The sequence below is a fragment of the Caretta caretta genome, chromosome 9 (assembly GCF_965140235.1).
Source record: "Caretta caretta isolate rCarCar2 chromosome 9, rCarCar1.hap1, whole genome shotgun sequence".
NCBI classification, from domain to species: Eukaryota; Metazoa; Chordata; order Testudines; family Cheloniidae; genus Caretta; species Caretta caretta.
Genome location: NC_134214.1, coordinates 62,562,871 through 62,684,388, shown reverse-complemented (window position 1 = coordinate 62,684,388; position 121,518 = coordinate 62,562,871). Strand labels below are relative to the sequence as shown.

General features: G+C 54.1%; 1 protein-coding gene across 3 annotated transcripts; it reads left to right on the top strand.

Moving 5' to 3' along the window:
• Positions 1-11,195: 11,195 nt before the first annotated feature.
• KLF8 (KLF transcription factor 8) lies at positions 11,196-101,056 on the top strand. 3 transcript variants are annotated; one of them, XM_048863690.2, is made up of 6 exons: positions 11,199-11,775; positions 30,524-30,649; positions 88,313-88,865; positions 92,117-92,219; positions 92,628-92,770; positions 98,003-101,056. In XM_048863690.2, exons 3-6 carry the CDS (start codon positions 88,349-88,351, stop codon positions 98,182-98,184), a joined length of 945 nt encoding a protein of 314 aa, XP_048719647.1. In that variant the 5' UTR covers positions 11,199-11,775; positions 30,524-30,649; positions 88,313-88,348; the 3' UTR covers positions 98,185-101,056. The 3 variants fall into 3 exon arrangements, with proteins under 3 accessions (XP_048719646.1, XP_048719647.1, XP_048719645.1); XM_048863689.2 differs by lacking the exon at positions 30,524-30,649 and having other exon boundaries at positions 11,196-11,775; XM_048863688.2 differs by lacking the exons at positions 11,199-11,775; positions 30,524-30,649 and adding an exon at positions 71,434-72,277.
• Positions 101,057-121,518: the final 20,462 nt, after the last annotated feature.

Sequence of the window (121,518 nt, the reverse complement as noted above, 5' to 3'; positions counted from 1 at the left end):
AACTAGATCTGACCTTTGCATTTCTGGCCATTTGAGCTCCGCCGGGTCCAGATCTGCACTCCTTGACTAAGGGACCATTGGTCCAAGCAGGCACGTCTTCAGGAGCTATTGCACAGAGGTGTGTGCAGGGCCTTTTCTAGGTAGAATATTCCTGCCCTCCCCTGGAACTGGCAGGTAGCCCAGTGGAACCTGGAGTGAGCTCTGGGTGATGAAGGGTAGAACCCCTGACACCCAGTGCTGAATGGTTGTGCTGTTTTTGAGGAATAACACCCCCCCACCCCACTCATTGTGCTGTAGAATGCAAAGGGCCCGGGAGACAGGTTATAAGCTTGCATGGCTAGATGCTTGGGCTCAGGTGTGCCACTGGTCACATGTGGCTCTCAGTCACTTCCTTTATCCTCATAGAACCACCCCCTAGTTTATCACAGCTGCTGCTCTGTGCTCTGGACAGGTTTGCTGGGGCAGCCAGGCAGAAGGCAAAGCCTGGAAGAGCAGGGTGGAGGCTCCCTCAGCCATTCAGCTGCAGAGCTGAGGCAGGCAGGAAGCTGAGAAGGGGGAGGGGAGTGCAGGGGCGGCTCACCGTGGCACATGCAGCTTCTGAACTGCACCTGGGATATATGGGGATGGTGTGGCCTTCTAGGGGGAGGATAGTAGGACAGAAGGTCTTAAAGGGGAGCCCAAGGGAGGAAGCTGGAGTTACCCTAGGAAGGGGCGTGAGTTTGGACTCTAGGTCAGGGTCTTGGCTCCGCTGAGGATGGGTAAGTACTCGGGCCCAAATCCTCAATGGTATTGAGGTGCTTAATTCCCCTTGATTTCAACCTTTGAGGAGCAGGGCCTCAGTCTGCTCTGCAGGCCATCAAGCTGCAAGATGGAGCCTTTCATGTGCTTGTGAGCTGCGTGTGAACCTCAGCCTTTGCTGCTTCCTAGTCCATGGCCCTCCACCCCCGGGATCCTGCAGTGAGGTGGCAACGCACAACCATTTCCATGGCAACACCAGATACAATTGGAGCTCTCTGATTGGCTGTCAGTGACGTCACCTATGTGCAGTGCATGTATCTCCACGTTTAGAGGGAGGTTTTCCCAAGTTGGCGCAACACACCCGGCTTCTGCGTGGCACGCGCTGATCTGCCAGGGTGTCTGCAGCCCAGTGTGGGTCTCTGTCTCTGGGATGCACAGAGCAGAGGAGGGCATTAGGAGGTGGAAATAGAGACAGTGTGGCAGGAGGAGGCCACAGACCCCTGTACAGAGATGGGCATGAACCAGCACCCGGATCCAAACCCACTGGAACCTCAGGGAAATTCAGACCTGCATGCGAACTGGGCAGTTCTGATTTCTGGGGCTGCTGAAGTGGGTACCTGGGGTCTTGAGAAAAACTCCATGGGCTGAGCCCAACTCATGTACTGTGATGGGTAGGGATGGGTGAAATGGATCAGCAAAAATAGTGCATGCCCCAAAGGGGTCCCTTCTAGATACCAGAGCCTGCAAACACAGGGAGGGGGACATGTGGCCTAAGAATTACACAGGGATTTCCTGGGGGTTTGTTAGCCCTGAGCCATGGTTACCTTTATTCTCTCCTGGCTAATAACCACAGATGCATTCTCACATTCATTGAATCATAGAATCATAGAATATCATGGTTGGAAGGGATCTCAGGAGGTCACCTAGTCCAACCCCCTGCTCAAAACAGGACCAATCCCCAACTAAATCATTCAGGACTAGTTACCTACAGGGTAAAGGATTACAGCACTAAAGGAGCTGATGTGCCGATCTGGTCCCCATCACGATAGCATGACTTCACAGTCACCAATGAATTTATCCTTGCAACACTCCCGCCCCATGCTGTGCTATTATCCCCATCTTACAGACGGGCAACAGAGAGACTAAGGGACTCATCAAGGGCAGAGTAGGGAATTGAACCCAGGTCAGCACCCAAACCACTAGGCCATCCTTCCTCTCTACCTCCCTGGCCAGGCGAGACCAGCATGCTGCTATACCCATGCAGAACCCACAGCTGCAGGGTGCAAAAAGGCGGAGAGCCTCTGAAATTCCTGCAGGAAATATACAGTCTGTTTCCCAAGTATAAAGTGGGGAAATGGGACCTGAGCCAGGGGTGCTGGAACAGGGAGCCAGGGGGCCATGCCTCCCACACTTTTTATGGGTGGAAGAGCGAGTGATGAGCAGAAAGGGGTGGAGAGGAGCAAGCAGAGGCGGGGTCTTGGGGGAAGAGGCAGTGGGGGAGCGGGTCCTTGGGGGAAGGGGTGGTGTGGGGACAGAGTCTTGGGGGAAGCGGTGGTGTGGGGGCTCAGGGAGAAGGGGTGGTGTGGAAGCAGGGGTGGGGCCCCGGTTCAGGCACCTGTGGGCCCCCCACACACACACTTTTAGGGCGCTTCCGCCTCTCCTCCCTCAGCCCTTCCCCTGGGGATATTAAGAGGGCACAGGGACCGGCTCATCCTATATATCTGTGATGCCCTTAGAGTGGGGAAGGCACAATTGCTGAAACTAAATATTCCTGGCAAGACTATTGACTTTAAAATTGACTCAGGACCTGAAGTCACAGGACCATCACCTTGAACCCCTCCCAGAGCTGAAGTCATGTGACCCAGCTCTGAGGAGCCCTGGAGGTATTCTGAGCTGCTTGGGCCAGTGTGCCACAGAAACCACGTACAAACACTTTGCATTCAGCTGTGCATCCAAACTGCTGGGGGATGGAAAACTGGGTTTCTGGCAAAGGGTGGATTTTGGCAGAAGGGGTCTGCTTGCCTGGAAACCTTCGGCCTTTTGAGGAAACCTTTCCAACAAAAAGCTGACAGTTTCCCCTGGTGAAACCCCCCATTTTCTGATCAGCCCTCTTTAGCAGTAATGAATTGCACGCTGATCTGATGGCATGGAGATGGGTGCTTTCGGGTTCCGGAGGGAGATCAGGGGCTGGCTCCTCGGCTGGTGTAAGTCAGGGTAGCTCCATGGGCCCTCCATGGGTGGAATTCAACAGCACTTCTCTCTAGATCTGTTTTCCTCATCTGCTGAGCTGATTGGATTTCCCACCCGGTGCCCTCCCTGCAGAAGACAGAGGCTAGGACTCTCCATGGGGGTTCCCTGAGGACATGGAGGCTTGGTCACTTGTGCTAAAGCTTACTCACTCAAGCCTCCAGATCCCATCAACCCTGTCAGCTAGGGCAACTTTATGGGATCCCTGAGTCATCTCCATCAGGGTCCTGGGAGGAGACGATGCCCATCCAGCTCTGCTGTAGCACATCAGAAATGGAAAGAACCCCGGGGAGCCACCAGTGTTTCCCCTACTGGTCAGGCTTCTTAAGAGAAGAGATGAAGCATCTTCACCCGGCCTGGACACTGGAGTCCATTCTCCTTGTTTGCCTCTCCCCTCCGTTTTGGATCCCGCCCCCGCCACTCCTCCTCCTTTGCCTCCTTGCTGTCCCACTCTTTGCCTTCAACCCAGAGCTCAACAGCCCCTGCGCTCCCTGGCCCTGGTGTAAATCAGGAGTGACTCCCGCTGGTGTAAATGGTAGAGTGAGAGCCCCTCAGCAGGGGAAGACTGTCTTGCAGTCCCACCTCTCTTCCCCATTTCCCATGTATTCAGATCGCCAGTAGATTTGTGCCCTTTACCTTTTAAACTCTCCTCCCTCACCCGGCCCCAGGGCATTTGCACACTACTGTGTTTCTCTTGCGCTATCAGATCATTAGCAAAAAGAATTTATAGCAACTGAGCAAAGCCAGGTGCTCTCTCTGCCCCTCCCTGCCCCACTCTTGCCCTTTCTCCAACCCCACAGCACGGACTAATCTCCCCCTCACCCAGGACATGGCGAGCTTGCTAGATAGCACCAGCCCCCAGAGCTGCTGCACCAGACTCAAGGCTAAGCGGCTACAACAGGCTGGGTGTGGCATTGTCACAGCCACCAGGGGCATGGGGCTAGCGTCAGAAGCCTGCCCTTCAAGGACAAATGGCAAACCAGGTGGTAAGGGGAGGAGACGGCAGTCAGAACACTTTTGCCCCGCCCTAGGTGGCACAGGCATGGACTTCTGTTTTTGCTGGTGGGTGCTCCTCTCTGCTGTCTCCCCCACCCATGTGAGTCAGGGGGGAGAGGCCAAGTTGGGGGGGGGGCGCGGAGCAGAGCATGGGTGGAGCCTCAGGGAAAGAGGCTGAGTGGGGGGGGCCTTTGGGGGGAAGAGGCTGAGTGGGAGGCGGAGCAGGGCCTCGGGGGAAGAGGATGAGCGGGGGTGGGGTGGAGTGCGGGTGGCGCCTCGGGAGTAAGGTGGCCAGGTGTCCGGTTTTCGACCCGAACACCCGGTTGAAAAGGGACCCTGGCAGCTCCAGTCAACACTACTGATCGGGTCATTAAAAATCCAGTTGGCAGCGCAAGCAGGCTCCCTACCCAACTCCGCGTGACTCCTGGGAAACTGCCAGCACCACCCTTTGGCTCCTAGGCGGAGAGACGGCCACGGGAGCTCTGTGTGCTGCCCCAGCCCACAGCGCCAGCTCAACAGCTCCCATTGGCCAGGAACCACAGCCAATGGGAGCTGAGGGGCGGCGCCTGCAGGCATGGGCAGCGCACATAGCCATGTGGTCGCACCTCCGCCTAGTAGCCGGTGGGAGATGTCACTGCTTCCCAGGAGCCACATGACATAAGTGCTGCCTGGAGCCTGCACCCTTCACCCCCTCCTGCACCCCAACTCCCTGCACCAGCCCAGATCCCCCTCCTGCACCCTGAACCCCTCATTTCTGACCCCACCCTGGAGCCCACACTCCCAGCCCAGAGCCCGTACTCCCTCCGGCACCTCAACTCCCTGCCTCAGCCCTGCCCCAGCCCGGCACCCCCTCCCACATCTGAACGTCTCATCTCCAGCCCCACCCAAGAGCCCGCACCCCCAAGCCAGAGCCCTCACCTCCTCCCGCACCCCGAACCCCTGCCCCAGCCTGGTGAAAATGAGTGAGTGAATGATGGTTGGGCAGAGTGAGCGACAGACGGAGGGGGGATGGAGTGAGCGGGGGGCGTGGCCTGTGAGAAGGGGCGGTGCAGGGAGCGGGACAAGGGTGTTCAGTTTTCTGCAATTAGAAAGTTGACAACCCTACTTGGGGGAAGAGGCTGAGTGGGGGCAGGGAAGAGCCTGGGTGGGGCCTCGGGGGGAAGATGTTGAGTGGGGGTGGGGCACAGTGCAAGCAGGGCCACGGAGGGGGTGTGGTGGGGGAAGATGCTGAACAGAGGCAGAGTATGGACAGGGCCTTGGGGGGAAGAGGCTGAGTGGAGGTGTAGGCTCAGGAGAGAACGCGGGCAGGGTCTCGGGGAGGAAGAGGCTGAGCAGGGCCGGGGCCTCAGGTCAGAGCTTGGGTGGGGGGGGGGGGGGCAGGGCCATGGTCCATGTGCTGGGGCCCACAAAAGATTAATGCGGCCTTCCAGGTGCTGAGCACCCCCTAATTTTTTTCGGTGCGTGCATGAGCCCCAGGGCACTCACGGAGTCGGTTCCTGTGCTAGGTGGTACATTCCAATAGGGTGGGGTAAGGGACCAATCTTACAACATTCCTCAGCAGATCAATGGTCCAATTCACCTGGTTTTCTGGCTCTGCCATTGAGCAGCACTGGAGGCTTCAGGGCCAGGTGTATTATTTGTATTTCCATAGCGCTGAGCAGCCCTAGTCATGGAGCAAGATTCCCTTGCGTTAGGCGCTGTACAGACATAGAACAAAAAGACAGTCCCTGCCCCCAAAGAGCTTCTAAGCTGTGTATAAGATAAGCGGCAACAGATGGATCCAGACAGACAGACTGGAGAGTACAAGGGAACCCTGAGACATTCTTGGTCAGCATGACGGGCAGTGAGCTCAGCACGTCTGCAGCCTCGCTGTTGTCAAGCTTTCTCTAGGCGTCACAGCAAAGACAAGTTCTAAGGAGGGGCTTGAAGGGATGATGAGGCAGCTTTGCAGAAGCGTATGAGGCGCTCCTCCCACACACAAAGGGACCTGTTTGGAAATTTAACAAGCAGGCAATGGAGGCTGCCATCATGGGCCCATTGGAGGTAAGCGCTGAGTGCACGAAGCCCTCTTCCCACTGCACCTGAGTGCAAAGCTGTCCCCAGGGGCGCCTCCCTCCTGAGCCATGGCTGAGATTGATACCATTGGCTCCTGCCCTGGAGCATGAGGAGTGGGTCTCTGAGCCCAGCTGACCATGAATGCAGAAGCTGCTCTTGTGAGTGACAGGTTCTTTCCAGTATAAGCCCAAGCTATTGGTATCAATGACTCCCTGCAGCAGGGAGTGCCCCAGGTGAATGCCGTGCTCCTGAACATGTGGAGGGGTGTGGGTCTCTTCACATCCTCACTGAACAACCCCTCCCCAATGTCCGCAGCCCCTGTTGTTGGGACATGGAGAGACCTGCAGTGAAGCGCTGGTCCCCTGCAAAGTGGTTCTGAGCACACAGTTACACAGTTCCTGGGGACTTTCACAGGCCATGATGTTGAAGATACGGTGTCCTAGGCTTTGTGGGAACTCCACAAATCTGTGACTTGAGTCATGAGCTTTATTAATCATGGCTATCCCCACAGCATGGACCCCCCAAATCCCATATCAGCCTACACGAGGCTCAGTGTAAAACCTGGGATGGCTTCACTAAGGGCCAAGATCTTCTTTGGTTGTTCCCAGTCAGGAATCTGGATGTGACATCTCCTGCTGCTAGGATGCTTCCCTCACAAACACGGCTGGATCAGCAGGCCAAGAACACATGATAGATGAGGTCTGGAGGGACAGGCTGGAAGGAAAGGGGAGTCTCTCACTCCAGACCCATGTTTGATCAACCTGCAAATATCATGCACTCTCCTTTCTGTTATGGCTGCATGGGGGGATTTGGAAGGTAGCACAGATTACAGAGGCCCACCCAAGAGCATCAGAGGAACTTTCCTCCTTCAGAGCCATTTCAGTCCACTTGTTACTCTGCCTGCTGCAGGCCTCTGTAGGCCCATCCTGAGCTGGCCTGCCTTTGTCAAACACACATGCCCAAAGAGGGGAGCCATCGGATTAGCAGGCAACAGATGAACACAGGACCCCACAATCAGGGAGTCAGGAGGCATGGGAGGCAAGCAGGGAGTGCACTAAATGGAACCTCCCAACTAAAGCCTTCAGCCATGCCCCCTGTGACTGTCATCTCAATAGACCCCAGGGCACTTTTCATAAGCCTGTGGTGTAGCTAATCCCATTGTCCTGCCTGGACTCTCTGTATGATTATTACTTCTGTTGAGCGGAGATTCCCCCTTCAGTTTTACCTGGAGGACTTTTTATTTACTTCCCTTCCTGAAAATCATGGCGTGTCATTGCTGTGCTGCTATGCTCCACCCCCAGAAGTGGCTGCAGTTCAGTGGTTCATGCCTCAAGTGACTCCCTTTTGCACACTGAAGGGGAGATCTTCTGGCCAGTTATTGCTCAGTCTTATTGTCCTGACAGACAAAGTCCGCATCAGTGGAGATCTGGGTGAATGGCCTGTAAATTACCCCAGGCAGGGGAATTTTGCCATGTTAAATGAAACCAAAGTTTCAACGGAGTCCAAGGGCAATATGCTGCATTAAGCATCCAGTCCCCTTAACAATAGTGCAGTGTTGGTGCCAATGCTTCCACCCTGTGTCCGTGGCCCATTCACTCCTTGGCCTCTCTACTGGAGTACCAAGAGAACTCCTTAGTGCCAATAGTTTTGTTATGGAGTCACCTGTCCCAGATCATTTCACGTGAACTCCGAGCCACTGCTAGATGGTCACGTCTCTAGGTCTCCGCTCTGTATTGCCCAGGGCAGCAGCTGAACCAGCGATCTGGAGGTGAAAGGTTCTGTGTCCTATGGCCAATGACTGACTCCATAGTACAGGGCCACTGAATGCAAATCTTTATATGAAAGGCTTGATAGAGGAATGACTGCGTCAAGTTCTCTGGCCCTTGTTATGCAGGAGGTCGGACTAGATGATCAGCGTGATTCCTTCCCATCTGAAATTCTATGAATCTATGAAATTACAAGGAAAATTACAACAGTTTGCGGGGTTAAAAACATTTTCTCCTGCAGTGTCATGAACCCAGACAACACAGCCTGTTAGAGCTTGGGCACAATAAAGTGAGATGAGTTCCCGGCGTGACCTGGGGAGAATCGCTTGCCTGCTCCTCTGAGCCTGAGTTTCCCCACTGACCACACCAAGAGAAAGGGGGAGCTGAGTTCCCACAGGTCTGTAAGGTTCTGAGTTCACCAGAGGGTGAAACTGGAAGTGAAACTGACCGTACAGCCCCCATCTGGCTTCCGCATCCGCATCCCAGCCGAGCAGCTACAAAGAGTAAACTCATGGCAGGAGTGAGGAGAGCGAGCTAGAGGAGTTTAAAGGGTGTTAGGCTTAATTACTAGCAGTGACTGGTCCTGACATAGCCTGCTCCTACTTCCGAGTGCTTTGCACACAGCACCATGATTGACAGCAGTGCGGAGCACAGACAGATCTATATGCTGTTCAGCCTGACAGTGCCCCTTTAAGCCCTCACCACTCTTGCAAACTTCCTTAGAAAAGCAACTGAACAAGCACATCTCCAAAGGTCCAGGGTGTTTGCTCGCCAGGCTGGTTCCTCGAGCTCTCCCTGCTTCTCTTAGTGTGAGTTTCAGATGCTGGAAACACCCTTTGTAATGAAATGTGACTTGAGAGACGTATCCATGGCAACAATGAGCCCCCCCCCTCACCCCACCCAGGGGCTCAAGGTCCCCAGCTGCCTCCCCTCCCAGCCATGAGAAAGAACTGTTCCCACGGGTGAGGCCAGCTTCCCCTCCCAGCCCCAGGAGCCAGAAACTGCACTGTCAGCAGCCACATCTGTTGCACCAGTGGGACAGGGTGAGAACACCTCCCCCGCCTCCTCCACTCAGGAGCCAGATGCCGGGAGGACAGGGGAAGCAACCCAGCTGAGCCCCCACCTGTTTACCCAGGATCCAGACACCAATGAGACAGAGAGAGAACACTCTACCCTTCCACCCAGTACCCAGGCACCAGTGGGTCAGGGGAGGGGGGCAGGAAGCTGGGGCTGTGGACCAGTCGGACATTCCTGGGCCCTGCAGTTTCATCCCTGGACACCTCCCCAAAAGGACAGAGGTGGTCACAGAGCAGAAGGGGCAGATAGGTCCCCTCTCCTGCCACTTCCTGTGGGCAGCCTCCTCCTCAGAGCCATTGACAGCTGTCTGTCCATGCAGGCAAGCCAGCTGGCTGGGGAAGGAGAGCATCCTTCAGAGCCCTGGGAACCTGTGACATCAGGGGCGATGGAGGGTGGAGGAGCTAGATCCAGAGGGAGGTGTGGAGAGGTCACTGGATGACTTGCAGGGGTGGCCATGCGGAGGAAGGACTATCCCACCCAAGATGGAAATAAGTGCCCCCCACTTACCCTTTGTCGAAAGGTAATGCCATGCCCCAAGAGGACCTGTCTCATCTGATCTGGGTGGACATTTCCTGTATGTTCTACCTCAAAGGCATGAAGCCATGCCAGCAGGGCTGGGGTAAGCCCTCCTCTTGGCTAGATGGGAGACTTCTGAGGGAAACTCCCCTAGTCTATTACCCCTTACCAGGCAGTTCCCTAAACCACTGCCCCTGAGGCGGAGACCGTGTGCGCTAGTCTCCTGGCCAGAGCCCTAGACTGGGATCCAGGAACCCTGGGTTCTAGTCCTGACCCTGCCATCATCTCACTATTTGACCTCAGGACTAAGTCATTCCAGCCCAGATCCTAGAAGTTAGGAGCCTCAAGGATGTTGGCCTTCCCCTTTCTGTGGTTCAGCTCCCATCTGTGAAAGGAGACTAATCCACCTCCAGGGGGGTTGGGAGGATAAAATCCATTGACTATGCATGGCTCAGATACTATGAGGATGATGCCAATGTCTGGCTAATGGTGTCAGGGGGGTGGTGCTGCTTCCACCTTTTTGAGATGTAGAATTGAGGTGTCCTCAGTAGCTATTAATGATCCCTGGGCAATTAGCACCCAGATCCTCCATTGTGTGCTAGATGGATTCCAGTTTAGGCAGTTACATGCCACTTGAGTCCAGTGCCACCTGCTGTTTCAGGGGCTCGGTTGTCTCCTGCCCGAGAGCACAGTTTTGCACTGAGCTTGCTTTCAAAGAGCCACTACAGTTGCACCCCAGAGGCAGGTGAAAGAGACACCCCTTCTGGAACACCTGTAAAGTGCCCTCTGTTGAAAGGGGCTACCATGGAAATCAAAGAGCTGCAGGAGAAGCCTTAGTCTTCGTGCCTCTTTAACTAGAAACCCAGCTTTTAGCCCACAGGGCATTAATTCCCTCTGTCCTTCATATGGGAGATAGATCGAGGTGCTTGGAGCAACTGTCCTTATTATTCCACTGCGGATCTGATGGCAGGTGAATTGTCTGCCAGGGATGTCTCAGTTGAACTGGCTGCTCCAGCAGAAAGACTCATAAAAAACCATATATGCCTAGCTTGGTCAAGAACAGTAGCATCTATAAGGGCACAAGTGCACTCAGGGGAGGCAAAGCAATGTTTACATGGGGGCGGGGCGGGACGGACATAAAAAACCCATCTGATCTAGGCAATTTATTTAGCTAGCCTGAGGGCAGGAGGTTGCATGGGCCATGCCGCACCAACCCACTGGGCTGGGGGGAGCCCTGGGGAACCGCTGCCATCCAGCCTCTCTGCAGAGAGCAGCTCCCAGGCTAGCAAGGTGTGAGCGAGCAGCCGGGCTGTTCGAGCGCAGGAGAAGCAGATGGAGCTAAAGGGCTGGAAAACAACGGCCCCTCCCTGGAGTTTGCAGACACCACCCCTGAGCTGGGCACCGACCAGCTTCCTGCTCCTCCCACACCCAGCCCTGGCTTTGCTCCACTGCACATGCCCCCTCCCCCCTCGAAAAGTGAGTTCTAACGACCCAGATCTCGGGGGGTTGGGGGAGACGCCCCTCCTTGGACACCCTGTTCCCCAAAGGGCGTGGGAGCAGAGTTCATTGTCCTGATCTAGGCTCAGCGGTGGAAAGTCTCTGGACTCAGAAATGGGTGTGGGGGCAGGAGGAGGGTGTAGCCTTGGGGACACACCCGCCCTCCCCCAAATTCAGTGGGAGCCGCGTTCTCCAGCCCGATGAAACTGAAAGGGGCCGAGCAAGGAGAACTAGCTGCTAGGGTGTTGCCAAGCCGCTCAGTCCGGCTTATGCACAGGAGGTAGGTGGAGTCAGGCAGGGAGTAGCAGCTCCATCCATGCAGCTCCCCCACCCCAAGGAATCACCCCCTACAGAGGCGATCAGGGGAAAGGGGGGGGGCTCCTTCTACCCTCCTCGGAAGGGTCCTGCAGCCTATGCGGACAGCGCTGAGCACTGGCCGTGGGGGCGGCCAAATGAGCCCAGGAGGGAGCCCAAGTTGTGCATTGCAGCTTTAAAGGGGCTGGTGATTGACAGGGCATGTAGCAGTGGATGGGGTGGAGCCGCTGGGTGGGGTCAGGGACAGGCAGCTGGTGAAAACGAAAAGAGAGAGAGGGGGGAAAACACAACATTACCCCCCATCCCCGCCCCTGCCATCAGCAAACCCAAGGCGAGGAAGAGGAGAGGGGGAAGAGGAGGAAGGCTGGGTGGGAGCAGAGCCTTTCTAAGAAGCCCAGAGCCTCCTCCACCCACCGACTCCACCCTCCCCTCCCTCCAGCACAGCTAAGCACCCAGAGCTCGCCCCGTGCCTGCCCGAGCCCAGGGGGAGGCAGAGGGAGGACCCCCCCCCCCGGAGCGAGCCCAGGGGGAGCAGGAGGAGATGCACTCCGAGGAGCAGAAAGAGAAAGTAAGTCCCTTTCATTTTGTCTGTGGTCCCCCCCCCTGCCCCCATGTGGTCACAGGGTGGAGGGGGAGGATCCACCTTAAGAAACAGCCTCTTTCTTGCAGATCAGCGGGAGTGGGGCCTGCTTGCAAGCCTCAGTGTCCCCTGGGGGGCGGGGGAGGGCTGTGCACACCCAGCCAGGGCACGGGAGCCTCTGCTGCCCCGCGCTGCGGATCGGGGCGCTGTGAAGGGGGTCAGGTTTGGGGATTTTTTTTTTAATGCAGTGGACAAGGCAAGGGCTCCATCTTGCCTGGCCTCTTAAAGGGGCAGTGCACCGCTTGGGAGGGAAGGAGGGAGAAGTAGGTTGCGCTGGTTGGAAAGTCATTCCAGAAGCAGGGCAGAAGGAGTGGAAGCTCCGTTGGTGCCGAGTGAGATCTTTCCTTGCAGTCAGTGACATTGCTGGGCCTGCCCTGCACGGTAGAGTCTCCCTCTGCCCCCAGGGTGATCTGGGGTTCAGTGTGTGTGTGTGGGGGGTGCCCCCTGCCACGTTCCCTGCCCTCCCATCGTTTGAGCTGCAGATTTAGGAGACAGATTAACCGTGCGTCGCGTGGTTTAACAGCTTCCTGAGCGTGTAGCAGTGACTGCTAGGCACCTATGTGTCTGACAATTGTTTGCTTTTGGAGTGCAATGCAGTAAAGCGTGTGCGTGTGTCTCTTATTGATCTGGGCAAGTGGCCTGGCGTGAGTCAATCTGGCTAGGATGTCTGGGCACAGAATTTCAGGGGCACAGGGTAGTTGCCACTTGCCCTCTTGGTGTAGATGGCTATTGCATGAGTTAGCTTTCAGGCTGGGTCCTTGCAGAGTGTGGCAGAGATGCTGGCAAAGCCAGGTGCCCTGGTTTTGGAGCTGGAGCCAAGCTCAGGTGAGGGAGAGTGGTGCATATGGAACAGGTGCATCTCAATGGTATATCTTTCAGAGAGCTGGCTGTCTGCATCATCTGAATTGAGGCCTGGGGATAGCTGTTTAAAGGACCTCAGCTGAAAAATGAAGGAAAAAAATGACATGCATGTATGAATAAATGTGGACTCTAGGCATGTCTCTCTTGGCTAAACACTGGTGGGAAAACTACTGAGACATATTAGTAGAGAACATTTTATGTTTTCATGCTGCCAATCAGTGCCTGGTCCATGTTCTGAATAGCTTAGGTCCAGATTTTCAAAAGTGACCAGTGGTTTTTGGGTCACCAACTTGAGACTCTTGGAAAATGCTGAGCCACCTGCCCTCTGAAAATCAGTCCCCTTCCAGCTGGGCACCCAAAATCACTCGTCACTTTTGGAAGCCTTGATTTACAGTCTTTGTTCCAAACCCTGAAATTCAGAAAACTGGAGACTCATACAGCCATGTGTGTGCCAGTACTTGCAATGTTGTATAGTTCTACAGCTGGGGTCCACGTGAATTCAGACCTTCTTAACTAGAAGTGTGGTCCAGTGGCTGGACTGAGAGCTGGGAGCAAGTCACAAATCCTCTCTGTACCACAGTTGCTCTATCCATAAAATAGGGATAATTGTTACCTTCTTGCCAGGGGGCTGATTGGGCAACTTAATTTAATTAGTGTGTTGTTGTGTAAGCACATTATATAGACAGTGCTGAAACTTTAGTTTTAGGGTTAACTTCTTGGAATTCTTCCATCACCTGGGTGGGGAGAGGGAGTTTGTACACAGAAGATTTGAATGGGATCAGCGGTGGGAAGCCTTCCACCTCAGAAGAAGAGCATGGTGCCTGTTCTCGACCCTTGCATCTGAAGATGATCATTGGGGTTCCATCCCAGTTCTGACAGTGTGTTGAAAGAGAAGTCTAAACTCCTGATGCAGCCTTTACGATCTCACGAACTTCTGCTCCTGGACAGTAGAGTTATTTTCTCAGCCCGTGATTTTAGAAGTGTAAGGATCTCCTGTAGTGATTCCCTGATGAATCTCGCATTGCAGAGTTCCTAAAGCACCATTTCAGCAGAGAAGCTGGAGGCATTTACAGAGCAATCTGTATCACAAAGCATTGTAGAAAGGAGAGCAAATATCATTATCTCCATTTCACAGAGGAGTAGAGCCCTGCGCTGGGATTCAGGAGATCTCGGGTCCATTCCCAGCTCTGCCACTGACTCTCTGTGTGACCTTGGGCAAGTCAGTCTCCATGTGCCTCAGGTCCCTGTGGATGGTAACACTGCAGGGGGTGCTGAGGATCACCTTTTGGTACTGTTTTTGTCTGGGTGCTTCACCACAGCTGTATAAGTAAGTGCAGGCAGAGAGATTGTGATTTTGCTTTAGGTTGCACAGAGTCTCAGACTTCTGCTGTCCTTTTGGTCCACAGTGCTTCAGCTCCCAGTTAGGGACAGGTGGAACTAGTGTAAACAGGAACCAAAGAAAAATATATACAGAGTAGTCTTAATCACCGGAGAGCATAAAACTGGAATCCGGAGTGCTGACTTGCTTGCTAGTATATCGGATACTTGATGGCGTCTTTTGTGATCACTATGGATGTGTGTTCTGTTTGCACCAGTCGCCCAAGCCCAGTCACACCTGTCATCCCACCCTTTGTAATTCACATTTACATCTCTGAAGACAATCCACTGTAGCATCCTGGGATCTGAATGAGGGACTTGCTACTAGGGTTTAGATGGATGTTACCAGAGGCCCAGTTTCAGTGACCCAGATTCCCTGGTTTGACTGGAACAGGTACATTTCTGTGCATAGTTGGCTCTTGGTGTATAGCTCTGTATTTGTTTGGTTAATTAAAAGGTGACTTGTAAATGATTATGACAAAAATAAAATATTGCACTCGTGCCTTTTTGTTGTTTTTTTGTGTTTTTTTTTTTTTTTTTGCAGCTTTTTTGATGGAAGAAGGTCAGCAAGCTGTATGCGTTTTAAATCCCGTTCATTTTATTTTTACCTGTACGGATATCAGGAAAATTAAGGCTGGCTTCCCTGGGTTTGCTGGAGGACTTGTTGGGAGATCTCAGAGATGAGTTTTATTCTACCTTCATTGAACAGACTGGGGATGTTTAATCTTCACAAATACTTTCTTTCTCTAGAATGTTAATTGGGCATAGAAGTTTAACGGGAGTCAACAAAAGCCAAGGTTGTAAAACCTCTGCTGATCCCCTCCCCTCAGTTACTTGCCTTTCACACTCATGTGAGGTTGTCACTGCCCTGGTTCTCTCCAATCCTTGACGAATCCGCTCTAGACAGCGATAGGTGCTGTGCTGGTAGCAAGGAGGTGGCTGGTCTATACTAGTGTTCCCACAGTTACTACTGTCAGTGGAGCTGTGCTAGGATGGTTACAGATGAACTGCTCTCCAGTCATGTTATCTGCCTGGACATTTCCCAGTGGCACAGTCTCCTGTAACCTCCGTTGGTTTAACCCTCCTCCTTTCCTTGGTCTTGCCAATCTGGTCAGGTGTCTTATCCATTCTTTTTCTACTCTAATCCTTCCATGTTTTACACTGTCTGTTTTCCCCCAATATGACTGTCAAGCATCCTTCCAGCTGCTATGCTGGAGTGGACATGTGTCTCCCAGTCTGGTTGGTGGGTACTGGCCTCCTGCATTCTGAATCCCACTCTCTAAAGATACATTTATTAGTTTTCACTGTCAGCTGCAGAGACTCAGAGTCTAGCTGTCTGACTTCTAAGCGTTATGAAGCGTGTTTGCAAGAGGATGTGGCTTGCTTAATGAAATACCCTCCATAGGAATTTGATTCTAATTCCCGGAATGCCATTGGCAAACAGGGCGGAACTGAGGCTTTTAATTTGGTGTTTTGTGGAGCTAGGTTAGCCTTAAAATGAGTGCCCGGTTTTATTTACCTTGACAATGTTCCTATCTGTGAAAGGGCTCATTTGGGAGATAGTATGGTCTAGTGGTTGGGGTAGTGGACTAGAACTTGACCTGGGTTCTATTACCAAATCTGCCACTGACCTGCGGTGTGGCCTTGGGCAAGTCACCTTCCCTCTCTGTGCTTTTGGGGCAAAACTGTCTCTCACTGTGTCTGTACAGTGGATTGGGGGGCAGTTGGGTGCTGCTTAGATACAAGTAATGGGGCCTCATTTAGCAGGGCTGCCCAGTCATTTCCCCCAGTGACAGAAACCCAAGGAAAGCCTCTCAGTTAATAGAAATAGAGCCAATTCCAGCTCCCTGGGTTTTTCAGAGGTTTTCTTCAAAGATAGATTGGGTGCCCTTTTTTAATCTCTCTCTCTCTGAAGAAGTCCTAAAAGGTACTGTGACAGAGAGCGAAATGTCCTTGAAAAACCGTACTGAATTAAATTAAAGTATCTGTGAAGTCCAGTATATTAAATACAGAGTTGATGTATGAATGTGGGCTGGAATTGTATGTAACCTCTTGAGGGGGCAGATGGGATGTGAGCTCTGGGAAGCGTTACGAACATCAAAGAACTATGCTGAGCTATGGGCCAGACAAGAATGGACTTTTGGACAGTGTCAAGTGGTTTGCCTGGGAATCTCTAGTGGGAGGAGAAGCGAATGTGAATTTTCACATCTTTTGAAGCTAATTCCTGAGGAGGGGTCCACTGCCTGTTGATTACCTGGCCCTGGAATCTGAAGATCGAAGGCCAAAGCTGTATGAAGGAAAGATTCATGGGAGTGCTAGTTCTGAGCTAAAACCATTCTGAACTTGTAACCACAGGGCAAACTCCTTGGTGGGGTTTGAAGGACTCATGTTAGAGTTGGGGATGATTAACATGAATGTAGATTCCTTTACTGTTTTTAATACATTATCTCTGTAATGCTTTCACCTTAAGAATAAACGTGCTCAGTTAGAAAGAGCTGTATAGTAACACGTAACCGAGGGCAATTACACTGTTCATAGCCTCTGCAGAGAAAGCAAAGTGCGGACGCTGGCCTGATTAGGCAGTTTGGCTTGCTGGGAATAACACAGTGTAGGCAGGGAACTGTGCAACCTGGAAAAACTCCAGTCCGGAGGGGAGAGACATACTTCTCTGCCTAAGAGAGGTGATGCCTGGGGGGCCCGGAACCTAGAATGGGTGCCCTCAAGGGATCATGAAGGGGGGACACAGATGTAGTTGCTCTGAATTATGACAGGTATGTATATTCTAATATTTAAAAACCTAGGTTCTCTTAGCTTTTCGGGGGAGGGGAATAGTTGGCTTGGCGATGACTAGTTTGAGTTCAGAGGAGCTGAATCTTTTCTTCCACACGTGTGTTAGGCATTGGAGTTAAACAGGTAGTAAAAAGAAACCAACAACCAAAAATCCTGAGATTTCAACATTGCTCAGTCTCTTCCTCTCTGTTGCTCAACTTTCACGTTGTGGACTCTTGTGATGGGACTGTTTTTGTGTTTCTCCATCACAGAGGCTTCCTGGGATAGACAAGACCTGAATGTCTAATATCTACCCTTCTCCATTCTAAAGACGCAAAACAAGGGCATAAGCCCAATTTTCCCAGGTCTCATCAGTAGCATTGCAAACCCTGGAGACTACACGTTCCAACAAGCAGTGCTCCCTCTCAATCTGTGCTGCCAGGGGCTGGGGACATGCTTTATCTGGCACATGCTTGCAGCAGATAAACCTTTGAAAAATCCTGTGCCCATGCCCCATACCCATGGATTCGTTCCTGGCTCGTGTAAATGCACGTGGAAGTTGTCATTGGCGTGAATGGATTTAAATTAAGGCGATCATCCCAAATGGGACCACTCTCAAGGCTGAACTACTTGTTTAAGAATTAGATGGCTAGACGCAGTCTTGCCTAGCCTCATGTAGGCAGGAGAGGGAAGCTGGTATGAGAACCTTTGCTGAGCTGCTGGCTACTCCTCCCAAGGCAGGTACCTCCTAGCCATCTGGATCTGTGGCTTCATGAACTGGAGCTGATATTTGCTACAACATCTGGACTATAATTCTTCCTCTGAGGTATGCCTTCTGGGACACGCCCAGCCTCTGTAGGCTTTAGGAACTGAGATCCTGAGCTTGCATTTTTTTTTTAACTCCTTCTCTGCATGGCTCCTTTGCAATCTGTGGATGTCGAGCTATACCTGCTACGTACCATGGCACCAGAAACGTTGCCACGTCCTCCTAAAGAATGTCACGCTCATTATGTCCAAGAATTGCTTTGTACCTCGCTGTAGTGCAGCCGCTGGTTGGGACTAGAATGGGGTGGGCAAACTATTTGGGCCGAGGGCCACATCTGGGTGGGGAAATTGTATGCAGGGCCAGGGCAGGGGGTTGGGGTGTGGGAGGGGGTGTGGTGTGCAGGAATGGGCTCAGGGCAGGGGATTGGGGCAGAGGAGGGGTGCGGGATGTATGAGGGGACTCAAGGAAGGGGTGCAGACTGCAGGAGGGAGTTCAGGGCAGGAGGTTGGGGTGCAGGACAGGTGTGGCAGGGGGCTTAGGGCAGGGAGTTGAGGGGTGGGGTGCAGGAGGGGTTCGGGCTCCGGCCTGGCGCCTCTTACCTAAAGCGGCTCCAGGGTGGCAGCGGCACGCACCGGGGCCAGGGCAGGCTCCCTGTATGCCTGCACTGGCCCCATGCCGTGCCGCTCCGGGAAGCGCCCAGAACCACACCCTGTGTGGCCCCGGGGAGGCGGCACAAGGCTCCCATTGGCCGTGGTTCCCCGTTCCCGGCCAATGGGAGCTGCGGGGGGGGGGCGGTGCCTGGAGGCAAGGGCAATGCACAGAGCCCTCTGCCCTCCCCTTCCCCCCGGGAGCTGCAGGGACGTGGTGCTGGCCGCTTCTGAGAGCGGCACGGGGCCTGCGGCACCATGGGGGGCAATCCTGCGGGCCAGATCCAAAGCCCTGACGGGCTGGATCCAGCCCGCGGGCCGTAGTTTGCCACCCCTGGTCTAGAACCTGTGGCTCCTGGGAGTCTCTACATGCCATGCCTTAAGCTTGGGTCACTTAAAGCTTGCCTGTGCTATGGATTTTTGCACCAATGTACCTGCTGCAGGTCAAACCCTTAGTGAAAACACTGCATTGGTGATATATAGGTCTTGCTCTGGTGTGGCTTATGCAGGTTTAAAACAGGTGCAAAACTCCCCGGTGCAGGCCAAATCCAAACTACCTCCTCCTGGAGGAGGTAATCTGGCATGGGTCCCAGGCCATGGCCAAAGTGAACAAACAGGAAGCTTGTGTCTGACCCATGTGATGCTATGTTCTACCTGACAGTCCTTGACCAATGACGGCTGGTCTTCGCCAGTGCAGCCTCCATGGGAGACCTAGGGATTTCCAGCTGTTTCTTTTAAGCTTGTTGGCCCTTTCCTCCCATCGGGCTCCCCTAGGGTGACCAGATGTCCCGATTTTGGGGTCTTTTTCTTATATAGGCTCCTATTACCCCCCACCCCCTGTCCTGATTCTTCACATTTGCTGTTTGGTCACCCTAGGCTCCCCACATGAGCCCCGATTCTCTTTGCAGCATTGCCCTTCACCGGCTGGAGCAGCCCACCTCGGACACTGCTCTCCGGCTCCCCACAGTGTGTCGTTGTCGGTGTGGGCTGGAGTTCACAACCTCGGGATCCCTTGCTGGCATGCAGGGTGACATAGAACATGCCGTCCTGGGAAATCCGATCTCTGCTCTAAGCCTGCTGCCCTGCTTGCTCCGGGTCTTTTTTTTCTTTTTTAAAGGGAGCTGAATGGAATTAGCCTCAGCCCCTCAACAAAAGGGCTCTTGTTGAGACATACCAGTGTGAGTCCGTAGGGCCCAGTGCGTGCTGACTGGGGCTGGAGCGAAGGGAGCACCTTGGCTTTGCCAGAGATCACCGAAGGAGAATGGGGCTCTGCGACTGGGTTTTCTCTCTGTGCTGCCCTGTCTCGTTCTCGGGGATTCCCTGCTCCTTCCAGCCATTCCTAGCTGGCGCATGCTCCCATTTTATTTTAAATTGAGGCAAATATATCTGAACTCCCCAGACCCTGTGCATCAGTCTTGTCTGCAGGACCAGGGTCCTGGCCATTAGTTCGGTGCAACCCAGCAGTGGTTGCATGTGCTTTTTTGCTATGTCACCCCGAAATGGTGCCTCCTTTTTAAAAATCTGTTTTGGAGACAGACTGATATATAAATACACAGCTCTGGTGTGATCTTGGGTAAATCACTTAATCTCGTCGTGCCTCCGGTCCCCGTCTTCTGCTTGTGGTTGTATCCCTTTCTCCCGTTCTGTCTTGTCGTCTTTTAGATTCTGTTCTGTATAGGCTTTTGTGCTGCGTTCATCACTGTAGTGTCTGAGTATTGGGATTGTCAGCTCTTTGAGGCAGGGACTGCCTGTTGCTAGGTTTGTACAGCACCTAGCACAATGAGGCACTGATATTGGTTGGGTTTACTAGACTAATATTATTATTTTTGGTTTTCTGTAGTGCCTAGGAGCCCCAGTCATGGACATGGAACAAAAGACAGTCCCTTTCCCCCGAAGAACTCAGTCTAAGTTTTACCAACACTGTAATGCAGAATGCTCAGGTTAGAGAGGTGTCATTTGCCATTTGAAGGCAAATCAGATGAGGAGCTGGCAAGTCCTGCTGGAGATATTCTGTCTCCTTAGATATGAGAAGAAGTTCTTGGGGTCCTGGAGAGCAGAGTGGCTTCAATACTGCTGAATTGCCCTCTCATTCATTCTTAGCAGCATGGGGAGTTTTCCTCTGCAGGGGAGGGGAGGACAGGCCCCAAATGGAAAGGGAAACTTAGACGTGTTGTGAACATTTTGATTCGTTGGCAAATCCCCTGAACGAAATGAAAACTTTCCCATTTCTTTGTCCGTGTTCTGTGGCAAATCCTGACCCAGCTCTAGTCGAGGCTCTGTCTCTGAGCTGTGGCTGTAGGACATCGCTCTGCAGGACAGTTGGTCTCTGCCCACCATTCCCACTCTCCAATAGACTGGCACTCCAGAAAGAAATTAGGTTGAGCTTAAGCTTCAGCACAGGTGCTGCTTGGTTTCTTAGGGATGTCTTCATTACCATAAAAGCGGCAAAGAGTCCAGACTAACGGACGTACTGGAGCATAAGCTTTCGCGGGTGAATACCCACTTCTTCAGATGCGTACATGTAGGACTCTTAGTTTGGATCTGTAAAAGCGGCAAACACGGCTACCCCTCTGATACTTCATTATCCTAAAAAAGAAAAGGAGTACTTGTGGCACCTTAGAGCCACAAGTACTCCTTTTCTTTTTGCGAATACAGACTAACACGGCTGTTCCTCTGAAACCTTTCATTATCCTAGTTAACCTGGATTTTAGGTCAAACCCTCTCCCTCCACTACAGTCCACGCAGAAAACCTTTGACCTGGGTGTGGCGATGCTTTAAGCCCCGGTTTGCTGATCTAGCTGGGGGATAGAACCTGGGTCCAGTTTAACTTGGGCTGGACCCTGTCCTCTTTGCAGTAAGGACACAGGCAAAAATCACTTGGGTGCTGGTACAGTCCTCTCTGGAGGATGGACAAAGTCTCCAACAATTGCCTGGGAAAGAATCCTGGAGTGTCTCAGCACAGAGCACCATGGTCCATGCCCCAAGACTCACGTGGGCGAGTGCAGGAACAGGGAGGCCATGGGACGTGGGTGGGCCTTTGCTCTGGAGGGGCTCGCACCATTGCTGGGCTAACTTGGCTGTGGATCAGCTGGGTTCCATGTGTGGTGAAGACTTGCCCTTAGGCCTTGTCTAGGCTAGGATTGGAAAGGTGTTAGCCAGCATGTGTAGACAAGGCGATGTAAAGGTAAACACCTATAACGCCTCCCAAACCGTAGTCTTGGCAAGGCCTCGCTGAGCAGAAGGACGGTCGCCATGGACAAGCTGTCACATTTCAAAGACGACTGGGTAACCTCTGCTTTGTCTGTACCTGAGGCGTAGGCGGATGTTCCCTAGCAGAATGGTCCCTTCCCCGGCAGTAGCTGGAAACAGGGGAATGCTCGTGGGAGGGCGCTTTGCAGAGCGGTGAGCATTAACCCCAGGTTTGGCCTGGTGTATTTTTCCTCCTGCCATCAAATGAAACCCACAGGACTTGGTAACTGTCCAGCACTGGATGGCGTGACTGTGCCCGTGCCCTGTGTACTGAGGCACTGGGCAAAGGCCACCTGGCTCCAGAACGGGGGAAGGTGGGGTGGATTGGTTGGAGTCCAAATGTTCCTGCCCCATCGCTTCACACCCAGACTGAACCCAATTCAAACCTGAGGGGGATAAATAAACTCCATGAACTTCTCTGTTCATGAACTTTGCCTGCCTTCATTTTGGGATCGCAAAGCACGTTCCAAAACATGACTATTCCCACGTTACAGATGAGGAAACTGAGGCACAATGAGGGGAAGAAACTTGTCCCAGGCTGCAGAGCGAGTACTTGGCAGAACCAGGCCTGCTAACTTCCAAACCCAGTAGGCGAGAGGGTCCCATTGTGTTAGTTTCTGCTGCTTGGTGTTTGGCTGGGCTTGGAAATGCTTCTGCTCCCAAGACAGCAGCTCTTGGAGCCTGGTCAGAAGCAGGAAGCAGTATAAAAGATTCACTTTCCTAAGCAAACTTTCCTCTGAACCAAGAGCTGGTGTGGCCCAGTGGCTAGGGGATATGGCGGAGATTCAGAAGACATGGGTTCTTACCCCAGCTCCGCCTGCTGGGTGACTTTAGGCAAGTAACGTCACCTCTCTGTGCCTCAGTTTCTCCTCCTGTGCCCTGTCTGTATGGACTGAAGCTCTATGGGGTGGGGACGTCTCATACACTGCAAGCAGATGCAGTGTTCTGCACAATGGGGCCCTGATCTTAGCTGGGAGCTTCTAGGTGCGTCTGCAACAAGAGTAAATAACAATGATTAATGTCCCAACCCTGTGACACTTTTCTGAAAGGAGGCCAAACTCTGTCCCCGGTACCAAGTGTACATGATTCCTGTGCTGCACACCCCTGACTGTCTCTGGGCCTGCCAGCAGCGGACTACTCCAGGGTCTTTGCCAGCCTCTTTCGGAGCCGTTTATAGGCGCGTGCAGCCTGTGTGACATTGAGAACTTGCAGCAGGCCCCCGTGGGGCTCGCAGGTGTCCTTGGCGAAGGGGAGCCCCAGCAGGGAGGCTGCGCTCTGGCTCCTGCCACCGCGCCTGCCCCTTTGAAACAAAGCACTTCACGCTGCAGGAGCTTTGGCCTGGGGTGAAGAGGTGCTTCCTGCTGTGCAGCAGGGGGGCACTAGAGCTGCCAGTGCCACCCTCGGGCAGGCCTGGGTGTACCAGTCCAGCTGGCTTCGTTGCCTCTGTGGGATATTGGGGCCCGGATCTCAGAGGATCCGACTCTTTGAACAGAGGGGTGTGTGTGTGACCGTGACCTAGATCCCAGCCTTGCGGTTCGGGTCATCTCCAAAATCCACCCATGTTGGTGTGAGATCTCAGCCCAACATAGTGGCCTCAGCTGGGTTTCTGGAGTCGTTTGATCCAGGAGCGAAAGACCCAGGGGATTAGAAAAGGGACAGAGGGGTCATTCAAGTCTAGGCCGTGCCAGCCCGAGCCCACCAAGTTGCCGTGGCTGGGGGCGGGAGGAAGGATATGGTGGCCTCCCCTCAGTCTGCTGCGGAGAGGTGTCTGCTTCGTGGTTAACCCCTTTCTGGCTGTCTCGGCAATGGGGCCAAGGAGCTGGGTCTTGCATGGGGATGTGTACTCTGCCAGCCGTGCTGTATGATGATGTAGGGTCTCCTAGGCTCTTCACTGAGGACCTCTCGCTAGGGCTCCGCTCACTTCAACCTGGCCTCTTCCCAACTCTTGTGCTTCAGGGCACATGCTGCCGGCTCAGGGAGGGATTTGACACCTGGTGGGCTGGAGGCTGCCCCTTCCTCTGGTCAGAGTCAGTGGGGCTGGGGGAGGGAGGGCAGCTGCTCTGATCCGATTGGGCCAAGTGGGCTTAGTCTCCTGCTTCTTACAGGTATAAACTGGGGGCTTCCCCTCTGTTGCTTCCCACTCAACCCCAGGCCCTGCACCGGGGGTGAGCGCCCCTCTCTGCTTCTGCAGCCACACTAGGTTAGGCTTTGGGGTCTGTCAGGCAGACGCCATGTGAGCTGCTGCTTATCCTGCCAGCCCTGGGTCTGTGTCCACTGTACCATCCTCCCCACCCCCTCTCCAGCTGTCAGCAGTGAGCCCGGGCTGCTTTCTCCCCTCCAGCTCCTCCCCAGCTGTCTTTTTGGGACCCCCAAAAAAGGGCAGATTTTCTGTGGCTCTGGAGCCAAAAGAAACCGTCCCCAGGAGAGCACCTGCCTGGGCCCCATGCTCCCGCCCTCCCCTCTCAGCCTGGGATTAGCAGGGCTGGGCTGCTGCGGGGTGTGGTAACCTGCTAACCACACCCAGCTGCGCCTCTGTGCCGCAGCCCAGTGCAGGCCCCCAGCCAGCATTGCACAACGGTCCCAGGTTCAGGAGGTGTAGCAGCCGATGGGTCAGAGGATTAGGCCAAACAAACATAAAATCCGCCCCCCACCCCCACCCCAGCAACAGCTGCTTGTTGCACAGCCCTGCAGCATGTTTGCCTTCCCCTCGCCTGCCTGCGGGCCGGGCTCTGCGCACAACAACCGCTCAGCTTCCGCAAAAGGCTGCCTGGCTTCCTCCCCTCCCCCTCCTCCCTGCCCCGCCTGAATTCTGGGAACAGGGGAGCAACTCATGGCCTTGTTCTCTTCCCCCTCCATCCCCGGTCTCAGACAGAAGTCATGCAGGGCTGTGGGGCGGCTGTGCTTTGCTTCTGTGTGTGGCCTTGCGTCAAGGTACTGTTTCCTAGCTAAAATTGTCCCTTCCTGGTACCACCATTGCTGGGCCAATGCCCGCCCCCAGTCACTGACCCGGAGCGTTCTTAGTGTGTGGTTTCCTTCTGCAAGGTCACCTGGAAGTGGTGAGACTCTGTTTACTGGCGCTGTACAAATCCTGATCAGATCTGCTCTGATCACACATAACTCCTGCTGGCCTCTCTGTGCCTCATACTTTGCCAAAGTGCTTGCCAGCTGGGTTCTGCTGAAAGCTTGCTGTGTGAGTCACTTCCCTTCCCTGCACCTCAGTTTACCTACCAGTAAAATGGGGATGGTAATGCTAGCCTGGAATTGTACAGTGCTGGACTAGAGATACCATAGAGTGCATGACTACCTGAGAATAAAACCGACTGGTCTGGTCCCAAGTAGAGCACTAGTAGAAAATCAACAGTGGAAGAAGGAAGCGGTGTGTGAGGGTTTAACGACTGCACTGGCACATGCAAGTTCTAATTTCAGATTCCCTGAGTGACCCGGGACAAGTCACTTAGTATCTGTGCCTCAGTCTACCCATCTGTAAAATGGGGATAATACTTCCTTTGGCTTGTCTGTTTAGATTGTAAACTCTCTGGGGTGGGGACTCTCTCATACAATGGGGCCCTGATCTGAGCTGGGGACTTCTGTGATGCAATGAATGATTTAATTTGTAACCTAGGCCTTTTTACCAGGGTAATCTAGGCAGTGTCTAGACTAGGATTTGCAGATGTGACATTAACATGTGTTTAAATTAGTCTAGTCAGATTTTAGGGAAAGAAAGGTTCAGTATGTTGCTAATTTGTTTTCTGTAGGCAGTTCTTCAGAGCCCTGTATTAGCCATGTCACGTGTAGTATACTCACACAATCGATTCTAGTAAAATCGTCCATACCTCAGTAGCCCATAATCTTAACTCCCTCCAGGAGCGCATTCCCTGGGATCACCTCCCTGCCCTGCCTTTGTTCCTTTTGTACTGCATGTGGTCTTACTAGGCCCCATTCCTTTTCACAGGCCTCCATCTCCCCTTATCTCTGCCCCAGATCAGCCCTCATCCCTATATGAATCTGGCCTCTTAAGCACTCCCTTGTCTGTAATGCCCTCTCTGCTCAGCTGATCATGCTTTTAATTGCTGCTCCTAGGGTGTAACCTCTCCTGAGTGCATAGCCCTCCAGTTGCAGCAGCTATCCCTCACCTTTGGCCTGTGTGGACCGTACGCTCTGAGCACGTGAATATTGGGTCCTATCCCGGGAGCTGAATGACTGAGGTCTCCTCCCTCTGTGGAGCCTGTAACCTTCCCGTCTGCTTTGCCACCCTGCGCCGTGAGCCAGTATTCTGTGAGCTCTTTGTCTCCTTGGAACCTGCCTGTCCCCTCCCTCCTTTTAGTGCTGCTGCAGCTTCCCTTGGAAAGGAATCCTGGCACCAAACCACAAGTGCTGAGCCCATGGTAGTCCCTGCTGATCCCCCTCCTCCTTCAGTTCCCTTAGTCACCCCCATCATGTCCACTCCTCCTTACTCCAATGCCCCCCCGCTCTTTTCTGCTCTGGCCATATTGTATGTGTCTGTCCCCATCACTGGCCCAAACCATCTGTGTGCCGTCTCCCCATCCCCACCTGCTGCTCCTTCCAGCTGGCCCCCTCAGCCACCTGCTCTGCCATCCCTGAGCCCCTCCTGCTGCTCGCTATCCCCAGTACAGCCTGCGCTTTGGCCTTCATAGCTCTGCCTGTGAGGAAACCTGGTTCTCGTGTCCCTCTTCCCCAGGGTCCTCCCTTGCTGCTCTGCACTGGGCACCATCTCTAATGCCTCTGTTGGGCAGCAACCTCCTCCTCAAACCACATCCCAAACCTTTCCTGCCTCCTCTCTGCTCCTGTCTGTCTGACGTCTGCCACCCCCCTCCCCTTCCAGCGACCAGGGGGTGTTAACTGGGAGCCTGAACCCCAGGCTCTGCTCTTCAGTGAAAATGACCAGAGGATAGCTAATGGGATGCCAATTTTTTAAAAAAAAGGCTCCAGAGAGATTCCCAGCAATTACAGGCTGGTAAGCCTAACTTCAGTACCAGGCAATTTGGTTGAAACTACAGTAAAGAACTTCATCAGATACATAGATGAACACTATTTCTTGGGGAAGAGTCAACGTGGCTTTTGTAAAGGGGAAATCATGCCTCACCAATCTACTAGAATTCTTTGAGGGAGTCAACAAGCATGTGGACAAGGGTGATCCAGTGGATAGAATGTACTTAGACTTTCAAAAAGCCATTGACAAGGTCCCTCATCAAAGGCTCTTAAGCAAAATAAGATGTCGTGGGATAAGAGGGAAGGTCCTCTCGTGGATCAGTAACTGGTTTAAAGATAGGAAATAAAAGGGTAGGAATAAATGGCCAGTATTCAGAATGGAGAGAGGTAAATAGTGGTGTCCTTTAGGGGTCTGGACAAGTGCTGTTCAACATAGTCCTAAATGATCTGGAAAAAGGGGTAAACAGTGAAGTGGCAAAATTTGCAGATGATAACAAAACTATTCAAGATAGTTACATCCAAAGCAGACTGTGAAGAACTACAAAGGGATCTCACAAAACTGGGTGACTGGGCATCAAAGATGGCAGACAAAATTCAATGTTGTTAAATGCAAAGTAATGCACATTGGAAAACATAATCCCAACTATACATACAAAATGATGGGGTCTCAATTAGCTGTTACCACTCAAGAAAGAGATCTTGGAGTCATTGAATGGATGTTTTCAGAGAACTATCCACAATGTGCAGCAGCAGTCAAAAAAGCGAACAGAATGTTGGGAATCCTTAAGAAAGGGATAGATAATAAAATAGGAAATATCCTATTGCTTCTATATAAGTCCATGGTACGCCCACATCTTGAATACTGCGTGCGGATGTGGTCGCCCCGTCTCTAAAAAGGTATATTGGAATTGGAAAAGGGCAACCATATGAGGAGAGATGAATGAGGCTGGGACTTTTTCACCTTGGAAAAGAGACGACTAAGGGGGAATATGATAGAGGTCTATAAAATCATGACAGGTGTGGAGACAGTAAATAAGGAAGTATTATTTACTTCTCATAACACAAGAATTAGGGGTCACCACATGAAATTAATAGGCAGCAGGTTTAAAATGAGCAAAAGGAAGTATTTTTACACACAACACACTATCAACTTGTGGAACTCCTTGCCAGAGGATGTTTTGCAGGCCAAGACTGTAACAGGGTTCAAAAAAGAACTAGATAAATTCACGGGGGATAGGTCCATCAACGGCTATTAGCCAGGATGGGCAGGGATGGTGTCTCTAGCCTCTGTTTGCCAAGGGCTGGGAGTGGGCACAGAGAATGGATCACTGGATGATTACCTGTTCTGTTCATTCCCTCTGGGGCACCTGGCATTGGCCACTGTCGGAAGACAGGATACTGGGATTGATGGACCTTTGGTCTGTCCTTTATGGCCGTTCTTATGATGTGACCAGACACATCAGCTGCAGCAGGTCCCGCCTTGTACTAGCCATGATGGTGCCAACCCTGCTGGGCACTCCCTGTATTTCACCTCTAGTTCCTTTCAGTCTGTCACTTCCTCACCTACAGACACTGCTGAGCCTGGGATTTGATCTTCTCCTCCAGGATCCAGGGCTCAGACCTCTTATTCAGTGCCTGGCCTGACTCCGGATTGGGAAGGAGCCATCCCTGATAGCAAACTACTGCCAGATGAGCTGGGCAGCTTCCCCACTGGCCTCTCCCATTGCCAGAGGAGCAGGGACACTCGTTCCTCCATCGCCAGTGGGGCAAGTATTCTCCAGCTTCACCTCCGATTCCTGGTGGGACTTGGGTGTTCCTTGCCTCCCAGGTCTCCCACTACGTTGATGCTGAAGGGGATTCGGTTCTCCAGACCCAGCATGCACTGGGCTGAGCCATTCCACGCTGTGGCCGGGTCCATTGTCCTCGCTGCTGAGGTCATGCGGAGCAGTTGTCCTAAGGCCGTAGAGATCCCAGCTCCTCTAAGTCTGCCTCCCTCCGAGTCCGGAGGTGGTTTTCGACGCTGCTCCCTGGTGTTCAGGTTTCACATCCTGCACAGGGTGAGGAAGTCCCCGCAAATGCATCCTGCCTTGAGTGTGTGAGATGGGGGTGGGAGCATGGGGTGAGAGACAGCATCCTGCGGTTTGCAGGTGTGTACGGCTGTGTAACACACATGTGCTCGTGGGGGAGGGCGGTCTCGCTTTCTGTTTTGGATAATCAGCTGTTCTGGTGTATATCGTGCCTCTCCTCGACACCCCTGCCTCTCAGGCACCTGCTGCTGGGGTGGCTCTTCCACCATGCCCACATTTGGGTCAAGGAAACCAGGGCAAATCTACCCTGCTGTGAAAAGGCCTTTGGGTCGCTAATGCCCTTGCCGTGGTGAGGACCTTGGTTTAAAAGCTCTCACCTCCCCAGTCTCACCCACCCAACCCCATGCAAATAGCCTGGATCTTGGGGGATGTCTATCTGGGGAGGAGCAAGGACGGAGTCTCCCCATTCAAATCTGAACCTGTGGGTCCCAGGAGCTGAGATATTTGGAACCCGATGCACTTGGGGATTATGTATCTTCGGGCCTTGCTCAGCACTGGGGGGGAAAAAACAGCATCTGTTGGGTGCATCCAGTCAGGCTGTAGGTCTGCAGAGAAGTAACCAAACATCCTTGGTGCTTTTTCACAGCCCGTGTCTAAACAAAGGTGATCTTTCAAGCTAACTAATAGGAAGGGAGATTAAAGAGACACTGGAATTTGAACTTCCCTGTTATAGAAACCACAGTGAGTATAGTGGTTAGAGCAGGCATCAGGCGAACTGGGTTCTAATCTAAACCACTCTTGCTGATGGTTCAATGCATGTGACCTTGGGCAAGTCATTTCCCTTCTCTGTGCCTCAGTTTTCCCCATCTATGAAAGGTCATCCCTGTGTTACAAAGTGCTTTGAGATCCTCAGGTGAAAAGCTCTGTGTGAATTCACAAGACTGTTACAATATAAGTTTTATATTTTATAGCATGTCTTGTGCAAATTCTGTCTCAATCACTGGGTGATATATCCGTCTCATAAATCTCCAGCCCACCGGGTGGTCCATCAGAAATCCTTATGGCCTATGTCTGGACCTGTCAGACACCAGTTGCAAGCTCATGGTCTGTTCATAGAGGCTTTGGTTTTCTATGTTTTCTCATTGATGACTTGTTGCCATGAGTGAGAGGAGCGGTCCTGTGGGTTTCTGACTGGGCTGGCAGTGAGTTTATTTCACAACTCACCTGGGCCCACCTTTCCCTAGCACAGTTATCAATGGTAGCAGATCCTGTGGATGGAGTATGAGGAGAGATGAATGAGGCTTGGACTTTTTCACCTTGGAAAAGAGACGACTAAGGGGGGATATGATAGAGGTCTATAAAATCATGACAGGTGTGGAGATAGTAAATAAGGAAGTATTATTTTACTTCTCATAACACAAGAATTAGGAGTCACCACATGAAATTAATAGGCAGCAGGTTTAAAATGAGCAAAAGGAAGTATTTTTACACACAACACACTATCAACTTGTGGAACTCCTTGCCAGAGGATGTTTTGCAGGCCACGACTGTAACAGGGTTCAAAAAAGAACTAGATAAATTCACGGGGGATAGGTCCATCAACGGCTATTAGCCAGGATGGGCAGGGATGGTGTCTCATCTTTCTCACCACCAGTACATGGGAGTGAGGAATAATGACTCTCCTGGGGTCCAAAGAGGTGGAATTAAAGGCATGAAAACACCACACAGCCTGGTTACTGGAATGTAGGAAGAGACATGGAACAGCTGCGAGCCTTGGCTCATTACTGATCGCTTTGCCCCCTTCATGGGACGAGCCCTTAGATCACATGGCCATATAGTAGAGAACAGAGGTGCTGAGACATTTGGAGGCCTTCAGATTCAAGTCCAAGGGCATCTGGTTTTATTCCAGTGGAGTCTGCCCCAATTTTTGCCGTGAATTGCATCCCTCCTTTACAGTGCAGCCGCAGGCCCTGTTGGTGCCTCTGCATCGCTGGCCGTAGCCACCTAACTAGGAAACTTTTTTTCTACAGTTGTGGGAAGAGCTGTAAATATGAAGAGTGGATCCTGGGTATGACTGTGAAGCAAACAACCTCCTTCTGAGCCTAAACTCTCTTCCTCCCCCCTCCTCCAACCCTGAGCCCTCTCCGCCAGCACAGGTGATTTTACAGTAGTTCCTCTTGGTTTTTTGGTACCTGTGTGTGTGTCGGGGGGAGGGGGGACGTGGGGCTGGTCCAGTGAAGAAATCTGTTATGGAGAAATCGCATTGGATCCCAGCTGGAGCTTTGTGTGGAGAAAGGATGAGTCACAGCTTGGGGACAGCTCTTAGATGGGCTAATGCTTTAGTGCAAACAGGATACGTTTCCTCTAGGGAAATTCCAACTTGGGTCTGGGGTGGGGACTGTGCATAAATCGGAGAGGAGGGTCACGAGACCTGTTCCTAGGTCTTGTCATGGGCTCAGTGTGACCTTGGGCAAGTCATTTAAGCTCTGTGCCTCAGTTTCCCCATTTACAAAGAGGTGATACCCACGCCACAGAGGGGTTGTGAGGATTTGTGGGTGCCTGTTGTTATCACACTGTCTGGAATGGCTCACGACCGTGAGAGTCTGCTGGGAGGTAGGCAATCAGAAATGGGGCAGTCACCCCAAACTGATGGTATGTTCTATAATTAGATTTCACCAAGCCAATAACAAATGGGAACTCCTGGATCACTATATCAGTCATACTATGGAGTCACAAACAGTCCCCTCAGACTCTCCAGTCTGTTGTGCCACCCAGACAAACTGAATTTTGTGATAATGGTCATTTAAACCAAAAATCGCATCACATCAGGTTGCTCCCAGTCCCAAGAGACTAGTCACTTACCCCAGATCAGTTGGTACTCTGGATCTTACACCAAAGACAGTGCTGACAGCCAGTTTTATAGTAAACTAACTAAAGATTTATTAGCTAAGAAAAGGAGGTGAGATATTGAGAGATTAAAGCAGGTCAAATATATGTACAGGTAAGTCACACTTTGTAATTCCAAATGGTGGCAGTGATGTAATAAACTGCCAGTTTCCCAAACATCTTTCAGGGTTCCCAGATTGTCTCTGGAGATCTCCACTTTGCATCTGGAACCCTTCCCTGTAAGAGTCCAAGCAGCTCAGAGATAAAGGGTCTTTCTCTGAATCCATATTTAGAGTTTCTTCACCCACAAAGCAAGCTGACAGTATCTCTACGCACCCGGGCTTTTCCTTTGATGACGGTGGGTGAGTGAGGAATGCATTTAGTCTTTTCACCTGCAACCATCATACATAATGGCCCCTTGCTTGGAAATTAGCATTTTCTATTAAAGTCCTTAAGTCCTTTCTTAGCATTTCCCAAGATTTCTTTGATGGGTTATTTAGTTACAGGGGTATAGCAAACATTTACATTATGTATTACATTATAACAGAAACAGATGAGTGAAAACAATGTAAGTAACATTCTACTAGCTTTCATGAAGTTTAAACATCTGAATACACTTTGACATTTTGACTCATTTGGATCTATACTAATACACAAGTGAACTGACCTGAATACTCTCCAGCGTGATCTGGTCTGCCAGCATCACACCTGTATCCGCTGTAATGGGAGGGGCTATAGCAGGGCGCAGAGTCATTACTAGACCTTGCTCCTGTTGCTGGCATGGAAGTCCCTGAGATGACTCTGTAGGTATGTCTACGCTACCAAAAAAACAAAAAAAACCCCACAAAACAAAACCCTATGGCAGCAAGTCGGAGTCTGGGTCGACTCACTTTGGCTCATAGGGCCAGCGTAGGTGTAAGCATTCCGGTTGGAGCCTGGGCTCTGAAACCTGGCGATGGGGAGGGTCTCAGGGCCAGGGCTCCAGCCTGAGCCAGAACATCTACCCTGCTATTTTAGCCCTGCAGCATGAGCCTGAGTCCATTGACCTGTTCTCGGAGAGTCATTCCTGTGGGCGTTCTTTTCAGTGTATGCATACCCTATGTGGCCTGTCTCCACAGACTTCCTATGGGTGTCAGCCAAGGTCTGGCCAGCCCTGCTGGGGGGTTTATGTTGGGCATTCCTGCCCCACATTGGATGGATGATGGTGTGTGGGGCATGTGCAACACCATGCACACATCTGTAGGGTGTGTGAAGATAGGGAGGTTCCAGGCTGAGTCGCAAACACAGCGACTCAACCCTTACAGACCCATTCCTGGCCCTGGGGGATGGTGTAGTGGTCTAAGCAGCAGGTTTGGAATTTGCTGGTGTTGCAGGGTCTGAGCCCAGCAGGGCTGTCTCTTCCTTCTCAGGCCGATAAACTGGACTACATGTGGCTGACTCTGAGTCTTTAGTGATTCCTGATAAACAAAAGTCCCTGGGTGGATATTTAAGCTCCCAGGACACACTTCCGAGGGCCACGTCCGTTCAAAGACCTCTTTAATTCCCATGCTGCAAACCTTTCTGTGGACGCTCTTTGCTTATGTCAGTAAACCCCGTCCTAAAGAAGAGCTCTGTGTAAGCTCAAAAGCTTGTCTCTCTCACCAACTGAAGTTGGTCCAATAAAAGATATTACCTCCCCCTCCTTGTCTCTCTTATGCAATTTAGCTTTGAGATCAATTTAGTTTAGAAGCCAGATTTAAAGCGATATAGGTGTCCATACAAGGGCTTGTGCCAGTTTAGAATCAGACCTGTTAGTTAAACTGGTTTGGTGCTGTGATTCGACTAGGCCTAAGAAGGTTGGGCGAAGGGTATGGCACATCTGCTGGAGCTCAGTCCAGATCAATCCAGTTTCTTTTGAGCCTTTAAGCTTTCTAATGTGTCCAGTGAAGTCTCCCTGCAACGGCTTGCGTCTAGCAGGTGCATCACTGCTCTCTAGAGCCTGTGGGACAGCGGGTCCTGTAGTGGTTTTACTGACACAATGCTCCATGGCACTGGAGTCGCCCTTTGTGCCGGCGACTGTCCCCATGCATGCTGCTATGCTGTCAGCCCCAAGGACATTCATGGGCTCTCCTGCAGAGGTGGCTGGTGGGACACTGGCTGATCTAGCTGTTGGGGGTTGCCAAGGGAGCTCCCTGGGCAGGAGCCCTGTGGTTTTGTGCTGTGGGACATCTGCTGGTGTCTGGATTGTGTTATATTAGGTGAATTAAGGGCGGGGCGGGGGGGGGCAGTAAATGAACAAAGCTGCTTTCAATTTCTAAAGTGCGCACCTTGGATCCATAGATCAAGATTAATCAATGGCGGTTCGCTAACAAAATAACAAGTAACCAATTGACCAGTGTCAGTCAATGGCCCTACCCCGAGACTCGAGGGAAAACTCGGCATCTATCTAACGATGCTCCTATTCTAGCCATTCATCCTGAGGGGTCCTTGGGAGGCGCCTATCCCGAAGCTATTAATGACCCTGTTTAGGGAGCCCTAGAAGGGATCTCTGCTCTCTAAGCTTTTGCCGCTCCCCTCATCGTAATCTTTGGTCTTTCCTCTGGTTCCTTGTCATCTCTGACTCTTGTTTCGGCCTCTTCCTCTCCACCCCCTCTGGTCCCAGGAAAAAGAGTCTCGACACCTCCCCCTCCTCCCGGTGGACAGCTGCCCGAAAAGGGACCTGAGCTGGGAAGCTGTGCTGATGCCGTTGCTGTTGTGACCACACACTGCTTCTCGCAGAGAGGATTCCACACTGGGTCTCTCCACGTCAGCCTGGACACTGAAAGCTTGAGATTGGTGTGGGTGGCTGATAATTTTGGGGGGGCCCAGCTTGAGACACCTGGGCAGGGGGGCTGATTTTTCAGACCGTGCTGCGCACCCACCCTCTGGAAATTGGGCCTCTTTGAGGTGTCTCGAGTTGGGCTCCCAAGACTGAGACCCCCCAAAACTATGGGTCACTTTTGGGAACTCTCAGCCAGACGTTTGTCCCCCAAGTATTATTTTGGGGGCACATAAGAGCTCCCTCCATCTCGCCCATCTCACTCCTATAACGGCAGTGCAGCGTGCTCTCGCTGTGCGAGGGCTGCCAACTTTCTAATTGAAGAAAACCCAACCCCTTGCTCCACCCCCTGCCCCGCCCATTTCCCCAAGGCCCCCTCCTGCTCACTCCATCCCCCCTTCCCTCTGTTGCTCACTCTCCCCCACCCTCACTCACTTGCTCACTTTCACTGGGCTGGGACAGGGGGTTGCGGTGCAGGAAGGGGTGAGGGCTCTGGCTGGGAGTGCAGGCTCCAGGATGGGGCCAGAAATTAGGGGTTTAGGGTGTAGGAGGGGGCTCGGCTGGGGGTGGGGCCAAGGGGTTTGGGCTGTAGGGGGGGCTCTGGGCTGGGGGTGGAGCCAAGGGGTTTGGAGTGTGGGAGGGGGCTCTGGGCTGAGGCAGGGGGGTTGGGGTGTGGGAGGGAGTGAGGCTCCCGCTGGGGGTGTGGGCTCTGGGGTGGGGCCAGGGATGAGGGGTTTGGGGTGCAGGAGGGGGCTCAGGGCTGATGCAGGGGGTTGAGGTGTGGGGTGCAGGCTCTAGGAAGGGGGTTGGGGCACGGAAACAGGTGTGGGGTTCGGGCGGTGTTGACCTCAGAGCGGTCCCAGCATTTCCCAGGGACAGAAGTCCGTACAACTCCTAGGAAGTGGCGGCATGTCCTTCTGTTCCTAGGCAGAGGGGCGGCCAGGGTTGCTTCATGCACCGCCCCCAGGCGCCGCCCCGATCGGCTGCTCTGCAGCTCCCACTGGCCATGGCGTTCCCAGCCAAAATTGGGAACGCATTCAGGCTGCTAGCTCCCCGTTGTCAGGTAGGCAAAGATTGTTGTGCTCACTTTACAGATGGGGCAAGTGACCGGGATTAAGTGACTTGCCCAAGGCTGCAGGAGTCAGTAGCAGGGCTGGAATTAGTACCCAGGAGTTGCTGGCTCACATGGCTATGCTTGGTCCTTTGGACTGTTCCCTCCCACGTGCCCTGGCTTGAGGTTGGAGAGAGAAGCACGGCCAGGAGGGCTCACGGGGCAGAGATCTGCTCAATTCTTCTAAGGGGTCATTTCCGTCTTGCATGTGAATTCCGGCCTTGAGTTGGCGGCTGAGGGGAGCTGCCACTCAGCCTCCAGAGCGTGGCTGCGTGTGCTGGGAATGGAAAGTTGCCCTGTCTCTCTCGCTCTAGAGGCTGCCTGCTCCTCTGCAGGTGGGTGTGTTGGCCAGGGGCGTTCCTACCCCATTGGGATGGAGGGGGAACCGGCCTACAGCCCTGGTAGTTCCAAGAAACTGCCTGGGAATTCTCTTTGCCCCGCCCATGCATAAAGCACCTGCTGTCAACGCCGGGAGGGAGCGTAACGCCAGGGTGGGGTGGTATTTCAGCCACCGCTGAACCAGGTAAACTCCTGTCTCTTCTTTCCCTGAAATTCCTCTTGAGCTGGGTCTGTCCCCCACCACCCGGCTGCTCTGGGCATCTCAGCAGCTGTCTGTCCCCTTCCCTGCCTCCTTTCTGGAGTCCCAAACATGAGCTGGGCTGCTTTCTTCCATAGGCGCTGCTCCTTTGTTCCGCTCTGGAGTGGCTAAGTGCCAAATGGTCCCCGCTGGCCCACCTGGTTTGCCTTTGCTTTGCCCTTCCCCCAGCCCCGAAGGGGATCAGCCCCCTGGCATGGAGCGTTTCCCCAGTGGTGACAAGAGAGCGACTCTCCCCATGTGTGTCTCCCTCTGGCCCTCCGGGCTCGTGCTGCGGAAGAATCGTGTGCCTCACTGGGCACTGTCCTCTGCAGGATTCCTGCCCATGGCAGCACAGCCACTGGGTGCTCATTGGGTTGCTGAGCTGCACTGTCCTCACCCTGGGGCCGTGGGATGTTAATGTGGGTCATGGGCAGGCCTCTCCTGGTGAACCCCAGCACCCACCAGCTGCTGGGGGCAAAGGACCATTCTGTGTCACTGGTGAGAAATTCCATTCTTCTCCTTCCCCCTTCCTGCAGGCCGTCTGGCCGGTTCCCCTCTGTGATTGAGGCTGAGCGCCCTGGTCTTTTCCTGCTTGAAAGATCTGTTTGTTTACAACCATTTACAGACCCAGCCCAGGGCTAGCCCTGTGACTGCTGCTCTGGGGAACGTGGCCATGTCAGCCACTTCTGCCAGGGGCTGCCTTGTACGCTGGCTCTGCAGAAATTCTTGCTGGCTCTGGAGTCTGGGATGGGCAAGGAACAGCAAGGAACAGCCAGGCCTGGCACTCTCATCCCAGCCCACATGGGGCTGGTGGGCACGAAGGCTGAGCTCCTTTCCATGATGGTGATCTGGCGTGAGGTTCCAGACACCCAAAGGCCCTTGCTGACGTGCCTCAGCTCTTCTCTGAGGGGTTCAGACGCAGGCCGCCATTGGAGGGGACAGTGGGTTATAGATACCTGCCCACTAAGAACTGGACTGAGATCCCTCCCACACCTCTCTCTGAGTTTCAGGCCACTCAGTAAACCACAGACGGCGACAGTTCTTGGCCTGGGCTGTCTTCGAAACCATGACCTGCTGGTGATGAGCTCTGAGCCTTCTGATCCCTCCCCCTCATCTGTTTTGGCGTTTAACCAACCCCCCATCCCAAACCCCATTTTCCTGCTGCTAGTGAGTTGGGCACGGGCAACTCTCCCATACTTATTTGTATTGCCATCCTGCCTAGGAGCCCCAGTGCATGGACCAGGACCCCATTGTGCTAGGCGCTGTACAGACATATCATCGGCACAGATAGCACATTCCTGATTCATTGCAGCACATTACAGCATGCAGCCGCATTGCAGCCATCTTTTGCTCTGTGACCGCCTCCTTTGGCCCCCCCAGCCCCCTCCCCACCCGGCCGGCTAACCTGGGTTAAGGAAATGGGGGCCCTATGCCTTTAATAATAGGGTTAGTTTCCCATGGAGCAGGAGGCGGGCTCTTGTGACAGGCTTGGAAGGTCACAGCTGTGAGCTGGGTGGATGGGGGGGAACTAGGGGGGATCCTGACTGCAGTGTTGCTGTGCTTCTGCCTGAGACCTGCCAGTCTGTCCCGCCCAGTGCAGGGCTGGGATCTCTCCTCCCCAATGCATTCGCAGGGTGGGCACCAATCCAGCTCTTAAAGCACCAGGTGTGGCCGTGGGAGGCAGTCTCACAGGGGCCAGGCCTGCGGAGGCGGCAGTTGCTGCTGGCCCTTTAAAACTCTCCGCCTGCTGGTGGACAGCTCTGTCACTGGGAATCTCATGCCTGGAGTTTCTATAGTGCCGCTGTCTAAGCAGGGGTGGGGTGGATGGGGAGAGAGGCACTCTCCATAGCCAGGCCCATCCAGGACCTGGTGCAGGAGAGTACAGCAAGGGGGAGCTGCACGTCCTAGTGATGCTTCTTACCGAAGAGATGCGGTCAAGTTCCTTTGCCTGAAAATGGGCAGGAGATCATGGGCACTTCCCAGGCAGCATCCAGCCCAGCATCCCCTCCCAAATGCCTCATTAAAAATGGATTCCTACCTATTGGCTGGCCAGCTCATTGTCCCGTCTGTACAGGGGAAACTGAGGCACAGAGATGTGCCGTGACTTACCCAAGGGTGCCCAGAGAGTCGGTGCCAGAGCTAGGAATCAAAGCCAGGAATCCTGACCCCACCCCCAATTCCAACCACCAGATTTCCCCCCCCCCCCCCATACCTTTTTAATGTCTGGCCTTGAAGAAACACCCTTTGCTCACACCACAGTGTCACCCTCTACCCCGAGGCTCAGGGGGATATCTGAGCATGGAGGCTTTGGCAAATGCTTGTTTTTGTTTTCCTGGGGACCATTATTCTGTTCTCTATGCCAGCCATCCTTTTTCAGATTTAAACTGGAAGTGCCCCTCTCTTCCCCTTCCAGTGGACCGTGTGTCCATGTGAACAGCCGGAAACCGTACCTTGCTGCCTGGGGTTTGTTTACGTGAGACATGCAGGAAATGGGGGGCCTTTCCCTCTTGTGTGTAGGGCTGCAGCAGGGGCAGCTGGAATCCCTGGGCCAGTCCTACAGTATGGGGTGGGTTAATAGGACGCCTGGGTTCTGTTTCTTGCTTGGAGCAGGCGTCTGAGGCAGGGCACCTGGATTCTGTTCCTAGCTCTGCCACTGGATCACTTAGGCCAAAACTTTCAAAAGTGGCTGCTAATTCTGTGCAGAGGTTGGCTTGGGGCGTCCCACCCTAAGCTCCCAGCAGCCTGATTCTTCCGCAGTGTTGAGCACCTGACGTCGGATGGACATTCAGGGGCTAAGTACCCCTGCAAATTGATCCCTGGTGCCTTCCCCCAAAGAACGGGGACACTGAATGAGTAGGCACAAAAATGGGGACCTTGACCTCCTTGCCTCAGTTTCCCCCATCTCAATAACAAAAATTGCTAACACGATGCACAGGGCGGGGAAGGTATGGTAAGGACTTAATTCATGTGCTTAAAGTGCTTTGGGGGGGGCTAGAGAATGGGGCACAGTGTTAGGTTAATTTGAAGGACAGATCACCCAGGAGGGTTTGGTTTTTGGTAAATTCCCTTCCTCTGCCTTAAAACAGGTAAGACTTCCAGGGTCGCCCGTGGTGCATCTTGACCTATGGGCCAGTGCCAATTGGCTGCGCTCCATTGGCAGTCGATGGAGCTCCTGGCTTACACCAACTGAGAATCTCGCACAAGTTTTATGACCAGCAGACCATCTGGATCTGAGCTGAAGTCCATGAAGTTGTGTTGCCACCTTGCAGTTGGAGGGCTTGTCTTTTAGGGAGGGATGCAGGTTCCGTGCTTGGCGAGGGCAGAGCTCCCCCCCCCCCCCCCTGGAGCCATTTGCTTTGACCTCTGGGCGCATTTGGGCTCTTTGGGCACATGGATTGGGGGTGGAGAAACCTGTGGTGGGTTTTGTCAGGACGGGCAGAGCCAGCTCCCCTCAGACCTGCGGGACACTTGGCTCAGCTCCTGCGTGTTTGATACCTGGTGTTATTGCAGAACGCCAGGGCAGCCTGCAGCAGTATCAAGTCTTGAACACACGCTACTGGGTGCCGTCACCTTTAGGCAGGGTGCCTCTGATCTGTAGCCCCCCTGCTATCCTAGGCCTGACACCCTGCACAGCACAGTCCTTCGAGAGCCCTGCTATTCTACTCCACCACTGTGGCCTGCAGGATCTCTGTCCCACATGCAGCTGGTATATAAAAGCCCACAGATCCCTTTCAGCCATGAATATTTCAGGAGGGCGGGGTGTTCGCAGGGGGTAGGGACGTGTGTTGCAGTGGGATGAGTGGCTGTTCTAGCCACGTGCACGAAGCCCCATGTTTCTAACGCTGGTCTGTTCCTGGGCTTGTCTCTGCAGGGAGCTCGGATACCTGCCGGCCTCCTGCTGCATGCAGCTGGCATGCGCTCCAGGTATTCTGTGGCCATTTCTACGTGCACCGCTGCTGGCAGATGGAAACCCCATTAAATAGCTGTGTGTCTCTGAGCCCTGTAATTACCCAATTGATCGTTCGTGGCATAGCTGGGAAGGGCCATGTGCTGATGGAGCTGGGAGTGGGGAGGGACTGACTGTGGGGTGAAGTGCAAGGTACCTCTGTGAGGTGGCACTCCCAGTGAGCATAGGCTAGTGATCTGAGCAGGGGACCAGGGCTCCTGGTCTGTCCCTGTTGGGTCAGTGGATTACGAGTTGGGAGATCTGGGTTTGTTCCTGCCATTGACTTGCACTGTGACCTTGGTAGAGTCCCGTACCCTCTCTGTGCCTCAGTTTCCTTGCTGGCACTGTGGCAGTAGGGATGATTTGGGGCCAAGTGCTCCAGCTGGGCCTTGCCCTCCATGCTCTGGGTTAGAGGAGGGAGGGCCTGGTGGGAGAGGCAGGGCAGTGCTCTGTCTGGGGGCAAGATGTTGGCAAAGCTGGCATCTCCTGAGTTGTGCTCCTCTCCAGCTTGTGCTCTGGAGTTTCGGGAGTCAGGGCTGCTGGGAGTGTCGCGTGCAGGGCGTCTGCTGGGCTCGGCGTCGTGCTGAAGGGGCATGTTTGGGCAGGCGGAGAGTTGGGCATAGTTGGCAGGCTTGAGAAGCGCCAGGGCTGGAATAGCAGGAGTGGCTGCAGGCCAGGACTGAGGAGCATCGCCAGGGCTGGGGGGAGGGGGAGCCCAAGGCTGGGCTAGCAGGCCAGGTTGCAGTGGGTCGTTGGCAGAGCTGTGTGGCTGGGGAGGAAAAGAGCCCAGGAGCAGAACAGCAGAGGAGCTGTGGCTCAGAATTGCGGGGCATTGGTAGCCCTGTGGGGGAGCCCATGATTGGAGTAGCAGAGGAGGCTGCAGGTCAGGATGGAGGCGCATGGGCTGAATGCCCTACAGAACTCTCACCACACCCAGCAGCAGAGCAGGTTGAGTTTTAATGAGGTCTAATGTTTCCCGACTTGCGTTCTGCAGTGACATCTGGTATCAAATATGCAAGGGCTGAGCCAACCAGAATAGAAAATAAAGTGTCCGCAGGCTTGGGGGGAGCTGGAATAGTGAAGGATTGGGGGGGCTGTAGGTCAGTAGTGAGGGGCATCAGCAGAGCTGCGGGTGTTGGGAGAGCCGGGGAGGGGGGCTTCAGGTTGGGATTAAGAGACATCAGCAGAGCTCGGTGGGGAAGCACACATGGCACCTCAGAAGGGACTTCCTATAAGCACATGCCGAAACACCGATTTCCCCAAAACCTCCCTGCATTACCAGTCAGTCCCCTTGGCCTGTCAGTCACTGCATCTGACTGACCAGCTCCCCCCTGCTTTAGCCCCCGTGCCCATTAGCCCTGGATCCGGGCATGCTGGCAGGGCCAAGCACCTCCTGTTCTGTATAACTGCCCTGAACTGGGTGTTTCCAGCACCCGTCTTCCTGCTGTAGGGTCCTTTTGGAAATCCTGCAGCTGTGGGGCCCAGTGTCAAGGGCCATCCTGCTGTAGCAGCGGGTTTGCCCCCAGGAGGAACCTTCCTACCTGAACTCTAGGTACTTGGCTCAGTCCTTTCCCTGTGCCGTGTCCTGGCGCGGTCTTCCAGGGATGGTCACATGGCCTCTATGGCACTGTTTGCCCGGCACATCGGCCAGCGCGGAGGTGGCTCAATGCAGCAGTTCTTGTGGCACTGGGGAAGGAAATCCATCCAGTCAGGCCTTACTCCCCTCTCTAATCAGTGATGGGGCCCGAGCCAGTGAGTCAGGACTTGAATCCAGGGCTACTTCTGGTCATGCTGCCATCTAGCCACACATCCACCCCCAATGCCAGATGGGCTGCATAAACCCCAAGGTGGGAGAGCACCTGCCTTTGTTGCTCTGGCCCTCTGATCAAACTAGAGAGCTCACCTTTGAGGGTCAGTGCGGGTCAGAGGGCGACCCCAGTGCTCCTCAGTTACAGGGGCGAAATGAATGAGGGAAGGGGAAGAGAGACACTACTAGGTTTGATTCTCTGCTTCCCCATTCCTGTGCATGGGGTGGTAACAGTGAGGCGTTACAGTGGCTGTAGGGTGACCAGATGTCCTGATTTTTGGGTCTTTTTCTTATATAGGCTCCTATTATCCCCCCACCCCCATCCCGATTTTTCACATTTGCTGTCTGGTCGCCCTAAGTGGCTGTAAGCCACCTTGCTGCTCCCTGTATTCAGAGCTGAATTGCTAATGTACTTTGTGGGCCATAAAGTCAGAGCAGCCTCAAAGCTGCTCTAACTTCTGGTCTGCTCCCTGTGGTCCGTGGGAAGCAGAGGACAGCTGCAGTGCAGTGTACTCTAGCCACACCAGGGCCTGGGAGCTGGGGCCTATTGCCGCCACCACCACACTATTTGGGGAGGCCGCACACACCGGGCCGGGGGGGCGGGGGTCTCAGCAGGTTGTTTCCACCCCCTTCTTCTGACATAGAGGGGCCTGAATGTCGCTGGGAATCAGCCCCCGCACGTGCGCGGAAGGAGATGACAACATTGCTTTGCCGCAGAGGCAGAGGAGGGAATATTCCCGTACGTGGGAGAAGTTCTCCTAGGACGGCTGGACAGACAGACAGACGGATACGGGAGTCCCAGAGATGCCGAGGGAGGAGCAGATATCCCCTCCCCGGGTTCGGGTCAGTGGAGTCGTTAATCTGCCCCACCCAGCCTGATATCTGAAAGCCCCAGGTCTGGGCAGGCCTGCCGCTCCCAGGGGACTTTCCTCTGCTTATAATGAGGAGAAGCAGGTGCTGCCTGGAGCCTCGGGCCCTGGCAGGTTGAGCTGCTGGGGTGGGAGCTGCCAGTGGCAGGAGGATGGAGGGAAAGGGTGGCTTTTCCCTTTCTGTCTAGAGCCCAGCTGGAAAATGCCATCTGGAGGGCACTTGCCTCTTCACACCCCCCAGATGGGGAGCATCCCCCGAGTCACTGAGACTTGGTTGTGATGCCAGGCCCCAGGAAGAAGTATGGCTTTTTGAACCACTTCCCGTCCCCTCAATGAGATGGGCTGTCAGGGTGCATGCATCTCCCTCACCCCCTAAATCAGGGGTTCTTGGCCCCCAACACTTGGATCTGAAATACCACAGCTGGCGTATGGGCTAATTCTCAGGGTTGCTCCTCCCATCCTCCATGTTCCCTGCTCCATTCAGTGGAGCCTTCCTGGTTGAGACGTCCCATGGGTGAACTTGAAGATGATGCCGTTAACCCCTCCGTGCAGGGGCTGGGCCGACGGCGTAGACCCTGCTTTGATCCCGAGGTCTGTGTTCGTGGATCCCTCTGACAGACGCCCAACCTCTCCATAAACGGATGTGTCGTGTGATCATTCTTGGAGCCTGCATTCCTGAACATCCCGTTGTTGTGTACCTGTTCTCTGTACCCTTGCTTGAAAGTGGGCTAAGACCTGCACTGGAAGAGTCGGTCGGGCCTTTGCCTGTCTATGCTGGGGGGTTGCAGCAGCATAGCTGCCCTGCGGGCTGCAGTGGGAGAACGTGGCATTGTGAGATGGCACTGAACCCTGGTGTAGACACCATGGAAAGCAGAGCTGGGAAGGGTTGTGCCCTGCAGCCTGTTCTCCTGGCCAATGTCAGCAACTCAAGGGAGCCCCATCCAGTGGGAGACTGTCATGCCCTGTGAGGGATCTCTGTCCTTCCGTCCAAAGTGACCCTTGTCCTCTCCCCATCCCTGAGCCCTGGCAGGCTGGTATGGTGCCTGGAGCTGCTCCATGTTGGAGACACTCTGTGGGGAGGAGCTCCGAGGCGAAGGATGCTGAGGGGTTGTAGACAGGTCACTGGTGCAGGACTGAGCTGGCTTCTACTGTCCAGGGCCTAAACCAGGCTTTCCAGCGGATATGGCTGTGCCAGCCGGAGGGGTTGGCAGATGCCTTGGAGCCAGGAGTCTTCACCATGCCAAGTTGCTAGCTTTGGGGGCTATGTCCTCTGCACTAGACTGGGCACCACCTGCTCTGCTCAGCCCTGGCCCTGGAGCCACCCGGCATGGGGCTGGAGGGATGGGTGGGGGATCCTTGAACTTTGCTCCAGGCGGTGTTGGCATGGAGGGAGCAGTGCTGGGCAAGGTGCCCATGCTTCTGCTTCCCACAGTCCCCTCTGTGTCTTCCCTTAACCCTTTCTGGGCTGATGCATTAGTGGCTGAGATCAAACAGGAAGGACACTCGGCATCAGGCATGGGAGCCACCAGGGGCAGCTGGGGGATTGGCCCGTGGCAAATGATCTCTTGGCTCCTCCCCCTTCGAGTTCTGGGGTCACGTGCATCCCTGGGGCCCCCCCATCCATTGCTGCTACGCCTCGGCTGGCACCTTGGTCAAGGGCAGCTGGGATTTCCCTTTGGGGCCAGGATTCAAGGGCCTGCTGTTGAGTAGTCTGAGTTGCTCCCCCTGTCCTGAGTGCAGCCCCAGGGATGCAGCGGTCCCTACGCCCTACCTCCACATTCCCCCCCCCCCCCCTTCCCTGAGCCACCCTCTTGGAGCCCAGGACCAGTCCATTGAGCGCGGCTCCGGAAACAGGCTGCCATGTGGTTACAATCAAGTCAGGCTGAGCTTGCCCCCGACTCCCCTTGCTGAGCATTCCAGAGAACCTGTCTCCAGCTGGGCCAGGGAGCCATCCCCAGGCAGATTCTCCTGCCACCTTGTGCATGGTTCTAGCCTCTGACAGCCTGGGCATCTGGGGGTTAAGGCGGCAGCCCAGCACAGATGTCAGGCTGCAGGGAAGGAAGGGATGCTGGAGTAATCAGGGCCTCCCAGAAATAAAGCTGGGGGGAAGGGGCCAGAACTCCGTCTGCCATGAGTGCTTCTGGAAACCAGAGCCCCAGGGCTTGGAGCTGGCCCTGGCTACAGGGAGGGGAGGAGGAGAGAGGGGTGGCCTCGGAGGCCTGTGCAGCGCTGTAGAAATGCATGGTTGAAATCCACCAAGGGAGGTATCCCCTCCGCCTCCTGCTGACTGCACTGCCTGTGCCCCAGGCTCCGGGGACCCTAGGGGGCTGGGTGGTACAAGGGGGGTGGGGACTTTGGAGACCCTGGGTTTAAATTCAGATCAGGTTGCAGGTGGCACAAGTTTTGTTGGCTGCATTTTTGTCTCTTTTGGCAGATTGTCTGCGTCATAAAATAACCCTGGGGCACCTCAGGCTGGGATACAGGGGGGCTGCGGGTCGGGGGTGAAAGGCACCGGCAGAGCAGTGCAGGGGGGAAGCTGGCCTCTGCTTAGTCTCTCTGCTCCCCCAGTTTTAAAATCAAAGAGACATCTACAGTCACCTGAGCCATCCTGGCGCCTGCTCGGATCCCACTGTGGGGGTGGGTCCCAGGGCTCCTGGCCTCTGGGAGCTGAGCTTTTACCCAGGAGCCTGTGTGGTGGGAGGGGGGAGGCTGCCTCCAGCAAGCCAGTCCTGGGGGCAATGAGTGAGGCACCAGAGCAGCCTCCCCCATGGAGAGCTGGAGGGAGGCCAGCCCGGGTGGCTGCTGATTCAAGGGGTGCAGGGGCAGGATGGGTCCTGAGGATCTCAGCCCTGGTGCTGGTCTGTCTCCAGGGGCAGCTGGAACGTGGACCGCCAGTGTGGCCATCAGGAAACCCTGCCTCAGCCACAGTCCCTTCCTCTCCTCCCCCGCCCCGCCAAGGCACCTTGGGCACTTTGTCTCCAGCCTACACCTCTTGCTGACCCCAAAGTGATCACGCCTGAGCCTTGTGACTCCGTCTCTCCTTCGACTCCTGTTGTCCTGGTGACATCCCCCTCCCCCCCACATCACACACATGCCCCCCCATCTGCGCCCATAGTCGCGCATACAGGGGGCCCCAATCTCTTCCCTTCCGGACAGACAGACGTGCTCCCCCCACACCGTCCACCCTCTTCTCCCTGGCTGCTGTTATGTTGAGTCCAGTCGTTGTCCTCCAAATTTAAAAAAAAAAAAGGCGGGGGAGGAGCTGTAAAATGAATGGCAGGTAAGGCCTCCCCTCCCCCCCCCTTTCCCCAGGAGATTTCAGAGTGAGAGCCCAGCGGAAGGAGTGGGGTCTCGTGGGGAGATCCTGTGCGTTAGTTCTGGGGGGAGAATGTTAGCTAGCAGGGTAGAGCAAGGATTCAGAGCCCCTGGGTTCTGTTACTAGCTCTGGGAGGGAATATGGGCTAGTGGTTAGAGCCAGGAGACTGGCATCGGTTCACTTTTCTGGGAGGGAGCATGTCTGCTAGCTGGAGGAGAGGGCAAGGAGTTGGGACCCCTCTGTTCTAGTCCCATCTCTGCTACTGGCCTGCTGGGTGACCTTAGGCAAAACACCGCCCCGTTCCGTGCCTCAGTTGCCCCATCTGTATCCCAGGGATACCATTTGCTCTGGGTTAGCAGCTGTTTGTTTGTAAAGCACCAAGAGGGTGGGATAAAAGGAGCCCCATGCCAGCTGCTCTGCGTGGCTGGGAGCTTGCACTGCAGCTTGGCTCAGCCACGCCTGGGCTGTGAGGGAGCCAGGGTGCAGCTGGCAGCCTGAACCGGGCACGCCCGCTGGCTGATCCCTCCATCCCTACCCCCGTTCGAGCACTTACAGCTGCCTATTGTGCGACCACCGCCCCGTGCCATGGTGACAAATGCCACTGTGTTGTGGTGAAGCCCCGGAGAGGTGCCCCTCATCCTGCTCCCTGGCGACACCATGTCACCGCCCCGTGATGCCACCCGTGGATAATGCACCAGCTGGTCATTAGAGGTTACCCACAAATGAGAACCCGTGTAGGGTGCTGCTCCGTCTGAGTCCCCTCAGCTCCTTAAACCCAGGGACATGGGTGCCCAGCACCTCTGGATCAGGCCATGGGGCAGGTAATGGGTCGAGATGCAGCACAGCTCGGACCTCTGAGGAAGACTGAACAGTAGTGCAGGAAAAAGACAGTGGGTCTGTCTTCGGCAGGTACAACCGCCCCTCACCCCCTTCCCGAGAGGGGGTTATGCTGAGTTTGGGCTTGAGCCCATGCCCCTCGGGCAAGTGGCTCTAGCCCGATGCCACGTCTGTCAGCATGGCTTTTTGCTCGCTGCGCTCTGCTAAGCTGTCTCTGGCTGATCCCTGGTAGTTTGAGGGAATTGCTGTCTCGTGTTGGGGATGCTGGAACAGAAAGTGTTTGTGGCAATGTCTACACTAGCACTTTTGTCGGTCAGGGGTGTGAAAAAACACCCCCCTGATGCTCTCCCGCTGACATAGCTACTGTTGAGGGTTTGGGGGAGATGGAGAAGCAGCCCTGCTAGGGGAGATCTAGAGAGCGCACGAGGGTCGGTTCGCAAAGGGCGCGGCACCAGAAATATGAGAAGCGGCATGTCATGTAGCGGGGGCTACCCCAGGGGATGGGCTGTGTGGCTGTAACCCCTCTCCCTGGGCTGTGGGCACCAGGTACGCTGTAATGCTATATACACTAAGCCAGCTCTGGTGCCGCTCCTTACTTGGCTGGAGAGGATCACTTGACCATCCCAGGGTCTCCCCCCCACCCCCCGCCCATCCATGGAGGAGCAAGGTAAGACGTGGGCTTGCTTTGATGAGCCCATCGTTTTGGGGGGAGCAAAGTGTCCACTTGTTGTGCTTCTTAATATCACTTGGTTTGTGCCTGAGTGGCTTTATCTTGAACAGACCTATTGTGACAGGGGCTCTGATCTCCCTCAGTGGTCCTGTGTACCCATGTGTAGGTCACATAATAGTGGCTCACTGGAAGTGGGGGAAGGGAGAGGGAAACTTAAATGCAAAGCATTTTGCAGGGCAGGGAGCAAAAGCCCAGGTTTTCCTTTTCCTTGCAGTGTTGAAAGGCGACAACATTGGGGGTGTCTGGTTTTTTTTCTTGCTTGCTTTTTTTTTCCCCTTCAGAACAATCAGGAATATCAGTTATGGTCTCGGGTGATGTGTTGGAGTGGCCTCAGGGATATTTATTGTTCGATCGCTTTCTCTCCCGTCCCCTTTGAAAAGACAGAGGGGTTAGATATTTAACAAGGACTACTTTTCTCCACAGTGTTCATTAGGCATTGGAGTTAAATAGAAGCCAACACAGAGTTTTAAACAGTCTGGCCAACAATCCCATCTTCTTAATTGGTCATGGCTTTTGTGATGTCATTGCTTCACTAGATCTCCAGACTCCACAGAGTCTCTGAGGGTAGGCGGGACCAGAATTTCAAATGGAAACATTTTTAATGCCCTTCCCCCACCACCCAAAAGGAGCAGAAAAGGGCAGGTCCTCTTTAAGATGTCTGATCCAGAGACCAGAATCCCTCTGATAGTTCAAAGATCTCTTTCCTTCCCACTCCCTCGTGCCCCCCATCTCTGTTCCTGTTTCCCCTGCCTCTTTCCCCTATTGATTGCAAGCACCAGCTGGAAGGCTCTGCCCCCGCAGGCAACCGCTGCAGGCGCGACTCCTTTGCAAGGCCTGGCATGCAGAGGCAGCCCTGGATAGTGCTCGCAGCCTGGAGCAGCCGGGCTGGGTTGGGAAGCAGCAACTTGGTGTGTTTTTCCACTGCTGGCAGGTTGTGTCCAGGGTTATGGAGAGGTTGTGAGGTGGGTGTGTCCATAAGGCAGGGTGGCTCCACACCCCACATTTACCTCTTGCCCGATTTAGCCTAATCTGCCTCTGCGTGCATTCCCGAACCCCTCCCCTGGAGCGAGTGCACCCCACTGGGCCAGTGACGGGGCAGCTGCTGGATGGATGGGACTTTGGGGGGAGAAGGGTGGTCTGGATGTTCGAGGGCAGGGTGAAGAGTCTGTGTGTCTGGGTTCAATTCCTGGCTCTGGTGTGTAACCGTCTCTGCTCTGTGCCTCAGTTTCCCCCTTGGTGGAACTGGGACAGTGGTGCTTGCCCACAGTGCAGGGGTTTGTAAGGCTGAATTAACACTTGTGCAGAACCTTGAGGTGCTGGGATGGGAGTGGCTGGGGGAGAGGTGGGGTGTTGTTTCAGCCAGACCTGGGTGAGTGGGAAACTGTCCTGGCGAGGTGCTCCAGAGCTGGTGAGCGTCCTGATGTTTGGGTTTCCATGTGTGCTGACGCAGCATCGTGATGCTGACTAGGCCCTGGAGGGCAACGTTTAAACAGGCACTCATGCTAGTTTGGGGCTGGGGTGGGGGCTGGCCAGTCTTGTACCTTCTAGGGGATGGTAATCTGAAATCCCAAGACTTCCTCTGCTATCAAGCTGGTTGTAGCAGGCTGACAGCCCCTCACTTTGTTAGCAGGTGTGAATTCTGAGGGAAGTACCTCATGAACCCCCTCCCACTCTGGGTTACCATGGGAGAGAAGATCTAGGGGTGGGCTGAGCAGCCCTGAGAGAGGAAGCCTTGCAGCTGTGTCTGGGGAGCAGGCTAGAGCCACGTGCTGGTATCTTACTGTTGCTTTGAAAAAGCCAAGCCCAGCAGGGGGCAGTGTGGACTCCACGCATGGCATGCGCTGTGTTTGAGAGCAGGCTGGGAGAGGGAACGGGGCATAGACTGTCTCTGGTGGCTGTGTCCCATTCTCTGACTCTCTTTTCCCAGCATGCTCTTGGGGACCTTGCCGTGTGAATCATTACCTTGCCCTTGAAGTCTCTTGGGCCCCAGGGACTGGGGGTGGGGTGGGGCAGGGCGGGGCTCTTGTGACAGTAGCTGAGCTGCCCAGCTGGGCAAGGATTGTGGTTGCTGTTTGCCTCCCACAGCGTGGGGTGGTGGGGGGCGATGGGTTCTCAGCCCTGCCTCAAGAACCCTCCCCACTTTAATTCACACTGATCCCCACCCTTTATTCCCCTCCCTCGGGCCCTGTCAGCCCACCTAACATGCATTGCCTGGCTGGGGATCTTCAGGGCCATGGCTCCTTTATCTCCTTGGGCAGCTGCCCTAGGAGTAGAGATAGCACCTCTCAGGGCTTGGGGATCGACCCCTGAGCTGTGTCTACATGGTGCTGTGTAGGCCCCGGGCTCATCCAGAAAGGAGTGTGGGTGTGGGTGAGGTGTCGGCATTTATCAAGCCCTAAACTGTAGGGGAAAATGACAGGAGTCTCAAGCCAAATTACCCATCCCTCTTCTAATCTAATGGGAAGGGCAGGCGCGGCTGGTGGGGGTGGGCGGTGGCTGGGTGGAGTGGCCTGTATGTAGATGAGTTAAGATGTGCTGCCATGACACCAACGCCAGTCCCCCCTCCCCCCTGCCTGCGGAAAAAGCTATAAAAAGAATGTATTTAAAGTGATACCATCATGATAAAAATTGGAGAGAGGGATTTTAAAACCTCCACCATGCCGTTCCCTCCATCTGCAGGAGCGCAGGGCAGGCTGGCCGGCTTGTGTGCAGATCCCCAGCTTGCTCTATGCTGGGGTGGGAGTCAGAAGCCAGGCTGGTCAGTTTCACCCTCTGCTCCCTGGTCTGTAGGTGATTTGGTTGTATGCAGATTGCCAGCATTGTAGGGGTTTCGCGGCCCCCCCCCCCCCCGCTTTAATTCTCATGGCTGCGAGGATGTCTCGGTGTCCCAGAACGCCAGCCAGTTTGGGGATAGTCAATGTGGGACTAGTGGGAGCATTGTCCTACTGCATACAGGTCCCCCTGCCCTCTTTGGGCCTTCCCTCCTCTCAGGGCTAGGCTGCGCTTGGCCCCCAGTCTATCTCTCTGGAACACCCCATGCTGCTGTCCCTGGGTGTTGGAGAGGAGCAGGGCAACACGAGCCATGGCAGCCTCCAACCACAGTGGGGATAAAACGCCTTCCTCTTTCCCTGTCTGCCCCTGAGGCCTGGCCCGGCTCCAGCTCCCAGCCCAGGCGCAGAAGGTGCTCGCTCCTGAGGGATTCTAGCCCCTTCCGGAGTTGCCATCCCAGCAGAGGCGGTTATGAACAACCCCCCGTGAGGGAGTGAGGCATGGATGGGGTGGGCCTGGGCCCCCTGAAGATGAGGGTTCCTAATAGCGGGGTCATCCAGGTGGCTGGTTAGTGTGGCCCCTTATAGCGGGATGCTGGGAGGTGCATTGCAGCATGGTTTGGTGCCGGGGCAGGTGGAGAGAGGAGAGGCTGGGAAGGGTATGATGAGGCACAGCCCCTGCCTGCTCAGTGTGGCACTCTGTCCCTCTCCGGCTGGTGGCTGGGCCACATACAGAGGGTGATGAGCCAACTGCAGTGTGGGTAGCAGAGCTGGGCCTTTTAGCTCAGGCAGTTGAGGCTCGTGCTGTAAGATGCAGAGGTGTCAGGTCTGGTCCCGGCTGCCAACAACCCATCGAGTGGTACCGCACTGCGCTGGCATAGCTGGGCAGGCGGCACACTCTTTCTCACCCTGGTTTGCCATCCAGGTATTGAGCTCCCCCGTTTTTTTGGGCACATTCTTTGTCTCCGTTTCCTGGCTCCCCACAGCCTCCGTTAACCCTTTGTACTGAGGATCAGGCTTTCCCAGCGCCCTGCAGGATTTTGTCTGAGCACCAGGTTCACTTGATCGGCAGTCCAAAAGGACAAAGCCTGCCTGTTCAGATTGGCTGCAGCCCTCCTTCCCAGCTGGATCCAGAGTAGCTAGGGCCAAAGTTCGGCTGGAACTGACTGACTTAATGCTGCTCTGATCTGAGCCTTGGGAAGGGAAACCTTGGGGCCAGATTGCAACTCTGTAGGCCCGTTCCCAGGTCTATCAGACAGTCTGGTCAGAACCCTAGCTTTCTTTTTTTTTTAATTTTTTTCTAGCTCTCCTATTTGCAAAGTGAATCTTTAAAACCTGACCCTAGTGCAGAGGTGGGCAAACTTTTTGGCCCAAGGGCCGCATCTGGGTGGGGAAATAGCACGCAGGGCTATGAATGTAGGGCTGGGGCAGGGGGTTGGGGTATGGGAAGGGGTGCGGTGTGCAGGAAGGGGCTCAGGGAAAGGGGTTGGGGCAGAGGAGGGGTGCAGGTGTATGATGGGGCTCAGGGAAGGGGGTTGGGGTACAGGAGGAGGTGCACAGTGTGGGAGGGGGCTCAGGGTAGTGGTGCAGGGAGGGGTGCAAGGTGCAGCAGGGGGCTCAGGGCAGGGGGTTGGGGTGCAGGGTGTGTCAGGGGGCTCAGGGCAGGGGTGCGGGGTGTGGCAGGGGGTTGGGGTGCAGGAGGGTGTGGCAGGGGGTTGGGGTGCAGCAGGGGGCTCAGGGCAGTGGGAAGGGGTGTGACGGAGCTCAGGGCAGGGGGTTGGGGTGCAGGGTGTGTCAGGGGGCTCAGGGCAGGGGTGCGGGGTGTGTCAGGGGGTTGGGGTGCAGGAGGGTGTGGCAGGGGGTTGGGGTGCAGCAGGGGGCTCAGGGCAGTGGGAAGGGGTGTGACGGAGCTCAGGGCAGGGGGTTGGGGTTGGGGTGTGTCAGGGGGTTGGGGTGCAGGAGGGTGTGGCAGGGGGTTGGGGTGCAGCAGGGGGCTCAGGGCAGTGGGAAGGGGTGTGACGGAGCTCAGGGCAGGGGGTTGGGGTGCAGGGTGTGTCAGGGGGCTCAGGGCAGGGGTGCGGGGTGTGGCAGGGGGTTGGGGTGCAGGAGGGTGTGGGGTGCGGCAGGGGGTTGGGGTGCAGGCAGGGGGGTCAGGGCAGGAAGTTGGGGTGTGGGGTGCAGGAGGGGTTCGGGCTCCAGCCCGGCGCCGCTTACCTGGAGCGGCTCCGGGGTGGCAGCGGCAGGCACCGGGGCCAGGGCAGACTCCCTGCCTGCTGGCCCAGAACCCCGCGCCACTCCAGGAAGCAGCCGGCACTACGTCCCTGTGACCCCTGGGGGAAGGGGGGCAGAGAGCTCCACACGCTGCCCTTGCCTGTGGGTACCTCCCTCCACAGCTCCCATTGGCCACGGTTCCCCATTCCCGGCCAATGGGAGCTTTGCGGAGCCCTCTGGCCCCCTCCCCCAGGGGCTGCAGGGCCATGGTGCCCACCGCTTCTGGGAGCAGCGCGGGGCCCGCAGCACCACAGGGGTGGCAATCCCATGGGCCGATCCAAAGCCCTGAGGGCCAGATACAGCCTGTGGGCTGTAGTTTGCCCACCCCTGCCCTAGTGTAACTGGCCCAGTGATGTCTGCCTGAATCTGCAGAGAGTCTGGCACAATTACTCTTGCCGTTGGGGGGGAGAAAGTAACGGACGCACTGACCTCTGCCTGAACCTGCAGACAGCCTCCAACCGAGGGTGGAGGCGCAGTCCCTAGAACCAGGGAAGAAGCCATCTGGCCCCCTGAGCAGTCTGGGCGCCTGCCATCAGAAGCGCCATCTTTCTAAGTTGCAAGGGGGTGCTTGACACCCCCCCCCGCTCCACCCCTGTCCCCAACCTCCCCACCTTGCCTCTCCCCGCCCTTGCTCCTCCTCCCCCACCCAGTGCTTCCTGCATGCCGCAGAACAGCTGATCACGGCCGAGGGGAGGCATTGGGGGAGGGGCTGCCAGTGGGTGCCTGCCATTCTCTGAGATTTAAGCGAAACGCTGTTAAGCGAATCCAATTTCCCCATAAGAATTAATGTAAATAGAGGGGGTTAAGTTCCTGGGAATTTTTTTTTTTTTTTTGCCAGACAAAAGACATGATCTACATATACAGTACAGAGTAGCAGCCATGTTAGTCTGTATCCGCAAAAAGAAAAGGAGTACTTGTGGCACTTCGATGAAGTGAGCTGTAACTCACGAAAGCTTATGCTCAAATAAATTTGTTAGTCTCTAAGGTGCCACGAGTACTCCTTTTCTATATACAGTACAAGTTTTAAATAATTTTAAACAAGCAGTTTAATACTGTACTCACCAATGTTGATTGTGAAGCTTGGTTGAGGCAGGGCCTTAGCGGCATCGGGGTGCAGGGGCTTGCCCCGCTTCACCTGCTGGGCGTTTCAGCCAGGGAGCGGGGTCGAGGCATGGGGGCTTGCCCCTTCCACCCGCCCAGCGCTCCTGCCGGGGAGCAGGCTTGGGAGCTTGCCCGCTCTCCGGCCGGAATGCCAGGTGGGTGGAGTGGGGCAAGCCCCCTCGCCCCAACCCCGCTCCCCAGCAGGAGTGCCAGGTGGGCAGGCGGAGCAAGGCCAGCCAAAAAAACCTTATAATGGAACATTGCACGACTTTAAACGAGTATGTTCTCTAATAGATCAGCAACCTAATAACAAAACAGTGTTAACCGGGATGTCTTTAAGTGAGGAGTTACTGTAGAATCTTCTAAATGTGAAAGCAAGTGTAAACTGATGGCAGTGGTGTCTTCCTGAGTCTGCAGACAGCCTGAAGCAGTAACCCAGAGGGGAGAATTCCCCTGCCTCCAGTAATTGTAGTTGGGATGTTAACTCTGGAACCTAATTATGTAAATTTAGTGCACACATTAATTGCTGATCATTTTAGCAATGGACAGGAGTGGGCGTGGAGCCTGGAATGGAGTAGGGGAGGAGATGGAATTGGGAGTAGCTGCAGGGAGGGAAATGAAGAGGGAAGAACCAAGGTGATCAAAAGATGGGGAAAAGGGAGAGAAACAGAGAAAGGAGCATGGGGATGGGGGGAAGAAAAGGAACTCGGGGCAGAAACAGCAGTTCTCTTAAAGTGGGGGGCTGATTCTTACCGAGTGTACTGACTGAGAATAAATTATTGAACAAATAATAACACTAAGAGCTAAAGGTTTGGTTACTACATGGAGGTGTATTCTTCTCTTGATCTTTGAGCAAACCTCCCCCAGACATCAGTGATTTCTAAGGGTTTATCTATAGGAGGAAACTGACCAGAATACCTCTTCTGGAATAGCTCCCCATGGGGACAGTCTGTTCCGGTATAAATGACTGTATCCAGAATAATTACTCTGCTTTGGAAGTGTACAAACTATATTCTGGAATAAAGTGACTCCCTTGAGAACTATTCCACAATAACTCTTCAGGTCAATTCCCCCATGTAGACAAGCCCTCAGGTGTTTAGGGCAGGATTTGGAAGGGGGATTAGCCAGCACATGTTAACAGCCCAAATGCAACCCCAAAGTTAGGTCTTGTAAAAACAAGTTGTTTCAGTACTGACCATCACTAGAAATTTCTTTGTGACTTAGTTTCTAAACATTCAGATGGCCACTTATTGAAAACAATAAAAATTGAGGTCTTGCAGCAGTCTAGTGTGTAGCAAGGTGAAACTGACTAGTTTATTTTCATTGCCCGGGCTGCTTGAACTGCAAGACTTAAACCAACTGTCTAAATATTGGAGCCACAAGGTGGGGGAGGCAATATCTTCAGCTGGACCAATTTCCGTTGGTGAGAGAGACAGATGTTGGTCCAGTCAAAGATATTACCTCTCCCACCTTGTCTCTCTAATATCCTGGGACAAACATGGCTACACCAATGCTACAAAGTAGACTCCTTAGTTTGCTATAATCTAAAGTGGCATTAATTCCACATATAAGGAGATGTTTTAATAAAATAAGTCACCAAATTCAGCCTTCTGTTACTTCTTAGCGGCCTGGTTCTGGCAGGATCGAGGACGGAGTCTCTTTGTTTTGTTGGATGATGATCTTATTTTTGTAACTGTGGCCCAGATGCTCAGCTACTGTAAATTGGTGCTAGCTGACTTCAAGGGCGCAATGCTCCTTTACCCCAGGGGAGGATCTGGCCTAATGAAGGCTCTGTTGGGGTGTGCTGGGGGATGTTAGTTGTGCCAAGGTTGCCTCTTACACCTATCTTCTTCCCTCCCTGGCACTAACTAAAATCGAAGATATAAAGGGCATCCCTTGGTGGTGTGTGAGGGGGGTTTTGCTTGGGGAGGAGGGAGGGAGAGGCTGAGCTGGGAGGAAATTCCTGCAGAAGGTGTGGACGTGTAAGAGGCAGGGTGTGTCTCCTTTCTGCAGAGCACAGCCCAGCCCGGCTCTCATGAAATCTGTGAGGGCTGCCCAGATATCTGCAGCTCCCAGCTGTGCCCGGGAATAGAGGCGAGGCCCCAATGGAGCCAGGAGGGGAGTCAGATGGCTGCTTTCCCACGGCTCGGTCCCCTGTGCTGGAATGGTTTGAGACTGGCGCCCGCCCCTCCACACAGGGAGCCTTTGACTCTTTTGGGGGAGAGGGAGGGGCCGTCGCCGCAGGCATTGGAGCAGCTTCGTTGCCCGATTTCCCCACCTCCTCCCAGGGAGGGGATGGGCGGGGGTGGGCAGGGAGGAAGCCAGGGAGCGGCTCTGCAGAGCAGGCAGGGCGGTTACAGCCCAACAATCTGATTACTAGACTGTATCCAATTAATTCTCAGCCATTTACAGACATTTTTACCCAGCGCCCCCCTCTAATCCAATTAGATTTTGCCAATTACTGGAGGTGTTTGGCCTGGAGCAAATCAAGAGCCTCCCTCTAACGTGAAGGCTAATGGAGGGGCGCTGGGGCGAACCTCAGGGGCCCAGATCCTCAGTCTGGGCATCTGACTTTGAAGTTAGGTGCTTAAATACCTGAGAATCTGGGCCTGGTTCCCAAAGGCTGTAGTTAGATGGGGGTCTTGTTACAGTTGTTCATATCCCAGGTGCCCCCTTGACTGGCCCTGCCCTGTGACCCAGCTGCACTGAATCCTGGTTGCCGCTGGCATCTCTGGTTCCTGCTCCATTTTCCCCTGCATCTCTAGCCCTTGCTCTATGTTTCTGTGACTCAGCTGCCTGCTCCCCCTGTGCCCGTGAGGCCTGACCCCACTCCATTCCCCTGTGATGGCTCCGCTCCGTTTCTGAAGGCTGGGGGCTGCTGGTTCTCCAGGGAGTGAATTTCCTACCCTCTCAGCTCAATCTCATTTCATTTAAGTCACGGCAGTTTCTGGCCTCCACAGGATGAGGGGGGCCCACCCCAGGCAGGGAGCCAGGGCAGAACAGCCATGTTCTGCTGCTTTCCTTGGCTGCAGGGGCCCCGCAGCAGGGTGTGCGTTGGGGTGGGAGGCATAGGGCAATAGGCCGGATCCAGCTTGCGAGCAGCGCGACCCACCCACGCCCTGGGCTGTGCGGATGGTGTTGTGGGGGACGACCCAGGGGCCTCTCCAAAGAAGTATTCGGTTTGGGGATGCAGAGCTGAAACTACAGCCAGGATGAAGGGAAAAGCATTCATTTACTGTACTAAAGACAGCCAGTAATGGAGGGCAGGCGGGCACCTTTCCATTGTGTGGCTCCCTTTTACCTCTAATAAATGCAGTGCCCCAATGCTCCAGACTCGATCCTGATCCCCTCCAGCCCCGCAGCAAGGGACAGGAACCCCGCTGGCAACGGAGGTAAGGCAGCATGTGACTAGACCTGGGCCCTAGGTCTCACCACCTGTCTGGGGCCATTACTCTTTCTAAGGAGAAGCTGCGTTTGTCTTCTCTGATATAGGCCCACCAGGCTGTGCTACAAGGGAGGTGGCTGCTGGCTACAGCCGTGAAAATATCAGTTCCTGCTGGGGCTCTAGGAGCGCCAGCATGGGCAAGCCCAGTCTGTGCTCAAAGGCCACTGTAGAATAGAGTCTGGCAGCTCAGACACGGCTCTCCCAGCCCGTGCTGGAGGAAATCACGTTCGAAGCCTTCTGGTGCCAAGGAGGCTCCTTCCTGTGCCGATCTCGGTCCTTTCCTCCTAGGCTTTCACCATGCTTTAGTGAGGCAGGTTAGTGTTGTTGGTTTTTTTTTTTTTTTTGTCCTGATGTTCTAGATTTGCGGAGTGGGGGTGGGGGAGACGCTGGGACTCAGGGGGGAAGTGACTTGCCTGAGGTCACACTGAGAGTTGTTTGCAGAGCAGGAAGTAGGACCCAGGTGTCCTGGATCCTGGTGCCTGGCTCTAACGAGCTTGGTTTTGGCTGTAGGATGGTCATGGCCTGGGGAGTCCTGGCAGATGACGGCTTACCTGAAATCTACCTGTGCTGAAGTTGTGCTTGATGGTGAAAAGTGGCCTTTTGGCTTCCTTGAACAGACCCTTTGTGCTAATGGGGCATACAAAAGCTGTGGGAGACTGTGGCAGATTGGCGTCAGTAAGGCGGGCAGAGCTTAGCGCTTGGTCTAGCTGCTGTGAAGTGGGGTTATTTCCTGCCCGCACCTCTGTGTCTGGATTACCCCTTCCAACTAGGAACGCAGTCACCAGCAGTGCAGAGGGATAAGAGGTGGGGGTGGGGAAGATTTACTGATCCTCCGGTGAAAATGGGGACTTTGGAAAGCAGGAGTTTTTCATTGCGAAGACCCTTCCAGGCCTCCTCCATCATCAAACAGCAAAAGACGCAGGGGGTTGGTCTCCAGTGTTGTTCTGTGTCTTTTGGAGGCCATTGGGGGGTTTGCAGTACCACCGTGAGCCATTTAAAAAAAAAAAAGAAGTCCATGCCCTTTTTGAGAAGCTTGATAGAAAGAACCATCTTTGCCCCACTGCCACCTGGGGTAGCTAACAGCTGAACAGCCCTGGCTGAGCTGAGCATGGGGGAGCTGGCTACACCAGCCACGGGATAAAGGATCTGGATGCCAACTAGCTTAGCCAGTGACTGCTTAGCCATATTCTCTCCTTCCAGCCCGCTCTCCTCGTGGACCTGCTAGTGGAAACTGCCTGGGATCCAGGCTTGACAGACTTTTCTGTTAGCAGCGAGTCAGGCTGGGCCCGAGCTGGCTCAGCCGGGTGCGATGGGGTGGGGGCGGGCGTTTGGCTGCAGGAGAGGTTCCCCACTGAAGGGGTGGGTAGTAGTGGTGGTGGTGGGGGGGGGGGTTGCTGATGGAAACTTAGCCTTTTGAGAGGCAGCACAGATGCCCAGCAAAGAGAGGGAGGAAGGGGTTGGTTTTGACTGCCACTGAACCCTGGAGAAAATGAGTCTTTTGTTTGCTGTTGCTGTAACTGCTGAGTGCTCACCCGATCCCCACTCTCTGCTGGAGTCACAAGAGCAACTCCGCAGTCTTAGAGCAGGAGTCAGAGGAAGTTCAACCGGATTTCATCCCTGAGCGGAAATGCAGCCAGCGAGGCGCCCACAGCCCTGCGTGATGGCCCTAGTGCCATGGTGTTTGTAAGGTCTGCGCTTCAGGGGGCAGGGATTCTAGGGGAGGGATAGCTCAGTGGTTTGAGCATTGGCCTGCTAAACCCAGGGTTGTGAGTTCAATCCTTGAGGGGGCCATTTAGGGATCTGGGGCAAAAATTGGGGATTGGTCCTGCTCTGAGCAGGGGGTTGGACTAGGTGACCTCCTGAGGTCCCTTCCAACCCTGATATTCTATGTGCGGCAGCAGGGGCTGGCACCCCCCCAGTGGCTGGAGGCCCTCCAGGGTAATGCTGCTCTGGGAGGTGCAGGGAGCTCAGCTTGGCTCGTCAGTGTAAGAAGTTACAGAGCAGCATCTCTGACGTAGGCTGAACAAATAAAGGGGGTCTAATGCCTGCCCTCTGCCTCCATGGGGGAAACCTGCTTGGAGCCTCTGTCCGGCTCGCTATCCATTCTCCCTGCGGTCAGGAAGAGGGCAGCCATGAAGGCAGCTGTTCCCCGATCCTTGCGCGCTGCCATGGCTTAGCCTCCATCTCTGCACTGAGCTGGGCAAAAGGAACAGAGCAGCCCTCTTTCCATCCAGTGGGAGGGCCTGGCTCTCCTCCCTGGTCCCCTGTGTAAATTAGGAGTGACTCCACTGTTTACCAGTGCAGTTTTAGTACAGGTGTAAACTCCCCAGGAGATCAATATCAGGCCTCTGCACAAAAGCCCAGGCAGAGGCTGTGCTGCACATTAACCCTAGTGCCGCCCTCACTCCCTGCTCCAAACTGCTAGTCCCCTCCCCCTACACCCATCCTGCCTCGTGCTGTTTAACCCTTTCTCTTCTCTCTGGACAATAGCCCCAGCCCCTTGGACTGGACCAGGCCAGTCCCGCCCCGCCCCGCCCCTCCTCACAATTGTAGGTTCTCTCCCACTGTCCCTCGCCAGACCATCCCCCGCAGCCATTCAGTTCCCTAGCTGCCAGGCCCTCCTTACAGCCCCCTGGGTAAAAGCCTGAGCAGCCCCTCCCCCCAGGCCTGACAAAAATGCTGCCAGGTGGGGCCCAGCTGGAAATCCAGCAGCAGGGGGAGGGATTTTAGATGAGAGATAAAGCACCTCAACGGGTGGCTGTCAATGAGGACAAGGCTGGTGGTGGAGGGGGGGCGAAAGGGGGATGTGCTGAGACTCTCCCCTTCTGGAGGAAGAGCCCACAGGTGCTGGGAGGGGAGGGGCAGGGAGTCTGAGATTGCGGGAAAAGACTGGGCTGTGGAGGAGATGAAGAATGGCCTGTCCTCCTGGCAATAAGCAAAGGGGGGATGAGAGGGGCTGCCACATAAGAAGTGATGCCTTGGCAGGGCACTGCTGCTCCCATGGCAGTGTGCTTCCCCCACCCCCGGTTGGTTTTATAGTTCATGTGCTATTAAGGCACCCCATGGTGTCTTGGAGCCTGTCTCTGCAGCCTCTTCCTGCAAGGCGGGTTTAAGGACAGGAGTGTTTCACTCTCCCCTCTGAAGTTTGCCCTGGAAACAGGAGTGGAATGTAGGCTGTCCCTTAGGGCTTGTCCACATGGGATGTTATAGTGGTGTGAAGTAAGGTGTGAATTTCAACTCCTGTAGTCACACCAGTCTAACCCCCGTGTGGACACTCTCATTATCAGGGTCACCTTTTTCTGGTTTCACTTAAACCCTTCCAAAGCAACAGAGGCTAACCTGGAAAAAGGCCCCTCTGATACCACCTGGTATCCACAAGGGGGTGGGGGGTGTCATGCTGGTGTATAACTAGTACGGTCTACTTAGACTGGTATAACTCCTGCAGACAAACCTGTACGCTAGCAAGTTGTATAGCTTTAACTATCCTGGGGTATAGTGCACTCAAGGAGCTGAGAGCCCACTTGGCCTGGCCTCTTGGGGTGGGGCAATAGATGTTGAGTAATCCTACACACAACCTTAAGGCCTGGCCTACACTTAACCCCCCCCCCCCCCATAGAAGAATGCTACCATTGTTCAGGGAGGTGTTGTTACTACAGCAGTGCAAACACCCTATCTGGTGTTGGAAGCATCTACACTGAACGAGGGAGGCAACCTAGTGACAGAGGATGTGGAAAAAGCCAATGTGCTCAATGCTTTTTTTGCCTCTGTCTTCACGAACAAGGTCAGCTCCCAGACTGCTGCACTGGGCAGCGCAGCATGGGGAGGAGGTGACCAGCCTTCTGTGGGGAAAGAAGTGGTTCGGGACTATTTAGAAAAGCTGGACGAGCACAAGTCCATAGGGCCGGATGCGCTGCATCCGAGAGTGCTAAAGGAGTTGGCGGCTGTGATTGCAGAGCCATTAGCCGTTATCTTTGAAAACTCATGGCGATCGGGGGAAGTCCTGGATGACTGGAAAAAGGCTAATGTAGTGCCCATCTAAAAAAGGGAAGAAGGAGGATCCTGGGAACTACAGGCCAGTCAGCCTCACCTCAGTCCCTGGAAAAATCATGGAGCAGGTCCTCAAGGAATCAATTCTGAAGCACTTAGACAAGAGGAAAGTGATCAGGAACAGTCAGCATGGATTCACCAAGGGCAAGTCATGCCTGACTAATCTAATTGCCTTCTATGACGAGATAACTGGCTCTGTGGATGAGGGGAAAGCAGTGGACGTGTTGTTCCTTGACTTTAGCAAAGCTTTTGACACTGTCTCCCACAGTATTCTTGCCAGCAAGTTAAAGAAGTATGGGCTGGATGAATGGACTATAAGGTGGATAAAAAGTTGGCTAGATTGTCAGGCTCAACGGGTATTGATCAATGGTTCCATGTCTAGTTGGCAGCTGGTTTCAAGTGGAGTGCCCCAAGGGTCGGTCCTAAGGCCGGTTTTGTTCAATATCTTCATAAATGATCTGGAGGATGGTGTGGATTGCACCCTCAGCAAGTTTGCAGATGACACTAAACTGGGAGGAGAGATAGAAATGCTGGAGGGTAGGGATAGAATACAGAGAGCCCTAGACAAATTAGAGGATTGGGCCAAAAGAAATCTGATGAGGTTCAACAAGGACAAGTGCAGAGTCCTGCACTTAGGATGGAAGAATCCCATGCACCGCTACAGACTAGGGACCGAATGGCTCGGCAGCAGTTCTGCAGAAAAGGACCTAGGGGTTACAGTGGACGAGAAGCTGGATATGAGTCAACAGTGTGCCCTTGTTGCCAAGAAGGCCAATGGCATTTTGGGATGTATAAGTAGGAGCATTGCCAGCAGATCGAGGGACGTGATTGTTCCCCTCTATTCAACATTGGTGAGGCCTCATCTGGAGTACTGTGTCCAGTTTTGGGCCCCACACTACAAGAAGGATGTGGAAAAATTGGAAAGAGTCCAGCGGAGGGCAACAAAAATGATTAGGGGACTGGAACACATGACTTATGAGGAGAGGCTGAGGGAACTGGGATTGTTTAGTCTGCGGAAGAGAAGAATGAGGGGGGATTTGATAGCTGGTTTCAACTACCTGAAAGGGAGTTCCAAAGAGGATGGATCTAGACTATTCTCAGTGGTAGCAGATGACAGAACAAGGAGTAATGGTCTCAAGTTGCAGTGGGGGAGGTTTAGGTTGGATATTAGGAAAAGCTTTTTCACTAAGAGGGTGGTGAAACACTGGAATGGGTTACCTAGGGAGGTGGTGGAATCTCCTTCCTTTGAAATTTTTAAGGTCAGGCTTGACAAAGCCCTGGCTGGAATGATTTAGTTGGGGATTGGTCCTGCTTTGAGCAGGGGCTTGGACTAGATGACCTCCTGAGGTCCCTTCCAACCCTGATATTCTATGATTCTATACATGCTATGGGGTTATGCTGGTGTAGCTATGCCTACGTAGCTCTGCTGGTATAGTCTCCGTAGCGTAGACCATATCCTGAAATATAGGGCAGGCATCTCCCAGTGCTCTGGAGTAATGAGTGAGGTGTAAGGTCACTGTAATGACCAGAGCCGTGACTCACTGCTCAGCAATAGCACCCACATGGTTCTGGTCTTGAGCACTGAGGGATGATTATCCCATTCAGAAGGGCCTTTCCTGTTGGACATCAGCCACCTGGGCAGACAGAAAAGCCCTTGGATTAACATCTAGATAGGTAGGTTACGTGTCACACCCTTAGCATTCTAAGCGGTCTGATTTGTAGGATCACATGACTGCAAGTTGTTTTGCCTTGTTCCCTTACTTTAATTGATCATAATCCTTTGAGCTATTGACTAGGTGGCAATCGAGGAGGACAATGGAGGTGCCTCCCTATGGGGTAATACCCATTTTGCATCCCATGATGCAGCACCTTTGGCAAAGAAATCCACGCTGCTGGGGTGCAGGTGGTCGGGGTCTGTGTCAGGCAGCATGTAGGGCTGGCCCATGCTGAGTTAAAGCAGGGGTCACCCCTGTAATGCTACAGCCAGTGTGGACCCGAGGACAGATACAACCTCTGTGGGCCTGTGCCCTTGTGTAAGGTTATCCTAGAGGGTGTGGTTGGCAGTGTTTTTCCTGTGGGCTGTTTTTTCCTTTGGGTACAGGATGCCGCTCTGAGGCGGTGGGGAGTGGCTGGCAGAAGGGTGGGCAGTGATGTCCCTGGCTTGTTGGCTGAAAATTGCTCAGGGGGCTGAGCAGTGTTGGGGGTGGTGGTGGTGGAAAACAGAGGCAACAAAAGGAAACAAAGGCAGGCCACCCAAAGGAGGCACATGGGTGCTGGAGGTGCAGGCCAGTGTCTCTGGGGGGGCGGGATGTGGTTGAGTGTGTCCGGCTGTTTTGCATACTGCCGGGGATGCTCCCCGTGGCACTGCCAGTCTTACGCTGTCTATCAGCAGCGGGCTCCTCTCTATCTAGCCTTATCGGGCCCAGTTGGCTGGAAAGCTCTAATGGCCCAGAGCAAAAGGGCATGTTAAAGGGGATGTTTTCACCAGTGCAGCCCTGCATGGGGTAGGGGGTGATGGGCTGGATTAGGACTGTGTGCGCTGGCCTAGAAAGAGAGTTGTAAACATGGCGCCACCAGCTAAGGATGCCGTACGCATCATGAAGTAGGGGGCTAAACTGGATCTAAAAGTGGGGTCATCAACAGGCAGACTGCTGGCTAAATCCAGACTGCCAGATGCTTTTGAACGTACCCTGAAATCTATTTACTGCTTACTATCATTATTTCTATATTGTTATTGTTTTCTCTGGAGTCTGGACCTTGACAAAAAATAATTGACTACCCCCGATCTAAAACCACTACTCTAGCTTAGGCCCTTTGTATGGGTTTGATGCCATTTGGGCTCCTGGGCTAGCGGCAGGTGAGCAGGGGATCCCTGATGCCGCTGTAGATGGGGAGTGCATGCAGGCATGGCTGCCTTGGAAAGCTGTTTGTAACACTAATGAACACAGCCTCAGGGAGGATTCCCCACAAAGGCCCTTTGCCTGGCTGGTGGGATGTATGGATGTTATAGGCTCCCCTCATTAAGTGACCAGGCCTCCTCCCTTTAGTCCCCATAGACGGGCACACAAAGTAAGCCCAGCATGAAGCTAATGAACCTCCCCCAAAAGAGGAATGTGCTTTCATCCCTTTCAGCGCTCTCCCCACCCCTACCCCCGCCTAGGGGACAGGAGACCAGGAGGGATGGGGCTTGGCAAGGAGCGGATTGGCTGGGGCTGGGGGGATGCAGGAAGTGGGTGTGCCTGTGGCTCAGCGGGAGCAGGATGGAAATTGGCCACTGACCTCAAGCAAAGGTGAGGGTGGGGAGCTCCTGCTGCCAGGGCCCGTCCCCCTCCCCCGCTGTGTGGAGGGGCAAGAGAGCAACTGGAATGTGCCCTGCTCTGTACAGTGGGAGATGCTGCTGCAGAGGGGTGGGAAGACCTCTGCTTGGGCAGAGCAGATATTGGAAAGTTCACACAAGCCTACTCCATGCCAGAGTCCTTGGGGAGCACTCGGCCCAGCACAGACGAGGCCCAGGCATCTTTACCCTTAGATCCACTGCCAGCAATTGGCGTGGTGGTAAGAGCACCGATGCCCTATCTCTGCTAGAGCTTCCTGCTGGGCGAGCTGCAGTCCTGGGAAGCTTCACTACAGCCTGAGAACACATGTCGGAGGGGAAGTTACCCTGATGATGTGCTCCGAGGGTCCCAGCCATATGAGGGTCTCAAAGCACGTTGCTAAGGAAGGGTCCACAAGTGTCACTGTCCCATTTTACAGATGAGGGAAGCTGAGACATGGGGAGGGCCTGGGGTTAGAACCCCAGTGATTCTGCTTCTTTATTAAGAGTGATATGGAGCCTGTCAAGATGATGTCTTAATGGGCCAGCTGTTATAGGATCAGACTCCCTTGGGGTGTTTCCTATTGATTGATGTGATTTTAGTCTCTGCACAGGAGTATTTACTTACTCCGATTTATTTAAAACATGCATGCATGCATGCATTATTTAAAACTCTCAGTGCATGTCCAGGCATATTTCCCAGCCTGAGTGGGATGCATTGCAGCTTGTGGTTCGAGCTGTGGCTCCCCAGAGCTGAGATAGCAGGGAGGGTGCAGGTCGGGAGTGAGGGCCAGGAGCAGAGCTGTGTAAGGGCACAGTGCTGGGATAGCAGGGGCTGCAGGATGCCAGTTACTTGGCTGATGGCTCCACTTCAGCAATGGGTTAGGGCTAAGATGGCAGAGTTTGCTGGGGATCCCGCTCTGTAGCCTTAAGCCCCTCTTGGATGTGTTTGGGGCTCCTGCAGGAGACGTAGATGAAGCAGCCTCGACCTGGCAGGGAACCCCAGCCACAGACATGTCAGCACTTCATGGGCCAAGACTATAATGCAGGACAGGGATTTGGCCCCAAGCCCTTCCTTGGGTGTGGGCTGTTTAAGGGTCACGGCAGCTGGTGTCAGTGACTCTTCATCTCAGCATAGTGTGGTCCTGCGCCCCTTGCTTGCGGTTGTGGGGGAGGGAATGGTGTGTAGGAAATGAGCTCCACTTGTGGTTGCGTGTGAGATGTGCCTGTGTCCATTCCCAGGAGGGTGTGGCAGGGCAGGGAGGGGAATACGCCCAGTCGCAGGTGTGGATGAGGACATGCCTAGAGCTTTCAATGTGCCCACACCCATTTACGGGGCGGGACGGGGTCAGAGAGTGCCCATTCAAGGAGGGATGGGAGCTCTGCAGAGCAGAGAAGCTGACCGCACCCATTTGCTGGGGAAGAGGGTGGGGCTACGGGCATGCTAGGAGTTCCCTCATGATTAGTCTGGAGACCCTCAGAAGGGCTCTGTTTGTGTGCAGGTGAATTCCCTCCCCTGTGTCTCTCCAGGGACTCTGATGGGCTCTCGCAGGAATGAAGTGGGCCCAATCATGGGAAAGTGCTGGGGCATAGATGGCTCATGGTAGCTGTGCCTGACCTAAACTCAGCTGAGCCACATCAAGGCTTTTTGTCTTTAGGAAACTGGATAGCTTTCAATCTAGGATCAGTCCGCTTACCTGTGGCTGAGGGAAGGAGGCATCCGTGATCTAAATAGCCTGATCCTACATAAACCAGAGCAAATCTGCTTTCCCTGCATATCGAGGCAGCTCCCAGCCTTTGGGTTGGGTTCCTAGTGCCCCCCAAAATCATGGAGATGATCACGTGTCTAAAGCCTGAAGTGGCCAAGGTCTCCCAGCCCTTTTCAGAGCTCCCCCGTGGCAGCCTGTGGACAGTAGGACTTTGGGGCAGTCTGATGAGAGCCCTGGTCCATGATGACATTGGTGAGGCCTCATCTGGAGTACTGTGTCCAGTTTTGGGCCCCACACTACAAGAAGGATGTGGATAAATTGGAGAGAGTCCAGCGAAGGGCAACAAAAATGATTAGGGGTCTAGAACACATGACTTATGAGGAGAGGCTGAGAGAGCTGGGATTGTTTAGTCTGCAGAAGAGAAGAATGAGGGGGGATTTGATAGCTGCTTTCAACTACCTGAAAGGGGGTTCCAAAGAGGATGGCTCTAGACTGTTCTCAATGGTAGCAGATGACAGAACGAGGAGTAATGGTCTCAAGTTGCAGTGGGGGAGGTTTAGATTGGATATTAGGAAAAACTTTTTCACTAAGAGGGTGGTGAAACACTGGAATGCGTTACCTAGGGAGGTGGTAGAATCTCCGTCCTTAGAGGTTTTTAAGGTCAGGCTTGACAAAGCCCTGGCTGGGATGATTTAACTGGGAATTGGTCCTGCTTCGAGCAGGGGGTTGGACTAGATGACCTTCAGGGGTCCCTTCCAACCCTGATATTCTATGATTCTATGACCACTGACCTACTCGGCTGCCTTGGCCATCAGGGCTGGTGGATGGGGGCACCCAGTGAGTCTCGAGTGCAGGGTGCCAGGAGTAGAATTTGGAGTGGGGATTTTCACACACCCATCAGAAGCTTTGGAATTCCCCCTTAGCCCAGCCTCGCCATGGTACAGGAGGTGAGTTTCTCCCTGCCAGCTCGGCTGGCAAGACATTGAAATAGATCCGAAATACGTCTGAGGACAGAATGCAGTCATTGTGCTGGCCTCGGAGGCAATTGGTGCTCTTGGCATTGGTGGAATGATGTCATTGGTTGCCTGGTAACCTGGGGTGGCACTGTCTGCATGGCGGTGCTGTCTTTGCCCGTTCAAGTCGCCTGCTCTAGAAGGTTTCACCTCCAGGGCGGAGCCATCGCTAAGCGTCGTCCCCGGGAGCGCATGGCAGCGGGCTGGTGACATGGAGCGGTCGTTGGTTTGGGAATGGGCATTGCCACATGGGCCAGCATTTTGTAGTTAAAGGGATCACAAGGGAACAGGAGTGACCTGTCAGTGGGAGGTGGTGCCCACTGCATCCTTGGATCTGATTTTATCCCTCGCAGCTCAATGCCTCCTGCGACTGCCCGCTTCTACTCCCCATATGGCTGGCCCTGGCTGTCTGCCAAGAGAAGCAGACAGAGGTGTGTTGTGTGGCCTCTCTATTGGAGCCCTAGTTGCCCAGCTGGCAGAATAAGCAAGGAATGGAGCTTCAGCCCCCCCTTTCCCCCCCCCCCCACCTCTCATGTCAGCAGCTATGGGATTTATTTCTCTTTGTCACTAGAGATGGGCCCCCAACCAAACCCGCTGCTTCCAAAGGCCCCAGGCTTCTCAGCTGGCCCTTCGCCCTTCAGCAGCCTGGCCCTGGATCGGGGAGGCCAGGACCATAAGGCTGGTTTGGATACTGCTGCAGCCGTTGCCAATTGCATAGCTCCAGCCCCGTGCTGTGCCTTTTGTGGGCCCAGTGCGGCCCTGGCCCAGCCCAGTGGTGCCTGGTTCCGCAGGAGGCGGCTGCCGGGGCTGCGGTGGCGTTCCAGGCTGGAGCCGCTGCGCCAGCCCTGGTGACGTGGGTGAATAGCGGTGCTGGGGGAACACAGGCTCCTCTCTATTCTGCCTTCCCCCACCCCAAGCCTCCTGCCCAGCTGGAGCTCCAGAGGGTTTTGTTTGTTCAGCTTGGGAGCAGGGAGGGTGGAGTCAGGGAGGCCTTTCGTTCCCCTGCCTCTCCCACCCCACAGCCAGGGCAGGGCTAGGCTGGAGCTAGCCTGGGCTGGAGAAATAGCCCTGTCAGCAGCAGCAGCCAGGGCCCCCCAGTGCCGTGTCTGGCTCCACACCTCTCAGCTGCTCTGCGTTAGGCCACGCTTGGTTTAACCCTTGCCTACCAGCCCCAACTGCCTCTCTCAGCCCTGCGGGAGGGGCAGATGCTGCCTTTGGAACCAAGTACCTGAGCCGGCCTCTGGCCAGGGTGGCATGGCAGGGGTTAAAACTAGGTAGCAGCGGGGGCGCTGGCGCCTCGGAGAGTGGGGGTGGAGCAGGGTGGGGGCGTTATGAGGATATGTGCTTTGGGGAGAGGTCGGTGTATGCAGGTGATAAGCGGGGGAATAGTCCCGCTATTGTGGGGAACTTTCCTGGCTTCGGCACTACCCTGGTGAAGTGGGCTAGCGAAAGGATCTGAGTCCTTGCTCCCACTTCCTTTACCCAGTGGCCTCCCTGCCCTTGAGGACTCTCCTGCCTGGAAGAGTCCTCGTAACCCCGACAAGGCTGGGCCCAGGATTCCTGGGGGGCTTGACCCCCAACCCTGCTGTGGTCACCTAGGACACCTAGGGTGTCCCCACTCCGGGGTACTCTCTCCGCACTGGGCACTTCTCTGACCCACTGACCATTACATACAAGTTAAAGCAAATGCAAGTTATTTAATCAACAATTAATTTTAAAAAGAATAAGGAATAATGAGAAAGGTTAAAGGAAACACATCAACCCGCTCTGTGGCAGGGAACATCACAAACAGTGTCTCTGCAATGTCAGGGCAGTTCAGTGTCTGTTCCTTGTAAGTCCCAGGCCACCTTCTCAGGCCCTGGCTGTGCTGCAGGGATGCTGTGGGTTGGACACTTGCTCTGGTGGTGGTCACATGCTCTCAGGCTCTAAGTGGTAGGACCCTTCTTCCCAGTGTCGCCACCACCCTGTCGGGGTTACGATCCAAGCCTGGCCTGCAGAGCCTCGTGGCTGAGGCGTCTCCCTGTGCTGGGCCCGCTGCTCAGGGTCCCCCTCGCTCTCCCCAGCTGCTCACCACACCCAGCTCTGGACTGCTCCAGCCCCAGCTCCACCACTCTGTCTCTGCACTGCTGCTGCTCTGCCTCCAGCTCCCTGGGCTGCTTCTTTGGCCCCTCTGCCTCTGGTTGCTGCAGCTCTGCTCCCAGGACAGGTCTGATCTGCAGGCTGCTTCTGGGACTCTGCTCCCAGCACTGACCTGCTTCCTGGGCTGCTTTTCTTGCCCCTCTGGCTCTGGTTGCTGCAGCTCTGCTCCCAGGACAGAGTCTGCTCTCTCTGGGCTGCTTTTCTGGTCCCTCTGGATCTGGCACAGCTCTGCTCCCCAGCTTAGCTTGGGCCTCTGCTTTCTCCTTGGCTCAGCCCCACTCTGTCTGACCCAGGCAAATCCAGCTCACATGGAGGACGGGACCTCCCTGGCCTCCTGACTCCCTGATTAGCCTGCCCACCCTGTCATTCAGGCTGACCTGGAGCTTTGGCCTCTCCCCATTGTTCCTGGGGGCCATTGTTCCTGGGGGCTGTCAGTCTCAGGGTCCTGATTCCCCATCGACCCTTCCCCCTTTTTAGTAGTGGGAGCTAGCAACTAAAACACCCCCACTGAATGTTAGTAAGGGGGCAACAGTCCCCTTACACAGGTGCAGTGAGAGAATGTGGAATAGAAGTGCAGTGAAGTGCCAGGGGAATATCAGCATGGGGGTAGGTGTAGGGGGTGGGTCAGTGCAATGCGGGATGTTGAAGGGAGGTGCAATGGGGTGTCGGGGGTTTAGCATGGTGCTGTGGTAGGCGGGGTGTCGGTGCAGTGGGGGGTTTGTAGGGAGATGCAATGGGGTGTCTCGGCGGGTTCAGTGTGGTGCTGTTGTAGGGGGTGTGTCAGTGGAGTGGGGGGTGTTGGTGTTGGGGGTTCAGAATGGTGCTGTTGTAGTGGGGGTGTCAATGCAAAGAGGGCATTGCAAGTAGGTGGAATGGGGAGTCGAGAGTTCAGAGTGGTGGTGTGGGGGTGCGTCAGTGCATTGAGGGGGTTGTAGTTAGGTGCAGTGGGGTGTCTCAGGAGCGTTCGGCCTAGGGAGGTGTGTGGGGCGGGGGGGGCATTGTCTTTTCTACAGCTTCCGAGCTTGTATCTGTTTTGGAGTGTGATCACCTCCAGATGTAGCTTGTGTCCACAGACGTACTTGCTGTCCCAGTTTCCAACCAATCCCTTATCCCCCTTGTCAGCTGCCTCAGCTTGGCGTGTCCTTGGCTTCCAGCTTGGCCCACTGTCCATTTGTGCTGGGGACAGAACCCTCTAACGGGTACCTGTGCCAGCAGCTCGGCTCTTCCTCCCTCCCTGCTGTGTGCACTAGGCACCCCAGGGGTGCTCTGCGGGCGTGGGGAGAGAGCGGCCCAGACTTTCCCAGCATGCCCTGTTGTCCGCACAGCTCAGCCATGGGTGCCAGGCAGAAGCAGCTCTCTCAAGTGGTGCGTGTCGCAGTTGGGTCGAAGGAGCGTTGCCAGCTGGCTGCTGAAACGCTGTTGTGCTTGTAGCATGGGCAGGCCCGAAAATCTGGCTGATTTTGTGGTCTGGGCAGTAGCCTGGGGCAGCTGACTCTCGGGTGGGAGGCAGGCTGCATGCCCAACGGGTTGGCATAAGCTGTCTGCTCCGCTGAGGCAGGCAGCCCCAGCTGTTTGATTTTAAGACACTCTGCAGTCCTGCCTCTTAAGAAGCTTCCTTGGTGTAAGTCAATTAGAAATGGTGCTGGCTCAGTCATGTCTGCTATTGGGCCCTCTCCCCTGCCCCAGACTTCAGGGAAGGGTGGACTGGGGGGAGTTCCCTCATCACCCCATCCCACAAGGAGCCCTGAAGGGTCCTGCCTTTTGGGGTCTTACCCAGGGCACAGTTAAAGGGGAGGGTGCGCATGTGTGAATCTCTCTCTTGCCCCGTTCAGGCCTGGTGTGCATGGCCTGCATGTGGCTGGAAGGGAGGTTTGGGGGGTGTCACAGGCCACTACCCCCCCCCCCCCCTTAGCACAAGCCCTATCGGGAATCTCCTAGCCAGACGTGCATTGGGCTGCCTTTCTGCTGGGAGGGGAGGCTGCAGACCTACAGGTTCCTTCCCTTCCCTGCGGGAGAGCGTGCAGCCCAGATCTATCTCTTTTAAGGGGAGCCTCTGATTAGCCCCCCCGTCAGTCCCCTCCCCCGTCTGTCCCCTTGCGGGGAGCACACCATGACCTCCCCGTCCTTGCTGGATCTCGTGTGCTCGCCGTTGCCATGGCGAGCATTGTGTCTAAATATTGCAACCAGTTGTCAGGCTGCCTTTCCCTGCCTTCCCCTTCCTGGCTTCCAAAGCGCCCGGCGCTCGCTGGCGGAACGACCCGCTTTGCTGCGGCTTCTGCGTGGGTGCCAAGGGATGGAGGCTGGGGGAAGGAGCCGAACGCTGCCCGGCGAGGCGTCCCCACCTGGGGACAGGCGAACTGGCACGCTTTGGCGGCAGGGGAGGAGCCGGCAGCCGCAGGCTTGGCTTGGCACTCAGCCCCTCCCTTCCCTCCCCTCTCTGCAGCCCGTCCCTTTTAAGGAGCTCCACCCAGGGTCAGGCCAGGGTGGAGCTGTCAGACTATTCACACCTCACAGCCCAGGGCTGGCAGGCTAGACACACCAGCAGCAGGCAGCTCTTTATTCAGAGAGAGACTCCTCTGTGGAGGAGCAGAGCTCTCTGACTGCTTCGCGGTTGTGCATCTCCATGGAAGGCTGAAGGCTTGGGCCTGTGCAGACCCCGACGTGAACGTATATCAATAATAAGGTGCCGCCATTGGCCACATCTCTCCCTTTTTTGTTTTGTTCTTTTTTAATTCCCCTTCCGCGTTCTTCTGTTCACCTGAGAGGCGTGTGGGGAAGAAACTTGGCTGAGGATCTAGGGACCTCGACAGCGTGCTAAGTTGCCAGGTGTACAGGCCGGAGGAGGTGAGGGAGAACGGTGGACCCACCCTGACCGCCAGCCGGCAGAGCCCTGGGTTTTGCAGGGGGACCCCGACTGCACCCACACGGGCTGGTATCCCACCTCCTTTGCCTGCTCCCGGCCGCCAGGAACAGGAGCGTCGTGCAGACCTCGCGCGTGGTGAGGGGCAGCTGTTCGGAGCCCGGCTCAGGAGCATGATCCTCCCCGCAGACAGCATGAGCGCCGTGCAGTACCGGAGGAGCCCACCGCGTGCCGGCTGGGCGGTAAGTGGCTGGCTGCTTCTCTGGTGGGGAGCTGGGATGCTCCCCTTGGGGCAGGCTGCAATGCTGGGGTGGCATTTTCCACTCTTGTACTCCAGGGCTGCATGGCGTAGGCGAGCTACTTTCTGGGGGGGTCAGGATATCTCCCCAAGCCCTCACGGGGTACATCCCCGATCCTGCCCTTCTCCTTTTTAACAGCCGTTCTCACCCCCCAATTCACACATGCACCAGTCCTGGGCATGGCCCCAGTTCCCCCTCCCCCACTCTGCCATAGCAGCCCTGGAGAGGAGGGGGCACCCACTGGGCCTTAAAGCCATGGGATGGTTGCTCAGCCCTGGAGGGCTCTGAGTCCCCGGTCCCCTTTGGACTCCGAGGGCGGGCGGGTGTGTGCAGAGAGGGGGATGGGTGTGTGCCTGTCTCCTCCCCCAAAGCCGGTGCATGGGAGGCCAAAGCAGAAAGAGCTCCAGCGGGCTGCAAGGCCAGAGGCAGCAGGGTGCACTGCCCCTTTAAGAGGGGGCTGGGACATGGGGAACCTTTAAGGAGCAGATGGGAGAACAATTTGTGGCGTGTGCACTGCCCCTTTAAGGAGGGGAGGAGGAGGAAGGTGTGCCGCACCCACTCGCCTCCCCTGCTCTTTAAGAGCCTGATGCCCTCAGCCGACACTGGGTGGCAGCAGCAGGAGGGAGGACTGGCGGGGAGAAGGGGTGTTTGGGCTGTATTCCAGGTTTCGTTATGGTCCAGGATATGCACACACCTCCCTCTGCGGGGGTCCCCCAGTGTGGATGGGAGGTTTGCCTCACGTGGTTATTGTTGCATTCAACATCACGCAGTGGGGGATCTGCTCCCCCTCAGGGTGCTGCCAGTGCCCCTTTGTCTCTTTTCCTTTCCCTTGCCCTCTCCTCTGTTTTCCCCTCTGCATTTTCTTCCCTGCAGCAGCTTCCAGCTCCCACCTCTGGAGGGCACCATTCCCCCCACCCCCATTTTCTGTTCCATCTGGCAGTGGAATAGTGAATATTAACGTAGAAGTGTTGTCATTAGGCCTTAAAGATGACACCCCAGTGAGATTAGTAGGGGGCAGGGCTGTTCACCCCTCGGAGTTATTGTTTAAGGCTGTCTGCAGACTCAGGCAGACCTTGTGCCTTTACTTTACATTTGGGCCCCATTTTATTTCTGCAGCCAGGAGGGCTAGAAACATACTTTAAATGAATGCCACAATTCTGCACAGCCTGAATATGCGTCATGCGGGCCACACCAATACTTCATGAGGGCTGGATCTAGCCTGCGGGGCTGCATGTTGGTTGCCCCTGGTGTAGAAAGAGTCAGGGACCTCCCTGCTGCTAAAGCCCTTGGGAAGGAGGGGATAAAAGAGTGTTTCTTTCTCCTGAGTGATGCCTCTAACTGCTCCCAAGAAGCCCTTCTCCGTGCTGCCCCCCAGCTAGACAGGCCAGTCTGGGGAGCCCTGGGAAGGGCCCCACTGGGAGGATACACAAGCAATGCTGGGCTGTTATGTCCCGTCTGTTCTCACTTGTGAGATCATTGAGGATGAGGACAAGGCGAGTGGGATGATCTGGGGTGCCCCTCTGGGACTGGCCATGTGTGAAGTCTTCCGACTTCAGATCTCTCCTCCGCACCAGAGCCCTTCTGGGCTCCGCACTGAGTCCCCAGCTCCCCCAGAAGCCATCCCCAGCTGCTTTGAGTCCAAAAGAAAGTGTGTCCTTGGCTATGATTTGGTCAAGGACGGGACTGGGGTCTCTCTCCCCTGGTCACGAGAGTTTGTCCTGTTCTGGTTAGGAGGGGCGGAGATCCATCACCAGCTGGTGGGAAATGGGGCCAGGTGTTCCCAGCTGGCAGCAGTGGTGGAGCCCAGGTGGGTGCAGGTGGATCTCTGCCTGCCCCTGGGGCAGTGCTGTCTCTCTAGGCCAGAACTTCAGCCAGGGTTGGTATATGGGAAGGCTGAACTGTCTGTGTGCTGGGGAGACATGGAGGGCTCAAGGCTCCAGCGTTGTCACTGAAAGCCTGCCAGGCCTTTCCCATGCCCTCTCCCCAGTTTATCACCTGGCGAGCGCCAGGAAAGCTGAGCCTGCTGTGGAGCCGAATGGTTGGTCAGTGCAAAGTTGTTCCCCAAGGCAGAATCCTGAGCCCTTTGCAGTCTCGGAGCTACTCCTAATGCTGAATGTCATCCCAATGTGGCCTCCACAGCTTCTCCACCAGAACTCGGCCAGCACCTGATTACATGGAAAGGCAATGTCAGGACAGTGCTAAGAGGACAGGATGAAAATAAACTCGCCTTAAAGCAGTGGGTGCAGCTGTTTAGATACGTTTCTCCCTGCCCCCCTTTGTGTTCATCTCTTCTCTGGGGGCCAGGAGCTTTGCATTCATTAGTAACCAAATCTCCCCATGTTGCCTGCAACCCCTGCTGTTCCAATCTCTCCAGGTTCCCATATGCACTTCCCCCTCCACTTGTGGTGTCCTCTGCAAATCTGGTTATGGCTGAGTCAAGGAAAACCAGACAAAGAAATCCATAGGGATCTTGGGGCTCTGAGTTCAGCTGATCCGAGACCCCTCAAGTGTCTTTGGCTGGGCTACTAAGAACTAGCAGGAAGCTTCAGGGCTTGAGGACGGAGAAGCTTCCTCTGTAGCTAACAGTGCTGCCCTTTAAATGATCATTCCTGGGCCGTCCGAATTCCAAGGCCATTGAGGGGAATGGGGCAGTTCACAGCTCTCAGAGCTATTGTATCAGGCTCTCAGCAGACATAGGGCATGTCCACACTTAAACCACTGCGCTGCTGTAGACACTCCCAGCAGGAAAGATGGAGGTGCTGTCTACACTGGGGTAACTGTGGTGTGGATTTTACACACTGCTGAGTGATGTAGTTGTGCCCACCCAATTTTCTAGTGTAGACCAGGCCTGTGCTAACTCGACTCAAACTAGGTGTAAACTGATTGAACTGTGCCCACATTAGGCGGATGCCTTGGTTAGGCTACACTTGATTAATCAAAAGGAGTACTTCTGGCACCTTAGAGATTAACCAATTTATTTGAGCATAAGCTTTTGTGAGTTACAGCTCACTTCATCGGATGCATAAAGTGGAAAAAGCAGTGAGGATGTTTTATACACACAGTCCATGAAAAAATGGGTGTTTATCACTTCAAAAGGTATCACTTCAAACCCCCCACCCCACTCTCCTGCTGGTAAAAGCCATTTTTTCATGGTCTGTGTGTATAAAACATCCTCACTGCTTTTTCCACTTTATGCATCCGATGAAGTGAGCTATAGCTCATGAAAGCTTATGCTCAAATAAATTGGTTAGTCTCTAAGATGCCACAAGTACTCCTTTTCTTTTTGCGAATACAGACTAACACGGGTGCTACTCTGAAACTTGATTAATCAGTGCAGCCTTTGCTGTCTAGACAAGGCCTTACTTTTGTGCAAACTGAAATTCTGGAACATCAGATGAAAACTTGGCAGAGATACTGGGATGGTCAATCCAACCCCAGAGTTACAAATCCCATCATACTAACCCTAATATGGGGATTTATTCCAGTTTTGCTAACCATAGCTACATAGTGTCTCCCTACATTTCCCCTGCAGTTTCAATTGGATATGGGATTGTAGGGTAATTGCTAGGATCATCTGGGTAGGTTTTACTTAACTCCCTGCCATTGCAGGGGCCTTGGCATTGGTGCACATTGGTCCCTCCTGTTTTCTGCCCATGGGCTGCAGTACTTCGGCTGAATTCTGGGTGTTGGGCTTGACGTGATATACAGTGGGTCAGACTGGATGATCTGACGCGCTCTGTTCTGGCACTTCCTGTCCTGAACTCTTGTGGAATGTTGCTGTTGAACAGTGGCCACGTTTCACTCCAGTGGTGGCTGCATCTCTGTGTGGAAGGGCCCTTGGGGATGAGCACTATAGAAATGTAAGCTTCTGTGGCTTTGAGTGTGATTCCTGAATCTCTGCTGGATACCAGCGAGAGGGAACGTGGGGAATGAGGCTGTTGCAGGCGGTGCGAATCCTATGTCTGATAGGGTCTTTTGGGGTGCAGTATGTTTGTTTGTTTTTTCCCGCTTGGTGCTGTCTGTGTGTGGGGGTTTGTGGGGGAGGAGAAAGGTGATGCTGAAGCAGACTGGAGAGACAATTCCATTCCATGGGCCTCATCTCTTGCTTTAGGAAGGAGCCAGGGCTTTGAAGTGCATGGGTGTGGGACAGTAGGTTTGGCTCTGTGTCAGGTCTGGTGTAGTCTTCTCTGCTGTGCATGGATCCGCCTCCTGTGTCCCTGAGGAAATAGCGAGAACGAGCTAGGAAACTCTCACCTGGGCTGAGCTCGGATACCCCAGCAATGAGCGTGTTATAAATACGCTGCTAGGGTTCTGCAGACTGGATTTCAAGCCCCGCGTTGATGCTCAGGAGCTGTGGTGTGTTTATGCCGAGCCTGTGGAATACTTTGGTGCGAAATGCTGGTCCTCCCAGTGCTGTTAGCCTCCAATATAAAGAGCTTTGCTGTATCTTGGCTTGTAGTTTCCTGGCATCTCCATCTCTGCTGATCCCTGGGATCTGAGAGCGCTCGCAATGTTTCCTCCTTTGGAGCCACTTCTGAATGCAACCCTTCGCTTGGTCCCCATGACCTTTGACCCTTGGTGCTGTGAGTCTGGGATCTCCTTGCTGTGAGGCCCCATTGCCCATCTTGGAAGCTGGGGTGACAGTTAGCCCCACGGTAAGGTCACTGAAGCTGGTTGGAAGGCTGGACTGGGCTGCTAGTTTGCTACCAACTGATGTAGCACGTTTTGTGGGGACCCTTCTAGATGGGTTTTCTATGGGGTCTCTGTATCTTGCCCGTGGGATCAATGTGCTCTGTTGGCTTTGTCCACGCTAAGCGTCTGTGCTCCGAATGTTTGTTGGCTGCCGCATGATATAGTGCGCTGTGAGGCACTGCTAAAAGGGACAGCTGGAGCCCGGCCCCCTGGAATCACAGGGCCACATGGCAATGCACTGAGGCAGCACTTCAGCAGGATGGCATGGTGTTGACCACGCAGGGATTTCCAGACCCTCTTCTTGCCGGGTGAACTCCTGCTCGCAGGACACAAGCCTGGCTGGCAGCCCTTTGCATCGCCCCCCTCTGTACCTCCCGGCTTCTCCATGAGGGAGCGGGTCTGGGGTCTGTTGCTGTTCATTTGCGACTCTGATCGAACATTAAAAGCAGCTCCCCCTCTCACTCATTTGAGGGGCATTGGGCTCCCCGTTCACACTGTCCCGGGGAGGTTGAGGCAGGTTTGTAGGTACTCCTGGAGGTCACCTCCTTCAAAGGAGCCTGATGGGTTCCTAACCTGGGGCTCGAGGACAGGTTCCCAATCCTCCATTTCTGGGGCTGTGGGGACACAGCTTGCTCAGTAGCGGGCAGAGGACTGTTATAATAAGCCTGTGTTGTCTAGGAATTCATAGTTCTGTTCCACAGCCTCCCAGGGCCACGTGCTGTGACTAATGGTAGCAACTGTGATGCTCCAACAGCACAGACTACTACCTGTTGAGCTCATGGAGAACCTCCTTTTGCTGATAATATATAGGGACTATGACACACACTCAGGCAGTTCTGACTGCACCAAACACAGCCTGGCAATTTGGGTCAATAACCAGGGAATGGTATTCCTAAATCAGAGGCCCCCAGGGGAGGGCTGCAGGATTCCTATGCTGCTTTGGAGTCCCCTAGTGGTTAAAGACTGATGATCTCTGGCACATGCATCCCACTTGCTGGTTGAAAGCTACAGCTCCTTGTAGCCCATGGCAACTTCCTGTCTAACCCCTCTCCTGCTGCGCTGAGCCACAGGAGGGGATGGTGCTCGTGGCTAATGATTTCAGAGCTAGCTGACAGAGGCTGCTGTTCCCCGGCTATGCATGCACAGCCATTCTGGCTGGATTTCCAGGTGATTACAAGGAAATGCCAAACCAGCATATCTTCGTTCTTGAACATCCCTTAATCCCCACAGGGATCTGTGCACCACGAGGCAGTGAATAGCTCTGCCTTAACTGGAGAGCACATGCTCTTTTGGGGGCTCAATTCAGCTTCCTTTGACATCCGTGCCCAATCTCCTGTTGACTCAAGTGGTAGCTGGTTGGGGCCCTCACTCCTTTTTTTTTTTTCTTTTTTTCTTCCCCTTCTTTAGGTATGTGGTTTAAAAAAAAAATAAAAAAATCTTCCTTCAATAAACTCCAAAGTGGGGTCTGAACCCTCCTGCTTCAAAGCATAACCATGGGGGCTGGGAGGAAATATCATGTAGGGGCATGTTCTCCCATAACTGTCTCTTGTGGGGGTATCTTGCACATCTCTCTGAAGCATCCATTGGAATGCGTCCGATGAAGTGAGCTGCAGCTCACAAAAGCTTATGCTCAAATACCTTTGTTAGTCTCTAAGGTGCCACAAGTACTCCCCTTCTTTTTGCGAATACAGACTAACACAGCTGCTACTCTGAAACCTGTCAGAGACAGGATACGGGGCTGGGTGGACTCACTGGTCTGATCCAGTCTGGTGCTTCCTATGCTCCTGGTATTCCTGCTAACAGATTAGATGATTTGTAACAAAATAGCTTTAACCATGGATTTCCTTTTAATGGCTGAGGCAGCTGGCTTCAATTTCAACCCATCAGGCACTTTGGAACAGGGCTGGTCAGTTTCACGTTTCGTCTCCAGTCTGTTTCCCTCTGACCGTAGCCCAAAGCTTCAATATTTGGAATCCCAGCCAGGGAATTTTTAAATTCACTCACTGCTTAAGGGGAAAGAAATACCCTTAGAACTGAAACTCACAAAATCCTATCCACATATGTTTGTGTTAAATAAGCTTCCTAAGCGTTAACAGCTCATGCGTACGGGGCCTTGAAAGGCTCTGCTCCTGCCAACTTCCTTTGGCGTAGGTAGGTTTGCTCTGTGCTTAGATTCTGCCTGGGTCGGACAGAACCAGCCTGCCTCTGCGCGTTTGCCCAAGACTCAATCCGTAAATCCTCACACACACGCCCCTTGTCCCCACTACTCTTTGTATATTTCATGCTGCTTCCTCCCAGCCCCTGACCATGCAGAAATACCACAAGACAGGCTGGGCTTGTGAGACTTCCAGCCTGGTTCTGCAGGCCCAAATCATTGGGGGCGTCTCTGGATCCTTTCAATGGTGGCCCCTTGCTGTTCCCACTGAGAGTTGGCCTGCATTGGCCATGTGCTGTCCCTGGTGGCCCAGAGCAGTAATGCCTGATTGACCATAACAGCTTGCTTCCACTCTTGGACCCAGCCCCTGTTCTCTTTAGCTTGGAGGCTGGTGGGGGTGATGCACTGAGCCTCTGGCGGTAGAGGGGGCAGAGAGCAGCATGGGGCAGGTTGCTCAGTGATGTGCAGAGCAGCGTGGGCAGGAAGGAGTTAACAGGGAGGGGACAGGGGGTGCTCTGTGGAATCCTGCCTTGGTGTCTGGTTTTGGAGAAGGGTGTGAAGCAAAAGGCCTGACAGCAACTGTCGTGGATGGTTTTGTCAGAGACACCTGCACTGCACAGAGTGGGACTGACAGGAGAGGCAGGGCTGGCCAGGAGATAAAAGGCTTGGGGATAGGTGGGGGGCCTGGATCAAAGAGAAATCTGTGCTCTGCCTGGCTGGAGGGGCCTGGGTGTGGAAAACAGATGGGAAGGGAAGCAGAGGGATGGCTGAAGGAGGCCATAAATCTCAAGGGGTGTCGGATGGGCTGTGGTGGAGAAGGGCTCTGGGGGTGGATCAGCCAGGCTGTAGACTGTGGGGTGGGTGGCTTGCACCGGGTGGCTTCTAACCCCCCTGGGATTCAAGCCCAGCTCTGTCTATAACTGTTGGGGTGCAGGCAGGGCCTGCAGAGCGCAGCTAATCCCTGGCCTGGCTGACGCCCTGAGCAGAGCCTGGGGCTGCACATAGCCGGTGGGGCTAAGGTGGCTGCCACAGGGAGCGGGGAGGGGGAAGGAAGGCAGCCAGGCAGGCTCTCAACAGGATCTCTGTGTGGGTGGCTCCGCTCAGGGAGTGACAGCCGTGGGTTGGGCCCGTCTCGGCTTGCCTGCCAAGGGAAGGATTTGTTTTGTCACCAGGCTGGCTGCAAGGGCTTGGGCCGCAGCCAGGCAGCACATCAGAGCCAGCCAGGACAGTGCACCTATCCAGAGCAGCGGCCTATATGGCGAGGGTCCTGGGCGCGCGGAGATGACTGGGGGAGGGCAGTTCATGCACATGAGGTCAGGGCTGGGTTAGGGTGTGAGTCTGACCATCTCCTCCCAGCATGCCCCCCACCCCCTGTTTGGGATCTGAGGAGAGGGTTGCGTCTGAGCCCCTGGCTTCCCCAGCTATGCCTCTCCCAGCCACGCCGGCAGCCTTTTGCAAGCATCCTGCAAAGGCTCCTGCTCCTCCCCCTACTTGGGCATCAGCCGCCAGCGCTCCTGGGCTCCATGCCAGGTGGTGCCAACTTCTGCTGCCACTGAGTCCCTGCTGCTTCCTAGTGCTCAGCCAAGCTGGGGGTAAAACCGGCTCCATCCTGGGCTCCCAGTCCAGCCTCCTGGCTGCAGACCTCTTCTTCCCTGGGACAATGACCTCCCCTCACAACCCAGCCACCTTCTGGTGCAACTCACCCCTGTGCCTGAAGGGTTAATGTGCCTGAGGTTAACCCTCTCCCAGATCCCTGGCATCCTCTCCCAGTCCCCATCCTGCTGGCCAAGGGCTGGGTGGGATTCTCTTGTGTTCCTCAGCAGCCTGGAAAGCGATAGGGAATGTGCCCCCAAGGAGATGCTCAGCACAGCTTTGCCTAGATAGTGAACTCCTACCTCTGCCCATTCCCCTCTTGCCAACTGGACCCACCCACTATGGAGGACATCTCTGTGCCACGTAGCCAGGCTGTGGTGCCCCCTCACAGCCCCAGAGGAGTGCAGTGCTGACTTCCCCACTGAATCTTGTGGGGGAGAGGTATGGGCACCCCCTAGTGAGCAGGGAGGGGATATCGCTGCTCACCCCCTGCTCTTGTATCTCCTGTGGGAGGGGCAGCTGGTGCCCCCCTCACAGGAGTCCAATTGGCCTGGGCGGGAGCCCTCGTCCTCTCTCATAGCAGCACCCCCTCGCAGCCAGGGATGGGCAAATGTTCTGCAAGCTCCATGAGGGTCATCTCCTTGGGGGCTGCGGGCTGACCCCACCTGGCCCATCTCTTGGGCCTGCAGGGACAATAAACCGACCCAGCGCTCTCCCCAGCCGCCTCTCTTGGTCCATGCGCAGGCTGCAGGCCCCAGCTGGTTCGTCTTGTACTCGAAGCCAGTGTGCCCAGCCTGGGGACGCTGTGGCTGCCTTGCTAACGATCAGAAGGGGGTGGCAACCCTGGTCTGTCGGGGGGCCCCTTTGGAAGCTGACAAGTAAATGTTTATGGGAGCCTCAGAATAGAGCCCAGGGTTCTGAGCCCAGCTCCACCTTGGTCCACCCAGGAACCCCCTGATTGCTGCCAGGGGGCAGCTGAGTACCCCACTACTTCACCCATGCTGCTCTGGGCTGTGATTGGCCGTGTCTTTTAACCTTTGGGCTGGGGACGGGATTCCCCCCCCCTCCCCCCCCCCCCCGCAGCGCTAAGGTGTAACCACAGGGCCAAAAAGGTGGGTGGCTTGGCGGGGCTGGGAGGGAAGAGTTGGATCTGCCCCAGTGACCTCTGGCCATTCTGCAGGGGCATGGAGTTTGGACATATGAGCTGCTCCCTGGGCGCACAGCCGTGATCTAGTTCTCATAGCAACCCGCAGGCCTGTTCCATGCCTTGGGGGTGTGCTGGGGGGTGCTTTTTGTTCCTTCTCTCCCTCCCACTCCCTCCCCATCCCCCAGTGGAGGCTCAGCATGCGTGAGCTCCATCTGCTGCCTCTCCCCAGCCCAGGCCCTGCACTGGAGCACAGTGCCCTGGGCGGGCTGGCATCCAGAGCCAGTGGGGCAGGGGTCTGGCTGCATAGGAGTGGGGCTGGTGTTTGTATGACGCAGGACTCCCCCTGCCCGCCATTGCCCCGAAGGTGCACACACAGCCATCTCCCCCTTGCTCGAGACCTGCACTACAGTCTGAGGTGGTGGGTCAGTGCCCTGGCTTTCTACCTTCAGAGATCAAGGCTCACATCCTCGCTGAGGTCCTGCATGAGATCCACCATGGTAGCCTCATCACAGTCCCTGCAAAGCCATTCTGCAGGTTGGCCCCCTTCCCCAGTTCTGATCCAGGGGCTTGGGTGTGGAATGGCAGTCGTGCTGGTCTGGAGTGAGCTGCGTAGGGGTCAGGACTGGACCTGCACTCATAACCAGCAAGTCTAGATCAAGTAGCAGCAAAGAGCGAGGTGTGGGGAGCCCAGGACTCCTAGGTGCGGGGCTGTGGGTTGGTTGATGGGCAGCAGAGAGCTGTGTGCGGGGAGCCCAGGGCAACCGGGGTGAGATGGGAGTGGGGGCTGTGGGTTGGGATTGAGGGGCAGCCGACAGCAGTGTTAGGCGAAGAAGCACAGGACTGGACTAGTAAGGTGTGATACAGGTTAGGACTAAGGTTCATTAGGAGACCTTTCACATTCTTAAGGCCCAGCAATGCAGGTACCAGCCTGCAATGAGATGAACCACGCCAGCTGCACTCACGGCACAGAAATGCCCTGATCAGGATGCTTCTGGGGCTCTGCTAGCATCATACCATGTTAGCCGTGGAAATCTACTAGCAGGCCCTGGTCTTCAGTAGCCTCTTTCTGGCTCAGAGCCAGGGCACCCAGCTCTTCGGGCAAGCTTGCAGCACCTGACCTGGGTCAGGCAGAGAATACGTTCCCCTGGCTACTGTCAGGGCTGGTTCAGACTGCACTCGGTTGGGGGGCATTGCTGGGCAAAGGGAAGGGGAGGGGCTGCTCTTTCAAAAGTGAATGCAGCAGTGCTGGTGAAAGGCCCCCGGCTGCCAGCGCTGGAGGCCTCTGTATCCCCAGAAGGGGGACAGGCTCGGGGATGCCGGCTCCTCCCTGCCCACCCTGATCTAGAGGGGAGCTCCATCTCCAGGGTGTCACCATGCCTCTGCTGAGGCTGCCAATAGATTGTGATGTTCAGGGGGAGGCGGGTTAGTACCAATTATTTAATGTTCCCTATGGCATCAAATCTCAGCGCCCCCTTCTTGAGTCACCTCCTCCAAGTCCCGGTGACTCCCTCCTCCCTAGTGTCAAGCCATTCTGTGCCACCTCCCAGCTGAGCGGGGGTTGTCTCCATCTCCCTCCCCCTCCCAGCGTTTCCCTTTCCCGCTTCCCTCTGCTTCTTCCTCTGCCAAAGGGCTGGGAGTGAGTTGCTGGATGGAGGAGCCTTGATCTGTGCCCCACATTACTGCTGCTATCCCAAATCTGTCCATGCTTTGGGGAGGGAGTGCGTCCATCCATACAGAGGATTTACTGAGCGTAATCCCTCTGCCAAGCTTCCCCCCTCACCCCGCCCCTGACCCACTCTCGCTGAACAGGACCAGACGGCACATCAGAAATCAAGGGGAAAGTGTCCTGAGGACTGTGCTTCTGGGATGTCTGCTGTTTTGGGCGGGGCGGGGCTGTGGTTAGGGCCCAAGCTGGAAGCGGGAAGGCCCGGACTGTATTCCCAGATCTGCCCTGGAGTCACTGTGTGACCTTGGCTGGTCAGTCACTCCTCTGTGCCTTGGTAAACTATGTGTGTAAAAGCTGGATGGGGTGTGTCAGTGTGGAGAGGGGCGGGTCAATGAGCGCTTATGGGGAGAGCTCTCCTCCAATGGAAGTGCCGGGTATTTCCATGTCACTGCATAGGGAATCATGGGATTAGATTGCTCTGTGGAAACATTACCTGCATTTCTAGCCGAGGGCCTCAAAGCATTTCCCAAATGTTAATTAAACCTCATGCCACCTCCTGACAGGCAGCTGAGTATCACCTGACCCATGTTGGGGAAACTGAGGCACAGAGTGAGTCACACAGTGACTGAGGCAGGGATAGAACCCAGGAGTCCTGACTCCAAGCTCATCTGCACCAACCAGCAAGTAATACCGCCTCCCTCTCCCCTGCTGGCTTGAACTGGGAGCAGTGTGACTCCACGGATGTGGTGGCTGGGCCTGGGAGCCCTCATCCATGGTGTTACACTCCTTCTTGAATGCTGTCAGTATGTTCCTGCATTCTTTACAGGCTGCCCCAGAGCCTCAGGGCTCTGCGGCCTGATCCTGGAAGGTGCTGAGTATTTCTTCCTGCCATTCAAGTCAGTGGGAGTTGAGAGTGCTCAGCCCTTGAGAGACCAATAGCGAGGTGTCTACAATTTTGCATCCCGTTTTCTATCTTGGGCAGAAGCAGGTAGACCGGGGTGCCATGCCAGTGGGGCTCAGGAGAGTCCCATAGCACAAGATCCTCCATCCCCCTCATTAAAGAGGGTAGCTGGAGTCCAGTTCCCAGGCTACCCTTACCCATGGGCAGCCAGCACTGTGATGACCTAGTGCAATCCTTAGCCCACACATGGCACGTTGGCGTTGCACATTGGCCCCAAGCTGGTGTCAACGAATGTTCCAGTCAGAAGCGACATGTTACTCAGTGTCTCTGCTCCCCGGGTCTCTCTGTCGCTCCCTGTCCTCCCAAGGGGCTGCCCCATCAGCTTGGCATGGCAGGAGATGACATTTCTAACCACCAGGCCTGGGATCAGAAAATCCACTCAGCTTCTCCGCCGTACGGCGAGCTGGGAGCTGCGATCGGCTGCAATGGTGTTGATGATACACGAGGTTGACTAGAATGCAGGCCGCCGTCTTGGCTTTGCCGGGCGAACAGGAATAGCAACTTGTTTGTGTCAGAAGCAGATCTGACTCAAGGAGCGAATGATTCTCTGACGCGAGCTGCCCTTTAAACAAAATCCACACACGTGCTAGCCTTACTCCTGCAGCATTACATAACCCACAGGCTGATGGCTGAAGGTCACTGGGAGTGGAAGGTGATCCAAATAGCGCTCGGCAATCACACCTAGAGCGTTCCAGGGAGCAGCTTGTGGGGAACTGAAAAATCACCCTTTTCTTGTCCTACTCATCAAATAGCTAAGCACTAAGCTAGGCAGCCTCTTCTGGATGCTTACGGCATAAGATGCCGCTATGTAGAGGTGTTCAGTGCAGCACTCAACCCAAGTCTAGCTCGTCAGTGTCAGTCACTCCAGTGGCTAACTCAGCACTGAAGGGATGACTTACTGATTGAACTGCTTTGTTTCCCTTCAAGGGTCGGTTCAGATCCAGGCAGAGTCAAGTCAGCCAAACTAAACTTCCCAGGTGCATCAGTGGCATTCCACCACATTTTGCTGGGTTGGGTGGAATTTTTTCAGATGAGACCTTTGTCACCCGGGTCCTTTCCGCTTTGCATGATATTCAGAATTCCCTGGCCCTTTGTGGTTGCCCCTATATCCTTTGTAACATACTCCTGTTCTCTCGTTTCATCTCTTTGTGCTGTGTTTTCATTGGCCGCTACTCTCAACCCCAGAAGTGGCTGCATTTGCTGCCTGTGTATAGTGGGGCCTTTTGGGATGAGAGGTTGTGACAGACATGGCGATTTCCTGTAGTATCCTTGGAAAAACCTTATTGAATTAAGTTTAAGTATCTTTGGAGTCTGTTCTAGTAGTTGTAACGGTTAAGTATTATTATGGGCCTGGATGATCCAAGGACTATACTGAACAATGTGGCAGACACAAATGGTCTTTTGGGACAATATATGTGAAGTGGTTTTGCTGGGAAATTTGTAGAGGGATATGAATGCAACTCCCTACTCCCAGTTATGCACAAACCCAGTCTTTTGCAGTGGGTGGACCTCTGTCTGCTGATCACCTGTTACATGAGGCCAAGATCAAAGGACAGACTGAACTGTTCTGATTCTGATTGAGGACTGTTGTACACTTGTAACCACAGGAAAGACCTTGTGGTGGGGGGTTTGGAGGGCTGATTCCTACCAGAGCCCTCCTTGGAGTTGGGAGTGAGCTCTGGTAAGCAGGTGTGTAAGTTTTTTTTTACTGTTTTTAAGACATGGTCTCTGTGATGCTTTTACCTTAAGAATAAATGTGCTTGCTTAGAGCTGCATGGTAGTTTGTGATTGCTGGCAATTCCAGCTCTTCGGAGAGCAAGCACAGAGCAGACGCTGGCATGTTCAGGCAGTCTGGCTTGCTCAGAATATCCCAGTGCAGGCAGGGAGCTGTGCAGCCTGGAAAACCCTAGCCAGGAGGAAGCAAGATGCAGGTCTGTACCCAAGATTGGGGACGGCTGAGGAACCTAACAGGTGCAGTTGCCCTGGATTGTGACAGAAGCATTGTGTAAGATGAGCTGATTGCATGTTGCAGCATGTGGGAGTCTCCCTACTGGAGAGAGTCATGGAGCCATCCCCACGCCCTGCAGCAGGCCTAGCCGGGGAACCAGGCTGCACTGGTGGGTGGGCGGGGAGTCTCATTTTCTAATTGACTTTGGTCAGGGTGTCCAGCACATTGATTTCAAAGGCCAGGGCTTCGGAGCTGCCTGGAGCTGTGCTTCCTCCCTTCCCCACCCCACCCCTCCTCGTCTGCTCTAGAGTGGCAGGGGAGGGAGGGTTTGGCTGTGGATGGAAGTCATCCCTCTTCTCCTTCCCCCCTCTTTTCTCCCCACACCAGGAAGCTCGGTAAAGTGGTACCCCGGGGCAGCATCCATGGGGTGTTTGTCGGGTGTTTTAGCAAGTGCCCCGCTTTGAAGCAATGGGAGCGAGAGAGAATCGTTGACTCAGACCGGGAGCCTAAAGCCTAGTGGCCCTCTGCCAGCTCTGTGTGGCTGCTCCACCCGGCTGGCTCCGGGTCCCGATGCTTAGGTTCCAAATGGCTCATCCCATGACCCAGATTCACTCCTTGTCTCCCCTCCCACCGAATCTGGGCTCTCTTCCCTGCATGCACACAGGCACACATGCAGTGAATGACTCTTGCCTCCCATCCCCTGGCTGAGGGGATGCCAGACCGGCTGGGTGCATTGGAAGGATCATTCCATTGGAACTGGCGGGGCAGGGGTTCTTTCTTTTTAAAAACGAAATGCAGAAAAAGCCAGAATAGGAATTTCTCAAGCTTACCCCATGAATGCTGCTGTTTCTCATGCCGCGTTCCCGAGGGAGGATGTTGGTGGGCGTGCGGGTAATGCTAGCCTCCTGGAAGCGCAAGGGTTAATGCAAGGGTTCTTCCACGCACACCATGGTACGTCTGGGGCTACGGTGTAACACGGCAGGGTGAATGTCTCCGGCATCTGCTCTCCCTTCTAATCCAGTGTAGTGCTTAGCGGTGTGATGCCCATGCCCACAGCATGGTCTGAGCACAGGACTGGGAGCCAGGACTCCGGCGCTCCCTCCCAGCTTTGCCAGTGATTCACTGTGAGCAATGGGAAACCTGCTCTCCCCCTTTGTGCCTCAATTTCCTTATCTCAAAGACGGGAGTGATGGCCCCTGCCTCCCCAGGTGCTCCAATGCTGTGGAGAGCATGGCCATAGCAGTACCTGGACAGATGGACGTTGAGAGGCTGAGCTCTGTTGTGCGTCTGATGGCTGCAGTCCAGCTCCCTCCTGTCCCCTGTGTAGTGAGTCTGTGCCAGGGGGAGACGCTAGCAATCTGCCAGCAAAATGACCTGGAAGAAGTGGTTGGTTCCAGCTACCTCACCCTTCCCTCCCCCACCACAGAGCCAGTACCCTGTGTGTCTCTATCCGTGACTAGCTACAATGCTGGGATGCGTTTCTTGAGAGCCCCTTGACCCTGCTGCATGGAGCTTATGTCATGCTGGGCAGTGTGGCCCAGTGGGTGGGGAACTAGGTTGGGAATCTGGACATTTGGGTTCAGTTCCTAGATCTGCTGGGTGATCTTGGGAAAATCACTTCCCCCTTTCTGTGCCTCAATTTCCCCATGAGTAAAATGGGGGACACTGGTATTTCCCTCCCTCCCAGGGTGTGGGGCAGTTTCCCCTTTCCCAGTTGCTGCAGTGCCTCCCAGTGGAGGGCTTGGGAAGTGCCATGTGCTGGCCTCACTCAGTCCACGCCCCGGTGCCCTCATTGTTGATTTCTTGTCTCTCCCAGGCTGCAGGCTCAGTCCAGAGTAAGGTGCTGCCCAAGATGAGCTCCTCATCACTGCTGGAGGACAGCTCCATAGAGCCCCCGGTGCTGCTGACTGACATAAAGACGGAGCCTCCTGAAGAGCTGCTGGCCAGCGACTGCAACCAGCCCCAGGCCGAGCCTGTGGACCTGTCACTCAACAAGCCCAAGGTGTCTCTTCAGTCCTCCACCCTGCTGCCCTCCTCCATCAGGTCCTCGCCCATGCTGGTGGCACCACCCATCCAGGCCCCTGTGGTCTCCATGTCACCCACGGGGCTGGGCTCTTCGTCTGCCATCCCCGCCGTGCTGTCCCCTGGCTCCATCCTGGCCTCCACGCAGGGCAGCGGGGGCCAGCAGATCCTGCACGTCATCCACACAATCCCCTCGGTCAACCTGCCCAGCAAGATGGGCAATCTACAGACCATCCCAGTGGTGGTGCAGTCCCTGCCCGTGGTCTACACCACCATGCCCACAGACGGAGTCACCGCCGCCATCACCGTGCCCCTCATCGGCGGTGATGGCAAGAACGCCGGATCTGGTAAGGGCTCACTTCCCTTCCCCAGGGCTGTGGGTTGGGATTGAGGAGTGTTGGCAGGATTTGAGGAGCATCGGCAGAGATCAGTGGGTAGGGGAGCCCAGAGCAGGAACCACTGGGAGATGGGGGAGCGGGGTTGTGGGTCAGGCTTGGGGAACCCAGGGCTGGACTAGCAGAGTGAAGCAGTAGCTTGGGATTTGAGGGATATTGGCAGAGCCGTGGAGGGATCCCAGAACTGGCCCAGCCATGGACAGATTGGGCCATGGAGACTGGACCCCTGGAGATGGGATCCTTCCTGGTTAGGGCTGAAGCACGTCAGCTGGGGGCATCGTGGGGGAAGATTGCCCTGCCGCTGACCCACTTCCGTGGCAGAGCTGTCCATCTGGTACCTTTCACCAGGGCTAGCATCATAAGGCAGCAGCCAAGCCAGGGCTTCATAAGGTCCTGTTGGCTCCGCTCCCAGAGCGTGATGAAGCCCATCTGTCTGGGTGTGGGAGGAAGCCTGGCGTGCCGGCACTGCTGCAATGGGCAGGCATCATGTGGTGCCCAGCGGGCAAATGCCTTGCCTCCTTCCTTCGCCTGTAGGTGCATGATGCTGCATGACGCTCCCCTGACCCCAAGTGGCCAGTTGTGGTAGTGGTAGGTGGGCAGTCCCTTCTCCACGGGCTCCGAGTTCAAACCCAGCAAGAGGGAGCAGGGCTAGGTGTCTAACTCCATGTTCCAGCCGGGCTTGCGTCAGCCCTGCCGTGTGCTCAGTCACTTCCCGGGAAATGCAGCATGTGCTTTGGAAGGCGAGGCCCGGCCTGGCGATCGGAAAGGCTGTTGGGTGTCCCAGCTGCACTAGCATAGTCGGGATCTGCTCTGCTGGCCCGTCTCTGACCAGAGCCCATGGTGTCTGTGAGAGTCCCATCGCTGATCCCCCCTGCCAGCAGGCCGCGGGCTCGGAGCCTGTGTCCCCCAGCTGCTCTCTCCAAGGCAGTTGGGATTTCCCTCAGTGTATTCTGGATCTCTTCTTCCCCTCCCCCTGCCATTCCTCTTTCCCAGCCTCATTCCCTCCACTGGCCCCGCAGCTCCCTCTCCATATGCCCTAGCCCTGCACCATGTGGGGTGCCAATGGTTCTGCACCGAATCTCCCCCACCCTCTGCACCATCGCCCTGCACCCACAGCATGTGTGCCCGGGAGCCCACCCCTGAGAAGGTGCAGCCACATCAGACCCTGCCTACTGATGTGGGAGTGGGAGGGGGTTTCTCCCTAAAGGCCTGGCTCAGCTGGCTTCCTCCCTGTTCTTTGGGAGCTCTGGCTGCCTGGGAGCTGCTCTCTGGGGGTATAGGGCGGCACTCAGCACCTGGCGCTGGCAGTTCAGTGTGCCCGGGACTGATGGGACTGGTCAAGGGGGGCTCCAGGGGGGGCTCCCCAGTTGCAGGAGAGGGGTGGGTTTGTAGCCACGCTTTCACAGGTGGTCCCTGACTCTAGTTGCCTCAGTGCGTGGGAGCTTGGCTTGGGGCCCCTTAGCCTGTCCAACAGGGCCCTGTGAAACCGGATACCCAGAATTCAGGACCACCTGGGTAGGATGGAGGGGAGGTGCTGAATGGGCTATTTCTTGGCTAAGTGTGTTGGGGGCAGGGTGGTGGTCCTGTTTGGGGGAGATGGGGAGGGAGGGGAGTTTTCCCAGTTGGGAGATGAACATGATTCCTACTGGAGCTGGAGGAAGGGAGTTTCCCTGCTCTGTGTGTACGCTGGGGGTGGGGTTGGGCGGGGTCCCAGCTCTGTGTTTGGGGGATGGGTGCGATTCCTGTCAGAGGCTTGGGAGGGGTCCCAGCTCTCTGTGTGTTTGTGGGTGGGTTTGATTCTCAGCTGGCTGATCAGCACTGGTAGGCGCTGGGTGGTTCCCGGCTGTGGGGAGGGGATCAGCCACCCCTCACAACTGCCTGGCAGGCCCCACTCCACCCTATCTATTCCAGTTCTCATGCTGCACCCATCACCTTGGGCTCAGTGCCTGTTTCTTTCCCACACTGCCCGGAGCTGCATGGCAGAGCTGGGATTCCTGCCCGGGGCAGGCGGGCCCCCCAGTGCTGGGGAGCTGCCTGGCTCCACAGTCGAGTGGCTGTGAGTCAGTCAGCCGTGGGAGGAGGCTGTCTGTCTGCCCTCCATCCTGGGGAGTGGGGTAAGGGGGGGTTTGGCAGGCTGCCTTCTCCCTCACCACAGGGTGGGGTCTTGACCTCCCCTCCCAGGCCCCCCCTGCGGCCGGCTCCAAGGCTGCTCTGGTTCCAGTTAGACTGGCTCCCCCCACTCCCAGCGCTTCCTGCCTCCCATCCGGTGAGCAGAGAACTCCCAGGCGCTTCCTGTCGGAGGCCCTGGCTGGTTCCCCTCTGGCCGGGAACACGTGTGGAAGTTGGGGGGCGGGAGTAGCTGAAATGAACCAGGAGCGGGGGGAGGGGGAGCTCTTTCTGATGGCTGCACCTATGCTCCAGTGCCTTGCCCAGGGGGTGGGGAGGGGACGAGGTGGTGGGGCTGGGCCTGGGTCTTGGGGTTTGGGTCTGGATCCCATGGATGGGCCGGGGAACTGTTGGGCCCCATCCCTCCCCAGGCTGCCAACCCCCTCCCCCAACCCCATCAGCTGTGCCAGGTGTCCTGCTCTGGGGTTCGAGCCGGTCCCTGTCCAGCTCTGTGACCGACTCTTGTGCTGGGCGTGTCGAAGGCCCCGCTGCCCCTCAGAGCACGGGTAGACCTGTCTCAGCCCATTCTGAGTGACTGGTGGGGGCTGAGATGCTGCCAACCCCCTGCTGGCTTGGGGCGCTGCTTTCCGCTAGACAGATTAGCAGGTTTTTCCCCGGAGTTGGGCTCTGGGGCTGGGTGAAGTGCTGTGGGCTCAGGCTGGAAACCTTTCCCACCACTCCAATGCCCTGTCTGTCCAGTCCTCCGCACCCCATCCAGTGCCATCCCCCCGCTGTGCCAGGCAGCTCCCTTGTGCTGCTGGCTCATGTCCCTGTGACTGGGCAAGGGGCAGGAGAGGTGGATTGAGAGGGGACTCAGGGCTCCAGTGCTGGGGCGGCCAATGTTACAGACAGCTCTGGGCAGGGGTGAGGTGACCAATCCCTGCAGCCCAGGAGAAGGACCCTGTGGGTTCTAGGTCAGCAGAGGGAGTGTTATCCCATGGTGCAGTGGCTTTGATCCCTGGGCAGAGCTGGGGACAGAGCAAGGGGATGTGGCTCTGGGGCTGTCTCCGGTTTCAGTGGGTCTCTTTCCTCCCCAGTGAAAATTGACCCCAGCTCCATGTACCCCCTGGAGATGAACAGTGACAGCGAGGACAGCGTCACGGAGAGCAGCTCAGCCCCCTTCCAGGACCTGCAGAGAGAGTGAGTGCCAGCTACACACTGCCCTGGTCTATGGCTGGGGTGGGCCCACTTCTTGGTGATAGAGCTGGGATTGGCTCCTGCGTAGTACGGGGCTGGGGGCGGAGGAAGCAAGGCTTGCCTATTGGGTCTGTCCAGCAGGTGAGGGAGTATCGGCTTCCCCTCCCCCACGTTGATGAGGCTGCACAAAGCTGCTTCATAAATGACTGCCCAGGGCACTGGCATGGTTCTACCCATTGTGGGGGTGGAATCCGGCTGTGGTAGGTAAGGCCATCCCTGGGGTGGAGCTATGGTTCCCTGGTTGCTGCGAGTCAGGCGTAGTCTGCTGCGAGGGGCTGTGCCAGCCCAGAGGGAGAGGGTGGGGCCCCCAGGAACCAGCGCTGTGTGACACTGCTGTCTCCCCCTGCCCAGGTCACGGTCACCGGTGGCCCGGATGCAGCGGGCCGAGTCCCCCGACTTGAAGAAGAGGCGGATTCACCAGTGTGACTTCGAGGGCTGCAACAAGGTGTACACGAAAAGCTCCCACCTCAAAGCACACAGGAGGATACATACAGGTAGGGCTCGGTGGGGCAGCCTGTGCCATGCTGCTGCCAGCCCAGGGTGGCTACGCCCCAGAGCCGTCCCACCGCCCAGCCGGGGGACCTCGGTGCTGCGGGGGGGAATCTCCCACGGGCCCATCGCCCCCCCACGGCCTTTCTGCTCACCATAGCAGAGACCAAGGCATGGCTGGGCTGTGGACACTGAGGTCCCCTTACTACTAGGGACAGGATAAGGTCAGCAGGGCAGAACCTTGCCCTGCCAGGGCCCGTGCTGATCTTGCTCTGTGGAGGGGCTGCTCCAGGGCTGACCTTGCACCAGCTCTGAACTGGCTCCAGTACAATCCGTGAGTGGCAGTGCCTGATGGATGAGATTCCCTGCCCCACCTGGGCAGGGGTTTCTGGGTACCAGCACGAAGGTAGCTGCACTGGGAGCTGGTGTGTCCCTTCCTACACAGTGCATTTGGGGTGAGATCCCCAGAGGAGGCAGAGGGCGGGCAGTGCTGTGGGGTAACAGGGAACACACAACCCAGTTTGGCTTACTTTTGTTCACCTTGGTTTAACTCCAATGGCTAGTGAACCATTTTGTGAGCTCTCCAGCCTCAGAGACAGCACAGCTGAGACCCCCACCAAGTCCTCCCACAAAACCAGAGGTGCCCTAGTTCAGCATTTCTGGGACTCTGTGATCATGCCCTGCATCTCCAAGACCCTGTCCATCCTGTGGTCTGGCAGGAAGGGCCTCTGAGCTTATCTCCACCTTGGCTTCATGCCTCTCTGTGCCCAGCTCAGTGGGCGCAGGGCCGTGCCCTGCAGCCGGGAGAGCCCAAATGCCCAGTGACTCCAGTCCAGGGTTCTCAGTTTGGAAAGCTGTGAGCCATGTGCAACCTACTCCAGGCTGCGTTGAAGGGGGCTTTTTAATTAGAGGGAAATTCCAGCTGCCAGCCCTCAGGGTTAATTGCGAAGGGAGCCATGCTGCTCCGGGCTCACAACCTGCCCACAATCTGCACAGGCCCTGACTCTCTCTGCGTATGGTACTGTCCTTGCTCTGCTTGCATGGGTGTGTAGTTCTCAGATAACCACCAGGGGGCAGACGTCTGCCTTCTGGACACAGCTTCCAAGTGCTGGGTTGTCTGTGAAAGCCTTTACAATTGGATTTGAATGTGTGGCCTTGAGAGCTGGGGGGCCAGGGGAGGAGATTCATATCCCCTGGGGGCAAGAGGAGTTTTGTGACTGGGTGCCATGGGCTTCCAGATGAGCTGCTGGAGTGGGCTAACTGGGACATATGGCATGTCATACTGGAGGGATATTGTCCTGGATCCTCTAAGGCATTTAGGCACCTAACTCCAATCGGAATCAATGCCTTTGAGGATCAGGACCATTAGCCCTTTGGGACTAAGAAGGGGATTTATTTTTGCTGACCATGATCCCCTAGGCTGTTCCCTGCTCTGCTTCATGGGGGAGGGCTTTTGTCCTCCTCTAACACACATGTGTTTGACTGAGAATGCAGTGCTGTCCCTCCTGGCTGCTGCGTCTGGCCCCACCCGGCGAGGCCGTAATGTATAGGACTGCGTACAGTGCAGCACGAGGAGTCACGGCCTCTCCATCCCCTCCCCTTGAGGGGATCAGCTCAGGATGGAGGCTGTTAAATGCACTTCTCCCTGGGCTGCAGAAATCAGGGGGCTGTTGAGCCATCCATCCATCTCTTTGCCTTGCCCCCATCTCAGGGCAGCGCCCCCCACAGTCCAGCAGCTGACCTCTGCAAACAGGAAAGCCTGCATACTCTCTGAAGGGGGGGATGGATTTCCCCCCTCTGAATTAGTTGTTCAGTAGGATCAAGGGGTCCCCCAAACTCTGAAGGGGGTTTTATGGGTGTAACTGAAGGCAGGATTGGGACCCTATCCCGTAATCCATGAGGTGCACGGATGAAAGATCCATTCCTTTAGAGAGTCATTGGGAACACTGCATTATAATAATAGAATCGTACAATATTAGGGTTGGAAGAGACCTCAGGAGGTCATCTAGTCCAATCCCCTGCTTAAAGCAGGACCAACCCCAACTAAATCATCCAAGCCAGGGCTTTGTCAAGCCAGGCCTTAAAAACCTCTAAGGATGGAAATTCCACCACCTCCCTAGGTAACCCATTCCAGTGCTTCACCACCCTCCTAGTGGAATAGTGTTTCCGAATATCCAACCTAGACCTCCCCCCACTGCAACTTGAGACCATTGCTGCTTGTTCTGTCATCTGCCACCACTGAGAACAGCCTAGCTCCATCCTCTTTGGAACCCCCCTTCAGGTAATTGAAGGCTGCTATCAAATCCCCCCCTCACTCTTCTCTTCTGCAGACTAAATAACCCCAGTTCCCTCAGCCTCTCCTCATAAGTCATGTGGCCTAGTCCCCTAATCATTTTCATTGCCCTCTGCTGGACTCCAATTTGTCCACGTCCCTTCTGTAGTGGGGGGACCAAAACTGGATGCAATACTCCAGGTGTCGCCTCACCAGTGCCGAATAAAGGGGAATAATCACTTCCCTCGCTCTGCTGGCAGTGCTCCTACTAATACAGCCCAATATGCCATTGGCCTTCTTGGCAACCAGGGCACACTGCTGACTCATATCCAGCTTTTTGTCCACTGTAACCCCTAAGTCCTTTCCTACAGAACTGCTGCTTAGCCAGCTGGTCCCCAGCCTGTAGTATGGGATTCTTCCGTCCTAAGTGCAGGACTCTGCACTTGTCCTTGTTGAACCTCATCAGATTTCTTTTGGCCCAATCCTCTAATTTGTCGAGGTCACTCTGGACCCTATCCCTACCCTTCAGCATATCTACTTCTCCCCCCAGCTTAGTGTCATCTGTGAACTTGCTGAGGGTGCAATTAATCCCATCATCCAGATCATTGGTAAAGATGATGAACAAAATCGGCCCCAGGACCGACCCCTGGGGCACTCCACTTGATACCAGCTGCCAACTAGACATCGAGCCATTGATCACTACCTATTGAGCCTGACAATCTAGCCAGCTTTCTATCCACCTTATAGTCCATTCATCCAGTGCATACTTTTTTAACTTGCTGGCAACAATACTGTAGGAGACCGTATCAAAAGCTTTGCTAAAGTCAAGATATATCACGTCCACCGCTTTCACCATATCCACAGAGCCAGTTATCTCATCATAGAAGGCAATCAGATTGGTCAGGCATGACTTGCTCTTGGTGAATCCATGTTGACTGTTCCTGATTTTCCTCTCCTCCAATAATCTGTCTGACCACGAGATGGCGCCATTACTCCACACAAATCCACCTGAAGCTGATGAGGCCGTTTGAGCCAAGACTTAGAAAGCCGGCCCGCTCCCAGTCAGACTGAGGCAGGGATTGCACTGCTTGATCCTTTCTGTCTTTGGTATTTCTCTGGTCCACATCACCACAGCATCTGACCAGCTGACAGTCTTTTACAGCATCCGAGTGCTGTAGGGCAGTGTTGTTATCCCCATTGTACAGCTGGGGAAATTGAGGCACAGAGTGGCTAAGTGACTTACCCACGGTCACACAGTAAGTCAGTGGCAGAGCAGGGAATTGAATCTGGCTGGGCCACAGCCCAGGCTAGTGCCAATCTTCCTCTCCATCTTCTAATGACACTCTCTGCAGCCGCTCTCCGACTGAACCTACTTCAGCGAAGGCAGGCAGAATGCGAGTGTAGCTCTCCTAAAACCAACAGGGAGAGCTGTGGGATAGAGGGAAGGGATGGAGTCTAACCTGAATAGACAGTGCCATAAGGGACGTGGAGTAGAGAACTTTCCTGCACTGGCCAAGGAATGGCTAATCAGCAGGCCTCTTCTGTCACGGGTTTCTCTGGCCCTAATAAGCACATGGCTCTGCAGTATAGTTGCTAAAATGGCAAAACCTGACATTCCAGTTGCTCTGCTCCGTGCATTATCTTCCTAGTGAACTGAGTCCAGTTCTAGGTCTCTGTCCACACAGCCATAGCCACTTGGGTGCGATTACATCTTGGATCATGCCAAGTGTTTTAGCAAACAATGTATTTTGAACTTTGTGGGGAATTCTGAAAGCGTTCCTTGGCACTGTTTCTTTTTCATGTCCCCCTGCCTGAGAGCTGCTTTGTCCCAGTATTGTGAGCCCAGGTGGAGAGAGAGAAAACAAATTCAGTTATAAACCTCCTAAAATAATCAAAAATATCCATTTCTATACAAAAGGATGTCGCCCTGCTCTCCAGCCTACCCCCATTTCATATCATGGGAGAGGGGCTTTGAACAGCACTCGGATGCTCTGAAATGCTTGCATGGCATGCGCATAACCCCTGCAGCCAAGGGGCATTTAACTATTGCTCCCACCTCTGCCCTGCTAGCCTAACAACACTCATAGCAGCATCCTCTTATCCACCCACACAGGTATCCTAGCAACCCAGGCCAGTATCCTAGCCACCCCTCCAGTATCCTAGCAACTCCTCCAGCCCCCAGTCTCATGGAGGCTCCTCCCCCTCTCCCTTATGCCAGCAATAATAACAACCCTCTGCAGGGGTACATGGCTCCTTCAAGCCAGGATTGCCTAGGTCTTGACAGAGCCTCCTGGTGTCTCAGATAGCTCTTCAGGTTTAGACTCGAGCTGGCAGACCTACAGCATGAGGTGATGGAAATGCCAGCCCAGAGGCGTTCCAAGAGGGTTATAACAGTTTTTGTTGTGGATTGATTTTTATGTTGTTACATCTGCTTAGCATCAATGACTAAGTACCATTTTGGAGAAGGGAAGTTTTTGTTAAAGGTTCAACAGCCTCCCACCTTCCATCAAGCCACAGCATGCTCCGATTGCTTCTACCTCCCTGAGGTCTTCCAACAGAGCCAGGAGAGAGCAGACATTCCTAGTGCTTCCTGGGGGGGCGGGGGGAAAGAGGCAGGGCCTGTGTCCTCACCATGTGACTGTGCAGCAAGGATGGAGCCCTGATCTAGGTAAATGCCTGTGGGTAAATGCTACTGTAATGCACTTAATAAATAACTGAGATCAGGCATTATTACTAATTAAGAGCCTACAGGCCTTAATATCTGATCTTGGTTAAGGCTTGTAGGTACTGCTGTGATGCCCCTTGTAAGTAATAATGCCTGATCTCTGCTGACAGCCATAGGTGATACCATAATGCACCTAATAGATACTGCCTAATTTGGACAGAGGCCAGTGGGTGCTGCCATAATAGGTAGAAGTTTGATGTGTGCCCAAGCACTGAGCTGTCCCCTCTGCTCCCTGTGCAGGAGAGAAGCCGTACAAATGCACCTGGGAAGGCTGCACCTGGAAGTTTGCCCGCTCCGACGAGCTCACCCGGCATTTCCGCAAGCACACAGGCATCAAGCCCTTTCGCTGCTCGGACTGTGACCGCAGCTTCTCGCGCTCGGACCACCTGGCCCTGCACCGCCGGCGGCACATCATGATGTAAGGGGAGGGCCTCCGGCTCCTCCACTGCCCCCCCGCCTGCCCACCCCCGCCTCACCAGCCACAGCGGAGAGACTGCGAGACGGGAGGCACCGTCCCCAGCTTGATTCAGCCTGGCAGCAGGCTGGATGCCAGCTTGGCACCTGTGGCTGCCCACACCTGAGAAAGCAGACCTCCTACCACACACATGAGAGCTAGAATGAGGCTCTGGAGAGATGCCCTGCTCCTTCTCTTCTGTTCTCCTCCCCTTCCTTCAGTGGCTGGAAAGCCCCAGGATTCCTCGAAATGGCACCCAGCTCTTCATCTGGCTTTGATTTTTTTTTTTTTGCACATTGCCTTCCCCTTCTGGGTCAGGAAACACCGTGGGTGTCCAGCACATGCGTGCACAGCCCCAGCACGACCCTGGCCTGGGGGAGTGAATCAGACTAGCCGGACGGCGTCGCTGCAGGCAGAAGGCTGCTGCTGGGGGTTGGATTGGGGGTTTGGCTCACGGCGAGGGGCTGGCCGTCTCCTACCCACGGGCTGATGCAATAGGGCTCCGTTCCTGTGAAGCTGGCGCTGCCATCTCTCCTGTTCCACGACACATCAAACGTGGCTTGTCCTAGCTGATTCCTTGCACTCCCTGAGGTACTGCTGGCATTGGAGAGCCCGCCTGGCCTTGGCTTGATCTCTCTCTTTCATGAGCACATGGGCAACTGGCCGTTAGCGAAGAGGCCTCATTACTTGAGGACAAGGGGCTCATGGTGTTACCTGAGGAGGGAGGGCCCGAGGAACAAAGAAAAGGGAAAACTTTGCGGAACACGGAACTGTGATGATTTTATCTGATTTTAGGGGGGGGTGGGTTGGGGACCCTGAATTCTGCCCACGCTGCAGGGCCAAGGAATAGGACAGTAGATATGTTTCTAACTTAAACCTAGCAGCCTGGACACGGACTGTTGCATTTTTCTATTGCTCGTCTGGCCTGCAGAGGCTGAGCCGGCCCCGTGCTGTGCGTGGACTCATGGGGCTCTGTACTGGATCGTTTTGGACTTGATCTTGGGGGGGCTGCGGGGCTGGAAATACACACGTCCGTGCACAGTTGATATATATATATTTTTTTTTAAGAATTGCTTTTCCCCTTCCCTTCTGCAGGGGCGGAGCTAAGAACCTGCTGCTTTTCCAGTTGCGCCTTTTTGTGTCTGCATCTTTCTCTCTGGTGGATTTGAGTTTGGCAAATGCAGGGATGGAGTGCGCCTGCCAGACAGCCTCTGTGCCACCCACAGGAGAGGGGGCGAGTGCAGTGGCTGGAATTGGTGGGGGGAGGGAGACGGGAAGGAGAAGATCGTCAAGATGAGGCAAACCGGATCCTCGTCCTGCCACCAGCCTGGGCTAGGGATCTGGTGTTCCAGCTAAAGCGAAGAGTCTGCCAGCAATCCTGGTATTGACATGATGTATATGCTGAAGGGGAGAGACTGGGGAGTCCCGTTAAATGTTTGGTGCTGCGAGTGGCTCTGCTTATCACATTGTTTCCCCTTTGCTCCCCAGTCCAGCTCAGCGCTGAGTTCATGTAGGCCCCGCAACTGCATTTCACTGTGCAGGTTCTCTTTCTTCCTCGTGTCCCTTTCATTTAAGAAGGCTCTTGATCCATAGGTGCCGACTCTGTGGGTGCTCCAGGGCTGAACCACCCACTTAAAAAAATAGGGGTTGCCCAGCAGCTGCAGGGCCTGATTAATCTTTTGTGGGCCCTGGTGCCTGGACCATGGCCCCACCTGTGCTCCACCCCCTGCTCCACCCTGAGGCCCCACCGTCACTTGGCCTCTCTCCCTCCACCCCCCTCCGAAGCCCTGCCTGCTGCTCGCACGGGAGGCAGGGGGTGGAGAGGAGCACCCACCCGCAAAACCAAAAGTCAGTGCCTGTGTTTTGATCAACTCGCCACCCACTGCAGCTCCTTTGCGCCTCAGTGGAACCTGGAGCCAGTCCATAGCAGGGGAGGAAGAGGTGTGTGGCCACTATCCGCCTGCGGGTTATGCAGCGAGATCCCAAGCCCTGCCTCTGACGCAGGTCAGCCCTCCTCTGAAATGATCTCCCCAGGCATTGTCCCTTCCTCCAAGGGCGTGAACAAGTCTTTCTGCATGAGGGAAAATCCCACAGGGCCTGCTGCCCTTTCCAAAGCTTGAAGCTGCAGGACAATTGTTTAGGGTGAGGTTCCAGACAGGCTGGCATTTGAAATTCCATCTGGGTCACTTTGCAGCTGGCAGCTAGCTCCATGGGGAAGTAAACGTATTTCATCTGAACTTCAATCCTCAGCCTACCAGGAACACAGATCTGCCTAGACTTTTCCCATCCCCCACATTCCTGTTACCTGGCTGGCCTCAGTGTTGCCAACTCTGGCTGTATTTGGTGTTTTTCTTAAAGCTGCAGGTCCTGGACTCAGGTGACAATCTCAGCTTTCATTGAAGAGCAAAGTTTTTCCTATCTTCCTGGTTGTGGAGCAAACTTTGAACATATGACCTCTAAAGGCTCCAAGTGAAACCCCCCCCCCTCCCCCCCAAATTGTGTTTTATAAAAACCTCATGATTTTTGAATGCTCGGGGTTGGCAATACTGAGATGAGATCTGGGAAGCCGACAGGCCATGTGTTTTGATTTTAATTTCTTCAGTCTGCTGTTTCCTGAGCATCCGTGCAAAACACACACGTACACACATGCAACAGAGCACAACAAGAAAACGAGGAGGGCAAGAGACGGCAAAGGGAACGGTAGCTCCCCTCTGTCTGAGCAGGGCAGGCTTTGCTTTGGGATTTTTACCATGAAATATTTTAAAATCTTGAGCTGTGAGATATTTGTACAAAACTGTTTGACGTTTTTCTACATGGGAATAATATGGAAAGTAGATGCATTTTATTGGTGTGTGTCTTGCTTTTAAAAAGAGGCTTTTTTGTCTTTTGGTTGGTGGGAGGGAAAAGGCCGTAGTTTCAATCCAGTAAAAACAGATCCCCCTTTCTTGGTTCTCGGCGTGATCTCTATAAAGGGAAGAAGTTGTCAAGCACAGTTTTGGGTTCCAAAATTTAGATTTCAACCCCCCCTCCCCCCCAATAAATAAATAAAAAAGGCTTTTACAAAACTTAAGAGCAATAGATCTATTTCTATGGAGTTTTAACAATATAAGTCTAAAGAAAATAGCATTTACATTTAGAATTTGGAAGTATTTTGGAAGTAGAATTTGGAAGTAGACATTTGAAAATTTCTTTAAACAAATAAATCCCTCCCTTGAAGTGTTTGCAGCCCAAACATTGCAGGGCTGGGAACCCAGAAGTGAAACTGACTTCCTGAGTTGGCAATGTTGAGACAGCGAGAACTGTAGACGGCCTACAGACTCAGATGATATGGGGAAGAATGGGATGCTTCAAATTGCCTTTGGATACCATGATCCGAGATGGTGTTAGTAGCCAAGATTACATTATTAATAGAGTTGTTTTTGTGAAAAAGTTTTGAAATTGTTTTCTTTTTGCAAGGCTCAAAATGAACCCATTTATTTTCACTATTCCTCTCCCAGGCCCCTCAATTTGTCTTTTTCAACAAACTCATTTTTTCCCGTTCCCATTGAAAATGGCAGGGGGTGAGGAAAAGAAGGGGAACAAAAGAAAAGGAGAAAAGTAAAAGTAGGAAAATGATACATTTCAAATAAAACATCCATGAAAAGTTTCCAGAACATACAGTTTTTGGACATGCACAAATTTTTGGGATGCAGAACAAATTGTGACTAGCTGTAATACACAAACATTGAAAGATGGTGTTATTGATGAGTTGGTTCTTAGCCTTGCTCAGTTGCTCTATTCCACCCTCCTCTCCTTAAACTACTAACCCGCTGCCTGCTGGATTCAGTAGCTAGGAGCATGCAAAGACAGACCGCTGGAGGCCTCGCTGCCCCGTCTACACTACGAAAAATAAAATAATCAGGAGCCTGATTTTCAAAGTAGTCCCCAAGCCCACCCACACTCCCATGGATTCAGTTGAGTTGTGGGTGCTGAGAATCTCAGATAACTGGGCCCTACGGGCCAGGGCCCAGATCCTCTAAAGTCTTTAGATGCTTTTCTCTCATTGAAATCAATGGGTGTTAGGCCCCTAAATACCTTGGATAGTCTGGGCCCAGATCCTCAGCTGGTGTCAATGGTCATAGTTCCATGGAAGTCAATAGACCGCTGACAGTTTTACACCAGCAGAGGATTTGGCCCCTTGGGAATGTCTACACTGTGATTAAAAACCTGCAGCACCAAGTCTCAGAGCCCACCCCCCTCGCGGGGTCTCAGAGCTCGGGCTCCGGCCCTAATGTCTACACTGCAATTTTATAGTACTGCAGCCCGACCTCCATGAGCCTAAGTCAGCTGACCCAGGCCTGCTGCGGCCATGTCGTGGGCCTTTTACTGCGGTGTAGATAGACTCGGTGTGTTTAAACTGTTATGAAATATGATTTGTTTCAGTGCGGATTGCTTTTTTGCCTCTTTACACTGGGGTGGGGGGAAGGTTAAGGCCCCGGGTTCTTGTCTAGATATTTACCAGGGTTAGAACTGAGTTTCTTGCCCTGATTATAACTCTGGGGTTTTTCTGTGCCACGTGGGAATGAAAATACCAGTCAAGATTTTCAAAAGTCACTTTGGGTGCCTCAGTTTTTAGAATTGACCAGCTTTAGAGTCCTTTTAAAGGGGCCTGATTTCCAGAGGTGGGTTTTGAGCACTTCCAAGCCCCTTTAAGCTGTCTTGAATTGGAGCCCCGCCCCCAATCACCCTGTTTCCAACACACTTGGGCCCAAATCAAACTTACCAGCAGTGTTTTGAAACTTGGTTATGTCTGTAGACAGTGCTTGCTGCACCCCATCTGCTCCAAGGCAGAGTAGATGTGTGCTGTTTAGGGTATCGTCTGTTGGCATGCCTGAACAATCAGACCGTGCTTTCTCCCAATTTGAAGCCAGCTGGGGTACTTAACTTCTGCTTCCGCTTGCACATGGCTCAGAAGGGAAAATGCAATGGAGGGGGATGAGGCAAACCTGGCGCTTTCTCAGTGGCTGTGTGAGCTGGGGTTGAGCAGGTCTCCTGCATCTTCTGATCCAGTATTGCGTCCCTGACTCAATAGATACATGACCGGGAAATTAGAGCTTGCAGAGGTGTGAACTGCCTCACCCATCCATGGGCCATTAACTCTGAAATAAAAAGAAAAGGAGTACTTGTGGCACCTTAGAGACTAACCAATTTATTTGAGCATAAGCTTTCGTGAGCAGCTCACGAAAGCTTATGCTCAAATAAATTGGTTAGTCTCTAAGGTGCCACAAGTACTCCTTTTCTTTTTGCGAATACAGACTAAGACGGCTGTTACTCTGAAACCTGTAACTCTGAAGTGATGACATTCAGCGTAAGCATCAGTGAACAATGTCAGTGCTGGTTACTTGAGCTGCAGGAACATCCAGCCACAATGGGGTTGTGGGTGCAGTCTGAGCAAAGCCCCCACCACTCCTATCCTACCCCTGTCCCACCACAGAAATTGGGTGAGGGCTGGAGCTTTTGGGGATCACACTCTTCACATGTTGTGGTCCAAATGTGAGTTGCATGCGATGGGACTTGAACAGGGGCAGATCCCCTTGGGCCCAGATTCTCCCAGGTATTTAGTATCAATGGAAGTTAGGCGCCTAAACATGTGTGAGGATCTGGGCCTTTCTCCAACTTTCACTTGGTAAGACCATTCTCTCTAGTGTTTAGAGCAGAAACGCAGGGCTCAGGACTCCTGGTTCTATTCCCAGCTCTGCCGCAGACGTGCGGTGTGACCTTGGGCAAGTCATTTTTTCTCTGTGCCTCAGTTTTCCCCATCTGTCAAATGGGGATAATAATACTTAACCTACCTCACAGGGGTGTTGTGAGGCTTCCTTCGATATTTGCAAAGTGCTTTGAGATCCTTGGATGAAAGGTGCTATGAAGTGAAAAGTATTATTATTTTATTTTTAATATTAAATAACTTATAACGAAGTGCGCGCGTGCCGTGGGCTTGTGTGGGCTGCAGGCGATGTGAAGGCTGCAATGATGGACGCTTAGTGCAAGTGGCATGTGACGCCATTCAAAACCCTCGCCTTTCCAGCTGTGCATCATACTGGCTTCCTGGGTCTGGTGCTTCCCAGACAGCTGAGAAGCTGCAATGGGACCGCCGCCCCCAGCAGCTCAGACCTGATTCCCCAGCCCTGCCCCACTAGCTGCCTCTGGCATCATCCGCCCTGAGAGAAGCACCTCACTGAGCTTGCCTTCAGCGGGGGGGTGCTTTGTGTAAATCTGGCCCCTCACTGTTCTCTGTCAAGGACCCTTTATGCCCTAGTTGTTGGCATCAGGGGAGGGGGCGGGTATGTAAATCAGCTCCCCAAATTCTTGGGTTTTGCTCTTATTTTTGGATCAAACCAAAACCGCTCTTCCACCACCTCCAATTGGGTTGTGTTCCCAGCCCCGCCTGGGAGATCCTCTTGGCCCTACTGGTGTGGCATTTAATGTGTGTTGTTACTAACTGGTGATCAGAGAGTTAATGGCACCAGTGAAACATGCTGGGAACGCAGATTTGGCTGGCTCTGTGTTGTCGCGATTCTGGTTGAGTTTTCTGTTCATGGTTAGTTCTTTCCCTGCGCGCTGTGGATTTGTTTTAGCCGATCTCTATCTCTGCATCCTTTCTGCTGCTGCTCCTTACCTTTCCCTGGGTCCATTATTTTAGTGATGTGTCATATGGAACACAAGCCCACCCTGCAAACGGTAAGTTCAGTAGTGGCTCTGAGCCAGATCCTAGCCCTACAGAAAGACTGATTGGAAGAGTAAAAGCCTGCAGTAGGTTTGCATGACCAAGCAATCGCTCCTTCCCCTGCCCTCAACCCTCTTTTGGGGCCTTGCTCTCCTACAGCCCAGAGAAGATGAAGTGGTTTGGATGGGATGGTTGTTGTGACCCTGTGTATTGAGTGATCTTATCCAGTTTGATTGTTGTACTGTTTTTTTGTTTTTTTGTTTTTAATTAATAAAATGGTATTTTAAACTTGGGAACGTTGTTTTATTTTTCCTTCCAATGGGATCTTAGCCCTCTTATATCCCCAGCTACTGGGATCTACTTCTACAGACATATTGGGACTCCATACTTAAGGGCACATCGATCACAGCTGCACTGCCTGAGTATCCTCCCAGCATGGACTAAGCTCCCGAAGTCCTGTCCTAGTATGCCATGGGCACATCCCAAACCCTGGGAAAGAGGCCCTGGGAGCTGGCTGCCCCTTTGATAGTTTCAAAGGATGTTGGAATACTGCTCCCTACCCCCCAGCCAGGATGCTGATGGCTTCATTTTCCATAGAGGGCAGGAATTTCATTTCCAAATGCCTTTCTGGCTTCATACCTTGATCCTGAGATGCACTGAACATCTGTTCGTTATTGTACAGTAGTTTTCTAGAGGCTCCCTCCAGGACTTTGCTGTAGGTGCTGAACATACACATGGCGAGCAAGTCCCTGCTCCAAAGGGCTTACAGGCTAACTAGGCAAGACAGGTGCAGGCTAGGAAGGGAAACTAAGGCACAGAGTAGGGAAGGTCACACAGTAGGTCAGCGGCAGAGCTCTCCTGAGTCCCAGGCCAGGACTCTACCAAGCGGCTCATGCTGCTTCTCCCAGTAACATCAGTGGAAGCTGAGGGCGCTCCACGCTGGGTCGGGCTTGGGCCTGCTGTTGCCGACAATAGGATATCAGCTCATTCAGAGGAGCCCCCAGGACTGAGCACCTGCAACTCCCCTGGATGTCCATGATAGTGCAGCCTGAGCAGAGACGTGGGGATTTGGCTGCTTCCCCTTTGGGGATGATCTAGGCCAAGCCCAACCTCCATCCCTTTACAGAGACCTACCCGCTGTCTGAACCCCCATCCCCCACATGACTGCCTATAATTCCCCCTCCTCTGCTCCCGCTGGGGTATTCTAGCGGTGATTGGGGTGGAGACTGGGCCTCCCCATCCTGTAGTGTCAGGAACCCCATTCGCTCCAGCTGCCTTTCCCTGTCTCCTCCCACCCCATCAGGCAGGCTGCGCCATGGCAGGGCAATCCAGCCTAACGCAGGACTTGCTGCTCTTCACGGCTGGGGACCGACTCTGGCAACGTCTTCATTCCTGCAGGAAGTCAAGGCGAAGTAGCATTCACAGCACCTTCCGGCTCTTTGCAGGGCTGAGAGACACTTGGCTGCTGGGGACTCTGGGACACCACTAGTCTCTGCTCTGAGGGTCTGTCGTCACCACAGGTACAGCCAGGGCTGGAGACCGGCTCGCGGCACGGTTGTCTGCTGTCCTGATTCCAACACTGCCCCGTCCTCTAGCAAGGCTGGAGTGTACAGGCTGGGCCTCCACCAAGATTTTGAAAAAGAGTCCCCCCACTGCTACTGCTGGGGCAGCTTCAGCAGTGCTCCGGCCAGTGGGCGTGGGGTAGGGGGCTAGGGGCCGTTTGCTCACCGTGCTGTCTGATCTTAGGCTCAGGGCCAGCTCTAGGATTTTTGCCGCCCCAAGCAAAAAAAATTTTGGCTGCCCCTGCTTTTTTTTCGTGCCCCCCCCCCGGCTCCGCCCTGACTCCGCCCCTTCCCCAATCCCTGGCCCCGCCTCCTCCCCCGGGCGTGCCGCATTCCCCCCCCCATTGCTTCCTGTGGCTCCCCCACCGCAACCCCCCGACCCGCCCTAGCTCGTCTCCGCTCCACCACCACCTCCTCCCCCGAGCGCGCCGCCGCTCGGCTTTTCCTCCCTCCCAGGCTTGCCGCGCCGAACAGTGGCAAGCCTGGGAGGGAGGAACAGGGCAGAAGCCGAGCGGCGGCGGCGCGCTCAGGGGAGCGGGCGGAGGCGGAGCGGAGGCGAGCTGAGGGCACGTTTCTAGGGGCGGCATTGCCGGCGCCGAAAGGCCGTCCCTAGAAATGTGCCGCCCCAAGCACCTGGTTGTTTTGCTGGTGCCGAGAGCCGGCCCTGCTTATGCAGAGCAGGCTTAGATGGTACGGTGGTACCTGGGAGGCACAGGGACTTTCCACCCTTCCAGCTATGGCTGGTGCTGAGCTGCCGGGAGCCACACCGGTAAACTTGCAGGGTGGGGGGGAAATCTAAGAGTAGGCAAGGCCAAAGTGTCCTTGAACTTCAGACAGGCCATCCTGCGGGGACATGGTTAATAGTTTTTGAAAGGGGGCAGGGGACGTCACTGACTGTCACAGAGATGGAGCCAGTTGTTTTCCACTGTCCTCTCCCATGAACCAAGCCAGATGGAGAGGAAATATGCAGCCTTAAAAATGATTAATAAGGCTAGTCCCACTCTCTGCAGATCTCTCTCCCTTCCTTCCAGCCGAGCCCTGAGTCCAGGGCATCTGTTTTCACTAGGCACGTCCCATCCCATATACCCTGGGGATGAAACCCAGTTTGGCAGAATTAGCTTAAAAGCTGAGATAGACCCGAACCCTCAAAGCGTGGATCTGAATGTAGTAAACTTTGAATTCGAGAGCCCATCTGTATTTAAATGTGGGTTAGGCCAACCTCCATCAAACCAGGCTTTGGCCTGTGCCTGTCGAGCACAGGCTAGACAAAGCATCAAAGGAGTGAAGGACTGGAACAGCCTTCCAAAGGAGGGCAAAAACCCTAACTGGCTTCAGGACTGTGTGTGATAAGTTTATGGAGGGGATGGTAGGACTAGACAGCCTACAATGGCATGTAGCCCATCTGCGACTGCCAGCAGCAAATATCTCCAACAGCTGGTGCTGGGACATGAGATGGGGAGGACTTTGTCTTACTATAGAGAATTTGTTCCCAGGGAGCTGCCTGGTGGGTCTTGCCCACATGCTCGGGGTCTAACTGATCACCATATTTGGAATTTTCCCTCGGGTCAGCTTGGCAGAGACCCAGGAGTGGGGGAGGGGTTCGCCTTCCTCTGTAGCATGGGGGCACGGGTCACTTGCAAGTTTGAACTAGAGTAAATGGTGGATTCTCTGTAACTTGAAGTCTTTAAACCATGATTTGAGGACTTCGGTAACTCAGCCAGATGTTAGGGGTCTATTTCAGGAGTGGGACATTCTGTGCCTGTGATGTGCAGGAGGTCAGATTAGATGCTCATGATGGTCCTTTCTGACAAAGTCTATGAGATTCTAAACAATTCAGTCCCACGTACTCTGGCTATGGGAGAGGAAATATAACCCCAGGCCTGCTCCTGCGGCTCTGTCTCAGCGCAGAAGGGACCAAACGGTCTGAATGTTGCAGAAGTTTTTGCCATAAATATCCTATGAAATGGGTGGGTTCTTTTAAACGCTTTTGATCTCTGTGCCCAACACTGTAATAATTAATGATCATTCTTTGCCCGTCTCTAAGGGCTTTTCATCAGTGAATCTCAAAGCACTTCACAGATTAAACAATAACTTCAGGATTCAGTAGTCCACTATGGGGGACTATGGCAGATCTTTAACCTCACATGCAGCACTGGCTACCGGGGATGCAATGTTATCCCTATTTTACGGAGAGGGAAGCCCAGGCAGGGGGAGCTCAAGCCACTTTCCCCAGGACCTAGAGGGAATCAGTGTCACAGCTGGGATTAGAACACGGGGCCTCCTTGTAGCCCACTAGACAACATTTCTGTGCAGCACTCTGGCCGCTCAGGTGCTGGGTTGGCTTCAGCATCCCACTCCCAGCCCCTTCCCCAGGAACCTGCCAGCTGAGTGCTTATGAGGCTGAAGTTGCGGGTAGCTGATGCTAGGGTGACTGGAAAGACCCCATCCCTGCAAGGGCAGAGCCAGCTGCCTTGGCACAAGTGGGTGGGAGGGGCCAGGTGAGGGAACTGAAGGCAGAGCACTTACTACTAGGCAAACTGTCCAACCTGAGACCCAACTGAAATGAGGCTAATGGGGGCAGGGCAGGCCTGGCTCCAGCTGCAAGAGGTTTACACCCAAAGTCTCAGTCATGGCCAGTGATTCGTGGGTGCATCAATTCCGGAGGGGGAAGGGAGGGTGACTTTCAGAAGTACCATGCAACCCCCATGCCCAGTGACTACAACTGGATCCAGGGTTTCTCCATGCCTTTTAAAATCCAGCTCAAGGTGGCTTGTAGCATTGCTCCCAAACCTCTGGCCACAGGTAACCGTGCTGGCTTTAAGGTGTGACTGATGGCGGTAGCAGCGGGGGAGGGTATGCGACCAGCGAGAAGTGTCTGGCAGATCCTCAGTGATTCTGGGAAAAGCTCCTCCGCCCCAGAGGATTGGGGGTGTTTGTGCTGGGCTGCTCGGTTAGGAATGTCTGTGCTTGTTTATACAGTGGAGCTCCTTTGTGTGTGTTTCATAGCAAGGGGTCCAGTGCCCATTGGGGACACTGCCATGGGCCTCCCTTGAAACCGCTTCAGCCTGGCAATGCGAGGAGCTGGGGCTGGGGTCAGGTCCGGACCCAGAAACAAACTAAATATTCAAGATTCCAAAGAAGTCCTTGAAAGCCCTTACAGATAAGAGAAAAGGGTCGTTCCAGCCGCCAGCCAAGTGTAGCACAGACACACGGCTATTGCTGTGGCTGCAGCCAGAAGCTTGGCAGGGGATGCAAAGTGGCAGGAGAGGCCTTGCTGTTGAGCTGGCTGGCTGGCTGTGTCAGATCCTTGCTCCAGCTGCCAGTGGTTGCAAAAGGCTGATACAGCAGCCCAGGACCAGCCAGGCACAAAGCCCCCACCGGCTATGTGTGTTGGAGCTAAAGGCAAAGGGAATTTTAAAAATCAGCTTTTACGGAGAGCTTGGGATTTGTTTCCCACTCGGCATCTATGAATTGCCCTCTTACGCTGCCAACCCACTGCCAGGTAGCCAGGGGGAATCACAGCACAACAGACTTGTTGAATCCTTGTGTTTTGTAAGCTCTCTAGCACCTCCACCCAAACTACATTGTACCTGCCTATGGCGTCTTAAATATCGGACCCTTTGGCCAATGGCTCCTATTTCTCTGTGGCTACATTTATTTGCAGGAATGTGTGTGCATGTGTATGTTTTAGGATTCCTACACAAAACTAGCGAAATAGAGCCATTTGTTGTGGGTGGGTGGTGTGGTTATTGGCCTGGGCTTGGGAGCACAGCATTCCCCGCCGGCGATGAACCCAGAAAAGCTAAGCGGAGAATGCCCAACAAAGCATGGTGGTGATGAATTTCACCTGTGAGCAACTCCTTGGCTTGTTCCTCAGCAGAGAGCCACTTCCTCTGATGTGCTGGCTATCCGAACGCGCTTGCCAAATAGATCTTGGCCTGTAGCTTGCCCATGAGCGAGTATTCAGTATTTCAAATCTGAGCTGCTTTGACTGGACACACAGCTCCCTCGATAAGTTTCTACTCCCTGACTGGCTGTAGGTACCCATTAGGATCAGGTTTCCACTGTGAATGCTCACAATTACACATTTGAAATTTGCTTTCTCTGACTATTCACCAAGAGCTGCTTAAAACGGGCTGTTTCCACAGGCCCTCTAGCCAGGAACCACATTTGCTTCAGGTGTTGAGGCCCCTCCCCATTGACTGGGTCTTGCCAGCTTAAGGTCTTGATCTAGCCCCAAGACACATCCAGCATCTGCAGAATGCACACTTTTGCTTAAACCCCCCCAGCTACATTTCCATGCAAACTAAAGCCAAGTGTAACCGATACAGCAATGTGGGCTGACAGCCTGAAACAAGAGCTCAGAGAAATACATACTTTCCTCTTTCAGCTTGGTTAGGGTGCTAATTCTTAAGCTTAGCAGTGACACTTTAAGCACCAGGTTTTCAAACACTTTAGGTGAACAGCAGTGCATTCAAAATGCACAGCTACCACAAGAGTGTGTGCAAAATGGGTAGTTGCAAAGGGTAAATGATCAAACCAAACACAGGGATAACTATAGTCCTAAAAATGCCCTGCATCATTTTTCCCTCTGAACGATGCTGACTCCAACAGTAACTTTGCTAACGGCAAGGTAAGTTTCTCTATGCTCTGGCTCTGTCTGCAGACTGCACTCTTGGGTAAGGTACAGATATCTCATCTCAATTATTATTTCCAAGGAAGAATCTGAACTCATCACCCTTCCCTCGAATAACCATCAATTTGTTTCCCTTTGGTGACCCCTGGTTTGTTCTAAGGCCATAACGCAACTCCTCCAGCCTCTTTCTTCAGCTCAGCTGCTCTGGCCCCAGAACTAGCGGGGGGGGAGGGGGGCGGTGCGTGTGTGCATGTGTGTCCGTGCATGCTGGCAGGACAGTCACTCCAGCGTGATGTCAGGCAGTGGGATGCAGTTTGGGGCAGTCGCTGAGCTGCTGGAGAGGCCAGTTCCAGTTGTCGAAGACAATGGTGACCCCTTCCTCAGAGATACCAGCAGGGAACCCAATTGGGTTGATCCAGTAGATCGCCTGAGTTGACTTCTCTCCCAGTGGGTAGAGTCCATGACCTCCTTTTTGGGGTCAGTTCCTCTGGAAACAGGTTCTTTGTGTCCAGCTTTGCTCCCTGTTGACATTATGGAACAGAATCGCTCTAGCTGGGACACAAGATCTGCTCCCACCCCAGGCAGACAGGGCCGCCGCAGGAATCACTGACTGTTAGCAGCCCGGGCCTAACAAATGCTGAATCTCCTGACATATCCCTGATCATGACTAGCTCCTTGGTGTGTCTCCTGGACCATCTTTCCCATCATGTACCTCAAAGCGCTTTACCATCTGTTCAGTGGGTGTGATTGGGACACCATTTGCAGTGTGCCAAAACTGAGAGAACTTTATTGGGCCTAGAAAATTTATGAACAATGTTGCATGCTCTGCACCAGCAGATGGCGCTCTTTACATTAACTAAGCTCTTTGGGTTAGGGATCGTCCTGTTCTGGCTGTGCAGTAGCAGGCACAATGCACACTCCTGGAGCAATGTAATAGAGCTATTAAATCAGAACACGCACCCACTCACAGCTCTGCCTGGGCTAGAGCTGGTTGGGAAAAGGGGAAATATATTTTGTGAAAAAAAAATTACAATCATTTTTTCTGTTTTGTTTGAAATTTTATTTCTTGTTTTTGAGGGAAAAAGTTTGAAATGAATGTTCCCCAACTTTCTCGTGCCTTTTAACTTTTCTCCCCCCTGCACTGGGATAAAGAGGCGTGTTTATTAAAATTTTTGAAAAAGTGACATTTGTTTTCCTTCCACCGAAACAAAATAATTTTTTTCCCTGAAAATTCTTCCTTTAGAAAGTCCAGGTTTTCTTTCTTTTTTTTTTTTTACCAAAATGAAGGAAACTTTTATGAAAATGTTCACTTTGATCCAAAAAGCATTTGCTGTCAAAAAAAAAAAAAGAAAAAAAAAGTTCAGAGGGAAAATTTCTTTTATACATAACTCCCATCCCATTGTGTACTTCAGTTGATCTATGAAGGAAATAGCCCGACTTGATTATGTAAAGAGTTGTCACTTTGGATGGGCTAGCACCAGCAGGAGAGTGAATTTGTGTGGGGGGGTGGAGGGTGAGAAAACCTGGATTTGTGCTGGAAATGGCCTACCTGTTGATCACTTTAGATAAGCTATTACCAGCAGGACAGTGGGGTGGGAGGAGGTATTGTTTCATATTCTCTGTGTGTATATAAAGTCTGCTGCAATTTCCACGGTAAACATCTGATGAAGTGAGCTGTAGCTCACGAAAGCTCATGCTCAAATAAATTGGTTAGTCTCTAAGGTGCCACAAGTACTCCTTTTCTTTTTGCGAATACAGACTAACACGGCTGTTCCTCTGAAACCTTTCAGTTATCACCGTGGCATCTGAGTTCGCCCACCGGTGGAGGTGTCATACCAAAAAGCACAGGGCTCTGGTCACAACTCTCTGTGAAGCAAAACCTTCTGCAGTGGCCACCTAGCCAGAGGAGGAAGAGCTAGGCAGTATAAGGAGCTCAGCTGCGGGGAGGAGTTAGGAGGAGTTTCCTCTTCCGGGGAAGGGCCTGAAGAAAGGTTCAGGAATTGGGATTGGTGGTGGCGGGGTTAACTCCTGTGGCGGGGAGGGTCCTAGGAGAGGAGCCCCAAGCTGGTCTGTGTAGAAGACCCATTCATCCAAGGTAAGCATAAAAAGCAGCTGATCTTCTTTACAGAACCACAGAGCTGAAACAATAGGAGCATCACCAAGCACAGGTAGATCGCAAGGTTTGAGTAGAAATTGAACTAAGTAGCTCAAGGGGTTTTCCTGGGGACTGACATGGAGGCTGGGGCATCATGTGAAAGAAGCAGAAGAAAGCCAAGGCCACAGCCACAGAAACACTGGTAGCACTGTCTCAGGGTCCCACTAAAGAGAGTTTTGGGGCAGAGTGTTGGCTGGAAATAAGCTTGGAGCTGTGAGTCGTATGGTAATTCTTTTTGTTTCCTTGAACAGCGCACTTTATATGTTCTTTGTAAATAAACAAGATGGTGTCAAAGAAATACTTGATTCCATCACCAGCTTCTCCTCTCAACCACAGGACCTTGAAAATCAGCTAACTGCTTGGGTCAAAAAAGGTAAGGCTTTGTGTGCTGGAAGCTGGTCAGATGGCAGCAGCTCAGGACATGTCAGAACTGCCCCTAGAGGACTGCTGGCCTGCAAGAGAACTGGCTTGAGCAGTGGCGGCCCCCCAGGCCATTTTCTCCCCAAGGTCATAGGGGTTTTTGCTTCCAGAGCAGCATTTTCTTTGTCAGACGCACTAGCCCCTTCCCTGCCCCCACCCTTTAATAGCATTTCCAGCCTCTTTGCCTCTTCTTTTGCTTTCTTACCCTGATGAAACTTAACACTATGTACATGGTTGTCAGGACAACTGGTAAACAGCGTGCTGGATGGACTGGGAGGAGACAGGGCTCTGACGAGAGGCTTGTGTTCTCCATGGGAACCAATATTAGATAATGGGCTCTTCAGTCTAACAGACAAAGGTATAATAAGATCCAATGGTTGGAACTTGAAGCTAGACACATTGAGATTGAAATGAGGTGTACACTTTTAACAGCAAGAGGAACTGATCATAGGAAAATTTACAAAGGGTTGTGGTGGATTCTCCAGCGCTGAAAATGTAAAAGTCCAGATCTGATCTTCAAACAGGAGTTTACTCCTGAGGACATTCTGCACCAAAAAATTAAAAATTCTTCACACAATATTTTAAAATTCTGCAAATTTAATTTGTCAGATAAATGTGGAGGCTCCAGCATGGCATTGGGGAGCAGAGGGCACTGGCTGCACAGAGGTGGGGGATCACTGTGCAGCTCCCCCCATCCCGGACACGATGCTGCACCCAACCCAGACACAGCGCAAGGACCGGGTCTGCCCCAGAAATACCCCAGGGCCCTGCCCCTCCGTGGCAGGTGCATCAGGTGTGGGCAGGCTGGCTCAGCAAGGCAGGATCAGAGTGTGGAGGGCCTTAGTGTGAGTTGAGAGGGTTCTGTGTGGGGCAATCTGGGTGTGGCAACTCAGTGGGGGATCCGGGTATGGGGGGGGGTTCTGGATAGATATAGATCCGGATATGGGGGGGGATAGAGCTTGGCAGGGAGGTCCGGATGGGAGGTCCAGATGCTGGGGAAGTGGGGCTCAGTGGGCTGGGGATCCAGGTGCAGCTGATTGGGGCTCAGTGGGGATCTGGGTGTGGGTGGCTCATCGGGGTGGTCCAGGCATGGGCTCATTGGGGTGGTCCAGGTGCAGGGGGGTGAGGATTGGTGGGTGTGTCTGGGTATGAGGGGGTCTGGATGCATGGGGGTTGGGTGGATGTACAAGGATCCCTCGCCCTCCAGCTGAGGAACGATGGGTGCAGGAACTGCAAGTGGGCTCAGGGGGAGTTTGCAGGGCTTCCTGCAGCTGGGGGAGAAATCGGGGCAGGGGGGTGGGTCTGACCCAGCCCCGGATGCCGGGCAGGGGAAGAGGAAGTCCCATCCTGCTCAGCCAGGACTAGCAGCTGAGCCCAGTGCAGGGTAGGGAGTTGGGTCTTCCCCAGTCCCACCCCCTGCCCCACAGTGATTTACCTCTCTGACGGCTGCCCTGGGCACCCGAAACACACTGCTGGGAAGGGTCGCATGACCGCTCTTGTCTTGTGGCTTCCCCTTGCTTCCCTGTCAGAAAGCCATGATAAAGAGAATGCACTACAGTACTTGGATGAGGTGAATTGAAAAACACTATTTCTTTTATCATTTTTACAGTGCAAACATTTCTAAAAAAAAAGAATATAAAGTGAGAACTGCACACTTTGTATGCTGTGTTGTAATTGAAATCAATATATTTGAAAACGTAGAAAAACATCCAAAAATAGTTAATACATTTTGATTGGTATTCTATTCTTTAACAGTGTGATCAAGCTGAGATTAATCAAAATTAATTTTTTTGAGTGAATTGTGCCAATTAACTGTGATTAATCAACAGCCCTAATTCATGCTATAATAAACTGAGGAATAATGAAGATCAGAAGGCTAAGGGTGACTTGATCTTCCTGGAGGATTTAGAACAGGGATTCCTGCTGGGAAGGTGAGATACATGACCCTTTTCAGACCCCACTAAGCTCCTTCCAGCTGGCTGCTGAGAGCTCTCCATCCGCTTTCTTTGGGATGCTGGCTCAGCCAGCACTTCAGCCCCTCAGTTCACCAACGTATTCCAGACCTGCTTTGTACCTTGGACGTTGGCAGCTGCTCTGAAAAGAGAAAATACAACCCATTGCGTAGCAGAGGCAGCCACCCCATGCTCTGCTTCATCATTCAGAGACAGGCTGCCGCCCAGGCCCAGAGCTGGAGTGAAGTAGCTACCCTCTTGGTCAGTGCACATTGTGTGTCCTCCTCAGTACCTGCTCCATAGAGGATATGGTCCTGTGACAACTCTCAATGTGAGAGGAAGGAAGGGCCAATGGTTAGGGCAGTAGCCTAGCAGTTGGGAGACCTGGGTTTAAGTCCTTGATCTGTACAGACTTCCCTTGTGACCGTGGACAAGTCACTAAGCTTCTCTGTGCCTCAGTTGGGAATAGCACTGTCCTACTTCACAGGGGGTGGTGAAGCTAAATGCAGTAAAGGTTGAGAGGGGATTGGATGTTACGGCGGGTGCGGTGGCGGACGTAAATACCTAAGATGCTGAGTCTCTTTAGCTCAAGCAGTGGAGACTCATGGTCTCAGCTTTGGAAGTTCCTGCTTCAGGCCCTGGTGTGTCAACCAAGATGGTGCCTCTCACAAAGTCCCTAGCAGCAGAGTGGTTTAAGGCAGTGAGCAGTAGAGGTGAAGGGAGCAAGGTTGTCCACTTACTCATTAGCACTGGAGTCCTGTAGGGAGGGACAGTCCCTGGCCATTGAAGGCCTGAGGGACGATGACATTTCTTTGGATTGCTGATGTTGTAATGCTCCTGGAGAGAAGACACAGGACTTGGCTGCAATGAATAGGGGTGGTGGTTCTTAATTCTGGCAACTGGAGATACAGACCCCTGTCACCCCAGCTCCATGACTGCCCTTTCTCATAACAGCTATATTCCACCAGAGCAAATAAACCCCAGGCTAGTAAGGGACGCTCATGAATGCAGGAGACAGAAGTTTCATGAGAAATGGAGCTAGACTGTGGAACTCTCTGCCACAAGGAAGAAGAATGATCATGGACCTCTTCATGTTAAGAACTAAATACAGACCATATGTCTGTGACTTTCCCTCAATTTCTTCTCACACATCCTCACAGATATAAACACACTCATTCACATGCACAAACACACACAGATATGCAGTGCACCCACCCACTCACACACAGGTAAGTAACATAACCGCCAAGTCACATACACACATGCAATCCATACATGCTAGCAAAAAAGAATCCTATCAAGTGATTTCTCTGACAAGATGGGAAGGAAGAAAGACACAGAGAAAGATGATTATGGTTATTGTTAAATGCTTGGGAAGTACTCATGATACTACAATGCTGGGAATAGATCAGATTTGATAGGAATTGTTACCAGATGTGCCCGTTACTTTGGGGTATGTTCATTTATTAGGGTTACTTTTCTGTGGGGGGGTTCTGTAATTCTATCAATGTACTGCTTGTGTCACTTGTATTTTCATAGGGAGCTCCATTTCTCCCTTCTGCAAATCCTCTCCCAATGGAGCTATTCTGCAGGACCTAGGTTCCCCAGGGCTGGGTTCCTCCAGCCCCAGAACCGGATGAACACACACACACACACACACATTAACAGAGCAAATCTGAGTGGACCGGATCAATCAGCACTTTCAAGCTGACCCCTTATATGCCCCTGAGCTCAATAGGCTGGGCCAGGCAGCACTTTCAAGCTGCCACCCGTATGTGCCACAGGTACAGCACCAGAACAGAGTAAGCCTGAGCAGGCTGGGTCGAAGAGCACTTCCAGGCTGCCACCCTTATGAGCCCCTGGACTCAGTGGACAGGGTCGAGCAGCACTTCCAAGCTGCCACCCTCATATGTCCCAGGTTCAGCACGTCCCTATCCCCACTTTCATGTCACAATTGTTATGGTAGTAACCCACTTGATGAGCAAACCACACAGGAGTTTTGGGCACTACAGGGATCTTTAGCTTAGGTAAAAGAAGCGTTGCTGCAGAGTAAATGGGGAAGCTAAAAACACAAGAGAGTAAAGTTCAGAGAGAGAGAGACAGAGAAGCAACCAGCTTAACCATAAAAGTTATTTATTGAATAATAGTGATAACTACACAAGGAGAGCCTGAACCAACATAACAGTTACCTTATTAAAGGTTAATACCTGAGGTAGAAAGGTAAACAGAGAGAGAGAGGGAAGGATCTCATCGCTCCATGAAGCTTGAACTGGTCGGGGTTTCCAGGTGATGGTGGTAGCTCAGGGCCCTGAGTGCTGGAGACAGGCAGAGCCCCCAGCACACTCAGTTAGGAGCAGATGAAATTCCAGTGAAACTTAGACGGAGTTTGGGTCCATGCATCAGAACACTTACTTGAACATAGGTAGGGGTTTTGTAGGGAAACAACAATGGTTCAAGGGAGAACACTAGATTTGTTTATCGGTAAACTGATGACTCAAGGGTTTTCTTTAGGCTAGACAATAGGAGCTGACCACTCTTGGCTATGGATGAGTTCCTTCCAGGGAGCTCACAATGCAATTAGGCTGCTTCAGTATTTTGGATATCAATCAATGATTCATTACTAGAATTGGTCTGATAGCTGCTGAGCTGGGTGTGTGCAGGCATAGGTTCATTAACATCTGGAGCAGAGATTCCCCCATCATGCAGTGCTTCCCTGCTTTTCTGGTCCCAGAGTTCCATGTGGTTCTTGCCTTGGAATCTCTGTTCTCCATTCTGTATGCTAATGGAGATGCCTCCCTCTCCCATCTTTGATGCAGATGAGGCTAGGGGAGTTGTCTTTAATCTTGCCTCTCCCCCCCCCGGTCAGGAGCGGTCTAGGCGTGTCTCCCACTGCCCTTCACTGCTCTCTGCAAGTCTTTTCTCCGATCGGTTTTGGCTCAAGCAGAGGCTGGTGGTGGGGTGTCTTTCATGAGTCAGACAGGGTGGATACTGCGCCCTGGTTCCCCAAGAACACAGAGCTGACTGGTATCAGAATATTCAAGCAAGATTCATTGCAGCCTGCATCCAGCTGTAACAGGGACACATCACCTTAAGAACTGCCTGCCCCAAGGCAACAATAAACAAAGATTTCTCTCTTAATGAGCAGCTGGCTGGATGGCAAAGGGTGACATCAGATTCATTCATAACATTTGCCTTTTCTTTTTTAATCTCTGGTGCATATTTCCCTGTGGTTCCACCCTAATCACTTGGATACTGGGGCAGTACATCCTCACATGACACTTAGTTGGTTTGCATAATTCAGAGCTAGTGTCACATCTTCCCATGAGGCAAAGGCAAGAAACTTTTATTATAATTGATCATCTTTATTACGGTTGTGCTTAAGGGCCAACCAAGAATGGGGGCCCCATTGTGCATGGTGCTGTACAAACACCAAGTAGTAGGTGGTAGTGCTCCAAAGGGCTTGCAATTTAAGTGGACCAGTGTGATGGGATGTCCATCCCACACAGGCCTGGAAGGAGAGGTGGCCAGGTAGGCCTATTAACTGCTCAGGTTGCACCTGAAGGAGAAGCCAGGGAGGGCTGTAACTTAACTGTTGAGGAGGAACAGGTGGGGCCTTTATAAGCCAGGAAGCTGGCACCAGAGAGGGGGCAGCAGTCACTCACTGGGAAGGGTTTGGAGCTGGTACTCCCAGAGCCAGGAGGGGAACCAGGAGTTGTAGGAAGCAGTCCTGGGAAGGAGCAGTGAGGGCTGGGAGAAGAAAGCCCAGAATGGCTGAGTTGAGAGTCCCTGGAACCTGGAGTCATGGGCAGGCCCGGGTTCCCCTACTGGCCACTGGGGAAGTGGCACCATCAGGGCAGTGCTGGAGAAGATGGTCTAAGCCAGTTTGTACAGAAGGATTTTGGGTAACCCCCAGGAGAGGAAACCATGTACTAACCCGGCCAGAGGGGGCTGAGTCATAAAGGTAAGATGGCAAGAGGAAGAGCTGCGGAGTGAAACTGAGATGGAGATTGTGAGGGAGGGGGATAGGGAGGGTTTCTCTCTTGATTTGAAATGGAGTGGATGGAGTGGCAGCAAGGATTTTAGTCTCGGCCAAGGGCAACAAAGGGTTAATCCATTCCTGCTGCACTAAGAGCAGGCTGGAGATGGCTGACATGACTAAATGGGGTGTGCATCAGAAGCTGTGTGGTGCAGGGCGCTCCTTAGCCAGGTGGCACCTGTGCCCTCGTGCTGTTCTTGCCGGACTGACTCTGGCATGCTTGCTCAGCCTGACGGGCCCATCCAGTTAGCGGCAGCGAACGGGAAGGAATGCTAATGCAGTTAGCCAGGCAACAGCCAAACCCCGCCAGAGCTCCCCACTTGCATGCCGCCCTCGGCTCCGTGCACAGCCGGCTGCAGCCGCTCGGCACAGCAGAGGAGTGCGTGTGCATACAAGGCCAGGGATGAGGCAATGCAGGGAGGCGGCCTAGCACGCTCCATGAGAAGACAAGTTCACTGTATCTCGCACACACACAAATGGGAACAAGAACAGCCGCAGGGCTTGTCTATGTCATGTCAACTTTTTTTCCATTAAAACCTGGCACTCCCTTGTATTTGAACACCTGTCACTGAGCTGGCCCACCACAGAGGAATCTACTCGCCTTCCTTGTATTTTGTGACCCACCATGACCTGTAAATCCTTCCTCATCCACAGAATCGGGGGTGAAGGCCTGCTAATCCTTCCCCCTGGGACATGGTGTCCCCTCCATCCCAGCCTACAGGAATCTAGGGCCAGGTATTCAGCACGGCTTCTGACCCCACTCTGTGATGTGGGAACCTGCCATTCTGCCCCGCCAGCGTGCCAAAGGGTGACTGAGCCCCTTTAAGAAAGAGGGTCCCAGTGAATGAACAGGCCTGGCGGGGGACTGGGTAAGCACTTGGGGGGGTGGGTAGGGAGGGGGGGAAGGGCAGGAGAGTCTCAGGCATGGGAACTAGGAAGGGAGGAAATGAGTGACTCTGCCTACACTGAGAAACTGAGTAGGAGGTAGGTTGCCAGGGAGGGGCTTAAAAGGAAGAGCTGGGCTCAGTTGGAGGGAGACCTGAGGAGAGTGGGGAGTTGTGCAGGGAGGAACTGTCTGGAGGGAGCTGCCCGGGAGGGCTGAGGATAGGAGACCAGCATGGGGGAAGGGGAGTCCTCGTCTGTTGACCTTCCAGAGCAGGAGAGGCTGGTGAGCCAGGGCTGGGTGGCTGGCAAGGACTGAGGGGGAGGAGACCAGCAGAGAGGTAACTTGCTGTCTCGTTGGCCTGTGTTTGGGACAGTTGTGAACTACGGGCACTATGGGATAAATGGACAGTGGGCTTTGAGGGGCTGTCTTGCACTGTGAGGAGCAATAAACTGGCCCCAGTTGGGGGAATATTGGACACGAGAATGTGTGGTGGCTCCCAGGCAGCTGGTTAGTTTGGGACCTCAGCTCCCATGTAAAAATAAGTTGCTATCCTGCACAGGGAAAACCAAGTGTAATTGGTGCAGAGACTGAGTCTGCAGCCATCCTGCAACGACCGCTCTCAGAGGTGGGAACTGTCCTGTGCCTCTCATTGGCCGCTCCAAAGCGGGGGGGGCACCTCATGTTGTGGTGTGCCTATGGTCCTGGATTGCCTTGATCGCACAGCACGAAATTCACCTCTGGGCAGAGAGACAGCACAAAGCTTTCATCTGTGGCTGCAATATGGGGGGTGGAACTGGGGAAAGAGGTGCAGCTTTCCAGAGGGCCCTTTGGTGGTGTGGCACCAGAGGCTCAAAAGTGCAAGCTGGGCTCTGCTGCTACTGGTCAAACAGAACCTCAGCATTTACTCCTGGCCTCTCACCTTGCTCAGTCAAGATCTATTGCCTTCAACTCT

Coding starts and splice junctions, on each gene's coding strand:
- KLF8 (XM_048863688.2), top strand. CDS start 72,209: ATGATCCTCCCCGCAGACAGCATGAGCGCCGTGCAGTACCGGAGGAGC. Junction 72,278..88,312: donor CACCGCGTGCCGGCTGGGCG/GTAAGTGGCTGG, acceptor TGTCTCTCCCAG/GCTGCAGGCTCAGTCCAGAG. Junction 92,220..92,627: donor TTCCAGGACCTGCAGAGAGA/GTGAGTGCCAGC, acceptor CCCCCTGCCCAG/GTCACGGTCACCGGTGGCCC.